General features: G+C 43.5%; 1 protein-coding gene, 3 long non-coding RNA genes and 1 pseudogene across 7 annotated transcripts; 4 read left to right on the top strand and 1 right to left on the bottom strand.

Moving 5' to 3' along the window:
• Window positions 1-3,334: 3,334 nt before the first annotated feature.
• LOC138666611 (oocyte zinc finger protein XlCOF8.4-like) lies at window positions 3,335-10,476 on the top strand. Its single transcript, XM_069754807.1, has 7 exons — window positions 3,335-3,400; window positions 7,631-7,803; window positions 7,933-8,112; window positions 8,196-8,319; window positions 8,403-8,500; window positions 8,699-8,789; window positions 10,376-10,476. The coding sequence occupies exons 2-7, from the start codon at window positions 7,726-7,728 to the stop codon at window positions 10,474-10,476; spliced, it is 672 nt and encodes a 223-aa protein (XP_069610908.1). The 5' UTR covers window positions 3,335-3,400; window positions 7,631-7,725.
• A 26,323-nt stretch (window positions 10,477-36,799) lies between these two features.
• On the top strand, window positions 36,800-117,963 carry LOC138666610 (zinc finger protein 420-like; annotated as a pseudogene).
• On the bottom strand, window positions 79,142-81,718 carry LOC138664001 (uncharacterized). Of its 3 annotated transcripts, XR_011318272.1 has the most exons (6): window positions 81,627-81,718; window positions 81,342-81,460; window positions 80,416-80,539; window positions 79,912-80,276; window positions 79,485-79,565; window positions 79,142-79,277 (listed from the first exon to the last, which is right to left on the bottom strand). It is a non-coding gene; the product is annotated as an uncharacterized lncRNA (long non-coding RNA). The 3 variants fall into 3 exon arrangements; XR_011318271.1 differs by having other exon boundaries at window positions 79,485-80,276; XR_011318270.1 differs by having other exon boundaries at window positions 79,142-80,276.
• Window positions 84,206-85,725, top strand: LOC138664003 (uncharacterized). 2 transcript variants are annotated; one of them, XR_011318275.1, is made up of 4 exons: window positions 84,206-84,297; window positions 84,464-84,582; window positions 85,385-85,508; window positions 85,648-85,725. It is a non-coding gene; the product is annotated as an uncharacterized lncRNA (long non-coding RNA). The 2 variants fall into 2 exon arrangements; XR_011318274.1 differs by having other exon boundaries at window positions 84,464-85,508.
• On the top strand, window positions 85,850-88,182 carry LOC138664002 (uncharacterized). The gene is made up of 3 exons (XR_011318273.1): window positions 85,850-86,012; window positions 86,359-86,439; window positions 86,647-88,182. It is a non-coding gene; the product is annotated as an uncharacterized lncRNA (long non-coding RNA).
• Window positions 117,964-144,179: the final 26,216 nt, after the last annotated feature.

Raw genomic sequence — 144,179 nt, 5'->3', positions numbered from 1 at the left:
TATAAAAGCCTCAGGTATCTATTGCATGTGTTTAGAGTTAATTAGTTGATTCAGAAGATTAGGGTAATAGGTCGTTTAGAGAACCTTTTCTTGATATGCTAATTTATTGAGACAGGTTTTTTGGGTTATCAGGAGTTGTATGCCAAAATCATCAGTATTAAAACAATAAAAGACCTGACAAATTTCAGTTGGTGGATAATGAATCTATAATATATGAAAGTTTAATTGTAATCATTACATTATGGTAAATAATGAAATTTAACACTATATGCTAATTTTTTGAGAAGAACCTGTAATTCCACATGTGTTAATTCATAGTTTTGATGCCTTCAGTGTGAATGTACAATTCTCATAGTCATGAAAATACAGAAAAATCTTTAAATGAGAAGGTGTGTCCAAACTTTTGGTCTGTACTGTATACGGGGGAGCCAGGTTGCATATATGTGGGTCCAGGATAGATATATGAGGGGGGCAGGGCAAGAGGCCAGGAAGCATATATATGGGGGGCAGGATGCATATATATGGGGAGCCAGGACACGGGACCAGGAGGGATATATGGGGGTCCAGGAGAGATACATGGTGGGAAGGACAAGGGACATATGAGGGCCAGTATGTATAGCTGGGGAAGTGGGATGGATATCTGGGGGCCAGGCTGGACAATGGACATAGGGGGCCAGGCTGGGGCATATTATAGAATAAAGGGGGCCAGGCTGAGGCATATTATAAAATAAAGGGGGCCAGGCTGGGGCATATAAAATATAGGGGGCCAGGTTGGGCGAGATTATTAAATAAAGGGGGCAGGATAAGGGACTAAATTAATGTCCGAGGGCCAGAATGAGGAACATGCTATATTAGTTTGTAGTGACAAGTGGAGAACATAATTTCTTTAGTGTCCAATTAGGGACATTATTACTACTGTAATATAATTTACTTTTTAGGAAATGGTTTTCTATGGAGGGAAAAAATGGGAGTCCTGTTATTGTGCAGGGCGGCACTACGACGCTTTTCTTCTTGATCTGACGTAGTGAAGAAGTCAGGGAAAAAGTGGGGAAAGTGCTCTGAAAGCGATCAGCTATTGATGACTGTGTGTTATTTTTTGCAGAGACGAGTCCTGGCTGGAAGAAGAGACAGTGACTGGTGAGTCAGTGTATTACATGTATACGCATACTATACACTATATACTGTGTACAGAGCTCCTGTATATAATGTCACTGGTGATCACTGTATTACCTGTACACTATATGCTATACACAGAGGTCCTGTGTATAATGTCACCAGTGATCAATGTATTACCTGTACACTGACACTATATACAGATCTCCTGTGTATAATGTCACTGGTGATCCCTGTATTACCTGTACACTGACACTACACTGAGATTATACAAAGAGCACCTGTGTATAATGTCACTGGTGAGCACTGTATTACCTATACACTGACACTATATACAGAGCTCCTGTGTATGTCACTAGTGATCACTCTATTACATGTACACTATACACTATATACAGAGCTCCTGTGTATAATGTCATCAGTGAACACTGTATTACCTGTACACTATACATTATATACAGAGCTCCTGTGTGTATCACTGGTGATCTTTGTATTACCTGCACACTGACACTATATACATAGCTCCTGTGTATAATATCACTGGTGATCACCGTATTACCTGTACACTGACACTATATACAGATCTCCTGTGTATAATGTCACCAGTGATCCCTGTATTACCTATACACTGATACTATATACAGTGCTCCTGTGTATATCACTGTTGATCCCTGTATTACCTATACACTGACACTATATACAGAGCTCCTGTGTATAATATTACTGGTGATCACTGTATTATCTGTACACTGACACTATGTACAGAGCTCCTATGTATAATGTCACCAGTGATCACTGTATTACCTGTACACTAACATTATATACAGAGCTCCTGTGTATAATGTCACTGGTGGTCACTGTATTACCTGTACACTGACACTATATACAGAGCTCTTGTGTATAATGTCACCTGTGATTACTGTATTACCTGTACACTAACACTATATACAGAGCTCCTGTGTATAAGGTCATTGGTGATCACTGTATTACCTATACACTGACACTATATAGAGAGCTCCTGTATATAATGTCACTGGTGATCACTGTATTACCTGTACACTGAGACTATATACAGAGGTACTTTGTATAATGTCACTGGTAGTAATAACAGTGTTGTTAGTATTGTGGTTTGTATTCATAATCAGTGTTGTAGTATTCGGTCACTATGTGGTGGTAATTTGTGTTCTGGTCATGGTGTGGCAGTATTTCTCCTATGTGGTTTATTTTGGTCTCTATATGCTGGTAATATGTCATATTATTTGGTCACTATGTGGTGGTAATATGTGGTCTGGTCATGGTGTGGCAGTATTTGTCACTTGTATGTAGTATTATTCAGTCACTATGTGGTCTGGTCATGGTGTGGCGGTATTTCTTCCTGTATGTGGTGGTATTGGTCTTGGTATAGTGGATTGTGTTGTGTATGGCGGTAATTTGTTCTCTCTGATATTAATTAGAAGATTCTTTATTTCCATTAGAGATTAAATGCTTTGTACACAGCGGCGGAGATGCTCTTACAGGGGGTTTCCTGTGGAAAAAAGTAATCACCTATCCATACTATAAGTGATAATGTATTGATTGGTGGGGGTCTCACTGCTTGGACCCATTCAGCAAAATGTGGAACTTTTTATCCCCATTAGACTGAAGTGGCATGTCCGACTAGATCACTGATCCATTCATTCCCTCAATGGCTGCAGTTGTTTCTTTCTGGAAGCCCCAAAGAGAATGAATGAAGCTGCGGTCAGACATCCCACCTACCGCTCTGTTTTAAAATGGGTATAAAAGTGTCCTGTCAGGGATAAAACTTCCTCATTCTTCCGATCGGTGCAGTTTCTACTGGTCAAACCTAAGTAATCACCTATCCTGTTATCGGTAATAACTTGTTTTAACCAGAGAACCACATTAATGTAAACTACCGTAATTATACATCCCAGTTATGGGGGCGCACAGTAGATGTGCAGCAGCCGCCGATGTTTTACAGCCGATGCTTCACTATAATGGGGATAACGACTGACAGATATTTGCATATAGCTGTAGGGTGGGCCCCTAGGGTCAATTCCTCCTGTGGGCCCCAGACACCCCAGTCCGACCCTGCACACACTGTAATCCCCTCCTGACCCCACACATAAACTTCCCCTCATCCAGCACCATGACAACCAGCACAGCGGAGTCCTGCATACACTGAGGCCCCTGATCATGTGACCCCTGACTCCTCCCCTCCTGTGACCTCATCCCAGGTCCTGTGCGCACAGAACAGCCATATATGTGGTGTGCGGCTCTGCAGGTGGAGGTAGGTGCTGGAGATTCCCCATTACTGGGCGGGGGCAGGGGGCAGTAACCCCTCCATTCCCGGAGATAGTGCCCCCAGCTCTGCCATGTGTATATGTACAGTAATAGAACGCTGGCTGTGCTCATGTATACAGGGGAGGGCGCTCTGGTTTGGGGACAGATGGTGGAGATTACAGGGAATGGAAATGTCGGGTTTTCCTCCCTTCCGCTGTACATTAACGTTGTTTCCGACAGAGTTTACTACTCCTGCTGATGAGAACACTAATAAGCTAATGTGTAATTGTCCCACATTGGAGGAATTCTGAGACAAAGAAGGATAGAGGGAACCACCAAATGTAGGGGATCAACATATAGCAAACCCAATAAATTACAAGAAACAGAAGGAGAAAAGAAAGTATGCAATGGGGAAGGATTCACCCATAAAAGTTTATTTTACACCAGAGCCAAAAATATACATAAATATACGTTAAGAGCCAAATGGTGAGCACAAATGATAATCAGACAAATCCCTTGTTAGAGCATATGTGTCCCTGTCCCTAACACTAGGGAGCGCCCTAGCTTGCCCTACTCCCCTGGATACATCTGAAGGTGAAGATGCCGGGGGCCTCCTCCCTTGCCTTAGCTCCTGAATCAGCTGTCCGTCTGTTCTCTTTCCTCAGCCAGGGAAGAGGGGCGGTGTTGTGCACCAAAGTACACCAACCTAACAAACAAGGGTAAACTGAAAATACCAGGCATACAAAATTAACTCACATGTAACAGAGAAATACACTGTGGAGTGGAACTCAGGGAAAAACCAAAGGCAACAGTCACAGATTAATCCACAAAACCACTTCTCCTCCAAGCCATGCAGCATGAGCTAGCTCTGACAATGTGTTGCAATCAGGACCCAGATTATAAAGTGGATAGGAGTGACTAACCATGCTCAGCTGAGAGCTCAGACTCCCAGAGCTCCCAACATTTCCATTAACCCCTGATGTGCCTTAAGAATTTAACACCATTTAAAAAGAATGTGAAGTGCTACTTTTCGACAACCCAAGAACAAGAAAACATGCAAGAGAGCAGGGATCACCTTTAGAAAGTATAACAAATTTTATTTTTGCACACAAAACCCACAACAAAGAAATGTAAAAACATTTAAAATACATAGAAATGTTGCCGCTTAGTAGGGCCAAACAGGGACCACGGTTGGCCCAAACACCAAAAGAAATTATACATAAATATGGCTCAATATAAACAGCCATAAGGCTATGCAGGTTGGTCACAAAAATGGTCAGTCATATCTGAATTCTAGTAATAATGAAATCTAGTAATGGATCCAATACATTCTTACAAATAGAGATTGGCACCAAATACAAAGTGGAAGAGCTACAACCCAGTGGGTCTGTTAGAAAAAGTATTCAAACCTATAAATATGAAGATGAATGCTCATTATATAAATTCTAGAGGACTATTCCAACAATCACTATGGAAGCAGACATTCTCTTTCTAGAATTCAGATATATGACTGACCATTTTTGTGACCAACCTGCATAGCCTTATAACTGTTTATATTGAGCCATATTTATGTATAATTTCTTTTGGTGTCACTGGGCCAACCGCTGTCCCTGTTTGGTTAAGGCCCTACTAAGCGGCAACATTTCTATGTATTTTAAATGTTTTTAAATTTCTTTGTTGTGGGCTTTGTGTGCAATAATAAAATTTGTTATACTTTCTAAAGGTGATCCCTGCTCTCTTGCATGTTTTCTTGTTCTTGGGTTGTCAAATTGTCTAGATATAGACATGCTGCAGGTTGATCCCTTCAACATTTTATATTTTTGATGGTGCCCTCCTTGCTTGCTTTATATGAAGGGCTACTTTTCATCGCAGGAATAGGAGCAATCAGACTCTGCGTTCTTCTGGCTCCTCTCTGTTGCTGTAACCCCGTGACAATACGTCCACCCTGTCTGATAAAGATAATAAATGAATATATAGCATGCTGTGGTAACACTTTCCCTCGAAGAAGCCATGTGGCTTGGTTTTGGTTCAGGGGGACTGGAGAGAGGACGTCCAGTGATTTGTGTCCTGAGGAGGAAATACTGAACCTTTGTTGCTCCAGAGTGGGAAGCTCCCCGCAAATGTATGGACTGTGTACAGCATTTATGTTTTCTTTGTTGTTTTCCTGAAGGACTGTGTTTCACTTCCCCTTCTTGTTGGTTTATGCCGCCATATAATAAACTAACCGAAGATGAGTTGAACAACAGGTTAGGATATGGGTTCTACCTTAAAAACTATGTTACTATGTTACCACAAAATGTTGTTGTTTCTCCTAATGATGTGGCCGCGGCTTATGGAGAACCGGCCATCTGGATTCTGCTGTATAAACCTCCCACGTTTCATGTCTCCTCTAATGTGGATGTAGTTCTGGTCACTGATCCTGTAATTACTGAGTTTTAGGGAATTGGCCAGATTTGCTCTAAATAATTTGGGATCATTGATTTACAATGAATTTATTTGATACAAATTGAATAGAAAATGCATAATTTTCTCTGGGTCTTAAAAAAATTAATCTTTATTCTCACCTCATCTCTCACCTTTCGTGGTGCCGCACCTCTTGCCCAGACCTCCATTGGCTCACTGTCTCCTGTCTTCTCTTCCATCTTTATTTTCACATTTCAGACATGATATTTTGTAGCCTTATCCAGTGTGGAGGGGGCAGACTGGAGAATTTTCTACATAAATGTAACAAAAAAAACCTCCCTAAAAAAAACCACAGTACCACATACAATACTTCAGTGGAGCACCCGCTAGGACCGTGGGGTACTCGGTATTGGGCCATTTCTTAAAGGGATGTGTCATGGCAGCAGTGACCTGGTCCGTGGCCCTGAGCGTCCAATAAAAGGGGATAAAGTATAGTGGGAAATAAGGTGTAATGAGTAATGTTCGTGACGCCACCTGTGGTACTCTGCCAGGGATGGCCGACACTGCTAAAAGGGGTCCTCTGTGGATGATGGTATTGCAGCAGAGGTGGTATAGCTCCGCACAGGTAGAGCTTAGTCCCCAGGGCTCCCGCTGCAGTTGGTAAGGATGATAGATGGTGAAGTGCAGGATAGAATTGGAGGACACAAGGTTGCAGTCTCTTTACCTTTTACTGATAACGTTCAGGTACACAGATTACAGGTGGTGTTTGGAATCCGGGCAGCCTGGAAGCGATTCGGAATCCCCCTAGCCAGGTGAGGTTGGAAGCCTTCCTTACTGCACTGTATTCTCAGTTCCTTGCTGCCTGAGGCTTCACACAAGGTCCTCTCTCACTCTGACCTCTTAGATGGACACTACCCGTATGGCAGGCAACTTGAGCCTTTTTACAGGTGTCCCTTCTCGTGATGACTCCGTGCTCTAATCTGCTGCTGTGCCTTCTGGTGTTATTGTGGCCAGGAGACTTGGAATCTCCTGCCTGCTGGTTTCTGCTGTGGGGCATACAGTTCTCCCACAGCCTTGAACTTCCGGCCTCTGGTTTCTTGTGCTTGAACCTGGAGGGAGCCCACACGCAGCTCCACTCGTTTCTCTCTCCTCCTGTGCTCCTTGTCCCCTCACTGTCTCCTACAATCTGACTCTAACTCCTCCTCCAGACCAGAACTTATAGGGAAGCTACCCTGAAACCGTGTCTAGAGCTCCCCTTCTGGCCTGGAGTCAGGAAAGTGTTGTATGTAAGTGTTACCTGCTAAGGGGATCCCTCTTGCTTCCAGGCATGGCATCACCCTCCCCATGAGGAAGGCAATACCACTGTGACGACCGGACTCCTGGGGTGTCACATCAGCATTTGGCCATTCTACTTCAGAAAAGCATTTCCCACAGACAGCCATAATTGTTCTATTCCTACAACTTCCAGAGTAGCAGATGTGGAAGGAGAGTGTCAGCAGAGCTTCTTATTCTTTTCCTTCCCCAACAGTTCTCCACTTGCCTCTAGACTTATAGTTTATGAGGTTAGGAGGGCTTAATGACCTGTGGTGATATCATGTTCACGTGTCCACAGGTTCTGCATGCAGCAAAAATTTGTTCTGGGAAGCCTCTGCTTGTGTCAATGCCTTCATTGATTCATGAGCTGAACCTCACAATTTGAGAAATGCTTATCAACACTAATTATATGCCATACATGATGTAATCACCTCTGCTATCAGTCGCTATAGTGTTCTTGTCAAGGTGTAATATCACTTTGTATTTCATGCTTTTACATGGGATTCTTTATATTTTCCAGCATCTCACCTTCTTCTGATTTAGTTCCTTACAATATCTGATCCTCTCGGTGGACATCTTCTATATAAGAGAATTTTACTGATTGATCCATCAAGGATGGATGGGGACAGGGACAAGATGGTGGATAGGATATTACATCTCACCCTAGAGATCCTCTTCTGGCTTACTGGAGAGGTGAGAGATTCTGATGACGTCACATTACATCATTCTTATCTATGGGAATATTGGATGGACAGAACTGGAGAGGTGAGGACTCTGGAAATGTCTGTAGTGATATTTATTTATGTGTCTCTCCATAATCAGGATTACACAGTAGTGAAGAAGACCTCTAGTGATCGCTGTCAGTCCCCTGTGTCTGAGGAATTGAGAAGACCCCTGAGCCCAATCACAGGACCTTCACCTCACCCCCTGATACATGAGGACATCAATGACCAGAAGATCCTAGAACTCGCCTGCAAGATAATTGAGCTGCTGACTGGAGAGGTGACACTGCTGGGAATGCTGGGACATTATACAGTAACGCTATGGAGGGATCAGGTGGATAACGGTGTCATTGTATATGTCAGGTTCCTATAAGGTGTGAGGATGTCACCGTCTATTTCTCCTTGGAGGAGTGGGAGTATTTAGAAGAAAACAAAGATCAGTACAAGGACATCATGATGGAGGTTCCCCAGCCCCTCACATCGCCAGGTAATAGACAGGGTTAAATATACATGGCCGATAATTATCTGTTTGAAAAGAGTGAATTCAGTCCCTTTGTGTGTTTCCTCCAGTCCTATCCAGTAAGAGGACAACACCAGAGAGATGTCCCCGTTCTCTTCTTCCACAAGACTGTAAACAAGAAAATCTCCATGTTCCTCAGGATCATCAGGTAGATGGAGAGAAGGCGTCATGAGATCTCCCCTATGATGTGTAGATGGCTGTGAATGTCTTGTGTTCAGTCTTGTTTTATCCACCAGTATTATATGTTTTATACTTGTGTAATGAGAACGGTGGAGATGGCAGGATTAGAGCTGATCATAGATGGGACTTCTCCATCTGTCTGTGACTTTTACAATATTTATTTCAGGGTAAAGATCTGACCCATATTAATACTACAGAGACATATGTGAGAGGTGATGAGCGGTGTAAAGAGGAGATTCCTACAGATAACAGCACAGGTGAGTAGTAACCAGTAAAGTCAGAGAAGTCACAGATTTTACTAATAAAAAATAAGGTCAAATAAATGAGCTGGAGTATAAGTTGATATACAATGTAACTCATGTGGCCATTTATCATACTAAACCCAAGATAGAAACAAAATGAGCGTATATCCTTCTTTAAGTAAATAATAATAGTGCATATAAACAACATTGGGTAATTAATTAGTAAACTCGGTCTTCCCGAATCTACTTTGAGGTGGTCTGAGATTAGGTGAAGTTTTAATAGTAGACCGTCCCGATTGGGGTACACCTTGTTGTGTTGTGATGCTTTTTTGATCAAAAACAGTGTTTATTCAGTACCCTATGTTATTTTTATGTATTACTACTATTTACTTACAGAAGGGAATATGCTCATTTCGTTTAATAAAATTAGTCTAATATGAGCGATTATTAGGAATTGTGTTATTATCACACAATTATTAATACTACATGTCATCCTGGTGTTTATTATTGGCTGGTCTGTCATATCTTTTATCTGCACATTGTTAAAGGGGTTGACCACTAATTTATAAGTCCATTTCAGGTGAACTAACTGATATAAAGAAGCACTTTACTAAATACTTTTCTTTCCCAAATCCTTCTGTAACCTGAGCTGCTCTCCTGCTGGCTGAGAATCCTCTGACTTCCTGTGATGTCACATCAGATTGCCCATCACTTCCTGGCTCTGGAATCTGATGTGACATCACTGTCATGTGACCTCCATGCTGTGTGAGTGGGCGGGGCTTTATTCACCAGTGCTCAGTCACTACTTCTGTGCATACGGCTGCAGACACAGCACTCCCATTTCTGCACATTTCGCCATCCAGACCTCTACCTTGTAACTGTATGTATACAGCACAATGTCTGTCTGTATAATATATATATGTATATATATATATATATATATATATATATATATACGTGTAGCATAAATCATGATCTGATATAAACGCCGGCAAGTTTTTGCATCACCATATTTTGAGAGCTATCACTTTTCTATATTTCTGCAGAGAAAAGGGCTTGTTTTTTGCTCGACAAGTTATCGCTTTTATTGGTACCATTTTTGGACACTTGATATTTTGTGATCGGTTTCTATTTCAATTTTTGGGAGGCAGAATGAATCAAACCCAGCAATTCAGGATTTGTTTTTAATTTTTTCATGCTGTTCCCCGTGAAGTGAAATTGATAATTTTTCGGGTCAGGACGATTACACAAATACCACATTTACATAATTTATTTTATGTTTTACCAGTTTTGCACAATATAAACTATTTATAGAATTGATAGTTTTTGCATCGTTTTATTCTGAGAGCAATAGCTTTTTGATTTCTCCACTGACGGAGCTGTATGGCGACTTGTTTTTGCCAGACAATATGACTTTTTCACCTATACCATTTTAATTTAGATTTGTCTTTATGATCATGTTTTATTCCACTTTTATTTTCATAGTATGATAAAAAAGCATAGTTTTTCCTTTCACCCATTACTGCACCCTCAGAGAGGATCCGCCTATTTAGGACAGGAAACCTATTGAAATAAATGGTTGTCACCTTTTCCCGCATCAGTTGGTTTCCTGTTCTTGATGGGAAACCTCAACAAAAGATATTATGAGCTGCTGAAGAAATTTACCCAGGCCTGCCCTGATGTTGCCTGGAAGAACTGCTGACTTGCCTGTAGCACCAGTGTTGGGCTTTGAAGTGCCTGGTCCTTTAAGACTTGTGTGGGTGTGAGCGGCGAAGGCTTTGGTTCCATGTCTCCGGCTGCCGCGCCATCTCGTGTCTGCGCATGCGCTGGGAGATGTCATGACCTGCTGACGAGCGCACTGAGGTCAAGTGAACCGGAAGTACTAGGTTCACTTCCGGAGGATTCAGGAGGAGGCATGAGAAGAAATGCTGTGTGGGTGCGTCATTTAAAATGAGAGCGGACAGGGGTAAGAACGTTTGTTCTCTGGCTCTGCCTACCGTAGAGGATGGAGAACAGCAGCATCAATGATCGCGGCAGCAGCATCATCAGTGACAAAGCGTGCGCAGTAGTGGCAGGAGCACAAGTAGCCAGAAGAGCGACAGGAGGAACAGCCAGACATCCAGAGAGGAACAGCCCTGTGACCTAGTCCAGCTTCCTAATTTGGTACCCTTAATTAACATCGTGTGGGGAGTGATGTCTCCCTTAATCATGGGGCCCCTCTAGCTTTTTCTAGTTATTTTTCTAATTGGAAAGGCCTTGCACAAAACATAAAAAATAGCGAATGGTACTCCCTACCGATTGAGTGGCAGAAAGAGCTCTGTGCACCATGTAACAGAATAGTGTTTGCAAAGAAGCTCCTGCTTTTGCAATGAATTTAAAGTCATTCATTAAGGATAAGGATAAGGCGTCTCTTTAATCCCTTATGCAGGAAAGTACTGTAGCAATATGTTATATGTTCATGTGGCCTCTAGGGGTCTCACTACTTTAGTGTATATTCTATATTCTTTGTTTGGAACTTGTTGGATGTTGTTGCACTCGGAATTCATGTAATGGAGGTTGAGACATGATGTGAATAAAGAGCCTGGAAATACTCACAGAGTGTGATTTATGACAGGATTCATCAAACAGAACATGGTGGCAGCCGGGCACAGAACCTGCAAATTCTTAGAGCTTATATGAGGCTGGAACTGCACAGATCACTGCAACTGTAAGTACAGATTCCCTGACAGTACAGAAAAATGGAGACTGGTCTGAAGCCCCCTCAGAGACTGGATGTCACTTCATGTAATCTGTCCCAGACTTGGAGACATTGGAAGGAAGAGTTTACACTGTATGTGGATCTGACTGTGGGCCCCACTGATGACAAACGGAAAGTAAAGCTGTTTTATTACCTAATTGGGGAAAATGGCAGAGAATTAGCCCACACCTTGCTCCCAGACACAGACAACCTCCTCCTAGCAGACATTGTGCAGGCATTTGATAAACACTGTGACCCAAAGAAGAATGAGACAGTGGAAAGATATAAGTTTTTCACAAGACATCAGGAGGATGGTGAAAATGTGCACAGATATCTGACAGAGCTGAGGAGACTTGCAGAAACATGTGGCTTTGGAGAGATCAGGGACAGTCTAATCAAGGACAGAATGGTGTGTGGCATAAAGGACAGTCATCTCAAAGAAAGATTACTGAGAGAGGAAGGCATGACTTTAGAGAAATGTATGCAAATCTGCAGGGCTGCTGAGCTCACAAAGCACAGCCTGAAGATGATGGCAGGCACCAGTGAGAATGATGATGACAAGGTACATGCAGTATCTATGAAAGGAAAGACAGGACCAGACTACCCTATAAACACTGTCCACTGCAAGTATTGTGGGAAAAGACATGAGAGAGACAAAACCAAGTGTCCAGCATATGGGGAAATCTGCAGGTCATGTGGCAAGAAGAATCATTCCTCTGCTGTCTGCAGGCAAGGAAGAGGCAAACAGTAGAGACAGCTCCACACTGTGACACCAGACACTGACCGTGCAGAGGACATTACATGGCTACAAATGCAGTCTACAACAGAGAAAGTCAATGTAGTCGGGCAGTCAGTAGTGAAGGATGCCAAGCAGCTTTATGCAACATTCTTGTTGGATGAGAAGCCCATTAGATTTCAGCTGGATTGTGGAGCAAGCTGCAATGTAATTTCATTTGATCTGCTAAACAAACAGGTTTCTATTGAGCCAACTGACAAGGTACTGGTGATGTACAACAAAAGTGTTCTGAAATCAATGGGGACATGTAAGCTAAAAATACGAAACCCATGTAACAGAAAGAGTTATAGAGTTGAATTTACCGTGTTACGGGGTGGTAACCATGTACCATTACTGGGAGTAAAAGCAGTTCAGGCAATGGACTTAATAAAAGTACAGTCTCAGAACATTATGTCTGTTGAAGTTGCCCAGGATATACAAAATCCAAAACTAAATGCAGAGCACAACTTGGACATGCAGAAAATAAAAGCAGAGTATGCTGATGTATTTGAAGGTGATGGATGCTTTGAAGGCAAATATAGGCTAGAAAATGACAACACAGTGCAGCCCACCAGATTACCTACAAGAAGAGTGCCTGTAGCGTTAATGCAACCGCTGAAAGTAGAACTGCAAGATCTACAGAGAAGAGGCATGATAGCACCAGTCCATAAGAGCACAGATTGGATCAGCAGTTTGGTCATAGTGCAGAAACCATCGGGCAAGTTAAGAATATGTATTGATCCTAAGCCACTCAACAAGGCGCTGAAACGAAATCATTACCCAATGCCAACATTAGATGATGTTCTACCAGATTTATCAAAGGCTAAAATATTTTCTGTATGTGATGTAAAAAATGGATTCTGGCATGTGGCCCTGACTGAAGATTCAAGTTTATTGACAACATTTTCTTCACCATTTGGACGCTTTAAATGGCTGAAAATGCCCATGGGACTAAAACCTGCTCCAGAGATATTCCAGCAGAAATTGATGCAGGCTTTGGAAGGACTTACTGGAGTGAAGACAATAGCGGATGATATCCTAGTAGTGGGAGAAGGTGAAAATATGGAATCTGCAATCAAGGATCACGATCAGAAGATGATACAATTTTTGGACAGATGCAGAGAAAAAAACATAAAGCTGAATTTGGACAAATTAAAATTGAAAATGACAGAAGTGGCCTATATTGGTCATCGACTGACTTCAACTGGGGTCAAAGTGGATCCTGAAAAGGTGAGAGCAATACAAGATTTGCCTACCCCTACTGATGTTTCTGGAGTACAACGATTTTTGGGCATGGTGAATTATCTCTCAAAATTTTGCAGACATCTGTCAGACATGTGTGAGCCACTGAGACAGCTAACCCACAAAGATGTGCGCTGGGAATGGACAGAAAGCCAGGAGACTGCTTTCCGAGCAGTAAAGAATGCCATTGCAGATACAGCAACCCTAAAGTATTTCGATCCAGATCGAGAAGTGGTGGTACAATGTGATGCTTCGGAAAAAGGCCTTGGAGCCACATTAATGCAGAACAAACAGCCAATTACATTTGCAAGCAGAGCCCTTACAACAACAGAGCAGGGATATGCGCAGATTGAGAAGGAACTACTGGCTGTGGTATTTGGGATGGAGAAGTTTCACCAGTACACCTACGGTCGACGGGTAACAGTGCAGTCGGATCACAAACCATTGGAGAGCATTACAAAGAAACCATTACTAAATGCCCCAAAGAGACTACAGCGCATGCTGTTGCGACTTCAGAAATATGATGTTGACATCGGGTACTGTCCAGGAAGAGACTTACTGATTGCAGATACGCTAAGCAGAGCTTACCTTCCTATCACAAATGATGAGGAGGAAGACATTGAAACCATCAATATGTGTAACTACCTTGCAGTGTCAAAAGAAAAGGTCAAGCAAATCCAGACTTTTACAGAGAAGGATAAAAGTCTCCAGAGTTTAAAGACTGTCATCTTGCAGGGCTGGCCAAAATACAAGCAGCATGCTCCTAGGGAAGTCTCACCATTCTTCCACATAAGAGATGAATTGTCAGTGCAGCAAGGAATCATCTTTAAAGGAGACAGGGCTGTTATACCTGAAGTTCTCAGAAGAGGCATATTGAAGACATTGCACTCTTCTCACTTAGGCATGGAAGGATGCCTACGTCGTGCACGAGAATCAGTTTATTGGCCAGGAATGAATGACCACATAAAAAATTACATAGCACAATGTGAAATATGTGCATCCTGCAATGATAAGCAACCAAAGGAGACATTGCAACCTCATGAAATTCCACATAGGCCTTGGTCAAAAATAGGAACAGACTTGTTCACATGGAATGACAAAGAATACCTGATTACAGTGGACTATTTCTCTAACTTCTGGGAGGTTGAATTGGTGCAGGACACAAGGGCGAGAACAGTGATTAAAAAACTCAAGGCCCATTTTGCCAGGTATGGCATTCCAGATATCGTTTTCTCTGACAATGCGGCACAGTTTACGTCGGAAGAATTCAAAACTTTCAGTAAGAAATGGGAATTTGAACACCAGACGTCTTCTCCAACATATACTCAGAGTAATGGGAAAGCAGAGTCAGCAGTAAAAACGGCCAAAAGACTCATGCAGAAAGCAAACCAGGTGGGTGCTGATGTATATCTGTCTATACTGGATCATAGAAACACACCCACCCAAGGCCTAGACAGCAGTCCGGCACAGAGGCTCATGAGTAGGCGTACAAAGACACTAGTACCAACTGCGTGTCATCTGTTAGAGCCAAAGCTGCTGGGAAACATCGAAGCTAAATTACAGAAAAATCAAGCTAGGCAAGCTTTCTATTACAATAAATCTGCAAAGGATCTGCCTGAGCTCCAGAGAAATGACAACATTCGGCTGCAGCCAAGCACCACATTTGACAAACACTGGCAAAAGGCAAAGGTTGTCCAGAAACTGGGACCTCGGTCTTACGAAGTTCTAACAGACGACGTAAGAAGACTAAGGAGGAATCGAAGATATTTGAGGAAAACGCAAAAAAGAGATGATTCATGGCCTTTTGAACAGTATCCAGACACCCAAGACAACGAGGCAGCAAGTACAAGTCAGGCACCAACAGTGTAAAGATGTGTAGAGTATATCTGCGACTCCAGCGAGTCCAACTAGACTGAGAAAAACATCAGGCACAGTCTAGCAGGAACAAAATAGAAACAAGATAAGCACAGAAAATAAACACACAGCAGTGTGTCTAAAAAATGAAGCAAACACTTATCTTAGCTGAATTGGCAGCAAGCAGGAGAGGCCAGGCAGAGGACCAACACTTCCAAAGGAACATTGACTACTGGCAAGGACTAATGAGTCCTGCACAGCTAAATACCCCAGTCAGAATTGCAATTAGCAGAAACACCTGTCCAACACTGCTGCTCAGGAATAACTGCATTACCATCAACAACCACCGGAGGGAGCCCAAGAGCAGAATTCACAACAGTACCCCCCCTTAAGGAGGGGTCACCGAACCCTCACCAGAACCCCCAGGCCGGTCAGGACGAGCAAGATGAAAGGCACGAACCAAATCAGCGGCATGGACATCAGAGGCCGAAACCCAAGAATTATCCTCCTGGCCATAACCCTTCCATTTGACAAGGTACTGAAGCTTCCACCTCGAAAAACGAGAATCCAAAATCTTCTCAACCACATATTCCAACTCCCCATCGACCAACACAGGGGCCGGAGGATCAACAGAGGGAACAATGGGCTCCACATATTTCCGCAACAAAGATCTATGGAAGACATTATGGATAGCAAAAGAGGCCGGAAGCGCCAGACGAAAAGACACCGGATTAATAATCTCAGAAATCTTATAAGGACCAATAAACCGAGGCTTAAACTTAGGAGAAGAAACCTTCATAGGAACATGACGGGAAGATAACCAAACCAGATCCCCAACCCGAAGCCGGGAACCAACACAGCGATGTCGGTTAGCAAAACGTTGAGCCTCCTCCTGAGACAACACCAAATTGTCCACCACCTGAGCCCAAATCTGCTGCAACCTGTCAACCACAGAATCCACACCAGGAAAGTCAGAAGACTCAACCTGCCCAGAAGAAAAACGAGGATGAAAACCAAAATTACAAAATAAAGGCGAAACCAAAGTAGCCGAACTAGCCCGATTATTAAGGGCAAACTCGGCCAATGGCAAAAAAGCCACCCAATCATCCTTCTCAGCAGACACAAAGCATCTCAAATAAGTCTCCAAAGTCTGATTAGTACACTCGGTCTGGCCATTTGTCTGAGGATGAAATGCAGAAGAAAAAGACAAATTAATGCCCAGCCTAGCACAAAAGGCCCGCCAAAACCTAGAAACAAACTGGGAACCTCTGTCGGACACAATATTCTCAGGAATACCATGCAAATGGACCACATGCTGAAAAAACAACGGAACCAAATCAGAAGAAGAAGGCAATTTAGGCAAAGGCACCAAATGACCCATCTTAGAGAATCGGTCACAAACAACCCAGATAACAGACATCCTCTGGGAAACAGGAAGATCGGAAATAAAATCCATAGAAATATGCGTCCAGGGCCTCTCAGGGACCGGCAATGGCAAAAGCAACCCACTAGCACGGGAGCAACAAGGTTTGGCCCACGCACAAATCCCACAGGACTGCACAAAAGACCGCACATCACGCGATAAAGAAGGCCACCAAAATGACCTACCAACCAAGTCTCTGGTACCAAAAATGCCAGGATGACCAGCCAACACAGAACAGTGAACCTCAGAAATCACTCTACTAGTCCATCTGTCAGGAACAAACAGCTTCCCCACAGGACAACGATCAGGTTTTTCAGCCTGAAATTTCTGAAGAACCCGTCGTAAATCAGGAGAAACGGCAGAAAGGACAAGCCCTTCCTTCAAAATACCGACTGGTTCCAAGACCTCAGGAGAATCAGGCAGAAAACTCCTAGAGAGGGCATCAGCCTTAATATTCTTAGAACCCGGAAGGTACGAGACCACGAAATCAAAACGAGAAAAAAACAAGGACCATCGAGCCTGTCTAGGATTCAACCGTTTGGCAGACTCAAGGTAAATCAGATTCTTATGATCGGTCAAGACCACAATACGGTGCTTAGCTCCCTCAAGCCAATGTCGCCACTCCTCAAACGCCCACTTCATAGCCAACAACTCCCGAATACCGACATCATAATTGCGTTCAGCAGGCAAAAACTTACGGGAAAAGAAGGCACACGGTTTCATTAAGGAACCGACAGGATCCCTCTGAGACAAAACAGCCCCTGCCCCAATCTCAGAAGCGTCAACCTCAACCTGAAACGGAAGAGAAACATCCGGTTGACGCAACACAGGAGCAGAAGTAAAACGATGCTTAAGTTCCTGAAAGGCAGAGACAGGGGACCAATTCGCTACATCAGCACCCTTCTTCGTCAAATCAGTCAAGGGTTTAACCACGCTGGAAAAATTAGCAATTAAACGGCGATAAAAATTAGCAAAACCCAAAAATTTCTGAAGGCTCTTCACGGATGTGGGCTGAATCCAATCATGAATGGCCTGAACCTTAACCGGATGCATCTCTATAGACGAGGGAGAAAAAATAAAGCCCAAAAAGGAAACCTTCTGCACTTAGACCCTTTCACAAACAGGGCATTGTCACGAAGGATCTGAAATACCATCCTGACCTGCTGCACATGAGACTCCCAATCATCGGAAAAAATCAAAATATCGTCCAAATATACAATCAGGAATTTATCAAGATAATCCCGGAAGATATCATGCATGAAGGACTGAAAAACAGATGGAGCATTAGAGAGTCCGAATGGCATCACAAGGTATTCAAAATGGCCCTCGGGCGTGTTAAACGCAGTTTTCCATTCATCACCCTGCTTAATACGAACAAGATTATAAGCCCCCCGAAGGTCAATCTTAGTAAACCAACTAGCTCCCTTAATCCTAGCAAACAAATCGGAAAGCAAAGGTAAAGGATATTGAAACTTGACCGTGATCTTATTCAAGAGGCGATAATCAATACAGGGTCTTAAGGAACCATCTTTTTTAGCAACAAAAAAGAACCCCGCTCCCAACGGTGAAGAAGATGGCCGAATATGCCCTTTCTCCAAAGACTCCTTAATATAGCTCCGCATGGCGGTATGTTTAGGTACAGACAGGTTGAAAAATCGGCCCTTAGGAAACTTACAGCCTGGAATCAAGTCAATAGCACAATCGCAGTCCCTGTGTGGTGGAAGGAAACTGGACTTGGGGTCATCGAATACATCCTGAAAATCAGACAAAAACTCTGGAATTTCAGAAGAGGGAGAAGGGGCGATAGACATCAGAGGAACATCATTATGAACCCCCTGACAACCCCAACTAGTCACAGACATGGACTTCCAATCCAAAACAGGATTATGTACTTGCAACCATGGAAAACCCAGCACGATAGCATCATGCAAATTATGCAACACCAGAAATCGACAATCTTCCTGATGGGCTGGCGCCATGCGCATGGTCACCTGTGTCCAAAACTGGGGCTTATTTTTAGCCAAGGGTGTAGCATCAATGCCCCTTAAAGGAATAGGGTTCTGCAAAGGCTGCAAGGGAAAACCACAACGCCTGGCAAACTCAAATCTATTAAGTTCAAGGCGGCGCCTGAATCCACAAACGCCATGACAGAAAATGATGACAATGAACAGATCAAGGACACAGATAACAGAAATTTAGGTTGTACAGTACTGACGGTAAATGAACTGGCGATCCTCTTGGTCCGCTTAGGGCAGACAGAAATTACATGGGAAGCATCGCCACAATAATAACACAACCTATTCTGATGTCTGAAACCTTGTCGTTCCATTCTAGACAGAATCCTATCACATTGCATTGGCTCAGGAATTTGCTCTGAGGATAACGCCATAGCGTGCACAGTTCTGCGCTCCCGCAAGCGCCGATCAATCTGAATGGCCAGAGACATAGAATCACTCAGATTGGAGGGTGTGGGAAACCCCACCATAACATCTTTAATGGATTCAGAAAGACCCTTTCTGAAAATTGCCGCCAAAGCATCATTATTCCATTTAGTCAATACAGACCATTTTCTGAATTTCTGACAATACAATTCTGCCGCCTCTTGACCCTGAGACAGGGCCAACAAGGTCTTCTCAGCTTGATCCACCGAATTAGGTTCATCATACAGTAATCCTAACGTCTGAAAGAAGGAGTCTACATTAAGCAAAGCAGGATCCCCAGATTCCAGGGAAAATGCCCAATCCTGTGGATCACCACGCAGCAGGGAAATTATAATTTTAACTTGTTGAATGGAATCACCGGAGGATCGAGGTTTCAATGCAAAAAAACAGTTTACAGTTGTTTTTAAAACTCAAAAACTTGGACCTGTCACCAAAAAACAAATCAGGAGTAGGTATCTTAGGCTCCAAAGCAGGAGTCTGAACAATGTAATCAGAAATACCCTGTACTCTAGCAGCAAGCTGGTCTATACGAGAAACTAATTCCTGAACATTCATGCTAGCACAAGGCTCTTCAGCCACCCAGAGATAAAGAGGGAGGATAAGACAAAACAGACTGAAGAAAAAAAAATGGCTCAAGATCTTTCCTCCCTTCTTCTGAGATGCAATTAACTCATTGTTGGCCAGTAGTACTGTTATGATCAGGTGGCCTTGGAGCAGCATGAAATGACTTTCGCTGGAGCAGTGGTAACTTTACTGACCGCAAACCCTGATCCTATCACCGCAACTAGAAGTAGCCGTGGGGTGTGCCTAACCAGACCTAGACACCTCGACACAGCCTAAGGACTAAATATCCCTAAAGATGGAAATAGGAAAACTCTCTTGCCTCAGAGTAGATCCCCAAAGGATAGATAGCCCCCCACAAATAATGACTGTGAGTAGGAGAGGAAAAGACACACGCAGACAGAAAACAGGGATAAGCAAAGGAGGCCACTTCTACCTAGATAGGAAAGGATAGTACAGGATACTATGCGGTCAGCATAAAACACTACAAAATATCCACAGCAGAAAAATACAAAAACTCCACCACCTAACTAAAGATGTGGAGAGTATATCTACGACTCCAGCGAGTCCAACTAGACTGAGAAAAACATCAGGCACAGTCTAGCAGGAACAAAATAGAAACAAGATAAGCACAGAAAATAAACACACAGCAGTGTGTCTAAACAAATGAAGCAAACACAATGTTAGGGCTAGCGGAACGCACCAAATAATAAGACTGATAGTGTACGGTGCGTTCGTAGCCCGGGGTCCACTGTGCAGAGATGGAACCTGCTGCTGAGTAATGACGGACTATATGGCGGTACTCATAAGTATACTCGCGTGGGTTAAACTTCACCCAACGTGAAGGAAGCGATCCTGTTGCGTCACAGGATCGCGGTACCGCACATAGAAGGCGAGCAAGCAGTCAGCGAACTTAACCCCAACTAGGATTGAAGTCCGATTAGACCACTTGCTGACACAACACCGCAACAGGGTGTGTTAGGCAACTCTTATAATTAGAGCACCGAAGTGCGAACTGTGCCGTGCTGGCAGGCACCACTAAGCACCCAGACGTGGGTCAGGAAGCGCACTACTGGCGCGTGGCGCCGCACTGGCGGTCACAGCAATAGACGCTGATACGTGTGTGACACGTTGAGTGATTTGTCGGGCGCTAGATAGCAGCCATACTCCATACGCGAACAGTCATACAATAGGGTAGGGGTATTTAATGAACGACTTGCACTCACAACAAACACACGTATTCAATTGTACACTAGCGCATGGCCGTGCGGTCATGCGCAGTTTATATAATTGCAGGACAGGAAGTGGCCACAGAAACTTTGCCCTTCCAGGGCCTGCCAAGAGGACCAATGGAATGCGCTGCAGAGCCAGAGCACATGACCCTCGATCTCCAACGGGAGATCTTGCTCTGGGCATGCTCAGTGTGCGCAAACAAGGACTTAGTCCCAGGGAAGTCCGCTCGCCGCTGACCAGCACTGACTTTAATGGCAGTAGCTGAAGAAGCAGCAGTAACTCTCTGTACAGAGTGAGAGCGAGCAAGACACTGGGAGCGACGTCCCTGCTGAGCAGACTTCACTGCGGCTGGAGGAGAATGGGAGACCGCAGCGGAGACGGATCGAGATTCCCCCTGTGCAGCAGAGGAAACTCGACTCCTAACATTACCCACCCTCCTAGGGCCCCCCCCCTCCTTGGGCCTCGCTACGCTCGAAGGCAGCAATGAGCTGTGGGGCCCGAATGTTTTCAGCAGGCTCCCAAGACCTGTCCTCTGGACCATAACCCTTCCAATCCACCAAATAAAACTTTTTGCCGCGTACCACCTTGCACCCCAAAATAGCGTTCACCTCGTAATCGTCCGTAGACGAACCCGATGTCCCGGCAGATGACTCGGAAAACCGGGACATGTATACGGGTTTCAAGAGGGACACATGAAAGGTGTCGGTGATACCCAAGCGTGGAGGAAGAGCCAGGCGGTAGACCACAGGATTAACCTGTTCGAGAACCTTGAAGGGACCCAAGTAGCGAGGAGCAAACTTAGTGGACTCAACTCGCAGCCTGATGTTACGGGCGGAGAGCCACACCAAGTCGCCAGGGGCAAAAGTCGGAGCGGGGCGCCGATGAACATCGGCGGAAGACCCATTCTCTCCTTGGAGGCCCGAATGGCATCCTGCGTGCGATCCCAAATGTCCCGTGCCTCCACAGTCCAGTCTGCCACCCTGGGATCAGCGGAAGACACAGGCATGGGCACAGGAACACGCGGATGCTGGCCATAATTTAAGAGGAATGGAGTCTGACCGGTAGAGTCGGCTACGGCATTGTTAAGTGCAAACTCTGCCCACGGTAGCAAGGATGCCCAGTCATCCTGTCTGGCAGAAACAAAATGTCGCAGATATGTGACCAAGGTCTGGTTGGCCCTTTCTACCAACCCATTCGTCTCGGGATGATATGCCGAAGAGAGATTTAACTCAATACTGAGTAGACGACATAGCTCCCTCCAGAATCGAGACGCAAACTGGGGACCCCGGTCACTAACAATTTTGTCTGGCATACCATGTAAGCGAAAGATATCCTTGATAAACAAGACAGCCAACGCCCGTGCAGATGGTAGCCGTGGAAGAGGCACCAAATGCACCATTTTGGAAAAATGATCGGTGATCACCCAGATAATGGTGCAATTACGAGACTTGGGTAAGCCAACCACAAAGTCCATCCCGACCATCTCCTAGGGCCTGTCAGCCACGGGCAGAGGATAAAGCAACCCAGCTGGCCGTTGCCGAGGAGTCTTGTTCCTGGCGCAAGAGACACACGCCCGAACGTACTCCGCGACATCACGAGCCATATGCGGCCACCAGTATGTCCTCGCCAGTAACTCTGATGTCCTTTTAGTACCAAAATGTCCACCCACCCTGGACGAGTGCGCCCAAGAGAGAACCTCCGGTCGCAAACTAGATGGAACAAAAGTCTTGCCCGGGGGCACAGACTCCAGCGAAACTGGGGCCACGGTTCTCAAACTCTCAGTGGGGACAATAAGCCGAGGCTCCTCCTCCTCCTCCGCAGATGACACAACGGAGCGAGAGAGAGCGTCGGCCCGAATGTTCTTCTCCCCAGAAAGGAAATGGAGGGTGAAATGAAACCGGGAGAAGAACAAGGACCATCTGGCCTGGCGAGAATTCAACCGCTGAGCTGTCTGCAGATACACCAAATTTTTGTGATCTGTGAAGACTTGGAAGGGAAAACGTGCTCCCTCCAAGAGATGTCTCCACTCCGAGAAAGCCAACTTCATGGCTAGCAACTCCCTGTCCCTGATGGAATAATTCCTCTCTGCTGGTGCGAAGGTCTTGGAGAAAAAGAAGCAAGGATGCTTCCGACCTTGAGCATCCTTTTGGAAGAGGACTGCTCCAGCACCAACAGAAGAGGCATCCACCTCCATGATAAATGGCTTATCAACATCGGGGCGATGAAGAATGGGAGCGCTAGCGAAGTGTGACTTTATAGAGATAAAAGCCTTGGAGACCTCCTCAGACCACAATTTGGGATTCTCCCCCTTCTTGGTGAGGGCAACCAAGGGAGCTACCAAAGTTGAGAAATGCGGGATGAACTGGCGATAATAATTGATGAACCCCATAAAGCGCTGCACCGCTTTAAGAGAATGGGGTTCCTGCCAGTCCATCACAGCCTGTAGTTTGGCAGGATCCATAGCCAATCCCTGGGCTGAGATGATGTAGCCTAGGAAAGGTAAGGACTCCTGCTCAAACATACACTTCTCCAACTTGGCATAGAGGGAGTTTGCCCGCAGGAGGTCGAAGACTTTGCAAACATCTCTCCGATGGGAGTCAATATCTGGAGAGTAGATGAGAATATCATCCAGATAGACTACGACCGAGGTGGAAAGCATATCCCGGAAGATATCGTTCACAAAGTCTTGGAAAACGGCTGGGGCATTACAGAGCCCAAAGGGCATCACCAGATATTCATAGTGCCCATCCCTGGTGTTAAAAGCCGTCTTCCATTCGTCCCCCTCACGGATGCGAATCAGGTTGTACGCACCCCGCAGATCTAATTTAGTAAATACCCTTGCTCCCCGAAGCCTATCGAACAGTTCAGATATCAAAGGCAAAGGGTATTTATTCTTAACGGTGATGGCGTTAAGACCCCTGTAGTCTATGCATGGACGCAATTCCCCACTCTTCTTCTGCACGAAGAAGAACCCTGCCCCAGCAGGTGACACTGACTTCCTGATGAACCCTCTTGCCAGATTTTCCTGGATGTACTGTGACATTGCCTCCGTCTCCGGGAGAGATAGCGGATAGACTCGACCCCGGGGAGGCTCAGCACCAGGCAAGAGGTCAATAGGACAGTCATAGGGGCGATGGGGCGGAAGGGTCTCCGCCGCCTTTTTGGAGAATACGTCTGCATACGACCAATACTGCTTGGGGAGAGAGGAAAGATCTCCGGGTACCTCAGTTGTAGCTACCTGAACGCACTCCCTCTGACACCTACCCTCACAAGATTCACCCCATCCCAGAATTCTGCCTGAGGACCACTCGATATGAGGAGAGTGGTACCGTAGCCAAGGTATTCCCAACAGGACTTCATCAATTCCCTCTGGAATGACGAGCAGAGAAATAATCTCCTGATGAGATGGCGACATGGACAGAGTAAAAGGGATGGTCTGGTGAGTTATCTGTGAGGGCAGAGTCGACCCATTCACCACTCGTACCGTTACAGGTTGAGCTAGCATAACCAGAGGTATTGCGTGGCGTTGGGCGAAGGCAGACGACATAAAATTGCCCTCCGCCCCAGAATCCACGCAGAGCTCTACCGAGTGGGAGAATGAGCCTATAGTAATTGTCCCCTTAAAGGACAATTTAGAGGCAAACGTCGCCGTGTCTAGTGTACCTCCACCTACGACCACTAGACGCTGACGTTTCCTCGACCGCTGAGGACATCTGGTGGCTAAATGTCCAGACTGCTGGCAAACATGACAGACCCTGAGTGCACAAGCGGTCCGGGACTTAGGTCCCGCTTGTGACACTTCCCTGGCCTCATGTGACTCAGGAACCAGGACCGGAGATTCCAGAGGTTTGGCGAAAGTAGGAGCCAGCCGAAACCTCTGCCTACACTGGGCTCGCGCTAACGTCCGCTCGTTAAAACGGAGGTCAATTCGAGTGGAGACTGTTATTAACTCCTCCAGTGTGGCAGGAATCTCCCTAGTGGCCAGAGCGTCCTTTACATGGTCAGCCAAGCCCCTCCAAAATATGGGGATAAGAGCTTTATCCGACCATTCCAGCTCAGATGCTAAAGTGCGGAATTGGACGGCAAAATGACTGACCAAGGACTCACCCTGAGTTAATGCCAGCAGTTGGAGCGCAGTGTCATGGGTGACTTGAGGTCCTAAAAAGACCTGTTTTAAAGTGCTCAAAAACAGAGGAGCACTCTGCACCACATGATCGCCACGCTCCCACAGCGGCGTAGCCCATTCCAACGCCCTGTCCGACAATAGAGACACAATAAATCCCACCTTAGCCCGCTCTGTGGGGAAACGTGCAGCCAGAAGCTCGAGATGAATAGAGCACTGACTCACGGAACCCCTACAAAATTTGCTATTACCAGAAAATTTTTCTGGCAGCGGGAGGCGAGAAAATGTCGGAACAGGGGTGGCAATGGACAAAGTTGCTGCAGCCACGCTGGCAGCCTGTACAGCAACTGCGGTAACATCCACAGCTGAGGTTGCGCTCTCGAGAGCCGCCAACCTACCCTCCAGCTGCTGTATATACCGCAGGGATTGCTGTTTGTCCGTCATCACTAGCCAGACCCTGGCGCTAGTGTAATGTTAGGGCTAGCGGAACGCACCAAATAATAAGACTGATAGTGTACGGTGCGTTCGTAGCCCGGGGTCCACCGTGCAGAGATGGAACCTGCTGCTGAGTAATGACGGACTATATGGTGGTACTCATAAGTATACTCGCGTGGGTTAAACTTCACCCAACGTGAAGGAATCGATCCTGTTGCGTCACATGATCGCGGTACCGCACATAGAAGGCGAGCAAGCAGTCAGCGAACTTAACCCCAACTAGGATTGAAGTCCGATTAGACCACTTGCTGACACAACACCGCAACAGGGTGTGTTAGGCAACTCTTATAATTAGAGCACCGAAGTGCGAACTGTGCCGTGCTGGCAGGCACCACTAAGCACCCAGACGTGGGTCAGGAAGCGCACTACTGGCGCGTGGCGCCGCACTGGCGGTCACAGCAATAGACGCTGATACGTGCGTGACACGTTGAGTGATTTGTCGGGCGCTAGATAGCAGCCATACTCCATACGCGAACAGTCATACAATAGGGTAGGGGTATTTAATGAACGACTTGCACTCACAACAAACACACGTATTCAATTGTACACTAGCGCATGGCCGTGCGGTCATGCGCAGTTTATATAATTGCAGGACAGGAAGTGGCCACAGAAACTTTGCCCTTCCAGGGCCTGCCAAGAGGACCAATGGAATGCGCTGCAGAGCCAGAGCACATGACCCTCGATCTCCAACAGGAGATCTTGCTCTGGGCATGCTCAGTGTGCGCAAACAAGGACTTAGTCCCAGGGAAGTCCGCTCGCCGCTGACCAGCACTGACTTTAATGGCAGTAGCTGAAGAAGCAGCAGTAACTCTCTGTACAGAGTGAGAGCGAGCAAGACACTGGGAGCGACGTCCCTGCTGAGCAGACTCCACTGCGGCTGGAGGAGAATGGGAGACCGCAGTGGAGACGGATCGAGATTCCCCCTGTGCACCAGAGGAAACTCGACTCCTAACACACTTATCTTAGCTGAATTGGCAGCAAGCAGGAGAGGCCAGGCAGAGGACCAACACTTCCAAAGGAACATTGACTACTGGCAAGGACTAATGAGTCCTGCACAGCTAAATACCCCAGTCAGAATTGCAATTAGCAGAAACACCTGTCCAAGACTGCTGCTCAGGAATAACTCCATTACCATCAACAACCACCGGAGGGAGCCCAAGAGCAGAATTCACAACAGGTGCCCATACTTATGCACCTGTCAAATTTTGTTTGAATGCAGATTGCACATTTTCTGTTAGTACAATAAACCTCATTTCAAGGCAGAAACGTTGCTGTGTCCAACAGTTATTAGATATATGAAACTGAAATAGCTGTTGCAAAAAAAACAATTTTTATAAAACATTAAACTTAAGATTAATAGGGGTGCCCAAACTTTTTCATATAACTGTAACTAAAGAAAAAATGGACATCAGAGCAAGCAATAATAAAAAATAAATAAGATCAAATTTTAGTTATACATATAAAAATAGGCAATACATAGATAACAAGAGATATAGGGTAAAAATACCAAGTGAAAAATCAAAGGGGTGGTGACATCTAAGTGCCACGTCCGAGGAGGTTGGTATATAGGTCTGTATAAGTGTTCAGTCAGGGTTAAAAAAATACACGTCCTCTCCCACATGTCCTCTCTCACGTCCTTTCACAGGTTGGTTCTCTTTAGTGTCTCCTCATGTTTAGTTAGCCACATGGCTTTTGCATGTCTGGGTCCTTGTCTCATTAAGGATTTATATATGGTTTTTCAATTGCCCTTTACCAATATAAAATTGTATACTACTTTATCTGGCTCCTATGGGTTCTAACATTATTTGTAAGTCTGTCTGACCACATACCGTATATGCTCGAGTATAAGCCGACCCAAGTATAAGCCGACCCCCCTAATTTTGCCACAAAAAAACTGGGAAATCTTGATGACTCGAGTATAAGCCTAGGGTCGGAAATGCAGCAGCAACCGGTAAATGTCAAAAGTAAAAATAGATACCAATAAAAGTAAAATTAATTGAGACATCAGTAGGTTAAGTGTTTTTGAATATCCATATTGAATCAGGAGCCCCATATAATGCTCCATAAAGTTCATGATGGCCCCATAAGATGCTCCATATTAAAATATGCCCCATATAATCCTGCATAAAGGTTAATAATGGCCCCATAAGATGCTCCATAGACACATTTGCCCAATATAATATTGATTATGGCCCCATAAGATGCTCCACAAAGATATTTGCCCCATATAGTGCTGCACAAACGTTATGGCCCCATAAGATACTCCATATAGACATTTGCCCCATATAATGCTGCACAAAAGTTAATTATGCCCTCATAAGATGCTCCATAAAAATATTTGCCCCATATAGTGCTGCACAAGCGTTATGGCCCCATAAGATGCTCCATACAGATATTTGTCCCATATAGTGCTGCACAAACATTGATTATGGCCCCATACAGACACTTGCCCCATATAATGCTGCACAAAAGTTAATTATGGCCCCATATGATGCTCCATAAAGATATTTGCCCCATATAGTGCTGCACAAACATTATGGCCCCATAAGATGCTCCATACAGACACTTGCCCCATTTGCTGTTGCTGCGATACAAAAAAAAATCACATACTCACCTCTCCGTCGCTCAGGCCCCCGGCACTTTCAATATTCACCTGACTTCGTTCCGGCGCCGCTCCGACTTCAGCGTCTTCTGCACTGACGTTCAGGCAGAGGGAGCACAATCACCATGTCACTGTGCCCTCTGACCTGAGCGTCACTGCAGAAGACGCTGTAGATGGAGCGGTGCCCGGAACGGGGAGCAGGTGAATATCGCGCAGCGCCCCCCTCCCCGTTATACTCACCTGCTCCTGGTGCTGTGCAGTCCCTGCTTCCCTGGCGCCGGCAGCTTCTTCCTGTACTGAGCGGTCACCGTTACAGCTCATTACAGTAATGAATATGCGGCTCCACCCCTATGGGAGGTGGAGCAGCATATTCATCACTGTAATGAGCGGTACCATGTGACCGCTGAGTACAGGAAGAAGCTGGGGCGCCGGGGAGCCAGGGACCTGCAGGGACCGCGCCAGGAGCAGGTGAGTATAATTAGACCGCCACCGCTCCCCCTCCCCTGCCGACCCCTGGGTATGACTCGAGTAGGGGGACTTTCAGCCCCCCAAAATGGGCTGAAAATCTTGGCTTATACTCGAGTATATATGGTATACCGTATTTTTCGGATTATAAGATGCACTTTTGTTCCCCAAAATTTTGGGGGAATGTGGAGGTTGCGTCTTATAATCCAAATCTGTGTGCTGTGCTGTAAAGGAGGGGGCAGCTCTGGAGTGGTGTCGTGGGGCTGGAGCAAGCTGGCTGTGGGTTGCAGAGACAGCAGGAGATCACGGTGCTCCCGCCTGCCAGCAGCACAGGGGGGCATATAGAGTGACCGGGGGGGCCATGTGCCTGCCAGCAGCACGGGGGGACATACAGTGACCAGGGAGGGCCATGTGCCTGCCAGCAGCACAGGGGGCAAATAGAGTGACCCGGGGGTGGGCATGTGCCTGCCAGCAGCACAGGGGGCATATAGAGTGACCCGGGGGTGGGCATGTGCCTGCAAGCAGCACAGGGGGCATATAGAGTGACCAGGGGGCAATGTGCCTGCCAGCAGCACAGGGGGCATATAGTGACCAGGGGGGCCATGTGCCTGTCAGCAGCACGGGGGGGGGCATATAGTGACTGGGGGGCCATGTGTGTGCCAGCAGCACAGGAGGCATATAGTGACGGGGGCTGTTGTGAATTCTGTTGTCGAATTCCCTCCTGTGGTCGTGAGTGGTACTTCGGCGAGTTCTGTCTATGGGCTCCCTCTGGTGGCTATGAGTGAAGCTGCTGCTTCTGAGGTTCCTTACACAGGTGACGTGGGTTATCCTTTGGTTGGCTGCTCTATTTAACTCCTCTCAGATCGTTACTCCATGCCAGCTGTCAATGTTTTTGCATTTGTTCAGTTCGCTCCTTGATCTCTCTGGTGACCTGCCTTCTCCTGCAGAAGCTAAGTTCCTGAGTCGGTGCGGAGGTCTTTTTTGCACACTCTGCGTGGTCTTTTGTAGGTTTTTGTGCTGATCGCAAAGTTATCTTTCCTATCCTCTGTCTATTTAGTAAGTCTGGCCTCCCTTTGCTGAAACCTGTTTCATTTCTGCGTTTGTGTATTTCATCTTTACTCACAGTCAATATATGTGGGGGGCTTCCTTTACCTTTGGGGAATTTCTCTGAGGCAAGGTAGGCTTTATTTTCTTTCTCTAGGGCTAGATAGTTCTTAGGCTGTGACGAGGCGCCTAGGTCTGGTCAGGAGCGCTCCACGGCTATTTTTAGTGTGTGTGATAGGATTAGGGCTTGCGGTCAGCAGAGCTCCCACATCCCAGAGCTCGTCCTGTATGAGGTTTAACTATCAGGTCATTCCGGGTGCTGCTAACCACCAGGTCATAACAGGGGGCCATGTGCCTGCCAGCAGCACAGGGGGGGCATATAGTGACTGGGGGAACCATGTGCCTGCCAGCAGCACAGGGGGGGCATATAGTGACCGGGGGGCCATGTGCCTGCCAGCAGCACAGGAGGGCATATAGAGTGCCTCGGGGGGCATGTGACTGCCAGCAGCACAGGGGGGCATATAGAGTGACCGGGGGGCATGTGCCTGCCAGCAGCACAGGGGGCATATGCAGTGACCGGGGGGGACCATGTGCCTGACAGCAGCACAGGGGGGGCATATAGTGACCGTGGGGGCCATGTGCCTGCCAGCAGCACAGGGGGGCATATAGTGACCGGGGGAGCATGTGCATGCCAGCAGCACAGGAGGCATATAGTGACGGGGCAATGTGCCTGCTAGCAGCACAGGGGGGCATATAGTGATTGAGGGGGCCATGTGCCTGCCAGCAGCACAGGGGGGCTTATAGTGACCGGGGGGGCCATATGCCTGCCACCATCACAGGGGGGCATATAGAGTGCCCAGGGGGGGGGGCATGTGCCTGCCAGCAGTACAGGAGGGCATATAGAGCGACCAGGGGGGTCTGGGCCAGCACCAGAAGGGGGCCATGTGCCAGCACCATAAGGGGGCCATGTACCAGCAGCACAAGGGCACCATGTGCCAGCACAAGGGGGTCATGTGCCAGCACAAGGATGGGTGTTATATATATACTAGGATGAGGGACATACCGTATATATGATTTGTAAGACAGGCACTGGCATTATAAGACAGACCCCCATTTAACATAAAAAATTATTTTTTTCTTCACCAAATTTGGGGGTGCGTCTTATAATTAGATGTGTCCTATAAAGCGAAAAATACATTAATTATTGCACCATTCACCTTATATGATCTGATACAGTTGGAAAGATCTATGAATGGGATTGACTGTAATGTAATTTTTTGATTAGTGCACTTTATATGTTTAATTACTTTTTCTTACACCAATTGAGTAGCTTGTGTTTTTGAACCCTGACTGAATACTTATACAGTATACACCTATATTCCAACCTCCACGGATGTGGCACTTAGGTGTCGCCACCCCTTTGATTTTTCACTTGGTATTTTTTACCTATATCTCTTGTTATCTATGTATTGCTTATATTTTTATGTATAAATAAAATTTGAACTTATTTATTTTTTATTATTGCTCTGATGTTCATGTTTTCTTTGGTTATTAACACTTATTTTAGTCTGCATTGCAATCACAGCTACGCCTGTGACTGCAGTACACTCTCATGGCTTCCATAAACCTCTGAGCACATCCTGGGGGAACACACAGCGACCCCTACCTGTGACATCGGTCACTGCCTGACAATTGCAATCACAGCTATGCCTGTGACTGCAATGCACCCCCATGGCCTCAATACGCCTCCGTGCACATCCTGGGGAGATCACACAGTGACCCCTACCTGTGACACTGTTCACTGCCTCAAAATATATATAATGTCTGCCTGTATTATATATATATATATATATATATATAATATATACATATATATACGATACGATACACTTTATTGATTCCGAGGGAAATGATGGTATTACAGCAGAGTTACAAACAGCATTTCAAACACTACAACATTACAAATAGCATTACATAAAGTAGTTTCTAGACACAGATCTTGCACATGACTAACCACATTACGTTACAAACAAATTTGGGTGAATGTAGGTACTTAATTCTCTGATCATTGCCATTAGTGCACCAAACGATTTCCTGAATTTCTCCTTCTTACACCTTAGTAGGATTAGGCGGCTGCTGAATGTGCTCTTCTGCTTCAAGAACAGCTCTTATAGTGGGTGTGTATTATTGTTCATTATAGCCCTCCACTTCATTTGAATCCTATCTTCCACTACCTCCTCAAAAGAGTTAAGATGAGGCCAACAGCTTCGCTTGCCTTCTTGATAAGTTTGTTGAGCACACTACTGCCCCAGCAAATGATAGCAAAAAAGATAGCGCTTGCCACAACGGACTGGTAAAACATTTCGAGCATTTTACTGCACACATTGAACGACCTGAGCTTCCGTAGAAAGTGCAGTCTACTTATTCCCTTCTTCTAAATCTTCTCCGTATGATACCTCCAATCAAGTTTGCCGTCAAGGTCAACCCCCAAATACAGTGGGGCAAAAAAGTATTTAGTCAGTCAGCAATAGTGCAAGTTCCACCACTTAAAAAGATGAGAGGCGTCTGTAATTTACATCATAGGTAGACCTCAACTATGGGAGACAAACTGAGAAAAAAAAAAATCCAGAAAATCACATTGTCTGTTTTTTTAACATTTTATTTGCATATTATGGTGGAAAATAAGTATTTGGTCAGAAACAAAATTTCATCTCAATACTTTGTAATATATCCTTTGTTGGCAATGACAGAGGTCAAACGTTTTCTGTAAGTCTTCACAAGGTTGCCACACACTGTTGTTGGTATGTTGGCCCATTTCTCCATGCAGATCTCCTCTAGAGCAGTGATGTTTTTGGCTTTTTGCTTGGCAACACGGACTTTCAACTCCCTCCAAAGGTTTTCTATAGGGTTGAGATCTGGAGACTGGCTAGGCCACTCCAGGACCTTGAAATGCTTCTTACGAAGCCACTCCTTCGTTGCCCTGGCGGTGTGCTTTGGATCATTGTCATGTTGAAAGACCCAGCCATGTTTCATCTTCAATGCCCTTGCTGATGGATGGAGGTTTGCACTCAAAATCTCACGTTACATGGCCCCATTCATTCTTTCATGTACCCGGATCAGTTGTCCTGGCCCCTTTGCAGAGAAACAGCCCCAAAGCATGATGTTTCCACCACCATGCTTTACAGTAGGAATGGTGTTTGATGGATGCAACTCAGTATTCTTTTTCCTCCAAACACGACAAGTTGTGTTTCTACCAAACAGTTCCAGTTTGGTTTCATCAGACCATAGGACATTCTCCCAAAACTCCACTGAATCATCCAAATGCTCTCTAGCAAACTTCAGACGGGCCCGGACATGTACTGGCTTAAGCAGTGGGACACGTCTGGCACTGCAGGATCTGAGTCCATGGTGGTGTAGTGTGTTACTTATGGTAGGCCTTGTTACATTTGTCCCAGCTCTCTGCAGTTCATTCACTAGGTCCTCCCGCATGGTTCTGGGATTTTTGCTCACCGTTCTTGTGATCATTCTGACCCCACGGAGTGGGATTTTGCGTGGAGCCCCAGATCGAGGGAGATCATCAGTGGTCTTGTATGTCTTCCATTTTCTAATTATTGCTCCCACTGTTGATTTCTTCACTCCAAGCTGGTTGGCTATTGCAGATTCAGTCTTCCCAGCCTGGTGCAGGGCTACAATTTTGTTTCTGGTGTCCTTTGACAGCTCTTTGGTCTTCACCATAGTGGAGTTTGGAGTCAGACTGTTTGAGGGTGTGCACAGGTGTCTTTTTATACTGATAACAAGTTTAAACAGGTGCCATTACTACAGGTAATGAGTGGAGGAAAGAGGAGACTCTTAAAGAAGAAGTTACAGGTCTGTGAGAGCCAGAAATCTTGATTGTTTGTTTCTGACCAAATACTTATTTTCCACCATAATATGCAAATAAAATGTTAAAAAAACAGACAATGTGATTTTCTGGATTTTTTTTTCTCAGTTTGTCTCCCATAGTTGAGGTCTACCTATGATGTAAATTACAGACGCCTCTCATCTTTTTAAGTGGTGGAACTTTCACTATTGCTGACTGACTAAATACTTTTTTGCCCCACTGTATTTGTAGCTCTCAACCATCTCCACCTCCTGGCCAGCAATAGTGATCGGTAAGTAATCATCCTTTTTCCTTCTATAACTCACCACCATCTCCTTGGTTTTCTTCACATTTAGTTCTAGACAGTTAGTCCGGCACCAATCCACAAAATCAGAAACCACTCTTCTATATTCCTCCTCCCCCTGGCCCCCCACAATGCCCCTTACAATCACTGAGACATCTGAGAATTTTTGTAGGACACAAGAGATCTGATTTATACTGAAAGTCAGCTGTATACAATGTGAAGAGGAAGGGCGACAACAGTATACCCGGAGGGGCTCCAACACTGCTCCGTACACTGCCAGATACCACCTTCCCCATCCTTACAAACTGCAGCCTGTCCGTCAGGTAGTCGTTTATCCAGTTCACCATCCCCTCATCTACCGCCATATCAGTTAACTTATTTCGTTTTAAGGGCGGCTGTAAGGTATTGAAAGCACTTGAGAAGTAAAAAAACATGGAGCGCACTGCAGTTCCATCATTGTCCAAGAATGAATGTACTGTATGTAGCAGAGACACTACCGCATCCTCCACCCCCAATCTCTGCTGGTACACAAACTGTAGGGGGTCAGTGTAGGCCCTCACCCTCGGGCACAAGTAGGCAAGTAATATTCTCTCCAATCACTTCATAGCATGCGACGTTAAGGCCACTAGACGATATTCGTGTAGGGAAGTCAGAAAAGTGATCTTGGGAACTGGCATCGGGGAGGTGGTCTTCCACAGCATTGGTACTCTCTGTAATTGTAGGCTCCAGTTAAACAGGAGCTGGAAGACAGTACACAGTTGGTTTGCGCACGCTCTGAGGACACGTGGACTGAGGCCATCAGGCCCAGCTGCTTTGCCAATGACTAGTTTATTAAACTGTTTTCTCACATCACCTGGGGAGATAGTGAAAGCAGACAGTTTATCCCCCAATTTTAATGCTGCTGATCGTTCCCCTGCTCCATCCCCCATTCCTGATGATGCTGCGCATGTGTTGGTGAATCTGTTGAAAGATTCGTTCATTTCATTAGCCATGGGCAGATCCACTTCCCCATGCTCCGGCCTTGCCTTAAACCCAGTTAACTGCTTCATGCCCTACCACACCTCCATGGAATTGTTGTGTGACAATTTTCTAATTTAATTCAGAACGCCTCACGGGCATTCTTAATTTTCCCCTGTAAGTCCCTTTCTATCAGTTTCAGTTTCTTTGTATCATTCATTTTAAATGTCATTTTTTCTTTTTTAGTAAGTATTTCAATTCTTTTGTAATCCAACACTTGTTATTTGCATAACATCGAATCTTTTTAATTGGAACTACAGTATCAGTACAAACATTTATATAGTCAGTTACTCTCCCGACAGTATCATTTACATCATCATGCTCTCCCCTGTGGCATATCACCACCCAGTCTGTGAGGTCAAAGCAGTATTGCAGGGCCTCCTCAGCTGCAGGAGACCACCTCCTGATTAGTTTTATAGTCGCTGGTTGTTTGCTGACAACTGGTTGATAAGATGGAGACAATAGTATGAGGTTGTGGTCAGATTTCACCAGGGGAGGTAGTGCAGACGATGAATAGGCGTCTTTAACATTTGCATAGGGGAGATCTAATATACTGTTGTCCCTTGTTTAACATATTGATAGAACTTTGGAAGAGCTTTTGAGATCATAACTCTGTCAGGGTATGTGCACACGTCAGGATTTCTTGCAGAAATTTTCCTGACAAAAACCGGACATTTCTGCCAGAAATCCGCATGCGTTTTTACCGCGATTTTACAGCGATTTTGACGCATTTTTGACGCGTTTTTGACACGTTTTTGGTGCGTTTTTTGTGCGTTTTTTCCCAAATGCATAGAATTGCAGGAAAAACACAGAAAATCCGCAAAAATAATGAACATGCTAATTTTTTTACCGCGATGCGTTTTTTTGCGGAAAAAAACGCATCCATGTGCACATAACATGCAGAATGCATTCTAAATGATAGAATGCATAATTTATGCGTTTTTAATGAGTTTTTATAGCGTTTTTACCGCGAAAAAACGCGAAAAAAACACGAAAAAACCTGAACGTGTGCACATAGCCTCAAAATCCCCAGAGATTACGATTAACGAGTTTGGGTGTTTTGTCTGAAGGAGAGCCAACACCCCTGACAACACTTCCCCAGCTGCCTCTTGGCTAGGCTAGCGGATGGAGGTATATACTGTACGTGTCTACTGCAATGCAAATGTAGAATTCTCTAGGTAGATAGTAAAGCCTAAAAGCCAACTGCTAAGAGTTAAATATTTTGACTGCAGTGACTTTCCTTAACAGTAATATGCCTCTGATTACACCATCTGTTATTAATGTATAATATCACCCCACCACCCTTCTTCTTACAGTATACATATACAGTATATTTTAACCCCTAGTAATATCTTTCTAGGCCCAGTATACCTTTTGGCTACTTGTTATGATACCTTTATGCTTGATTTTTAATTACTTGTTTATATGTTGCTGTAATAATGTAATGTTAACTATTGTAAATATTTAGACTGTTGTTACCCTTATGTGCATCTCTGGAAGTGTTATTCTATAAGTATTGCAATTTGTTTGCTAAAATTTATACAGAAACATGATAAATCAATATAACTATATAGTAATATTATTAAATAAACAATCAATTTTATTTTTGGCAGAAGACCATATCAGAAACTCAGAGGGTCATGTGAAGTCATCAGATTTTAAAGCAGATGATCATGGGATCACACAACATACATATGAAGAAGATGCCATTATACCAGTTATACAGGCACCCCTTTGCAGCAAAGATCTGTCAACTGACACTTTTCAACAGGTTTTATATTCTGATTTGTCACAGAATGTTAAGCAAAGCAAACATCACAGGAGGGATGTTGAGCTATCATCTCATACAGTAGAAAATCAATTTTCATATTCACAATGTGAGAAAAGTTATACTGTTACATTACATCTTGCTACACATCAGAGAATTTGCACAGGGGAGAAGCCATATTCATGTTCAGAATGTGGCAAATATTTTACAAAAAATCAAGTCTTGTTAAACATAAGAGAATTCACAAAGGGGAGTGTTCAGAATGTGGAAAAGGGTTTACGAAAAAATCAAATCTTGTTGCACATCAAAGAAGTCATACAGGTGAGCAGCCATATTCATGCACTGAATGTGGAAAATGTTTCAACAGGAAATCAAATCTTTTAAGACATCAGCGAACTCACACAGGGGAGAAGCCATTTTCATGTTCAGAATGTGGGAAATGTTTTAACAACAAATCAAATCTTACTATACATCTAAGAAGTCACACAGGAGAGAGGCCATTTTCATGTTCAGAATGTGGGAAATGTTTTCACAACAAATCAAATCTTACTATACATCAGAGAAATCACACAGGAGAGAAGCCATTTTCATGTTCAGAATGTGGAATATGTTTTAACAACAAATCAAGTCTTGCTAAACATGAGAGTATTCATACAGGAGAGAAGCCATATTTATGTTCTGAGTGTGGAAAAAGTTTTTCCAGGAAATCACTTCTTATTAGACATCAGAGAACTCACACTGGCGAGAAGCCATATTTATGTTCTGAGTGTGGAAAATGTTTTTATAGGAAATCACATCTTATTATACACCAGAAAACTCACACAGGTGAGAAGCCATATTTATGTTCTGAGTGTGGAAAATGTTTTAACAGTAAATCACATCTTATTAGACATCAGAGAACTCACAGAGGTGAAAAGCCATATTCATGTTCTGAATGTGGAGAACGTTTTAACAGTAAATCGCATATTATTGAACATCAGAGAATTCATAGAGGGGAGGAGCCATTTTCATGTTCATAATGTGGGAAATGTTTTATACATTAACACAGGAGAGAAGCCATTTGTATTTTCGGAAAGCAGACTAATCATCATAAAAAAAATTTTTTAAAACACATTCACAGGAGATAAAAAAGATTGCAATATTGCAATTGGACTGAGGATGAAAGCATGATGCAGAAAGGCACATAAGTTGGAAAAATAAAGTGCAAAATCCAGTGGCTCAAAAGTGCATAAAGCAGAATATTATAGACCAGACTGGGACATAAGAAAGTGCTAAAAAAAACAGACCACTACTCTAACTCTGATACACGTTTCACGATCAAGTTTTTTCAAAGGTTTAATAATACATTTATGTGAATCTCAAAACTTGCTATCAATCATTAACCCCTTTCTGACATATGACGTACTATCCCGTCGAGGTGGGCTCGTATGACCACCGACGGGATAGTACGTCATAGCGATCGGCCGCGCTCACGGGGGGAGCGCGGCCAATCGCGGCCGGGTGTCAGCTGACTATTGCAGCTGACATCCGGCACAATGTGCCAGGAGCGGTCACGGACCGCTCCCGCCACACTAACCCCCGGCACACTGCGATCAAACATGGTCGCGGTGTGCCGGCGGTATAGGGAAGCATCGCGCAGGGAGGAGGCTCCTTGCGGGCTTCCCTGAGACCCCCACAGCAACGCGATGTGATCGCGTTGCTGCGAGGGTCTCTTACCTCCTCCTTCTCCTTGCAGGCCCGGATCCAAGATGGCTGCGGCATCCGGGTCCTGTAGGGAGGGAGGTGGCTTCACAGCGCCTGCTCAGAGCAGGCACTGTGAAGCCTGCAGCTGTGCATGTCAGATCGCTGATCTGACACACTGCACAGCAAAGTGTCAGATCAGCGATCTTGCACTATAACATGATGCCCCCCTCCCCGGGGCAATGTCATAGTGTAAAAAAAAACAATATTCACATGTGTAAAAAAAATTCCCCCCCCAAAAAAAAAAAAATATATTGTTCCTATAAATACATTTTTTTATCTAAATAAAAAAAAACAATGAAAGTACACATATTTAGTATCGCCACATCCGTAACGACCCCACCTATAAAACTGTCCCGCTAGTTAACCCCTTCAGTGAACTCGGTAAAAAAAAAAAAAAAAAACGTGGCAAAAAACAACGCTTTATTATCATACTGCCGAACAAAAAGTGGAATAACACGCAATCCAAAACACCGAAATAAATAACCATAATACCACTGAAAACGTCATCCTGTCCCGCAAAAAACGAGCCGCCATACAGCATCATCAGTGAAAAAATAAAAAAGTTATAGTCCTCAGAATAAAGCGATGCAAAAATAATTTTTTCTATAAAATAGTTTTTATCGTATAAAAGCGCCAAAACATAAAAAAATGATATAAATGAGGTATCGCTGTAATCGTACTGACCCGAAGAATAAAACTGCTTTATTAATTTTACCAAGCGCGGAACGGTATAAACGCCTGCCCCAAAAGAAATTCATGAATAGCTGGTTTTTGGTCATTCTGCCTCACAAAAATCGGAATAAAAAGCGATCAAAAATTGTCACGTGCCCGAAAATGTTACCAATAAAAACGTCAACTCATCCCGCAAAAAAACAAGACCTCACATGACTCTGTGGACCAAAATATGGAAAAATTATAGCTCTCAAAATGTGGTAACGCAAAAAATATTTTTTGCAATAAAAAGCGTCTTTCAGTGTGTGACGGCTGCCAATCATAAAAATCTGCTAAATAACCCACTATAAAAGTAAATCAAACCCCCCTTCATCACCCGCTTATTTAGGGAAAAATTAAAAAAAAATTTAAAATGTATTTATTTCCATTTTCCCATTAGGGTTGGGGTTAAAGTTAGGGTTAGGGTTGGGGCTAACGTTAGGGTTAGGGTTGGGGCTAAAGTTAGGGTTAGGGTTTGGATTACATTTACGGTTGGGAATAGGGTTGGGATTAGGGTTAGGGGTGAGCTTGGATTAGGGTTTCAGTTATAATTGGGGGGTTTCCACTGTTTAGGCACATCAGGGGCTCTCCAAACGCGACATGGCGTCCGATCTCAATTCCAGCTAATTCTGCGTTGAAAAAGTAAAACAGTGCTCCTTCCCTTCCGAGCTCTCCCATGTGCCCACACAGGGGTTTACCCCAACATATGGGGTATCAGCGTACTCAGGACACATTGGACAACAACTTGGGAAAATACAAAACTGGGGGCTAAAAAATAATTTTTTTGGAAAAAAAAAGATTTTTATTTTCAAGGCTCTGCCTTATAAACTGTAGTGAAACACTTGGGGGTTCAAAGCTCTCACAACACACCTAGATGTGTTCCTTAGGGGGTCTACTTTCCAAAATAGTGTCACTTGTGGGGGGTTTCAATGTTTAGGCACATCAGTGGCTCTCTAAACGCAACATGGCGTCCCATCTCAATTCCAGTCAATTTTGCATTGAAAAGTCAAATGGCGCTCCTTCCCTTCCGAGCTCTGCCATGTGCCCAAACAGTGGTTTACCCCCACATATAGGGTATCAGCGTACTCAGGTCAAATTATACAACAACTTTTGGGGTCCAATTTCTTCTCTTACCCTTGGGAAAATAAAAGATTAGGGGCGAAAATATCATTTTTGTGAAAAAAAATTTTTTTTTTTATTTTCACGACTCTGCATTGTAAACTTCTGTGAAGCACTTGGGCATTCAAAGTTCTCACCACACATCTAGATAAGTTCCATGGGGGGTCTAGTGTCCAATATGAGGTCACTTGTGGTGGGTTACTATTGTTTAGGTACATCAGGGGCTCTGCAAACGCAACATAACGCCCACAGACCATTATATCAAAGTCTGCATTCCAAAACAGCGCTCCTTCCCTTCCAAGCTCTGCTGTGTGCTCAAACAGTGGTCCCCCCACACATGAGGTACCAGCATACTCAGGACAAATTGAACAACAACTTTTGGGGTCCAATTTCTCTTGTTACCCTTGTGAAAATGAAAACTTGGGGGCTAAAAAATCTTTTTTGTGGAAAAAAAAATCTTTTTTATTTTCACGACTGCATTATAAACTTCTGTGAAGCACTTGGGCATTCAAAGTTCTCACCACACATCTAGATAAGTTCCATGGGGGTGTAGTTTCCAATATGGGGTCACTTGTGAGGAGGTTTTACTGTTTAGGTACATCTGGGGCTCTGCAAACGCAACATAACGCCCACAGACCATTCTATCAAAGTCTGCATTCCAAAACGGCGCTCTGCCGTGCGCCCAAACAGTGGTCCCCCACACATTGGGTACCAGCATACGCAGGACAAATTGGACAACAAATTTTGGGGTCCTATTTCTCTTGTTACCCTTGTGAAAATAAAAACTTGGGGGCTTAAAAATCTTTTTTGTGGAAAAAAAATATTTTTTATTTTCACAACTCAGCATTATAAAGTTCTGTGAAGCTCTTGGGCATTGAAAGTTCTCACCACACAACTAGATAAGTTCCTTGGGGGGTCTAGTTTCCAAAATGGGGTCACTTGTGGGGGGTTTCTACTGTTTAGGTACATCAGGGGCTCTGCAAACGCAATATATCGCCCGCAGACCATTCTATCAAAGTCTGCATTCCAAAACGGCGCTCTTTCCCTTCCGAGCTCTGCCATGCGCCCAAACAGTGGTCCCCTCCACATATGGGGTATCAGCCTACTCAGCATAAATTGCACAAAAAATTTTGGGGTCCAATTTCTCCTGTTACCCTTGAAAAAGTAAAAATTTGGAGTTGAAAAGATCATTTTTGTGGAAAAAATATGATTTTTTTATTTTCGTGGCTCTACATTATAAGCTTCTGTGAAGCAGTTGGGGGTTTATAGTGCTCACCTCACATCTAGATATGCTCTTTGGGGGGTCTAGGTTTCAAAATGGGGTCACTTGTGGGGGGTTTCTACTGTTTAGGTACATCAGGAGCTCTGCAAATGCAACATGACGCCCGCAGACCATCCCATCAAAGTTTGCATTCCAAGCGGCGCTCCTTCCCTTCCGAGCCCCGATGGGTGCCCAAACAGTGCCCCCCCACATATGGGATGTCAGCATACTCAGGACAAACTGGTCAACAGATTGTGGGGTCCAATGTCTCCTGCTACCCTTGAGAAAATAAAAAAATTGAAGGCTAAAAAATCATTTTTGAGGGAAAAAAAAAGGATTTTATTATTTTCACAGCTCAACTTCATAAATTGCTGTGAAGCACTTGGGGGTTTAAAGTGCTCTCCACACATCTAGATAAGTTCCTTAAGGGGTCTAGTTTCCAAAATGGGGTCACTTGTGGGGGAGTTTCTACTGTTTAGGCACATCCGGGGCTCTCCAAACGCGACATGGCGTCCGATCTCAATTCCAGCCAATTCTACATTGAAAAAGTAAAACGGCACTCCTCTTCCAAGCTCAGCGGTGCGCCCAAACAGTGGTTTACCCCCACATATGGGGTATCGAAGTACTCAGGAGAAATTGAACAACAACTTTTGTGGTCTAATTTCTCCTGTCACCCTTGAGAAAATGAAAATTTGGGGGCAAAAAATCATTTTTGTAGAAAAAATGCGATTTTTTATTTTCATGGCTCTACGTTATAAACTTCCGTGAAGCACCTGGGGGTTTAAAGTGCTCACCACACATCTAGATAAGTTCCTTAAGGGGTCTAGTTTCCCAAAATTGTGTCACTTGTGGGGGATTTCCACTGTTTAGGCACATCAGGGGCCCTACAAATGCGACATGGCGTCCGATCTCAATTCCAGCCAATTCTACATTGAAAAAGTAAAACGTCACTCCTTCTCTTCCAAGCTCAGCGGTGCGCCCAAACAGTGGTTTACCCCAACATATGGGGTATTGACGTACTTAGGAGAAATTGCTCAACAACTTTTGTGGTCTAATTTCTCCTGTTACCCTTGTGAAAATAAAAATTTGGGGGCAAAAAGATCATTTTTGTAGAAAAAATGTGATTTTTTTTATTTTCATGGCTCTACGTTATAAACTTCTGTGAAGCACCTGGGGGTTTAAAGTGCTCACCACACATCTAGATAAGTTCCTTAAGGGGTCTAGTTTCCAAAATGGTGTCACTTGTGGGGGGTTTCCACTGTTTAGGCACATCAGGGGCTCTGCAAACGCAATGTGATGCCTGCAGACCAATCCATCTAAATCTGCATTCCAAATGATGCTCCTTCTCTTCCGAGCTCTGCCATGCGCTCAAACGGTGGTTCCCCACCACATATCGGGTATCAGCGTACTCAGGACAAATTGGACAACATTTAGGGTCCAATTTCTCCTGTTATCCTTGGAAAAACACAAAACTGCGGGCTAAAAAATAACTTTGGGGGGAATTTTTTTTTAAAATTATTTTCACGGCTCTGCGTTATAAACTGTAGTGAAACACTTGGGGGGTTCAAAGTTCTCACAACACATCTAGATACGTTCCTTGGGGGGTCTAGTTTCCAATATGGGGTCACTTGTGGGGGGTTTCTACTGTTGAGGTACATTAGGGGCTCTGCAAACGCAATGTGACGCCTGCAGACCAATCCATCTAAGTCTGCATTCCAAATGATGCTCCTTCCCTTCCGAGCTCTGCCATGCGCTCTAATGGTGGTTCCCCCCACATATCGGGTATCAGCGTACTCAGAACAAATTGGACAACAACATTTAGGGTCCAATTTCTCCTGTTACCCTTGGAAAAATACAAAACTGGGGGCTAAAAAATAATTTTTGTGGAAAATTTTTTTAATTTTTTTTAAAGGCTCTGTGTTATAAACTGTAGTGAAACACTTGGGGGTTCAAAGCTCTCACAACAGATCTAGATGAGTTCCTTAAGGGGTCTACTTTCCAAAATGGTGGCCACTTTATACAAATGCACACCACATACAAATAAAGTAACAATAATAGTGGTCAGAAAAAAACAGGCACCTATAGCCATGAAAGAGACCACTAACCACAATAGTAAAAAGCAGCGTGATGTCTGAAGAGGTATCTATAGCAAGTACCAGACATAAGGCCCATAATACGGCCGGGACACCTTAAAATTACCCACATGAGAAGGGAGAGGAGGAGGAACCTGCTTTTTACTATTGTGGTTAGTGGTCTCTTTCATGGCTATAGGTGCCTGTTTTTTCTGATCACGGCAGCGTCTTTTGTCTTGGCGCATATTTTTGGCCAATATATGGTTGGTGTGTCTGATAGGGTTCTAAACTTTTCAGGGGTATCTTCAGTCCCATGAGCCAGAGGGTTGGCATCATTTCTATAAGTAGGAGTGTGCAGGTTTAAGCTATATGTATGTATACATTATGTATTCTGTATGTATACGGACCAGGCTTCTTATGTATTATTGTTTTTAATTATGTTTTATGTCTTTTTTTTAAGTTATTGTCTGGTAATAAAATTCCTGTTTTTCTATATGTTTGATTATTGTTACTTTATTTGTATGTGGTGTGCATTTGTATAAAGTGGCCTCTTTTTTCTTAGTTTAGCTTCATTGTTTTGGTCGCTTTTTTGCACCCCGAGTTTAGTTATTATTTTATTGTATTGGTAGTGCGCTCTTTCTTCTATTTTTGCCTACTTTCCAAAATGGTGTCACTTGTGGGGGGTTTCTACTGTTTAGGTACATTAGGAGCTCTGCAAACACAATGTGATGCCTGCAGACCATTCCATCTAAGTCTGCATTCCAAATGACGTTCCTTCCCTTCTGAGCCCTCCCATGCGCCCAAACGGTGGTTCCCCCCACCGGGTCCAATTGCGGTCCAATTTCTCCTGTTGCCCTTGGGAAAATACAAAACTGAGGTCTAAAATATAATTTTTGTGGGAAAAAATTTTTGTTTTATTTTTACGCCTCTGCATTATAAACTTCTGTGAAGCCCTTGGTGGGTCAAAGTGCTGACCACACATCCAGATAAGTTCCTTAGGGGGTCTACTTTCTAAAACGGTGTCACTTGTGGGGGGTTTCAATGTTTAGGCACATCAGTGGCTCTCCAAATGCAACATGGCGCCCCATCTCAATTCCTGTCAACTTTGCATTGATAAGTCAAACGGCGCTCCTTCCCTTCCGAGCTCTCCCATGTGCCCAAACAGTGGTTTACCCCCACATATAGGGTATCGGCGTACTCAGGACAAATTGTACAACAACTTTTGTGGTCCAATTTCTTCTCTTACCCTTGGGAAAATAAAAAAATTGGGGGCAAAAAGATAATTTTTGTGAAAAATATGATTTTTTATTTTTACGGTTCTGCATTATAAACTTCTGTGAAGCACTTGGTGCGTCAAAGTGCTCACCACACCTCTAGATAAGTTCCTTAGGGGGTCTACTTTCCAAAATGGTGTCACTTGTGGGGGGTTTCAATGTTTAGGCACATCAGTGGCTCTCCAAACGCAACATGGCGTCCCATCTCAATTCCTTTCAATTTTGCATTGAAAAGTCAAATTGACCTCCTTCGCTTCCGAGCTCTGTTATGCGCCCAAACAGTGGTTTACCCCCACATATGGGGTATCGGCGTACTCAGGACAAATTGTACAACAACTTTTGGGGTCCATTTTCTCCTGTTACCCTTGGTAAAATAAAACAAATTGGAGCTGAAGTAAATTTTTTGTGAAAAAAAGTTAAATGTTCATTTTTATTTAAACATTCCAAAAATTTCTGTGAAACACCTGAAGGGTTAATAAACTTCTTGAATGTGGTTTTGAGCACCTTGAGGGGTGCAGTTTTTAGAATGGTGTCACACTTGGGTATTTTCTATTATATAGACCCCTCAAAATGACTTCAAATGAGATGTGGTCCCTAAAAAAAAATGGTGTTGTAAAAATGAGAAATTGCTGGTCAACTCTTATAACTCCCTAACAAAAAAAAATTTGGTTCCAAAATTGTGCTGATGTAAAGTAGACATGTGGGAAATGTTACTTATTAAGTATTTTGTGTGACATACCTCTGTGATTTAATTGCATAAAAATTCAAAGTTGGAAAATTGCGAAATTTTCAAAATTTTTGCCAAATTTCCGTTTTTTTTTCACAAATAAACGCAGGTAATATCAAAGAAATTTTACCACTATCATGAAGTGCAATATGTCACGAGAAAACAATGTCAGAATCACCAGGATCCGTTGAAGCGTTCCAGAGTTATAACCTCATAAAGGGACAGTGGTCAGAATTGTAAAAATTGTCCTGGTCATTGACGTGCAAACCACCCTTGGGGGTAAAGGGGTTAATATTATGGATATTTATCCTTTAACTTTTGCCCTTTATGATTACCTGATGTAACCTCTATAATGTTTATATATCCATGTCTTCCAGCTGTTTTGTCGCCTTAGTGCTTCCTCACTGTACCTGTTCGAAAAAAAACATTGTTTTGCACTTTGCCAATAACGATTTATAATATATTTAATACGGCTATATCTCTTGTGAATAGGTTTTACTTGATATTATAGCTTCCTTTTTATATTAACTGTTGCGAGTATAGTGTGAGTTCCCCATCACTTTTTGTCCTGGCTGTAATAGGTTGCAAGCCAAGCAACATCCTGATGTGGATCATTCTGCCACCCATCTTGAGGATAACCTATGCTTCAAGCCTCCATCATCCTTCACTGAGCCAATGGCAGGGAGTACATCTGACCAAACTGTGGCCAATGACTGAGGTGAGACAGATTGCAAAGATTTTAGGGAAGCCCAACTCACAGACCCCGCCTTAGAGCTTGCCCGCAGTATGGCCCCTCGACCTGGGGAAAGAAATCAGGGGGAGGTGTATAGATGGGACAATGGACTGTTATATCTTGAAAAGCCTGCATAATGTCTAGAAAAACCTGTGTCCATCAGCTCGTGGTGCCCCAGCAATATCGACCCCAACTTCTGGGCTTGGCCCATGACGTCTCTGCCGTTGGGCACATTGGGTTCAGAAAGATGTGGTCCCGACTGATCCGTAGTTTCTTTTGGCCAAGGGTAGCTCAAGGGATGTGTAAATACTGAGCCTCTTACCCTGAGTGTCAACGGATGGAGGGACCACCCTGTTGTGCCCCGCTCCAATCCATGCCCATGATAGGTGGAACTATTCCAGAGGGTTGCCATGGATTTAGTGGGGCCCCTTAGCTTTTCCCAGCCTCAAGAGGTTCATCCTCACCCTGGTTAACTTTGCCATCCGCTACATGGAGACTGTTGCCCTGTCATCCATAGAAACGGAGCATTTAGCTCAAGCTGTACTGGACATTTTTAATCGAGTAGGGTTTCAACAGGAGATATTGACTGATCAGGAGACCCAGTTCCGAAACGAGCTGATTCAGACTCTCTGGGAGAAGCAAAATGTTCACACCATGCGTACCACCCCGAAACTAATGGGTTGTGTGAACATTTCAATAGAATACTCAAGCAGCTCATTAGTCGGAATGTGAAGTCCTAGTGGAGAGACTTGGAGAAAAACCTGCAGTTGCTCCTGTTATCCTACTGGAAAGTGCCACAGGATTCTACCGTGTTCTCTCCTTTTGAATTGCTGTATGGCCGAAAAGTACGAGGGCCGTTGGAGCTAGTAAGAGAGAATTGGGAGGTCACCTTTCCCATAAAAGAGGTTCCCATTCTGGAGTATGTCCAAAAGTATAGGGAGAAAATGAGGTACCCATGGGAATTTAGGAGTAGCTAAAATAAGGCAACAGTGTTACAACGTTGCTGCCAGATTCCGAGAATTTACCTGTAGACAGAAGGTTCTAGTACTAGTACCAGTACGCAAAAACAGGCAGCAATCCATGTGGGCAGGTCCATTCATCATCACCAGGAAATACGAGGAGACTGACTACACTGTGTCCTTGGATCAAGCAGGTGTTTGTGAACAGACCTATCATGTTAACAAGCTAAAAGCTTATGAGGAAAGGGAAGTTACCAACTTAGCAGTTTATTGTCCCCCTTTAGATGACCCAGATATGGACCAGATCCCGGACATATTGGTAGAATCTCAAAGAGGAATGGGGGTAACAGATGTCCCATTGGGGTAGTGGCTTGGTCCATCACAGAAGTAGCAGTTAACAAAACTGCTTGGAACATATGGCTCCCTGTTCATGATGAAGGCTGAGGTGCATGACATGTTGAATATGGGGGTCACAGTTCCTTCCCATAGCCCATGGGCAGCCAGTGAAATGTTGGTGCCCAAGAAAGATTACTCGCTTCTGTGTGGCCTATAGGCGACTCAATGAGGTCACCATTACAGACACGGTTCATATCTATATCAGTAACCACCGATCCACCAAACCGCTGCACGACCAGCTCTACCCTAACCTACTGTATCCTCACCCATCCCTTGTAGATTGTGAGCCCTCACGGGTAGGGTCCTCTCTCCTCCTGTACCAGTTGTGACTTGTATTGTTTAAGATTATTGTACTTGTTTTTACTATGTATACTCCTTCTCACATGTAAAGCGCAATGGAATAAATGGCGCTATAATAATAAATAATAATAATATCTGCCATTGATTTGATCAAGGTGTACTGGAAGATCCCACTCACAAAATAGGCTCCAGAGAAGTCTGCATTCATCAGCCTGTATGAATTTACCAGCATGCCATTTGGCATGAAGACCGCTCAGGCTACCTTCCAAAGGATCGGTTACTAGAGGAATGTCAGGGGTATGCACAGGCCTACCTGGATGACATCGCTATCTTCAGCGATATATGGGAAAGCATCTTCAGCACGTGTCCCAAGTGCTGCAGAGGGTAGCAAAAGCTCAGCTTACCATCCGACCCGACAAGTGCCAGATGGGTATAGCCAAGGTACTATACATAGGTCATCGGGTGTGTAGTGCGTACATTTGTTCCGAACCTGCAAAAGTAGAAGTCATCTCCCAGTGGCCTCGCTCAGCAAACCAAAAACAAGTCCACGCATTGATTTCACAATATGTTGATTACATAATGTACTGTGCCATGTCATTTGTTGACTTGCAAACATTGAAGAATAAGCTATAAATAAACAAACAATGCAAGTTAACCTAATTCACATCTTTCTCTTGACATCCGGATGCTGGCTCGAAGGACAGTTGTGAGCTATAAAAGGAGACTTTTTCCTCTGTTCTAAGTGGCTCTACAGGATGTCAGCTTAGGGGACCATGGCCCTAGCTGAAAAAAACACAGAACTGCTTCACTGACCATCACTGAACCCTCAGAGATGTCTTGAAGATTCCAGGTTGGGGCAATCAGGTCACCTGGCTGCATACCTCACTGCCCTCGGTTAGCTTTCTAAGCTTGTTGTTGCCTCCTCTCTATGGGGGCCTGCCAAAAATGGTGGGGGTAGTCAGCCCTTGGAGCAGTTTTAATCTCGGCGAGTCAGCCGAAGGGTGAGACTCTGTAACTTGCACCATCTTGGGTATTATCTGGGACTATTGAATACTATTGTTTGTTGGTGGTTGAATAAATTATTGCCACACTGTTTTACCCTCACACTGTGTTGTCTGAGTCGTGTTCTGCCCAAGGGAAGAGAGAACAGGAGTTCAGTGGTATGAGCCCTGGTGCATGCATTTTTTCTAAAGACAGCTGGGCCAGCGGACGAGAGCACCCCCTAACCCTGTGTCTACCCAGAGATGTATGGGATTTTTCCCAATTGATGATCCCCCTATTGTCTGGATATGCCTGATTATCACTTCTAATGAGGTCTTCATAAGCTAATCGTTCAGGTATGAGAAGATGACTATATCTCTCTGAGACCTAATCCCAAAAAGTTATGTTTTTTAAAGCCATTGCTTCTTCACTTTTGGAATAGCAAACCTGTTGCCACAGTGGTATGTAGAACTTTGGGCACCACAGTATACAGTATATATTTTAATCAGTTTTTTAACTTTTTAAAAATTACAAAAAAGTTAATTTCCTGAAATCCAAGGTTCCACGTGAATTTAATCAATCTTTGATTCGCAAAGATCGGCACAATAAAAAAAAAAAGCCGGCGCCATTTCACATATGTTGCACACTCAGTGAGCTGTCTAATGGCTTCAGGATAGGATTCCCCATGATGCCCTGCAACATTCTGAGCTCATGGTGTAGCACAGCCAAAACGGGAAAATCTACACAAATTTGACCCTCCACAGATTGATCCCCTCATCTCTGTTCCTAATTCCTGAGATCATTCCATATTATCAAGTTTGCCTCCATCATTAGCGTAACAGCAGTGTGTCATGCCAAGGTCTCTGATCATATTGCTGGTATCTGACATTATCTTGTCTTATATTCATGTGGTAAGAAGACAGAAGGTGCAGCAAATAACCCACTGCTACCTGAGAAACCTGACTCCACTCCGTACACCTCGTACACTCGTGGCTCCGCTCCCTACACCTCGTACATACGCAGCAATACGCTATACACATTGTACATACAGCTCTGCTCCACACATATCTCCTCTCCATATACACACGGCTCTGCTCTGTTCAAATCATACCAGGGGAGGAGTCCTGAGGAGAGAATTTGCATATTGCCAGTGCATTCTGGGATAAGTGAAGAGTCTCCGCAAGCTCAAAGAACACTTGATTTTGGCTATTGCAGCTGAAAGGACGACATCGGTAAACTGCGCGCCTATCAGTGCGTGAATTTTGGCACATTTTACACACTTTGATATCTGTTTCGAAGTAAGAACAAGGAAGAGGCCAGGAGCCATTTGGTGAGCTTCATTTCTTGCTACATGTTCACAGAGTTACAAGTGGAAAAACCAAAGTTCTCTAGAAGAGAGGTTAGCTACATTGAAAATCATTAAGGAAGGTGAAAAGTTCATAGAGCAGAATTATCTCTTCATGTTACAAAAAGAAGAAATTCGAAGTGCACCTGAAGAAACAGAGTAGTGGAAGCATGTGACACAGAGAAGCAGGAGGATCGGGAGGCAGTCTGCACCCATACTGCTCAGGAACCAGCACCAGGCTCTCACGCAGGAGGACGAAGAAGAAATACATCAAGATAAGACTTTACCCACGAAGAAGAACATTGTAAGCATTCAGAGTCCTGCTGCATGGAGAAAAAAAAATGTGAAGAAACGGAGAGTTTTGGTCATGGGGGATTCCCTGTTGAGAGGAACAGAGTCCGCTATCTGCAGACCGGATATAACCTCAAGAGAAATGTGCTGTCTTCCAGGTGCACAAATTAAAGATGTGTCTGATATCAAGCCTCTTCAGACCTACAGACAACCACCCATTCCTGCTATTACATATGGGGACAAATGACACCGCAAGAAAGGACCTTGAAACCATCTGTAGTGACTTTGAAAACTTAGGTAAGAAAGTGAAAGAACTGGGAGTAAAGGTGGTCTTCTCTTCCATCCTCCCAGTGGATGGCCATGGAACAAGGAGGTGGAATAAGATTCTGCAGGTGAATAACTGGCTACGTCGATGGTGCTGTCAGCAAGGATTTGGATTTCTGGATCATGGAGTGAATTACCTAGACGATGAACTGCTTGCTAGAGATGGGGTGCACCTTACGAAGACTGGAAAACATGTATTTGGAAATTGACTTGCTACACTCATCAGAAGAGCTTTAAACTAGAACAATGTGGGAAGGGAAGCAAAAGGCCAGAAAAAGCCATACACCTGACAAATACTATTGACAACTCTGCTATTGAAATGTTTCTATACAAATACACAAAGCATGGGCAACAAACAAGGAGAATTGGAACTACTAACACAGTAAAAGAAATATGATGTCATTGGAATCACGGAATCTTGGTGGGACAATACACATGACAGGAATACAAGGCTAGAACACAACTTATTTGCAAGAAAAAGACTTAATAAACAAGGAGGAGGTGTCGCATTGTATGTTAAAAAAGTGTATATCTGCACCGAGATTGAAGCTTCAGAGACTGGGACTTCTGTGGAAACTGTTTGGGTAAGAATACAAGGAGAGAACAATGGAAAGGACACCATTGTAGGCATTTACTACAGGCCGCCTGTGGAAGCTGAAGATATGGATGAATTCTTTATGCATCAAATGGCCAAGTTCTCAAAAAAATATGACATAGTGGTAATGGGAGATTTCAACTATCCAGACATTTGTTGGGAATCTCTCTCAGGCAAAACTAACAGGTCAAGCAAATTCTTATCCTCTCTTGCTGACAACGTTATCTTCCAAAAGGTAGGGGAGAAAACAAGGGGATCTGCTACCTTGGATCTAATCCTTATAAACAGTGAGGAAATGGTTGAGGAGGTAAGAGTGGCTGGGACACTAGGAGGTAGCAACCATGCTATTTTAGAATTTTGGATAACTAGAGGAGGAAGACCTGTCAAGACTCAGACTTTAAGGTTAGATTTCAGAAAGGCAGATTTTAAGGGACTCAGAAAGAGAGTGGGAGGGATCCAATGGCTGGATATCCTTAAGGAAAAAAATGTACAGGAAGGATAAGAAATCTTGAAAAATGAGATTCTCAAAGCACAATCGTTAACAATTTCAAAAAGAGGGAAGAATACGAAGCATTTACGGAAAGCAAGATGGATGAACACAGAACTTGAACACATGCTAAACAGGAAGAAAGACATTTTTATCAAATGGAAAGAGGGAGGCATATCTAAATAAGAATATAATGCTGTCTATAGAACCTGCAGGGCACGAATCAGATTACCTAAAGCTGACAATGAACTAAGGCTTGCAAGAGACGTCAAAAGCAATAAAAAAGGATTTGGGGGATATGTCAAAAGTAAAAGAAAAGTCAAAGATGCTATAGGATTTTTACAGGATGAAAATGATGAAATGGTAAGAAAGGATGTTGAGAAGGCCGAACTTTTAAGTTCCTATTTTGCATCTGTTTTCTCTCTGAAAGGAAATGTAACATCTACTGATCTTCACTGTCCTATTGAAGGAGTAGAAGAATCCAGGATAGCTATAAACAGAAAGATATTGAGGAAACACTTAGCTAAAATAAATGAATTCAAGTCTCCAGGTCCAGATGAATTACACCCCAGAGTACTGAAGGAGATAGCAGAATAAATTTTTGAACCGCTCTCCATAATCTTTGAAAATTCTTGGAGAAAAGGAGAAGTCCCAGAAGACTGGAGAAGAGCACATGTTGTTCCTATCTTCAAAAAGGGGAAGAATGTGGACCCAGGGAACTATAGGCCGGTGAGTCTGACTTCTATACCAGGAAAGATCTTTGAACAAATTATTAAACAACATGTATGTAAGTACCTGGATAAGAATGAAATGATTAACCAGAGTCCGCATGGGTTTGTAACTAATAAGTCATGTCAGACTAACTTAATTTCCTTCTATGACAGAATCACTGACTGGGTGGATCAGGGAAATGCTGTAGATATAGTATATCTTGACTTCAGCAAAGCATTTGACAAAGTATCGCACACCATCCTTATTGAAAAAATGACTAAGTATGGAATGTACAAGGCAACTGTTAGGTGGATTCATAACTGTCTTAGTGATCGGACCGAAAGAGTAGTCATAAATCGCTGCACATCCAGTTGGAAGAATGTCTAAGTGGGGTACCACAGGGCTCTGTCCTGGGCCCTGTACTGTCCAACATCTTTATAAATAATTTAGATGAAGGAATTGAGGGTACACTGATTAAATTTGCGGATGACACAAAGCTAGGAGGGAAGAGAAAGAGGATTCAAAAAGATATAAACAAACTGGAGCAGTGGGCAGCAACTAACAGAATGGTTTTTTTAACAGGGAAAAATGCAAAGTACTACATCTGGGCAATAAAAATGAAAAAAAGCATACAGAATGGGAGAAATAGGGCTAAGCAACAGCACATGTGAAAAAGACTTGGGTATACTAATAGATCATAAACTGAACATGAGTCAACAGTGTTATGCAGGAGCAAAAAATGCAAATGCAATTCAGGGATGTATTAACAGAAGTAGATCACGTGAAGTCATTATTGCCCTCTACTCCTCTTTGGTCAGACCTCATCTGGAATACTGTGTCCAGTTTTGGGCACCACATTTTAAAAAAAGACATCAACAAACAGGAGCAAGATCAGAAAAGAGCGACCAGAATGGTAACCGGTCTGCAAACCATGTCCTATGAGGAACGGTTACAGGATTTGGGAATGTTTAGCTTGCAAAAAAAAAAAAGACTTAATAGCTGTCTACAAATATCTCAAGGGCTGTCACATTGTAGAAGAAGGATCATCTTTATTCTCATTTGCACAAGGAAAAACTAGAAGCAATGGGATGAAACTGAATGGGAGGAGACAGATTAGATATTAGAAAAAACTTTTAGACAGTGAGGATGATCAATGAGTGGAACAGGCTGCCGCGAGAGGTGGTGAGTTCTCCTTCAATGGAAGTCTTCAAACAGAGGCTGGACAGACATCTGTCTGGGATGATTTAGTGAATCCTGCTTTGAGCAGGGGGTTGGACCAGATGACCCAGGAGGTCCCTTCCAACTCTAACATTCTAAGATTCTATACAAACACGGCTCCACTCCTTACACCTCGTACACACACGGCTCTGCTCCATACACCTCATACACACGTGGCTCCTCTCCGTACACCTCGTACACACACGGCTCTGCTCCATACACCTCGTACACACACGGCTCCGCTCCGTACACCTCGTACACACACGGCTCCAATACATCCACCCTGTAACCCCCTCCTGACCCCACACATAAACTTCCCCTCATCCAGCACCATGACAACCAGCACAGCACAGTCCTGCATACACTGAGGCCCCTGATCATGTGACCCCTGACTCCTCCCTTCCTGTGACCTCATCCCAGGTCCTGTGCGCACAGAACAGCCATATATGTGGTGTGCGGCTCTGCAGGTGGAGGTAGGTGCTGGAGATTCCCCATTACTGGGCGGGGGCAGGGGGCAGTAACCCCTCCATTCCCGGAGATAGTGCCCCCAGCTCTGCCATGTGTATATGTACAGTAATAGAACGCTGGCTGTGCTCATGTATACAGGGAGGGCGCTCTGGTTTGGGGACAGATGGTGGAGATTACAGGGAATGGAAATGTCGGGTTTTCTCTCCATAGAAATCTGGATAAATGGAAAAACTAGTTTCTAAAACCAGTATTGCCTCTTGAATTGTCTTTTTGCATCACTGGTAATGATGTCACTTTCTGTTGCACTTATTACGTTATAATGTTTAATGTTTTACTTTGCATCCATGACCTGTAGTTTTGTTGGCAGTTTAGGGGTCTGTCTCTGTGGGGGGCACTTATTTAGTGCGGGGCAGCCCACCTGATCTAATATGTAAGCCGACATGATGCTCTACACGTATCTTTGTGACTTTCTCCCTTTACAAACCTTTATTTTTTTTTACATATTGTTGAAATTCATCAGTTCTCTGCTATAATAATAATACACTTTCCTTCTTATAATCTGTCTCTGAACTTATAAGGAACCTTTCACCTGGATTTGTGCTGACTAATAAAGATACAATGAAGGATGAGCGTATTTGGCAAAATCTGAAATCAGTATAGCAAAAAGAGGGTAATGAACCACTCAAACTTGAAAAAGGGTGCCCAAAAAATTATATGTAAATAGCAAAAAGGGGGACCTAAAATATAACGTTTAATAAGTACTAATTAAAAAACCATATGACACAACATATAATGAAAAAATCGTACATTGACCAACAGGTCAATCAGACAGAGAACTGATAACCAGTCCAAAGAGAAAAAATCAGTAGTCAATTTGGAACCCTTACACAACCTTCAGGGCTTATAATCACAATATGCACCCTGTCAAGTAAAGCAGGGGAACCAACATTACAATTGTATGCTACTGTTAAAGAGATATAACTTGAGGTTCTCTATAAAGTGAAAAAAGAAAGCACCGCTATCTGTCACCAGTAAGAAACCTTCAGATACACGGGGATACACATAAAGCTATTGGAACAATCTCACCAAGTTGTGATGCTGCAGCATTTTGAGATGTGTTCCCCATGTCAAAATAAGAGTCCTTATGGATCAGGTATCGACCATCTAGAATCCGTTGGACTTCCGGACCACCTCCTGCGTTAAAGACCACCTCCCTACGCGTTTCATCTCAGGGAAGAATCCTCAGGGGACACGGCAGTCAGTACGTGGTCAGGGTTTGAAGGAGCGCTCAACCGAGACATGAAATCTCCAGGGAGCCTCTCATCAAATCACCCAAGAATGGCGTCTCTTGGGTGATTTGATGAGAGGCTCCCTGGAGATTTCATGTCTCGGTTGAGCGCTCCTTCAAACCCTGACCACGTACTGACTGCCGTGTCCCCTGAGGATTCTTCCCTGAGATGAAACGCGTAGGGAGGTGGTCTTTAACGCAGGAGGTGGTCCGGAAGTCCAACGGATTCTAGATGGTCGATACCTGATCCATAAGGACTCTTATTTTGACATGGGGAACACATCTCAAAATGCTGCAGCATCACAACTTGGTGAGATTGTTCCAATAGCTTTATGTGTATCCCCGTGTATCTGAAGGTTTCTTACTGGTGACAGATAGCGGTGCTTTCTTTTTTCACCTTATAGAGAACCTCAAGTTATATCTCTTTAACAGTAGCATACAATTGTAATGTTGGTTCCCCTGCTTTACTTGACAGGGTGCATATTGTGATTATAAGCCCTGAAGGTTGTGTAAGGGTTCCAAATTGACTACTGATTTTTTCTCTTTGGACTGGTTATCAGTTCTCTGTCTGATTGACCTGTTGGTCAATGTACGATTTTTTCATTATATGTTGTGTCATATGGTTTTTTAATTAGTACTTATTAAACGTTATATTTTAGGTCCCCCTTTTTGCTATTTACAAAATCTGAAATCACCAGATTGACTTGAATTCATCCGGGTTATTTGGCTTGCCTAATAAACGATTAGATTAAAAAAAATTATACTCGCCTGCCCCAAGGAGGGCGTACATAGAAATCATAGGAACCCTTAGCAAAATTGCTATTTGACCCTCCCACCTCTCCCCACCCACCCCCAAAAAATGTAAATATCTCGGTAGGATAAAAGAAGAACATATCTCATAATTAGTGATGAGTGAGTGTACTCGTTGCTCGGGTGGACACCGAGTATTTGTGACTGCTTGGAGATTTAGTTTTCGTCGCTGCAGCTGCATGATTTGCGACTGCTAGACAGCCTGAGTACATGGGTTGATTGCCTGTTTGTTAGGGAATCCTCACATGTATTCAGCCTGTCTAGCAGCAGCAAATCATGCAGCTGCGGCAACGAAAACTAAATCTCTGAGCACACCCAAAATTCTCGGAGACCACCCGAGCGTGGTCGGGGAAACCGAGTAACTAGTATACTCGCTCATCACTACTCATAATCATTTGCAGCCCTTTCACAATAATTTTGCACTTATTGATGCCCCTTAGTGTTCCCACACACAAAGATATCCTTTCATAGCCCCCATAAAGTATGATGCCAACAAATGTACCTGCCAAACATAGCATGGAACCACCACAGTGAATCCCTCCAAATGCATAGTATGATGACCCCCAAAGTACCCTGCCTCCAAAGTATGATACCCCTACAGTTCTTCCACACAGTATAATGCCCCCGCATGCAATATGATGCATTATTAAATTGTTGGAGACCGAAGTGGGAAGTTTGGATTATGGAGGCTGTTTTTAAGGTTCAGGTGACATGAGCGAGTGATTGATTGAATATAGGTAATACAGGACAGTTCTTTGTTAAATATGACCCCAACACAGCAAGCGTGGTGCTAACTTATACCACCCAAGGAAATTGCAATATCGATTAAAAGGTAGGTTAGTAGAGGGAGGGAACACAAGAAGTTCATTTTGAATTATGAATGGCAGAGGAGAAAAAATAGCACAAAATAGGGTCTTATCCAATAATATTCACTAAAAATTGTATCAATATATGCTGACCTGATCCCAGGATGCAAAGGCTGCTGCAGATCCATGGATGATTTCACCAGAGAAATATGTAACAAATGAAAAGTTTGTGGTCTTTATCGGTGCTGCCGGCTGATGAAGAAACATCAAATGCCAGAGATAGTGTTAAAAAAAGGGTATTTTTATTTTTCTACGCGTTTCGAAGTGTAGCCCACTTCTTCAGGAAACAAAAACCATTTAGTTTCCTGAAGAAGTGGGCTACACTTCGGAATGTGTAGAAAAATAAAACAAATTTACATTATCTCCGGTATTTAATGTTTCTTCATCACCTGGCAGTGCGGATACAGACCACAAACTTTCCATTTATAAGAAGTTCCGTTTGAGAGATTCAGTTTCAGGTAGAGGGAGAACATAATGTTAGAGGCAGTGGACAAACAATCCTTGTTATTTTGTGTGAATTTGGAGGTGATGACAAGAGAAAAGTTTATAATTGGGTGTTATCAGCATAGTGATGATACTGAAAACCAAATCTGATGATGGTTTGTCCAATAGGAGCAGCGTATAGAGAGAATACGGAGCCCATGACTGAACCTTTTGGAACCCTGATAGTAAGGGTCTAAGGCCTCTTTCACACTTCCATCTTTCTTTTTCCATCACAATGCGTCATTTTGTGAAAAAAAACGATCTAGCAAATGTTTCTTCTGGATATGTTTTTTTCTCATAGACTTGTATTAGTGACGGATTGTGACGGATGGCCTTCCGTTTCATCCGTCGTGCACTGGATCCGTCGTAAAAATGCTGTTCGTCGGGCGGAGACAACGTACAGAGGAAAGTTTTTTCTGTACATTGGAAAATCGCTCAGCGACGGATCCTGCGCTGTCCATCATTGGCTATAATGGAAACCTATGGACGCAGGATCCGTCACTGACCTTTAGGCTACTTTCACACTTGCGTTGGTACGGGTCTGTCGCTAAGCGTCGGCGCGACGTACCGACGCACGTTGTGAAAATTTGGCACAACGTGGGCAGCGGATGCAGCTTTTCAACGCATCCGCTGCCCATTGTAAAGTCCCGGGGAGGAGGGCGCGGAGTTCCGGCCGCGCATGCGCGGTAGGAAATGGCGGACGCGACGTACGAAAAAACGTTACATTGAACGTCCAGTGCACTGGCCATCCATCACAATCCGTAGCTAATACAAGTCTATGGGAAAAAATTTTTGCAGGATCCTGCATTCTCAAAAAACGACGGATTGTGACGGAAGCTGAAAAACGCAAGTGTGAAAGTAGCATTAAAAGCAGGAATCCAGCGACAGGTTCCGTCTTTTGAAACTGAGCATGAGCGGAAGAATTTCTTTCTCTCTCTCTCTTTTTACTATTGATGCTGCCTATGCAGCATCAATAGTAAAAAGATATAATGTTAAAAATAATAAATAAAAGATCTTGATATTCTTACCTTCTGGCGTCCCTCACAGCCCTTGCGAAGCTCCCGTTCCCAGTAATGCCTTGCGAGACAATGACCTGTGATGGCGTAGCGGTCTCGAGAGACCGCTGCATCATCGGGTCATTTTGCAAGGCATTACTGGGAACGGGAGCAGCCAACAGCATCGCTAGCATCGGGAAGGCTGCGAGGGACGCTGGAAGGTGAGAATATCAAGATTTTTTATTTTTTTATTATTTTTAACATTATATCTTTTTGCTATTGATGCTGCATAGGCAGCATCAATAGTAAAAAGTTGGTCACACATGTCAAACACTATGTTTGACAAGTATGACCAACCTGTCAATCAGTTTTCCAAGCGATGCTACAGATCGCTTGTAAAACGCTACGTCAAACGCTACTTCAAAAAAATGGATCCAGTGCATCCATTTTTTACAATCTGCACAGGATCCGTCTTTTCAACATTTTGACGCATTGTGACTGATTGTAAAAAGCGGAAGTAAGAGGTAAGGGGAAAACCAAGAAAGCGTTTTCTATGTGCCTGAGATAGTGCAGCATAGTGAGGAAGACAAGGTGATCCATATTACCAAATGCAGCAGAAAGATCCAGGAGAATCAGCAGGGAGTAATGGCCATTACCATTACAGCTCTATAGTTAAAAGGGCAGTTCTGGTGAGGATTTTTTTGTATTTTTTAGTATAGGGGTTATGACGACATGCTTGAATGAAGAGGGAAAGATTTTGGAAGAGAAAGAGGTTAAATGGAATCTGTCAATAGGATCAACCCTCCTAAGCAGATTAGGAGGGAATAGAACATTTCAAAGAGTCGTTTTCCATTGTTGTATAGTCATGTAATGAGGGTGGTAAAGTAGGTATGTTCAGCAAGTTGGAGAGCAAAGTTAAAAGTTTTGAGCATGATCTAATAGCAGATAAAGTTTTCTGCTGAAAGTGATTCTCTCCACTAACGATCGGCACACGGAGCAACACATGAGAAAACGTGTTTGTAGCATCTGCCACGGTTGCCATAGTTTCTGTCATATTGTTTTGCACTTAACAAGTGCTGCTTTATCCAGGGCACTTTAAAACGTCTTATTATAATGTGACAAAGCAAAGTGGAGAGGCGAGGGAGGAGATTGGAACTAAAGATGACTTTAGATTGTTCAAAAGTTGCAGGGTATTGATGGCAAGTAGATTTTTGAATGTGTGGAAAGTGAGGATGTCTTGAGTGGGGCAACAGTTCTTGATAGAGAAAGAAAGAAGTTGTGGTCAGAGAGTGGGAGAGGGGAGTTTGTAAAGTCACACACTAAGCAGAATTGGGAGAAGACCAGGTCCAGTGTATTCACATCTTCATGCGTAGCGGAGTTAGTAAGCTGTGAAAGACCGAGAGAGGAGGTTAGTGAAAGAATATTAGTAGTAGAGTGGATTATCAATGGGGATGTTATCATCCCCATGATGAGAGTAGAAATCACATGAAAGTGTGGAAGCCAGGTTGCAAAGTGATCCAGGAACTGGTTATTTTTGCCTGCAGGTTGAAAAACAATCATCACTCGCAGGCAGAAGTATTTGAAGAGTCTAACTGTATGGACCACCAATGTAATAAATATAAGCAAGGGTACTGGAGTGATAACCTGGAAAGCACATTATGAAAAAAGTAGCAGACAAACACCTCCACCTTGTGTGCTCTTAGGTCAGAGGGTATGCAAAAAATATAGCCCACCATACGAGAGAGCAGCTGCAGTGACTGACTGTTGGATTCAGGTTTTAGTGACAGCCAGAAGGTTAAACATATTGAAAACAATGAAGCCATTGATGTAGGAGAGTTTGGCTAACTGAAAAGATGGCAATAAATTGCAAGCTTTCGAGACTATTCTGGTCTCTTCATCAGGCATAGAATAGCATAAAATCTGAAGAGCCTCATATTTATACACAACAGAGCACAGGAATAATGAAATGGATAAGACAGGCAAAGTGAAGCAGAACTATCAATATGGGAGAGGGAGAAGCAGTTGTGGCCATAAATATTAGAACAGTTCATAGATAAGGAGTGTGAAAGTTTAATTGTCCTGTGATTGAGGTCTGGTCCATGGTTGTGTTGGCCCAAAAAGGTCAGCAGAGCATATTCCTTAGATGATGTAATTTGGCTCTTCATAGAGCAAGAAGACTTGTACTCTATAGCACCACCTGTTGGAAGCAGAAGTCCTCTTCCTCTCTAAGACGACAATTTGCATATTAAATTTCCCAGAGGAGCATTCCACAGTGAAAAAGCCTAATTTTATTGGCATGCCAGAACCAGCATGTCACTCTCCACAAGGAGAAATGTTACCCTTTAGACCTTAGTTGATGTATAAAGACATAAATCCATGAGACATATTCATTCCTGACCAGAGTGTGTCAAAAGTTTTCATCAGTTGTGCTCCCAAAGTTTACAGTCTCTCTGAGATGTGAAGTTACCTTTTAATACAATAAAATGTAAGTAACTTCAATTATTATAGAGACAGAAAAACTTGTGAGTACAAACTTATGACAACTTTTGATATACTCAGAGCAGATATGAATGTGTCGCATGGATTTATGTCTTTCTCCATCAACTAAGAAAAGTGCTCTTCAGGAGCATTACAACCATGGACCAGACCTCAATCACAAGACAATAAAGCTTTCACACTTCTTACCTATGAACTGTTCTGATATTTATGGCCACAACGGTTTCTCCCTATCGCATATTAATACTTCTGCTTCACATAACTTGTCGTATCGATTTCATTATTCCTGTGCTCTGTTGTGTATAAATATGTGACTCTTCAGATTGTGTTAAAGCCTTTTGTTACCATCTTTTCAGTTAGCCATTAAAAGGTATCAACCACTCAGGACTCTCAAATTTTAACATTTTTCTATCTACTGGCTAATGCGGGTACAAAGTTATATGTTTTTCCTGTATCAGTAGTTGGTTAGTGTTTCACATCAGTATTTGTAAGCCAAAACCAGGAGTGGGTGAAAAATGCAGAAGTGGTGCATATGTTTCTATTATACTTTTCCCATGATTGTTCCACTACTGATTTTGGCATACAAATACTGATGTAAAAAACTGACCAAATACTGAACTTGTGAATGTGGCCTAAAAAAACAGTAGAAGCCATGCAATAAATGTTAATAAGTTTATCAGGGTTTCTATGTGCCTTAGGTAGACAGTTACACTGATGAGCAAAAGGGTAACAGTGTTTTGAACTTATGACTTTCAGGCTCCATATCTCATTATCCACTACTGGATTGAATGTGAGACTACCATGATTTTATAGACAATTATCTTGGCTATCTCATACATAAATTTGACTTGCAACTATTTAACATATACACTATGTTCCAAATTATTATGCAGATGACATTTTTCTCGGATTTTCCTAAATGGTCGGTGCAAATGACAGTCAGTCTAATACAAGTCATCACCCGTTAGAGTATACATCAAATTTTATTGAAGAAACCTCCCAATGATAACAGTATAATCTCCAAAATGAATAAAAACTCAAAATGCACTGTTCCAAATTATTAGGCACAGTAGAATTTCTAAACATTTGATATGTTTTAAAGAACTGGAAATGCTCATTTGTGGAATTTGCAGTATTTGGAGGTCACATTCACTGAACAAAAAAGCTATTGAACTCCAAAACATCCTAACAGGTCAAGTTACATGTTAACATAGGAACCCTTCTTTGATATCACCTTCACAATTCTTGCATCCATTGAACTTGTGAGTTTTTGGAGAGTTTCTGCTTGTATTTCTTTGCATGAAGTCAGAATAGCCTCCCAGAGCTGCTATTTTGATGTGAACTGCCTCCCACCCTCATAGATCTTTTGCTTGATGATACGCCAAAGGTTCTCTGTAGGGTTGAAGTCAGGGGAAGATGGTGGCCACACCATGAGTTTATCTCCTTTTATGCCCATAGCAGCCAATGACTCAGAGGTATTCTTTGCAGCATGAGATGGTGCATTGTCATGCATGAAGATGATTTTGTCAGAAACTTTGCAGAGGTCATTTTCACACCTTCAGGAACCTTAAAGGGCCCTACCAGCTGTTTCCCCATGATTCCAACCCAAAACATGACTCCTCCACCTCCTTGCTGACGTCGCAGCATTGTTGGGACATGGTGGCCATCCACCAACCATCCACTACTCCATCCATCTGGACCATTCAGGGTGGCTCAACACTCATCAGTAAACAAGACTGTTTGAAAATTAGTCTTCATGTATGTCTGGGCCCACTGCAACCGTTTCTGCTTGTGAACACTGTTTAGGGGTGGCTGAATAGTAGGTTAATGCACCAGCAAGCCTTTGAAGGATCTTACACCTTGAGGTTCGAGGGACTCCAGAGGCACCAGCAGCTTCAAATATCTTTTTGCTGCTATGTAATGGTATTTTGACAGCTGCTCTCTTAATCCAAAGAATTTGTCTGGCAGCAACCTTCCTCTTTATTAGTGATGAGCAAGTATACTCTTTGCTCGGGTTTTCCAGAGCACGCTCGGGTGGTCTCCGAGTATTTATGACTGCTCGGAAATTTAGTTTTCCTTGCCGCAGCTGGATGATTTGCGGCTACTAGACAGCTTCATTACATGTAGGGATTCCCTAGCAACCAGGCAACCCCCACATGTACTCAGGCTGGCTAGCAGCCGTAAATCATCCAGCTGAAGCAAGGAAAACTAAATCTCAGAGCAATCATAAATACTCGGAGACAACCCGAGTGTGCTCGGGAAAACCTGAGCAAGGAGTATACTCGCTCATCACTACTCATTATGCCTTTATCTGCATGAACTCTGTCTGTGCTGTTTCAGTCTCAAATCTCTTCAGAGTATGATGATTACTCTTAAGTTTTCGGGAAATATCTAATGTTTTAATCCCTTGACCAAGGCATTGCACCTGATGCTTTTTGGCAGCAGAGAGATCCTTTTTCTTTCCCATGTTACCTGAAAACTGTGGCCTGCTTAATAATGTGGAACATCATTTTTAAGTAGTGTTCCTTTAATTAGAATCACCTGGAAAACTAATTATCATATGTGTTTAACCCCTTTCTGACATATGACGTACTATCCCGTCGAGGTGGGGTGGGCCCGTATGACCACCGACAGGATAGTACGTCATACGCGATCGGCCGCGCTCACGGGGGAGCGCGGTCGATCGCAGCCGGGTGTCAGCTGCCTATCGCAGCTGACATCCGGCACTATGTGCCAGGAGCGGTCACGGACCGCCCCGACACATTAACCCCCGACACACCGCGATCAATCATGATCGTGGTGTGCCGGCGGTATAGGGAAGCATCGCGCAGGGAGGGGGCTCCCTGCGGGCTTCCCTGAGACCCCCGCAGCAACGCGATGTGATCGCGTTGCTGTGAGGGTCTCTTACCTCTCCTCCTTGCAGCAGGCCCAGATCCAAGATGGCCGCGGCATCCGGGTCCTGCAGGGAGGGAGGTGGCTTACCAAGTGCCTGCTCAGAGCAGGCGCTTGGTAAGCCTGCAGTGCTGTAAGTCAGATCGCTGATGCAAACTGTCAGATCAGCGATCTGTGATGTCCCCCATCCCGGGACAAAGTAAAAAAGTTAAAAAAAAATTTCCACATGTGTAAAAAAAAAAAAATAATTCCTAAATAAAGAAAAAATAATATTATTCCCATAAATACATTTCTTTATCTAAATAAAAAAAAAAAACAATAAAAGTACACATATTTAGTATCGCCACGTCTGTAATGACCCAACCTATAAAACTGTCCCATTAGTTAACCCCTTCAGTAAGCACCATAAGAAAAAAAAAACGAGGCAAAAAACAACGCTTTATTATCATACCGCCGAACAAAAAGTGGAATAACACGCGATCAAAAAGACAGATATAAATAACCATGGTACCGCTAAAAATGTCATCTTGTCCCGCAAAAAACGAGCCGCCATACAGCATCATCAGCGAAAAATCAAAAAAGTTATAGGCCTCGGAATAAAGCGATGCAAAAATAATTATTTTTTCTATAAAATAGTTTTTATCGTATAAAAGCGCCAAAATATAAAAAAATGATATAAATGAGATATCGCTGTAATCGTACTGCCCCGCAGAATAAAACTGCTTTATCAATTTTACCAAACACGGAAAGGTATAAACGCCTCCCCCAAAAGAAATTCATGAACAACTGACTTTTGATCATTCTGCCTCACAAAAATCGGAATAAAAAGCGATCAAAAAATGTCACGTGCCCGAAAATGTTACCAATAAAAACGTCAACTCGTCCCGCAAAAAACAAGACCTCAAGTGACTCTGTGGACTCAAATATGGAAAAATTATAGCTCTCAAAATGTGGTGATGCAAAAAATATTTTTTGCAATAAAAAGCGTCTTTCAGTGTGTGACGGCTGCCAATCATAAAAATCCGCTAAATAACCCGCAATAAAAGTAAATCAAACCCCCCTTCATCACCCCCTTAGTTAGGGAAAAATTTAAAAATTAAAAAAATGTATTTATTTCCATTTTCCCATTAGGGTTAGGGTTAGGGCTAGGGCTAGGGTTAGGTCTAGGGTTAGGGCTAAACTGGGGCTAGGGTTAAGACTACAGTTAGGGTTGGGGCTAAAGTTAGGGTTAGGGTTTGGATTACATTTACGATTGGGAATAGGATTGGGATTAGGGTTAGGGGTGTGTCTGGGTTAGAGGTGTGTTTAGGGTTACCGTTGGGATTAGGGTTAGGGGTGTGTTTTGATTAGGGTTTCAGTTATAATTGGGGGGTTTCCACTGTTTAGGCACATCAGGGGATCTCCAAACGCGACATGGCGTCCGATCTCAATTCCAGCCAATTCTATGTTGAAAAAGTAAAACAGTGCTACTTCCCTTACAAGCTCTCCTGTGTGCCCAAACAGGGGTTTACCCCAACATATGGGGTATCAGCGTACTCAGGACAAATTGGACAACAACTTTTGGGGTCCAATTTCTCCTGTTACCCTTGGGAAAATACAAAACTGGGGGCTGAAAAATAATTTTTGTGGGAAAAAAAAGGATTTTTTATTTTCACGGCTCTGCGTTATAAACTGTAGTGAAACACTTGGGGGTTCAAAGCTCTCACAACACATCTAGATGAGTTCCTTAGGGGGTCTACTTTCCAAAATGGTGTCACTTGTGGGGGGTTTCTTCCGTTTAGGTACATTAGGGACTCTGCAAACGCAGTGTGATGCCTGCAGACCATTACATCTAAGTCTGCATTCCAAATTGCGCTACTTCCCTTTCGAGCCCTCCCATGCGCCCAAACGGTGGTTGCCCCTCACATATGGGGTATCAGCGTACTCAGGACAAATTGGACAACAACATATAGGGTCCAATTTCTTGGAAAAATACAAAACTGGGGGCTAAAAAATAATTTTTGTGGAAAAATATGATTTTTTATTTTTACGGTTCTGCATTATAAACTTCTGTGAAGCACTTGTTGGGTCAAAGTGCTCACCACACCTCTAGATAAGTTCCTTAGGGGGTCTACTTTCCAAAATGGTGTCACTTGTGGGGGGTTTCAATGCTTAGGCACATCAGTGGCTCTCCAAACGCAACATGGCGTCCCATCTCAATTCCTGTTAATTTTGCATTGAAAAGTCAAATGGCGCTTCTTTGCTTCTGAGGTCTGTCATGCGCCCAAACAGTGGTTTAACTCCACATATGGAGTATCAGCGTACTCAGGACAAATTGTACAACAACTTTTGGGGTCCATTTTCTCCTGTTACCCTTGGTAAAATAAAACAAATTGGAGCTGAAGTAAATTTTTTGTGAAAAAAAGTTAAATGTTCATTTTTATTTTAACATTCCAAAAATTCCTGTGAAACACCTGAAGGGTTAATAAACTTCTTGAATGTGGTTTTGAGCACCTTGAGGGGTGCAGTTTTTAGAATGGTGTCACACTTGGTTATTTTCTATCATATAGACCCCTCAAAATTACTTCAAATGAGATGTGGTCCCTAAAAAAATAGTGTTGTAAAAATGAGAAATTGCTGGTCAACTTTTAACCCTTATAACTCCCTAACTAAAAAAAAATTTTGGTTCCAAAATTGTGTTGATGTAAAGTAGACATGTGGGAAATGTTACTTAAGTATTTTGTGTGACATATCTCTGTGATATACCGTATATACTCGAGTATAAGCCGAGATTTGCCCCTCTCGGCTTATACTCGAGTCACGGTGGGCGGCAGGGGCGGCGGGTGAAGGGGAGAGGGCGCTGAGGCATACTCACCTAGTCCCGGCGGTCCTGACGCTCCCTCTGCCCGTCACACGGTCTTCGGTGCTGCAGCTCTTCCCCTGTTTAGCGGTCACGTGGGACCGCTCATTAGAGAAATGAATATGCGGCTCCACTTTTTGAGATATTTTACACATTCTTTATTACTTTTACGGTTAGGGAAGTTTAGCAGAAATTTTCTATATTTTTGAAAGAGCTTTGAGAGGCTTATATATTTGAAATCCCTCAAAAGTGACCCCATTTAAAAAAAAAAACATATTATGAAAGTTTATTAAATGGGTTGTTCACAACTCAGACAAGCCCTTCTCAGTTGCTATTTTCACTCATAAAATAACAGTCTATATTCCCCTTTGGTGCCAGTGGCGCTGCAGGGATGACGGCTCCTTTGGACCTAACCAACAATCTGGAGGAAGCCAGAAAGCACTTGTTCCTGGTGTCAGTTTCATCCAAAGTACCGTATATACTCGAGTATAAGCCGAGATTTTCAGCCCAAATTTTTGGGCTGAAAGTGCCCCTCTCGGCTTATACTCGAGTCAAGGTGAGTGGCAGGGTCGGCGGGTGAGGGAGTGAGGGTGCTGAGGCATACTTACCTGCTTCCAGCGATCCTGGTGCTCCCCGCCTGTCCCACGGTCTTCGGTGCTGCAGTTCTTCCACTGTTCAGCGGTCACGTGGGACCGCTCATTAGAGAAATGAATAAGCAGCTCCACCTCCCATAGGGGTGGAGCCACATATTCATTTCTCTAATCAGCGGTGCCGGTGACCGCTGATAGAGGAAGAGGCTGCGGCACCGAAGACCATGTGACAGGCAGAGGGAGCGGAACGCCGGGAGCAGGTAAGTATGTCATATTCACCTGTCCGCGTTCCACACGCCGGGCTCTGCTCTGCCTTCGCGTCCTCTTGCTCTGTCTGTTCAGGTCAGAGGGCGCGATGACGCATATAGTGTGCACGGCACCCTCTGTCTGATCAGTCAGTGCGGAGAGACGCCGGGATGAGACGCTGGGATCTGCAAGCAGCGAGGGGAGTATTGCATTTTTTTTTTTTTATTGCAGCAGCAATGGCACAGCTTTATATGGCACAGCTATGGGGCAATAATGAACGGCGCAGAGCACTATATGGCACAGCTATGGGACAATAATGAACGGCGCAGAGCACTATATGGCACAGCTATGGGGCAACAATGAACGGCGCAGAGCACTATATGGCACAGCTGTGGGGCAATAATGAACGGTGCAGAGCACTATATGGTACAGCTATGGGGCAATAATGAACGGTGCAGAGCACTATATGGCACAGCTATGGGGCAATAATGAACGGAGCAGAGCACTATATGGCACAGCTATGGGGCAATAATGAATGGCGCAGAGCACTATATGGCACAGCTATGGGGCAATAATGAACGGCGCAGAGCACTATATGGCACAGCTATGGGGCAATAATGAACGGCGCAGAGCACTATATGGCACAGCTATGGGACAATAATGAACGGCGCAGTGCACTATATGGCACAGCTATGGGGCAACAATGAACGGCGCAGAGCACTATATGGCACATCTATGGAGCAATAATGAACGGCGCAGAGCACTATATGGCACAGCTATGGGGCAATAATGAACGGCGCAGAGCACTATATGGCACAGCTATGGGGCAATAATGAAAGGCGCAGAGCACTATATGGCACAGCTATGGGACACGCCGGGCTCTGCTCTGCCTTCGCGTCCTCTTGCTCTGTCTGTTCAGGTCAGAGGGCGCGATGACGCATATAGTGTGCACGGCACCCTCTGTCTGATCAGTCAGTGCGGAGAGACGCCGGGATGAGACGCTGGGATCTGCAAGCAGCGAGGGGAGTATTGCATTTTTTTTTTTTTATTGCAGCAGCAATGGCACAGCTTTATATGGCACAGCTATGGGGCAATAATGAACGGCGCAGAGCACTATATGGCACAGCTATGGGACAATAATGAACGGCGCAGAGCACTATATGGCACAGCTATGGGGCAACAATGAACGGCGCAGAGCACTATATGGCACAGCTGTGGGGCAATAATGAACGGTGCAGAGCACTATATGGTACAGCTATGGGGCAATAATGAACGGTGCAGAGCACTATATGGCACATCTATGGGGCAATAATGAACGGCGCAGAGCACTATATGGCACAGCTATGGGGCAACGATGAACGGCGCAGAGCACTATATGGCACAGCTGTGGAGCAATAATGAACGGCGCAGAGCACTATATGGCACATCTATGGGGCAATAATGAACAGCGCAGAGCACTATATGGCACATCTATGGGGCAATAATGAACGGTGCAGAGCACTATATGGCACAGCTATGGGGAAATAATGAACGGCGCAGAGCACTCTATGGTACATCTATGAGGAAATAATGAACGGTGCAGAGTACTATATGGCACAGCTATGGGGCAATAATGAACAGTATGGAGCATCTATTTTTATTTTTGAAATTCACCGGTAGCTGCTGCATTTTCCACCCTAGGCTTATACTCGGGTCAATAAGTTTTCCCAGTTTTTTGTGGCAAAATTAGGGGGGTCGGCTTATACTCGGGTCTGCTTATACTCGAGTATATACGGTAATTGCATAAAAATTCAAAGTTGGAAAATTGCGAAATTTTCGCCAAATTTCCGTATTTTTCACAAATAAACGTAGGTAATATCAAAGAAATTTTACCACTATCATGAAGTACAATATGTCACGAGAAAATAATGTCAGAATCACTGGGATCCGTTGAAGTGGTCCAGAGTTGTAACCTCATAAAGGGACAGTGGTAAGAATTGTAAAAATTGGCCTGGTCATTAACGTACAAACCACCCTTGGGGGTAAAGGGGTTAAGATTGATTTCAGTGATCCATTGAGTCCTGAGACACAATACCATCCATGAATTTATTTGAAAAATAAAACAATTAAATCTTTATGACACCTAAATCCAATTTGCATAATAACTTGGAACTTGGTGTACTGTGGGGCAATATGCAGTACGCTTTGGCATCCGAACTCAGATGGAATAAAGAAGCTTTGGTGGCGACATTCTGGAAGGGGCTCTCCGGAGATATTAAGGATGTGCCAGCTGGTCGGGATCTTCCAACCACTCTCGACGATCTGATCTCTCTCGCCATCCATATAGACCTCCGCTTCTGTGAGCATGCTAGTGAAAGGAAACCGCAGCGCCTGGCTCCGTTTTTTCAAGGACTGGAGAAGCCCCGGCATTTTAGAGCGGTAGGAGAAGTCTCTCTAAACGGAGAGGACGTCCTTCAACCCCTGATTCTTACTGTTGCCATTACAACCAGTAAATCACAGTTTGTTGAGTCAGCATATGTGGATTCCGGGGCAGCCGGAAATTTCATCCTTCAGGCTGTAGTGGATCAGTTCCAAATCCCACTTCATCCACTCCAGATCCCCCTGGCAATAACATCTGTTGATGGGAGAACTCTTCGGGAGACGGTTCCTTTGGCTTCTAGCCACTTGAGGTCTGTATTGGGATGCTCCATACGGAGAAAATGGTCTTCTATGTCCTCTCCAATATGCTTCATGCCTTTCTCTTGGGCCTACCATGGCTGCGTCAGCACGAACCTGTCTTAGACTGGAGAACTGGAGAGGTGCTCCGCTGGGGACATTTCTGTCATGGGAAGTGTCTGGCTTCTGTACGCCCTGCTAAGGCCCCATCTAGTCCGGCATCACTGTCCAGTTTGCCATCTTCCTACTGGTCCTTTGCCGACGTATTCGACAAGAAGGAAGCACAGACTTTGCCACCCCATAGGCCGTATGACTGCCCTATTGACTTGATTCCCCAGATCTACACCTCTTAGATGCCGAATTTTCCCTCTGTTCCCAGCTGAGACACAAGCTGTGTCGGACTACATTCAAGAGAATTTGGCCAGGGGGTTCATTCATAAATCCTCTTCACCTGCTGAGGCCAGGTTTTTCTTCATCTCGAAGAAGGACGGATCTCTACGACCCTGTATAGACTATCGAGGTCTCAACCAGATCACAGTAAAAAATAAATATCCTATCCCACTGATTCCAGAGTTGTTTGACCGATTTAAAGGGACTCTGTCACCTGAATTTGGAGGGAACAATCTTCAGCCATGGAGGCGGGGTTTTTGTATGTTTGATTCACCCTTTCCTTACCCGCTGGCTGCATGCTGGCTGCAATATTGGATTGAAGTTCATTCTCTGTCCTCCATAGTACACGCCTGCACAAGGCAAGATTGCCTTGTGCAGGCATGTACTATGGAGGACAGAGAATGAACTTCAATCCAATATTGCAGCCAGCATGCAGCCAGCGGGTAAGGAAAGGGTGAATCAAGAACACAAAAACCCCGCCTCCATGGCTGAAGATTGTTCCCTCCAAATTCAGGTGACAGTGTCCCTTTAAGAGGTGCCAGGATCTTCACCAAATTAGATTTAAGAGGCGACTACAATCTAATCCGCATTCGCCGGGGAGACCAATGGAAGAAGGCTTTCAACACCAGGGACGGACACTTTGAATACCGAGTGATGCCCTTTGATCTCAGTAATGCACCGGCCGTTTTCCAGGACTTCGTCATGATATCTTCCGGAACCTGCTTTATACCTGCGTTGTGGTGTACCTGGACGATATTCTGATATTTTCCCCAGATCTGGCCTCTCACAGACGAGCAGTTGGTCAAGTTCTTCAGCGTCTAAGAGAGAATCGACAATATGCCAAGTATGCGAAGTGTGTTTCCAAACAGTCCTCTCTTCCTTGGGAAAACATTCTTCACATGTATTCAGTGTATCTGTGCTGACTGCAAGTGTGAACAGAACGATGTGGATATGGGTGTGACTAGTTGTGAAATGGGTGTGGTCAGAGGCGTGGCCTAAAATTTGCCGCTACGTGCGCTGCAAACTTTATACCTCTTTCCCTTTTTCAAAATTTGGGAGATATGGTGGTACCGCATTTGCCAGATCACGGCAAGTTCCGCAAATCCCATAGGGAATGAATGAGGCCGAACGCAGCATTGCCGTAAGTGATCCATTACGCGGCAGATGCAGAAAAACTGCCGAATCGGCTGCAAAATGCTACTTTCACATCAGTGATTCTTGCCAAAGTCACTGCCGATAGTGTCATACTCACCAAAGGGGGAGGCAGCACTAAAAGTGCCTAGGGCAGCAGAAACTCTAAATACAGCCCTGACTGCAAGTGTGAACAGAACCAGATCTAGCAAGCTTTGCTCATGGTATTTTAATCCATCACTCCTGTGTTGCTTTTTTTTTTTTTATTTCTCTGTTTTTGGCTTCTGATTTAAAGTGCTCAAAGCTATCCTTTTTTTTCTTCCTTTTTCCAACTGTTTTATGGCCTTGTTCAGCATTGGTTGTTTACCCTGCATAGTAATGCCTGCTCTGGCCTTATGCTAATTGGTTAATTGCTGATTGTGGCCATTTGGTTTCTGATGCTAGCAGTCATTTCATTTCATATATATTTAGTATGGCTGGGATAGCACGTACGCGGGGTCGCGTGTGCAACAGGATCAAGTGCTTGGCAGTTAGACAATGGCAGTTGGACAGGGCAGGAGACAGGTAAGGTGCATAAGTTTTCCAAACAATCATGCTTCTTGGTCAGTCATAATACATTATGCATTGATCATATCAATCTGCTTCTTATTTGTTTTTACTTCTGCTTTCTCACAACTCGCCCACCCTTTAACACATTCTGAGCACTCTCTCTATATCCACCCCCCCTTCTCCCCTCACCCATGTAAAACTCTGAGGCTCTACTGACATTTCTTACCCACTCCAAACCAGCCACTACCTCCATGCAGCACTCAAAACGTTCATACACATCATCCCACCACCTGCTCTTTCTGTTTTTTCTCCTTCTACTAGTTGTAGGAGACATCTCCCCCAACCCTGGGCCTCCCTCCACCAGCATACATTACTCTCCTCCAGCTGCATATAGAAACCCTGCTAATCTTATTAACATTCAGTGCATGCCTTCTCCTATCGCTTTCCACTGTGCTCTCTGGAATGCACGGTCTGTATGTAACAAACTAACTTACATACATGATCTTTTCCTCTCTAATTCCCTTAACCTTCTGGCTATTACAGAAACCTGGATCCAGCACTCAAACACCACCACCGCTGCCGCTCTCTTGTTTGGTGGGCTGAAATTTTCACATACTACCAGACCTGAGAACAGACAGGGTGGAGGTGTTGGTTTGCTCCTTTCATCACAATGTGCTTTCCAGGTCATCCCCCCGGTTCCCTCACTTACATTTCCTTCTTTTGAAATCCATGCCGTCAGACTCTTTAAGCCCTTTTCCTTGCGGGTGGCAGTTGTTTATCGCCCTCCAGGCTTCTCCCGCCTGTTTCTAGACCACTTTGCAACCTGGCTTACTCACTTTCTATCCTGTGACATCCCCACCCTCATCATAGGAGACTTTAACATCCCCATCAATGATCCTCTCTCCCAATCTGCCTCTCATCTTCTTTCTCTAACTTCTTCATTCGGCCTCTCACAATTCACTAATTCTCCTACGCATGAGGACGGGAATACTCTGGACCTGGTTTTCTCCCATCCCGGATCGCTGCATGACTTTACTAATTCCCCTCTCCCGCTCTCGGACCACAACCTTCTTTCCTTCTCTGTCAAGAATTGTCTCCTCACCCAGGACACCCCAACTTACCACATTATCGGAATACACGTACCGTTAATACCCAGCAGCTTATGGACAACCTTCACACATCTTAAAGGGAACCTGTCACCCCGTTTTTTCAGATTGAGCTATAAATACTGTTAAATAGGACCTGCGCTGTGCGTTACTATAGTGTATGTAGTGTACCCTGATTCCCCATGTATGCTGAGAAATACATTACCAAAGTCGCCGTTTTCCCCTGTCAATCAGGCTGGTCTGGTCAGGTGGGCGTGTTCACAGCGCTCTTTTATTCCCCAGCTTTCCGTTGGTGGCGTAGTGGTGTGCGCATGTCCAAGGTCCGAATTCCCTGCGCCCATGTGAAGACACAGCGCGCGATCTGCGCTGTCATCCCTTTCATCGGTGGGGGCGGCCATCTTCCTGGGGCCGCGCGTGCGCAGATGGAGTGCTCTGCTGCACGGGGCTTCAGGAAAATGGCCGCGGGATGCCGCGTGTGCGCACAAGAGATCGCGGCGGCCATTTTCCCAAAGCCGAGATGCAAACTGTTTTTCAGGCTATAGGACTATTATATGATGAACCTAATTCTGTGGATCAAGCTGAGAAGACCTTGTTGGCTCTGTCTCAGGGTCAAGAGGCGGCAGAATTGTATTGTCAGAAATTCAGAAAATGGTCTGTGTTGACTAAATGGAATAATGATGCTTTGGCGGCAATTTTCAGAAAGGGGCTTTCTGAATCCGTTAAAGATGTTATGGGGGGTTTCCCACGCCTTCCGGTCTGAGTGATTCTATGTCTCTGGCCATTCAGATTGACCGATGCCTGTGGGAGCGCAGAACTGTGCGCGCTGTGGCGTTATCCTCAGAGCAAATTTCTGAGCCTATGCAATGTGATAGAATTCTGTCTAGAAAGGAACGACAAGGTTTCAGACGTCAAAATAGGTTGTGTTATTATTGTGGCGACGCTTCTCATGTCATTTCTGTCTGCCCTAAGCAGACAAAGAGGATTGCCAGTTCAATTACCATCAGTACTGTACAACCTGAATTTCTGTTATCTGTGTCCTCGATCTGCTCATTGTCATCATTTTCTGTCATGGCGTTTGTGGATTCAGGCGCCGCCTTGAATTTAATGGATTTTGAGTTTGCCAAGCGTTGTGGTTTTCCCTTGCAGCCTTTGCAGAACCCTATTCCTTTGAGGGGCATTGATGCTACACCCTTGGCTAGAAATAAGCCCCAGTTTTGGACACAGGTAACCATGCGCATGGCGCTAGCCCATCAAGAAGATTGTCGATTTCTGGTGTTGCATAACTTGTATGATGCTATCGTGCTGGGTTTTCCATGGTTGCAGGTACATAATCCTGTGTTGGACTGGAAGTCCATGTCTGTGACTAGTTGGGGTTGTCAGGGGGTTCATAATGATGTTCCTTTGATGTCAATCTCCTCTTCTTCACCTTCTGAGATTCCAGAGTTTTTGTCTGATTTTCAGGATGTATTCGATGAGCCCAAGTCCAGTTTTCTTCCACCGCACAGGGACTGTGATTGTGCTATTGACTTAATTCCAGGCTGTAAGTTTCCTAAGGGTCGACTTTTTAATCTATCTATGCCTGAACATACCGCCATGTGGAGCTATATTAAGGAGTCTTTGGAGAAAGGGCATATTCGGCCATCTTCTTCACCGTTGGGAGCGGGGTTCTTTTTTGTTGCTAAAAAAGATGGTTCCTTGAGACCCTGTATAGATTATCGCCTCTTGAATAAAATCACGGTCAAGTTTCAATACCCTTTACCTTTGCTTTCCGATTTGTTTGCTAGGATTAAGGGAGCTAGTTGGTTTACCAAGATTGACCTTCGAGGGGCATATAATCTTGTTCATATTAAGCAGGGTGATGAATGGAAAACTGCGTTTAATACGCCCGAAGGCCATTTTGAATACCTTGTGATGCCATTCGGACTCTCTAATGCTCCATCTGTTTTTCAGTCCTTCATGCATGATATCTTCCGGACTTATCTTGATAAATTCTTGATTGTATATTTGGACAATATTTTGATTTTTTCCGATGATTGGGAGTCTCATGTGCAACAGGTCAGGATGGTATTTCAGATCCTTCGTGACAATGCCCTGTTTGTGAAAGGGTCTAAGTGTCTCTTTGCGGTGCAGAAAGTCTCTTTTTTGGGCTTCATTTTTTCTCCTTCGTCAATAGAGATGGATCCGATTAAGGTTCAGGCCATTCATGATTGGATTCAGCCCACATCCGTGAAGAGCCTTCAGAAATTTTTGGGTTTTGCAAATTTTTATCGCCGTTTCATTGCTAATTTTTCCAGAGTGGTTAAACCCTTGACCGATTTGACGAAGAAGGGCGCTGATGTGGCGAATTGGTCCTCTGCGGCTGTCTCTGCCTTTCAGGAGCTTAAACGTCGATTTACTTCTGCTCCAGTGTTGCGCCAACCGGATGTTTCTCTTCCGTTTCAGGTTGAGGTTGACGCTTCTGAGATTGGGGCAGGGGCCGTTTTGTCTCAGAGGGATCCTGTTGGTTCCTTAATGAAACCGTGTGCCTTCTTTTCCCGTAAGTTTTCGCCTGCTGAACGCAATTATGATGTCGGCAATCGGGAGTTGTTGGCTATGAAGTGGGCGTTTGAGGAGTGGCGACATTGGCTTGAGGGAGCTAAGCACCATATTGTGGTCTTGACCGATCATAAGAATTTGATTTACCTCGAGTCTGCTAAACAGCTGAATCCTAGACAGGCTCGATGGTCCTTGTTTTTTTCCCGTTTTGATTTCGTGGTCTCGTACCTTCCGGGTTCTAAGAATATTAAGGCTGATGCCCTCTCTAGGAGTTTTTTGCCTGATTCTTCTGAGGTCTTAGAGCCGGTCGGTATTCTGAAAAGAGGGGGTGGTCCTTTCTGCCATTTCCCCTGATTTACGACGGTGTTATGGACCTGGTGGTTAGGAGCACCCGGAACGACCTGATGGTTAAACTCACACAGGACAAGCTCTGGGAAGTGGGAGCTCTGCTGACCACGCAGAGTGTGCAAAAAGACCTCCGCACCGACTCACGGTGCGGAGGTGCCACTCTGCATCCCAGAGCTTCCAGCTAGCAAGGCAAAATCATGATAGGCAAGCTGGACAAGAAAACAATGAACAAATAATTAACTAGCAGGGACTTAGCTTCTGCTGGAGTAGACAGGTCACCAGAAAGATCCAAGAGCAAACTGAACCAGTACAAGAACATTGACAGCTGGCAAGGAGTAACGATCAGAGTGGAGTTAAATAGAGCAGCCAGCCAAAGAATAAACTAAGTCACCTGTGGAAGGAACCTCAGAAGCAGCAGCTCCACTCACTGCCACCAGAGGGAGTCCATGGACAGAACTCGCCGAAGTACCATTCATGACCACAGGAGGGAGTTCGATAACAGAATTCACAACAGTACCCCCCCTTGAGGAGGAGTCACCGAACCCTCACCAGAGCCCTCAGGCTGATCAGGACGAGCCAAATGAAAGGCACGAACTAGATCGGCAGCATGAACATCAGAGGCCAAAACCCATGAATTATCTTCCTGACCATAACCCTTCCACTTGACCAGGTACTGGAGTTTCCGTCTCGAAATACGAGAATCCAAAATCTTCTCCACCACATACTCCAACTCCCCCTCGACCAACACCGGGGCAGGAGGATCAACGGAGGGAACCATAGGCGCCACGTATCTCCGCAATAATGACCTATGGAACACATTATGGATGGCAAAAGAAGCTGGAAGGGCCAAACGAAATGACACAGGATTGAGAACTTCAGAAATCTTATACGGACCAATGAAACGAGGCTTAAACTTAGGAGAGGAAACCTTTATAGGAACATAACGAGACGACAACCAAACCAAATCCCCAACACGAAGTCGGGGACCAACACAGCGCCGGCGGTTAGCGAAACGTTGAGCCTTCTCCTGGGACAATGTCAAATTGTCCACCACATGAGTCCAAATCTGCTGCAACCTGTCCACCACAGTAACAAAAGCACAAGAAACAAGAGCCATCAAAATATCTGCACACCACCAAAGTTATGATAAAAATAATATAAGCTTTATTGGGAACATAATTAAAAACATCTAAAATCACACATAACCTCCGTGCAGATGCCCCTGTGAACACTGTATGCCAAAATATACATAGATATATAAACGTATGAAATCTTCCAGACGTGTCCCTGCCCTCTGCACTTAATATTATTAATATAACTATATATAGTCAAAATTGGAAATGAACACGCTGTATACAACCATATAACAACAAATATGCACACAGTCAAGTATAATACAAGCCACACAGCATGCAAATAGCATGCAACACCCCACCACAATATGCAGCTTCCAGCAAAAAAAACCCCTATGGACCCAGAGGAGCAGATAAAATAAACTGCCCTAGATATCCAAAGAAAGGGACAGGGGAAGATGTCCAAATATAAACACTGAAATACCCTGCATAGTCTGATCCTAGGAGTGGTCAAAAGGTGAAGATAGTGCTGGAGAAAGCACCATAGGATAAATCCTGCTGCAGGAGGCTGTGAGGCTGAATAGTCACAGGGCAAATGCGACCGGAGGAGAAGCCCAACGCGTGTCGCTGTTCTAGGACAGCTTCGTCAGGGGAAGTAGTGCAAATACCCCCAATAGCGCTTAAATACCTTATAATCAATTGTGTGGTCAGGTCTGGTGTGTGGCTGGCAGAGCATGGGGGCCGGAAAACCGGAAGTGACTCACCAGGAAGAAGGGAAAATGAAAGTGTCCTGAATAACACACTGCACATGTGCCAATGGAAGGTCAAAACAGCTGAATGGATACAGGCAAAAAGCCTGAAGAAACGTAAGTGTTTATGACAGCGCAGCTCCCGGGAGCAGATGTGGTGACAGTCCTGCGATGCATGACTGTCAGCACATCTATGGGCACAAGAGAGGAAGCATACTTGTACAGTCCATAGAGAGAGGCAGCAAGTACACAGCAAGGAAGAGAAAGCAGAACAAATCCTATAAGATTAATATAGAACCAGAAGATTAAATCCTGAAAAAAGATTTTATGATTATGTACATATATATACCAATAAATAAGCACATATATAGATCATAGTGTTATAACATGAAATAAATATATATATATATATATATGTATTCCGGTGTGCAGACTTCATTAGAACATACAGTACATTGAAGACAGAATTAAATACTATCAAACTATGCTGAATCAGATTATTTCATCAATATATATACAGCATCCTCACAATATATATGGATAACACTTCCATGATATGATATTACACAGGATTACAGGCGGATACTTCAATTGTCCTGTTATGTAGTATATGGTCCAATGGGGAGGAGAAGAATTGGATCCCTCTCCCTTTTTACATATAAATTCTTCTCCAGACTTCCATATCACAACCAGAGGGAGTCGATGCCACTCAATATGCTGTTCGGGAAATGCATAACTCTATTCCAAACGTCCACCACCACCGCAGAAATCCTGAAGAAGAATAGCCGAGTTATCCCAAAAAACCTGTAAAAAGGAGGTCCTCGTTAATTCCATGGGGCGCCATAGAGTGGAGCTGGTAGATCCAACGGGATTCTACCTGTAGCAATTTCTTATGCAATGTGCCACCCCTATCGGAGGTCCTCAGATGTTCCAAACCAATAACTCTAGTATTGGTATAACTCCCAGCATGATGCGTCAAGTAATGAGCCGCCACCGTAGTAAGGGTCTTACCTTTGCGTCTATCAGCCACCGCTGTATTGATCGTGGAAAAATGTCCCTGAATCCTCCGGCGCAGCTCCTGTGTGGTCTGGCCTACATAGACACGAGGGCAAGTACATATGATGGCATAGATAACATTAGATGTTTTGCAATTAATGTAGGACTTTAATCTATGTGGCGTCTGATCTGTTGGGTTAATAAAGGAATCTCGCGTGGGGTGCATATATGTACATACCGTGCAATTCCCGCACGGAAAAGAACCTTTCAGGACAATACCACGATTCAATTTATGAGTGGGCCTAGAATAATGGCTCCTCGTAAGTATGTCCCTAAAATTGGGAGCCCTTTTTGCGGTCACTAAGGGTCGTGGGCTGATCACCTGTGCTGTTTGCGTGTCAGCAGTCAGGATTCTCCAGTGATTGTTCAGGATGTCCCTTACCTGGTTCCACTGAGTATGGTATCCGGTAATGAAGCGCACAAATTTGTCCGTTTCCTTCTTTGTAGGGACCAGTAAGGTGTCCTGTGTCTGTATTTTTGCTCTCTGATAGGCCCGAGAGATACATTTCTTGGGGTAATTCCTCCTCCTAAATCTCTCTGTAAGATCATGGGCTTCCCTACGAAAATCCTCGTCATCGGTACAGTTTCGTCGTGCCCTGAGGAATTGTCCCCTCGGAATGCCATCCCTCGTATGTTTTGGATGGAAGCTACGATACTCCAACAGACTATTAACCGCTGTGGGCTTGCGATAAAGACAAGTAGATAATTTGCCATTCTGACATTTAACCTCAAGATCCAGAAATTGCACTGCAACAGAAGAAAACTGGTGAGTCAAAAAAATATTAAAAGGATTATGATTGAGGACGTCCAGAAATTCCAGACATTCCTCAATAGAGCCTGACCAAATAAAGAAAATGTCGTCTATGAATCGCGACCAATGCCGTACCTTATTGATGAAGAAATTGGAGACATAGACGACAGTGTGCTCCCACCACCCTAAAAAAAGGTTTGCAAAAGCTGGGGCGCAGCGCGCCCCCATTGCCACGCCTGATGTTTGAATATAGAAGGTTCTGTCAAATAAGAAAAAATTGTGTCTCAAAACAAAGTCTAATAAATCAATAATGAAGGAGTCATGCATTCTGTCAGAATTGATTTGTTGATCGAGGAAAAACATGATTGCCTGTAGGCCATCATCGTGACTGATATTCGAATAAAGGGATTCCACGTCACAGGTAACCATAATCTCCCCTGATGATAAATCCAACCCTTTGTATATGCTGATAAAGTGTGAGGAGTCCCTAATGTGAGAAGGCAATTTAAGCACAAATGGCTGTAGAAAAAAATCAATGTAAATACACGCCTTCTCACACAGACTCCCAATACTAGACACGATAGGTCGGCCTGGGGGTTTATTCAAATCTTTGTGAACCTTGGGTAGCATATAGAACGTAGATGTAGTTGGTTCCTCTACCCAAATAAAGTCCCGTTCCTGAACACTGATAACCCCCAGTTCAAAAGCCCTATCCAAGAGAGCTCTCAATTTCGTAGAGAATACCCCCGTAGGATTGGAGGGGAGTCTTCGATAAAAATGCTGGTTACCAAGTTGTCTAATTGCTTCCTCGAGATACAAGCTATGGGGCCACAGGACAACATTACCCCCCTTGTCCGCCTCCCTGATCAAGAATTCTTTATTTGACCGTAGGTCAGATAGAGCCCGTCGTTCCTGAGTAGTCAAATTAGGCATGAGGCCTATCCTAGGGGGGAGTGCTTCAATATCCTGTTTGACCATCTCGAAGAAGATTTTGACAGCTGGTATAGTGGACAGGGGTGGACACACAGTGGATTTGTTCTTGTGAGGAAAATTACGCCTACCTGTGTTAGATTCACCCTCTTGTAGGAGCTCCATCAGATCTTGAAAAACTCCATGTTCAGTCTGATCAAGAGAGGAAATCGCCTGTGGTTGTATGTGCAAAACCTGGAGGACGATTTTCCTACAGAATAAAAAAAGATCCTTGATCAAAGTGAAATTATCAGCCCGTTGTGCTGGTGAGAAAGTCAGACCCCTGCTTAATACTGCAGTTTCAATAGGTGTTAGTTGGTGTTGAGACAAGTTGACAATCTGCAATGAATCATGTTTAACCCGAACATCAGACTCACCATCACTGTTGGTTGATGACGGGATCACTTGCGTTGTTTCATCCGTTTGTTGTGATATGGAGGTCTGTATCCCCTGTTCCTGGTGATCCGAGTGGTTAGGTCTACATCTCCTATGCCCACGCCTAGTCCTGGTCCTGGTTCTGTGTCGCTTTCCGCCGAGGACAAAAAATCACTCGAAGACGGACCCTCAGTGGTTGTGATGTTACGGGAGGAATTTGTTGGACCTTGTCTGGTTTTAAGACCTCGACGTTGATTGCCTTGATGTCCCCACTTATAGGCCATATGTTGATCGAAGTCCAATTTATCCCTCAAAAATTTTGCTCTTTTTTTATCCATAATCTCCTTGTCATACTTGTCCAATCCCTCTTTAAGTTTGATTTTAAAGGGCTGGATTTGTGAGACCTCATCAAATTTACTGAGGCCATTTTCCAAATCCCTGATTTCTGTCTTTACCTGCACCAAGAGTTCCCTATCATGTGCAATAAGCATGTTAATTAGAATTTGTGAACAGCGGAGTAACCCCTCCTCCCATGTAGTGCGAAAAGCCACCGAGGGTTCCCATGCTGGAAAAATAGGTATCCTCAAACCTCTAGGTACTAAATTCAATTTCAAGTATTCCTCCAAACACCGAATGTTCCATAATAATCTAATTCCATGTTTTTGTGCTGCCATAAGATCCATAGATAAACGCGCAAAATTAGAATCTGGACAGTTACCAATAGTGTCCACAAATGCCGCAGAGGCTGAGGCCTTCCACGCCGCTTCCCTCGCCTCCCAATCCATACCACCCACAAGGGACCAAATAACCACACAATATATATTTTATATCAATAGATCCTCACAAATATGAGGAAATAAGCTACAGTAAGCCGTGTGCTGCCAAGCAAAAGAAAAAAACACCACTGGGTGTTCCTGGTGAGTCACTTCCGGTTTTCCGGCCCCCATGCTCTGCCAGCCACACACCAGACCTGACCACACAATTGATTATAAGGTATTTAAGCGCTATTGGGGGTATTTGCACTACTTCCCCTGACGAAGCTGTCCTAGAACAGCGACACGCGTTGGGCTTCTCCTCCGGTCGCATTTGCCCTGTGACTATTCAGCCTCACAGCCTCCTGCAGCAGGATTTATCCTATGGTGCTTTCTCCAGCACTATCTTCACCTTTTGACCACTCCTAGGATCAGACTATGCAGGGTATTTCAGTGTTTATATTTGGACATCTTCCCCTGTCCCTTTCTTTGGATATCTAGGGCAGTTTATTTTATCTGCTCCTCTGGGTCCATAGGGGTTTTTTTTGCTGGAAGCTGCATATTGTGGTGGGGTGTTGCATGCTATTTGCATGCTGTGTGGCTTGTATTATACTTGACTGTGTGCATATTTGTTGTTATATGGTTGTATACAGCGTGTTCATTTCCAATTTTGACTATATATAGTTATATTAATAATATTAAGTGCAGAGGGCAGGGACACGTCTGGAAGATTTCATACGTTTATATATCTATGTATATTTTGGCATACAGTGTTCACAGGGGCATCTGCACGGAGGTTATGTGTGATTTTAGATGTTTTTAATTATGTTCCCAATAAAGCTTATATTATTTTTATCATAACTTTGGTGGTGTGCAGATATTTTGATGGCTCTTGTTTCTTGTGCTTTTGTTAGTTTGCATTATTAGCCATCAGTCTTGCACCCCCTTTATATATTATATCTGCATATTGCAGTGGTGCGTCAGCTATCCCATATGTTACAGGTTTTTTAAACACCCAGTGGTGTTTTTTTCTTTTGCTTGGCAGCACACGGCTTACTGTAGCTTATTTCCTCATATTTGTGAGGATCTATTGATATAAAATATATATTGTGTGGTTATTTGGTCCCTTGTGGGTGGTATGGATTGGGAGGCGAGGGAAGCGGCGTGGAAGGCCTCAGCCTCTGCGGCATTTGTGGACACTATTGGTAACTGTCCAGATTCTAATTTTGCGCGTTTATCTATGGATCTTATGGCAGCACAAAAACATGGAATTAGATTATTATGGAACATTCGGTGTTTGGAGGAATACTTGAAATTGAATTTAGTACCTAGAGGTTTGAGGATACCTATTTTTCCAGCATGGGAACCCTCGGTGGCTTTTCGCACTACATGGGAGGAGGGGTTACTCCGCTGTTCACAAATTCTAATTAACATGCTTATTGCACATGATAGGGAACTCTTGGTGCAGGTAAAGACAGAAATCAGGGATTTGGAAAATGGCCTCAGTAAATTTGATGAGGTCTCACAAATCCAGCCCTTTAAAATCAAACTTAAAGAGGGATTGGACAAGTATGACAAGGAGATTATGGATAAAAAAAGAGCAAAATTTTTGAGGGATAAATTGGACTTCGATCAACATATGGCCTATAAGTGGGGACATCAAGGCAATCAACGTCGAGGTCTTAAAACCAGACAAGGTCCAACAAATTCCTCCCGTAACATCACAACCACTGAGGGTCCGTCTTCGAGTGATTTTTTGTCCTCGGCGGAAAGCGACACAGAACCAGGACCAGGACTAGGCGTGGGCATAGGAGATGTAGACCTAACCACTCGGATCACCAGGAACAGGGGATACAGACCTCCATATCACAACAAACGGATGAAACAACGCAAGTGATCCCGTCATCAACCAACAGTGATGGTGAGTCTGATGTTCGGGTTAAACATGATTCATTGCAGATTGTCAACTTGTCTCAACACCAACTAACACCTATTGAAACTGCAGTATTAAGCAGGGGTCTGACTTTCTCACCAGCACAACGGGCTGATAATTTCACTTTGATCAAGGATCTTTTTTTATTCTGTAGGAAAATCGTCCTCCAGGTTTTGCACATACAACCACAGGCGATTTCCTCTCTTGATCAGACTGAACATGGAGTTTTTCAAGATCTGATGGAGCTCCTACAAGAGGGTGAATCTAACACAGGTAGGCGTAATTTTCCTCACAAGAACAAATCCACTGTGTGTCCACCCCTGTCCACTATACCAGCTGTCAAAATCTTCTTCGAGATGGTCAAACAGGATATTGAAGCACTCCCCCCTAGGATAGGCCTCATGCCTAATTTGACTACTCAGGAACGACGGGCTCTATCTGACCTACGGTCAAATAAAGAATTCTTGATCAGGGAGGCGGACAAGGGGGGTAATGTTGTCCTGTGGCCCCATAGCTTGTATCTCGAGGAAGCAATTAGACAACTTGGTAACCAGCATTTTTATCGAAGACTCCCCTCCAATCCTACGGGGGTATTCTCTACGAAATTGAGAGCTCTCTTGGATAGGGCTTTTGAACTGGGGGTTATCAGTGTTCAGGAACGGGACTTTATTTGGGTAGAGGAACCAACTACATCTACGTTCTATATGCTACCCAAGGTTCACAAAGATTTGAATAAACCCCCAGGCCGACCTATCGTGTCTAGTATTGGGAGTCTGTGTGAGAAGGCGTGTATTTACATTGATTTTTTTCTACAGCCATTTGTGCTTAAATTGCCTTCTCACATTAGGGACTCCTCACACTTTATCAGCATATACAAAGGGTTGGATTTATCATCAGGGGAGATTATGGTTACCTGTGACGTGGAATCCCTTTATTCGAATATCAGTCACGATGATGGCCTACAGGCAATCATGTTTTTCCTCGATCAACAAACCAATTCTGACAGAATGCATGACTCCTTCATTATTGATTTATTAGACTTTGTTTTGAGACACAATTTTTTCTTATTTGACAGAACCTTCTATATTCAAACATCAGGCGTGGCAATGGGGGCGCGCTGCGCCCCAGCTTTTGCAAACCTTTTTTTAGGGTGGTGGGAGCACACTGTCGTCTATGTCTCCAATTTCTTCATCAATAAGGTACGGCATTGGTCGCGATTCATAGACAACATTTTCTTTATTTGGTCAGGCTCTATTGAGGAATGTCTGGAATTTCTGGACGTCCTCAATCATAATCCTTTTAATATTTTTTTGACTCACCAGTTTTCTTCTGTTGCAGTGCAATTTCTGGATCTTGAGGTTAAATGTCAGAATGGCAAATTATCTACTTGTCTTTATCGCAAGCCCACAGCGGTTAATAGTCTGTTGGACTATCGTAGCTTCCATCCAAAACATACGAGGGATGGCATTCCGAGGGGACAATTCCTCAGGGCACGACGAAACTGTACCGATGACGAGGATTTTCATAGGGAAGCCCATGATCTTACAGAGAGATTTAGGAGGAGGAATTACCCCAAGAAATGTATCTCTCGGGCCTATCAGAGAGCAAAAATACAGACACAGGACACCTTACTGGTCCCTACAAAGAAGGAAACGGACAAATTTGTGCGCTTCATTACCGGATACCATACTCAGTGGAACCAGGTAAGGGACATCCTGAACAATCACTGGAGAATCCTGACTGCTGACACGCAAACAGCACAGGTGATCAGCCCACGACCCTTAGTGACCGCAAAAAGGGCTCCCAATTTTAGGGACATACTTACGAGGAGCCATTATTCTAGGCCCACTCATAAATTGAATCGTGGTATTGTCCTGAAAGGTTCTTTTCCGTGCGGGAATTGCACGGTATGTACATATATGCACCCCACGCGAGATTCCTTTATTAACCCAACAGATCAGACGCCACATAGATTAAAGTCCTACATTAATTGCAAAACATCTAATGTTATCTATGCCATCATATGTACTTGCCCTCGTGTCTATGTAGGCCAGACCACACAGGAGCTGCGCCGGAGGATTCAGGGACATTTTTCCACGATCAATACAGCGGTGGCTGATAGACGCAAAGGTAAGACCCTTACTACGGTGGCGGCTCATTACTTGACGCATCATGCTGGGAGTTATACCAATACTAGAGTTATTGGTTTGGAACATCTGAGGACCTCCGATAGGGGTGGCACATTGCATAAGAAATTGCTACAGGTAGAATCCCGTTGGATCTACCAGCTCCACTCTATGGCGCCCCATGGAATTAACGAGGACCTCCTTTTTACAGGTTTTTTGGGATAACTCGGCTATTCTTCTTCAGGATTTCTGCGGTGGTGGTGGACGTTTGGAATAGAGTTATGCATTTCCCGAACAGCATATTGAGTGGCATCGACTCCCTCTGGTTGTGATATGGAAGTCTGGAGAAGAATTTATATGTTTTTTTTTTTTTTTTTACAAAACTTCGGAGAAGAGGAAAAGACTCTGGACCTAAATGGAACATTATATGGGGGAAAGGGAGAGGGATCCAATTCTTCTCCTCCCCATTGGACCATATACTACATAACAGGACAATTGAAGTATCCGCCTGTAATCCTGTGTAATATCATATCATGGAAGTGTTATCCATATATATTGTGAGGATGCTGTATATATATTGATGAAATAATCTGATTCAGCATAGTTTGATAGTATTTAATTCTGTCTTCAATGTACTGTATGTTCTAATGAAGTCTGCACACCGGAATACATATATATATATATATATATTTATTTCATGTTATAACACTATGATCTATATATGTGCTTATTTATTGGTATATATATGTACATAATCATAAAATCTTTTTTCAGGATTTAATCTTCTGGTTCTATATTAATCTTATAGGATTTGTTCTGCTTTCTCTTCCTTGCTGTGTACTTGCTGCCTCTCTCTATGGACTGTACAAGTATGCTTCCTCTCTTGTGCCCATAGATGTGCTGACAGTCATGCATCGCAGGACTGTCACCACATCTGCTCCCGGGAGCTGCGCTGTCATAAACACTTACGTTTCTTCAGGCTTTTTGCCTGTATCCATTCAGCTGTTTTGACCTTCCATTGGCACATGTGCAGTGTGTTATTCAGGACACTTTCATTTTCCCTTCTTCCTGGTGAGTCACTTCCGGTTTTCCGGCCCCCATGCTCTGCCAGCCACACACCAGACCTGACCACACAATTGATTATAAGGTATTTAAGCGCTATTGGGGGTATTTGCACTACTTCCCCTGACGAAGCTGTCCTAGAACAGCGACACGCGTTGGGCTTCTCCTCCGGTCGCATTTGCCCTGTGACTATTCAGCCTCACAGCCTCCTGCAGCAGGATTTATCCTATGGTGCTTTCTCCAGCACTATCTTCACCTTTTGACCACTCCTAGGATCAGACTATGCAGGGTATTTCAGTGTTTATATTTGGACATCTTCCCCTGTCCCTTTCTTTGGATATCTAGGGCAGTTTATTTTATCTGCTCCTCTGGGTCCATAGGGGTTTTTTTTGCTGGAAGCTGCATATTGTGGTGGGGTGTTGCATGCTATTTGCATGCTGTGTGGCTTGTATTATACTTGACTGTGTGCATATTTGTTGTTATATGGTTGTATACAGCGTGTTCATTTCCAATTTTGACTATATATAGTTATATTAATAATATTAAGTGCAGAGGGCAGGGACACGTCTGGAAGATTTCATACGTTTATATATCTATGTATATTTTGGCATACAGTGTTCACAGGGGCATCTGCACGGAGGTTATGTGTGATTTTAGATGTTTTTAATTATGTTCCCAATAAAGCTTATATTATTTTTATCATAACTTTGGTGGTGTGCAGATATTTTGATGGCTCTTGTTTCTTGTGCTTTTGTTAGTTTGCATTATTAGCCATCAGTCTTGCACCCCCTTTATATATTATATCTGCATATTGCAGTGGTGCGTCAGCTATCCCATACTGTCCACCACAGTATCCACACCAGGACAGTCCGAAGGCTCAACCTGCCCTGAAGAGAAATGAGGATGGAAACCAGAATTACAGAAAAAAGGCGAAACCAAAGTAGCCGAGCTGGCCCGATTATTAAGGGCGAACTCAGCCAAAGGCAAGAAGGACACCCAATCATCCTGATCAGCAGAAACAAAGAATCTCAGATATGTTTCCAAAGTCTGATTAGTTCGTTCGGTTTGGCCATTTGTCTGAGGATGGAAAGCCGAAGAAAAAGACAAATCAATGCCCATCTTAACACAAAAGGACCGCCAAAACCTCAAAACAAACTGGGAACTTCTGTCCGAGACGATGTTCTCCGGAATGCCATGCAAACGAACCACATGCTGGAAAAACAATGGCACCAAATCAGAGGAGGAAGGCAATTTAGACAAGGGTACCATCTTAGAGAAGCGATCACAAACCACCCAAATGACCGACATCCTTTGAGAGACAGGGAGATCTGAAATAAAATCCATGGAAATATGCATCCAGGGCCTCTTCGGGACCGGCAAGGGCAAAAGCAACCCACTGGCACGAGAACAGCAGGGCTTAGCCCGAGCACAAGTCCCACAGGACTGCACAAAAGAACGCACATCCCGTGACAAAGAAGGCCACCAAAAGGATCTAGCCACCAAATCTCTGGTACCAAAGATTCCAGGATGACCCGCCAACACCGAACAATGAACCTCAGAGATAACTCTACTAGTCCATCTATCATGGACAAACAGTTTCTCCGCTGGACAACGGTCAGGTCTATCAGCCTGAAACTTCTGCAGCACGCGCCGCAAATCAGGGGAGATGGCAGACAAAATTACCCCCTCTTTGAGAATACCCGCCGGCTCAGGAACACCCGGAGAGTCAGGCACAAAACTCCTTGACAGGGCATCAGCCTTCACATTCTTAGAGCCCGGAAGGTATGAAACCACAAAATCAAAACGGGAGAAAAACAGCGACCATCGAGCCTGTCTAGGATTCAACCGTTTGGCAGACTCGAGATAAGTCAAATTCTTGTGATCCGTCAAGACCACCACGCGATGCTTGGCTCCTTCAAGCCAATGTCGCCAATCCTCAAATGCCCACTTCATGGCCAACAACTCTCGATTGCCAACATCATAATTGCGCTCAGCAGGCGAGAATTTTCTAGAAAAGAAGGCACATGGTTTCATCACCGAGCCATCAGAACTTCTTTGCGACAAAACAGCCCCTGCTCCAATCTCAGAAGCATCAACCTCGACCTGAAACGGGAGCGAAACATCTGGCTGGCACAACACAGGGGCAGAAGAAAAACGACGCTTCAACTCCTGAAAAGCCTCTACAGCCGCAGAGGACCAATTGACCACATCAGCACCTTTCTTGGTCAAATCAGTCAACGGTTTAGCAACACTAGAAAAGTTAGCGATGAAGCGACGGTAAAAATTAGCAAAGCCCAGGAACTTCTGCAGGCTCTTCACAGATGTTGGCTGAGTCCAATCATAAATGGCCTGAACTTTAACAGGGTCCATCTCGATAGTAGAAGGGGAAAAAATTAAACCCAAAAATGAAACCTTCTGAACTCCAAAGAGACATTTTGACCCCTTCACAAACAAGGAATTCGCACGAAGGACCTGGAACACCATTCTGACCTGCTTCACATGAGACTCCCAATCATCCGAAAAGACCAGAATATCATCCAAATATACAATCATGAATCTATCCAGGTACTCTCGGAAGATGTCATGCATAAAGGACTGAAACACTGATGGAGCATTAGAAAGCCCGAATGGCATAACCAGGTACTCAAAATGGCCCTCGGGCGTATTAAATGCTGTTTTCCATTCATCGCCCTGTTTAATTCGCACAAGATTATACGCCCCTCGAAGATCTATATTGGTGAACCAACTAGCCCCCTTAATCCGAGCAAACAAATCAGACAGCAGCGGCAAAGGGTACTGAAATTTGACTGTAATTTTATTGAGAAGGCGGTAATCAATACAAGGTCTCAAAGAACCATCCTTCTTGGCCACAAAAAAGAACCCTGCTCCCAACGGTGATGACGACGGGCGAATATGACCTTTCTCCAAGGATTCCTTTATATAACTCCGCATAGCGGTGTCCTCTGGCACAGATAAATTGAACAGTCGGCCCTTAGGAAACTTACTACCAGGAATCAAATTAATAGCACAATCGCAATCCCTATGAGGAGGTAGGGCACCGGATTTGGGCTCATCAAATACATCCCGGTAATCAGACAAAAACTCAGGGACTTCAGAAGGAGCGGAAGGCGAAATTGACAGCAATGGAACATCACCATGTACCCCCTGACAACCCCAGCCAGACACAGACATAGATTTCCAATCCAATACTGGATTATGGACCTGTAGCCATGGCAACCCCAAAACGACCACATCATGCAGATTATGCAACACCAAAAAGCGAATATCCTCCTGATGTGCAGGAGCCATGCACATGGTCAATTGAGTCCAGTACTGAGGCTTATTCTTGGCCAAAGGCGTAGCATCAATTCCTCTCAATGGAATAAGATACTGCAAGGGCTCCAAGAAAAAACCACAGCGCTTAGCATATTCCAAGTCCATCAAATTCAGGGCAGCGCCTGAATCCACAAACGCCATGACAGAATACGATGACAAAGAGCAGATCAAGGTAACGGACAGAAGAAATTTTGACTGTTACTGTACCAATGGTGGCAGACCTAGCGAACCGCTTAGTGCGCTTAGGACAATCAGAGATAGCATGAGTGGAATCACCACAGTAGAAACACAGCCCATTCAGACGTCTGTGTTCTTGCCGTTCAACTCTAGTCATAGTCCTATCGCACTGCATAGACTTAGGTTTAATCTCAGGTAATACCGCCAAATGGTGCACAGATTTACGCTCACGCAAGCGTCGACCGATCTGAATGGCCAAAGACATAGACTCATTCAAACCAGCAGGCATAGGAAATCCCTCCATGACATCCTTAAGGGCTTCAGAGAGACCCTTTCTGAATATAGCTGCCAGCGCAGATTCATTCCATTGAGTGAGAACGGACCACTTTCTAAATTTCTGACAATATACCTCTATCTCATCCTGAGCCTGACAAAGAGCCAGCGCCTGAATCCACAAATGCCATAACAGAATAGGACGACAAAGAGCAAATCAGAGTAACGGACAAAAGAAATTTAGACTGTACCGTACCAATGGTGGCAGACCTAGCGAACCGCTTAGTGCGCTTAGGACAATCGGAGATAGCATGAGTGGAATCACCACAGTAAAAACACAGCCCATTCCGACGTCTGTGTTCTTGCCGTTCAGCTCTGGTCAAAGTCCTATCACATTGCATAGGCTCAGGCCTATGCTCAGAGAATACCGCCAAATGGTGCACAGCTTTGCGCTCACGCAAGCGCCGATCGATCTGAATGGCCAAGGACATAGACTCATTCAGACCAGCAGGCGTGGGAAATCCCACCATGACATCCTTAAGGGCTTCAGAAAGACCCTTTCTGAAAATTGCCGCCAGGGCACACTCATTCCACTGAGTAAGCACAGACCACTTTCTAAACTTCTGATAATACACCTCCGCTTCATCCTGACCCTGACACAAAGCCAGCAAGATTTTCTCTGCCTGATCCACTGAATTTGGTTCATCATAAAGCAATCCAAGCGCCAGAAAAAACGCATCTACATCACGCAATGCAGGATCTCCTGGCGCAAGGGATAATGCCCAGTCTTGAGGGTCACCACGCAACAAAAAAATAATGATTTTTACTTGTTAAACGGGGTCACCAGAGGAGCGGGGTTTCAAAGCTAGAAACAGTTTACAATTATTTTTGAAATTCAGGAACTTAGATCTATCCCCAGAAAACAAATCAGGAATTGGAATTCTAGGCTCTAACATCGGATTCTGAACCACAAAATCTTGAATGTTTTGTACCCTTGCAGTGAGATGATCCACACAGGAGGACAGACCTTGAATGTCCATATGTACACCTGTGTCCTGAACCACCCAGAGGTTAAGGGGAAAAGAAAGACAAAACACACTGCAGAGAGAAAAAAAATGGTCTCAGAACTTCTCTTATCCCTCTATTGAGATGCATTAATACTTTGGGCCAGCTGTACTGTTATGGACCTGGTGGTTAGGAGCACCCGGAACGACCTGATGGTTAAAGTCACACAGTACAAGCTCTGGGAAGTGGGAGCTCTGCTGACCACGCAGAGTGTGCAAAAAGACCACCGCACCGACTCACGGTGCGGAGGTGCCACTCTGCATCCCAGAACTTCCAGCTAGCAAGGTAAAGTCATGATAGGCAAGCTGGACAAGAAAACAATGAACAAATAAATAACTAGCAGGGACTTAGCTTCTGCTGGAGTAGACAGGTCACCAGAAAGATCCAAGAGCGAACTGAACCAGTACAAGAACATTGACAGCTGGCAAGGAGTAACGATCAGAGTGGAGTTAAATAGAGCAGCCAGCCAAAGAATAAACTAAGTCACCTGTGGAAGGAACCTCAGAAGCAGCAGCTCCACTCACAGCCACCTGAGGGAGTCCATGGACAGAACTCGCCGAAGTACCATTCATGACCACAGGAGGGAGTTCGATAACAGAATTCACAACACGACGGGTTCTTCAGGAATTTCAGGTTGACAAACCTGACCGCTGTCCTGTGGGGAAATTGTTTGTTCCTGACAGATGGACTAATAGAGTGATTTCTGAGGTTCACTGTTCCGTGTTGGCCAGTCATCCTGGCATTTTTGGTACCAGAGATTTGGTTGGTAGGTAATTTTGGTGGCCTTCATTGTCACGTGATGTGCGTTCTTTTGTGCAGTCCTGTGGGACTTGTGCGCGGGCCAAGCCTTGTTGCTCCCGTGCTAGTGGGTTGCTTTTGCCATTGCCAGTCCCTGAGACGCCCTGGACGCATATTTCGATGGATTTTATTTCTGATCTTCCGGTCTCCCAGAAGATGTCTGTTATCTGGGTTGTTTGTGACCGGTTCTCTAAGATGGTTCATTTGGTGCCCTTATCGAAATTGCCTTCCTCTTCTGATTTGGTTCCGTTGTTCTTTCAGCATGTGGTTCGTTTGCATGGTATTCCGGAGAATATTGTTTCCGACAGAGGTTCCCAGTTTGTTTCTAGGTTTTGGCGGGCCTTTTGTGCTAGGCTGGGCATTGATTTGTCTTTTTCTTCTGCATTTCATCCTCAGACAAATGGCCAGACCGAGCGTACTAATCAGACCTTGGAGACTTATTTGAGATGCTTTGTGTCTGCTGATCAGGATGATTGGGTGGCCTTCTTGTCATTGGCCGAGTTTGCCCTTAATAATCGGGCTAGTTCTGCTACCTTGGTTTCGCCTTTCTTTTGTAATTTTGGTTTTCATCCTCGTTTTTCTTCTGGGCAGGTTGAGCCTTCTGACTGTCCTGGTGTGGATTCTGTGGTGGACAGGTTGCAGCAGATTTGGGCTCATGTGGTGGACAAGTTGGTGTTGTCTCAAGAGGAGGCTCAACGTTTTGCTAATCGTCGTCGGTGTGTTGGTTCCCGGCTTCGGGTTGGGGATCTGGTCTGGTTGTCTTCCCGTCTTGTTCCTATGAAGGTTTCTTCTCCTAAGTTTAAACCTCGGTTTATTGGTCCTTATAGGATTTCTGAGATTATTAATCCGGTGTCTTTTCGACTGGCGCTTCCGGCCTCTTTTGCTATCCATAATGTCTTCCATAGATCTTTGTTGCGGAAATATGTGGAGCCCGTTGTTCCCTCTGCTGATCCTCCGGCCCCTGTGTTGGTTGATGGGGAGTTGGAATATGTTGTTGAGAAGATTTTGGATTCCCGTTTTTCGAGGCGGAAGCTTCAGTACCTGGTCAAATGGAAGGGTTATGACCAGGAGGATAATTCTTGGATTTTTGCCTCTGATGTCCATGCTGCTGATTTGGTCCGTGCCTTTCATCTGGCTCGTCCTGATCGTCCTGGGGGCCCTGGTGAGGGTTCGGTGACCCCTCCTCAAGGGGGGGGTACTGTTGTGAATTCTGCTCTTGGGTTCCCTCCAGTGGTTGTAGGTGGGAATGCAGTTGTCTCTGACTCGCAGTCCTGGCCAGGTGTATCGGATAATTACAATTCTGACTGGGATATTTAGGTGTGCAGGATCCTTTAGCCCTTGCCAGTTGTCAATGTTTCTTTGGAAGTGTTGGATCTCTGCCTGGCCTCTCCTGCTTATCTGCCAGTTCAGCAAAGATAAGTGTCTGGTAGAAAAAACGCAATAGCACTCACCGATCTGTGGCAGTACAAACGGGACCCGTGGAAGCGCTTGGTGTTAGCGCGAAACGGCCATCGTCGTCTTGCCTGTTGCACTCCTACTCTCACTCCCTCCCTTGAGCCGTGAAGATTGCTCGCTGTATGTTCTAATAAAGGACGTTTGTGCTGCCACAGATCGGTGAGTGCTATTGCGTTTTTTCTACCTCCTCTTTTGGTTTACATGGACACTTTGTTTCACGCAAGCACCTCCTGTCTCTTGATCGGACTACCAATTGTTCAAGAAATTTCCCACATTGAGTCGATTATCTCTGATAAGTTGAGCGGTGCCGCTTACTTTTTTTCTTTTTTTTGGTAAAGATAAGTGTCTGTTTCTTTTCCTGTGGCACACATGCAGTGTGCTTATTTTCAGTACTGTTCGTTTGTTTTTCTTTTGTCCAGATTAGACTGTGTCTGTGTTTTCTCAGTCTGGTTGGTTTCACTGGAGTTGCAGATATACGCTCCTACATCTTTTAGTGGATGTAGGAAGTTTTTTGTATATTCTGCTGTGGATTTTTTGAAGGGTTTTAATACTGACCGCACAGAACTCTGTCCTATTCTGTCCTATCTAGCTAGAGTGGCCTCCTGTGCTAAATCCTGTTTTTTCTGCCTGTGTATGTTTTTTCCTCTCCGACTCACCGCCAATATTTGTGGGGGGCTGTCTATCCTTTGGGGATTTTCTCTGAGGCAAGATAGTATTCCGATTTCCATCTTTAGGGGTATTTAGTTTTCCGGCTGTGACGAGGTGTCTAGGTGTGTTAGGTACACTCCAGGGTTGCGGTCAGTATAGTGGCCACTTTCTCCAGTGAAAGTTCTCATGCAGCTCCAAGGTCACCGGATCATAACAGGCCCCCTCCTTTTCTCTCTATACACTGCCCCTATTGGACAAACAATCAGCAGATTTGGGTTCCAGTATCATCTCTATGCTGATGACACCCAATTATACACTTCTTCCCCTGACATCACCCCTACCCTAATTCAAAATACCAAGGATTGTCTGTCTGCTGTCTCTAACATCATGTCCTCCCTCTATCTGAAACTAAATCTCTCCCAAACTGAACTACTTGTGTTTCTCCCTTCTACTAACCTCACTCTACCCAACATCGAAATTACCCTGGAGGGTTCAACCATAACTCCCAAGCAGCATGCCCGCTGTCTTGGGGTCATATTCGACACTGAACTTTCCTTTACTCCCTATATCCGATCACTCACTCGCTCCTGTCACCTGCATCTTAAAAACATCTCCAGAATCCGACCTTTTCTCACCTTTGAAACTGCTAAGACTCTTACTGTCGCTCTTATTCATTCTCGTCTGGACTACTGCAACTCTCTTCTGATCGGTCTCCCTCTTACCAAACTTTCTCCTCTCCAATCCATCTTGAATGCGGCAGCCAGGGTCATATTTCCATCCAGCCGCTTCACCGATTCCTCCATCTTGTGCCAGTCATTACACTGGCTACCCATTCGCTACAGGGTCCAGTATAAACTCATCTCTCTCACCCACAAAGCTCTCCACAGTTCTGCACCGCCTTATATCTCCTCTCTCATCTCTGTCTATCGCCCTACACGTGCCCTCCGTTCTACAAATGACCTAAGACTAACATCCCCCGTAATCCGAACCTCGGATCTCTGTCTCCAAGACTTCTCTCGTGCTGCGCCAGCTCTCTGGAATGCACTTTCCCAGACGATCAGACTGATACCTAGCCCCGACCTATTCAAGCGCGCTTTAAAAAGCCATCTCTTCAAACAAGCCTACCACATCAACTACTCAGTAAACTAACTTTGCCCTGTTCCCTCCTTCCAAATATTATCCTGAATCTGCACCCTAGTATTCTTCTGTCTCCACACCCTCCATGCACATGATAACTGCACTTGATACTTGACTATTGCACTTAAACACACGGGCTGATGACCGGATCATGCAGTTTTATATCAAAATCCCTATTTATTATAATTCCCAGACCTGAAATAACAAGCACTTTTCACCTATTGTGTCCCCCCATTTCCTTGTAGATTGTAAGCTTGCGAGCAGGGACCTCACCCCAATGTCACTGTTTAAATTGTCTTAACTTGTACTGAATTTATTGTCTGTACATGTCCCCGCTTAATTGTAAAGTGCTGCTGAATATGTTGGCGCTATATAAATAAAAATTATTATTATATTATTATTATGTATCTGGAAGCCGTAAATCATTCAACTGAGGCGATGAAAACTATATCTCCGAGCAATAACAAATACTCGGAGGTCACCCGAGCGTGCTCAGGAAAACCCGAGCAACGAGTACACTCGCTCATCACTACTAATAATATGCTAAATAGTTGCAAGTCAAATTTGTGTACAAGATAGCTAAGATGATTGTATATAAAATGGTGGTAGTCTCACATTTGAAGCCGTAGTGGATGGTGAGTTATGGAGCCTGCTTGTCAAAAGTTCAAAATATTTGGCCCTGAGGAAAACTAGGGCTAAATTTTACACAATGGGCGATCGAGCGGGTGCTGTTCTGGCCAGACGTGTTAGGAAGAGAGAGGTTCAATCCAAGATTCCATTTTTGCTCAAGCCTGACGGCTCCCGGGTGTATAATCCGATTCATATCGCGGAGGAATTTGCATCTTATTACTCCTCGCTCTATGACCTCGGGTCTGACCTAGGGATTCCTCAGCCTTCGCGGGAGTCAATTTTGGCGTTCTTGGAGAAGGTTAATCTCCCCTCGGTCACCCAGGAACAGCTCTCCTTCCTAAACTCTCCCATTGTTGAGTCTGAACTCTCGCAGATTGTCAGAGAGGCCAACAAGGGTTCTTCCCCGGGGCCTGATGGTTTTTCTTTTCTCTACTATGCTCAGTTCTTCCCTGCCCTCTCCCCCTACCTCTTGCGCCTTTTTAATAATTGGCTGTCGACGGGCAGTATTAGGGCTGAGGGGTTGGAGGCATCCATAGCGACTCTCCGCAAACAAGGGAAACCCCCAACATCCCCGGGGAACTTTCGTCCGATAGCACTTTTAAACTGCAACGTTAAGATTTATGCAAAAATCTGGGCCAACAGACTGTTCTCGGTTCTCCCTGGTCTCATCCACCCCGACCAAGTTGGGTTTGTTCCTGGCAGACAGACCAGGGATGGCACCAGGCGCCTGATAGATCTTTTGGATGTGGTCGAGAGGGGGAGCCTTCCCAGTGTATTTCTCTCGCTTGATGCCGAAAAGGCGTTCGACAGGGTACACTGGAGTTACATTGAACTCACGCTGGAAAAATTTGGGCTCACCGGGCAAATTAGTAGAGCGGTTATGGCATTATACTCCAATCCCTGCGCGTCGGTTCGTTCGGCAGGATTTAGATCTCGGACATTTTCTATTCGGAATGGCACTCGTCAGGGCTGCCCCCTCTCGCCTATCATTTTTGCTCTGGTCATGGAGCCTTTGGCTTCCATGGTCAGACAGAGTGCGGATATTGAGGGAATCCGGGTGGGGGGAACCGAACACAAAATTGGCCTCTATGCCGACGACGTGGTCCTGACTTGTGCCTCACCGTTAGCATCGCTGAACGCGATTACCTCTATTTTAACTGAGTTTTCGGCGGTTTCATATTATAAACTTAATCTGACCAAATCCACAATTTTCCCACTTTTTCTCCCGGCCCCCCTTCAAATCCAAATTCAATCCCAATACGAGTTCATTTGGGCTCCCCTGGGCTTTACGTACTTAGGCATCAGGATAACTAGGCTGGATAATATAGTTCGTGTAAATTGTGAGGAAACTCTTGCGGAAGTCAGGAAGAGCATGGATCATCTGTTGGGTGCACTGCTCTCCTGGATGGCCCGCATACAAACGGCGAAAATGCTATTCCTACCCAAAATAATGTATCTCTTCCGATGCCTCCCCCTTTTTATCCCTTCGAAGTTTATTTCAGCTTTTCAATCTCTTATAGATCGGTTTATTTGGAATGGGAAACCTCACAGGATTAAGCGTCGGATTATGTCCCTACCGTATTCTATGGGTGGGTTGGGCGCGCCGGCAGTGCTTTCATACTATAGGGCGGCGATCCTTGAGCCCCTTAAAATATGGTGGGAGGGGTACTCATGTTTACCCTGGTTTCTGATTGAATCGCATTTTGCCCCCAAAAACTCGCTTAGATTGCTCTTGGAGTTTAAGCTGCTTAAGGTACCTCTAGTTGGCCCTTGTCTCCGTTCTATTAGGAATGCTTCTAAATTGTGGGCGCTACTCAGCACTTCCCATCTAATATTTATGTTTGACTATGTTTCTTTGCAGGCTTTGGAGTATGCTATCGGGCACATTTCTCTTTCCTCCTGGACGGACCGCGGGGTGCTCCGGGTGGCAGACCTTTTCGGCTCAAATGGCCTTCTGTCGTTTGAGGACCTCTCAGGGAGATTCTCTCTTACTGGGTCTGACTTCTATCAATACCTGCAGCTCCGTAGCTTTCTCAGGTCACGTCGGTCATTCGGAGTGCCCCCGCCTCTGACAGAGGACCCGGCTCATAGATATTTCATACCGGCCACCATATTTCCCCATGGCATCTCCATAATCTATAAAGCTTTCATCTCCTATGGTTCTGCTGACAAGCTCCCTTTCATGACCGCCTGGGAGTCCTCGCTGGGTTTCGAGGCCTCCCTGGAGGACTGGCAATTTGCTATGGTGCACCCTTCCAGGTTCTCCACATGTCTTGGCCACTTGGAGCAGGTGAAAAAAATTCAACTGCATTGGTACTTTACCCCTGTCCGCCTGGCGAAGGTTTTCCCGTCTTCCTCCCCTCTGTGTTGGAAGAAGTGCGGCGCCTTGGGGTCCTCCTCTCATGTATGGTGGTCGTGCCCGCAGATCCGGGTTTTCTGGCGTGAGGTGGAGGCTTTGATTGTCGATCTGACACGTCTCCCCCTTGCGCTGAGTGGTCAACTAGCTGTCCTGGGTATTTCTCTCATGGGTCTCCCTTCCCCTTTCCGGCCCATAATTTCAAATATCCTAGTTGCCGCTAGACAATGTATAGCGAAACATTGGAAATCCTCGGGTCTTCCCTCCAGAGCCGAACTGATCACCAGAATTGACTTACACTTCTGCTATGAGGTTATCATGGCACAGGATCTATCGAGGAGAACTAGGGTCCTCTCGTGGTGGGATCCCTGGGTGTCCTCGGCACATATATCTCAGTCTGCTCTTGCCCTCATTTAAATCGTTTGCTTCTCAAGTTTTGACACTGTATCTGTGTGTATTATACTGTTCATATTGTGGTCTTTAACTTGGGCGCTGGTCCTTTTTTCCCACATCCCCCTCCCCCCCCCCCCCTGTTTACCCTTGTCTCCCTCCCCCTCTGAAGTTTACTGATGTGTTGTTTAACATGCAAAATTTCAATAAATATCTATTGGTTAAAAAAAAAAAAAGTTCAAAATATTTTTACTCTTTTCCTTGTCAGTGTATATTTAATAGTGGAAGGAGGGTCAGGGTAAGGGGAGATGTCACCATCAGTTAAGAGAAGGAGGATAAAGAAAGTTACCAGGTGGTGCAGTGATTTTTGCAAGCGTTTTAACCCCTTCATGACCCAGCGTATTTTGACCTTAATGAACTGGCCATTTTTTGCAATTCTGACCAGTGTCCCTTTATGAGGTAATAATGGTTCTGAAATTGTTTTTTCGTTACATATTGGGCTTTATGTTAGTGGTAAATTTAGGTAGATAATTTTTGCCTTTCTTTGTGAAAAAATGGAAATTTGGTGAAAATTTCGCAATTTTCAAATTTTTAATTTTTATGCTGTTAAACCAGAGAGTTATGTGACACATAGTTAATAAATAACATTACCCACTACTTCACATCAGCACAATTTTGGAAATAAATTTTTTTTTTTTGCTAGGAAGTTATAAGGGTTAAAATTTGACCAGCGATTTCTCATTTTTACAACGAAATGTACAAAACCATTTTTTTTAGGGACCACCTCACATTTGAAGTCAGTTTGAGGGGTCTATATGGCTGAAAATACCCAAAAGTGACACCATTCTAAAAACTGCACCCCTCAAGGTGCTCAAAACCACATTCAAGAAGTTTATTAACCCCTCAGGTGCTTCACAGCAGCAAAAGCAACATGGAAGGAAAAAATTAACATTTAACTTTTTAGTCACAAAAATGATCTTTTAGCAACATTTTTTTTATTTTCCCAAGGGTAAAAGGAGAAACTGGACCCTGAAAGTTATTGTACAATTTGTCCTGAGTACGCCGATACCCCAAATATGGGGGTAAACCACTGTTTGGGCACACGGCAGGGTTCGGAAGGGAAGGAGCGTCATTTGACTTTTTGAATGAAAAATTAGCTCCAATCATTAGTGGACACCATGTCACATTTGGAAAGCCCGTTTGTGCCTAAACATTGGAGCTCGCCCACAAGTGACCCCATTTTGGAAAGTAGACCTCCCAAGGAACTAATCTAGATGTGCGGTGAGCACTTTGAACCCCTAAGTGCTTCACAGAATTTTATAACGCAGAGCCGTGAAAATAAAAAATCATTTTTCTTTCCTCAAAAATTATTTTTTAGCCCGCAATTTTTTTATTTTCACAAGGGTAACAGGAGAAATTGTACCCCAATAGTTGTTGCCCACTTTGTCCTGAGTACGCTGATACCCCATATGTGGGGGTACACCACTGTTTGGGCACACGTCAGGGCTTGGAAGGGAAGTAGTCATGTTTTGAAATGCAGACTTTGATGGAATGGTCTGCAGGCGTCATGTTGCATTTGCAGAGCCCCTGATGTGCCTAAACAGTAGAAACCCCCACAAGTGACCCCATTTTGGAAACTAGACCCCCCAAGGAACTTATCTAGATGTGTGGTGAGCACTTTGAACCCCCAAGTGCTTTACAGAAGTTTATAACGCAGAGCCGTGAAAATAATAAAAAAAATTTTCCCACAAAATATTTTTTTAGTGCCCATTTTTTTATTTTCTCAAGGGTAACAGGAGAAATTAGACCCCCAAAGTTGTTGTGCAATTTTTCTGAGTACGCTTATGCCCCATATATTTGGGTAAACCACTGTTTGGGCGCACGTCGGGGCTCGGAACGGAGGGAGCACCATTTGACTTTTTGAACTCAAGACCAAAAAGGAGACCCCTGATGTGCCTAAACAGTGGAAACCCCTCAATTCTAACTCCAACACTAACCCCAACACACCCCTAACCCTAATCCAAACTCTAGCCATAACCCTAATCACAACCCTAAACCCAACACACACCTAACCACAACCCTAACCCCAACACACCCCTAACCCTAATCCCAACCCTAACCACAACCCTAACCCCAACACACCCCTAATCCTAATCCTAACCATAACCACAAGCCTAACCCCAACACACCCCTTACCCTAATCTTAACCCTATTTCCAACCCTAACCCTAATTCCAACCCTAACTCTAATTCCAACCCTAACCCTAAGGCTGTGTGCCCACATTGTGGATTCGTGTGAGGATTTTTCCGCATCGTTGTTTAAAAATCCACAGGTAAAAGGCACTGTGTTTTACCTGCGTATTTACCGTAGATTTCCAGTGTTTTTTATGCGGATTTCATCTGCGGATTCCTATTGAGGAACAGGTGTAAAACGCGACGGAATCTGCACAAAGAATTGACATGCTGCAGAAAATACAACGCAGCGTTTCCGCACTGTATTTTCCGCACTATGGGCACAGCAGATTTGGTTTTCCATAGGTTTACATGGTACTGTAAACGTGATGGAAAACTGCTACGAATCCGCAGCGGCCAATCCGCTGCGGATCCGCAGCTAAATCCGCACCGTGTGCACATAGCCTAATTCTAACCCTAATTGCAACCCTAACCCTAATTGCAACCCTAACCCTAACTGCAACCCTAACCCTAATTGCAACCCTAACACTAATTGCAAGCCTAACCCTAGTTCTAACCCTAAATATTGTGGAAAAATAAAAGTAAATATATTTTCTTTTTTTTATTATTGTCCCTACCTATGAGGGTGATAAAGGGGGGTTATTTAGTATTTTTTTATTTTGATCACTGTGATAGGTTCTATCACAGTGATCAAAATGTACCTGATACTGCACACATGCACCCATCAATGCATTCAACTTTACCTATATCCAGGATGCAGGTACAGCTGCAATTGTGAGGCCAGGCGGGGAGGAGAGAGAGGAGGCTGGGACTGGGCTTCCCGAACTCGCATGTGGTCTGGCACTATCGGCAGTATGCTGCTTAGGACCGGTGATTACATCATGGTCAAATGACAAAAGGTCCAGCATGTAATGGAAATTTATGTTCTGGAGTCCCTGCATGTGTCAATGCTCTCATGATTGCCTTAGTTTGAGAACTAAACTGGTCTACTATATTTCTGTGGAATACATATTGGCATTACCTTTGTGGTCAGTGGCTTTAGAGTTCATGTGAAGGTGTGATATCTGTTATGTTTGCTAATGACAGGTGTTATGAAGGCAATCCAGAAACACAGTGTGCTTAGCGATCAGAGCGCACACAGTGATCTGACAAATACCCAAAAATACAAGAACGAGCTCTGAGACGTGGAAACTCTGTAGACTGCACACCTGATCCTATCCTAAACACAACTAAAAGCGGCTGTGGATTGCGCCTAACAACTACCTAGGCAACTCGGCACAGCCTAAGAAACTAGCTAGCCTGAAGATAGAAAAATAGGCCTGACTTGCCCCAGAGAAATTCCCCAAAGGAAAAGGCAGCCCCCCACATATAATGACTGTGAGTAAGATGAAAAGACAAAACGTAGGGATGAAATAGATTCAGCAAAGTGGGGCCCGATATTCTAGGACAGAGCGAGGACAGTAAAGCCAACTTTGCAGTCTACAAAAAACCCTAAAGCAAAACCACGCAAAGGGGGCAAAAAAAACCCACCGTGCCGAACTAACGGCACGGCGGTACACCCTTTGCGTCGCTTCCAGCAAAAACAAAAGACAAGCTGGACAGAAAAAAAGCAACAAAAAAGCAAAAAGCACTTAGCTATACAGAGCAGCAGGTCACAGGAACAATCAGGAGAAGCTCAGATCCAACACTGAAACATTGACAAGGAGCAAGGATAGCAGCATCAGGCGGAGTTAAGTAATGAAGCAGTTAACGAGCTCACCAGAACACCTGAGGGAGGAAGCTCAGAAGCTGCAGTACCACTTGTGACCACAGGAGTGAATTCAGCCACAGAATTCACAACAGTACCCCCCCCTTGAGGAGGGGTCACCGAACCCTCACCAGAGCCCCCAGGCCGACCAGGATGAGCCGCATGAAAGGCACGAACAAGATCGGAAGCATGAACATCAGAGGCAAAAACCCAGGAATTATCTTCCTGAGCATAACCCTTCCATTTAACCAGATACTGGAGTTTCCGTCTAGAAACACGAGAATCCAAAATCTTCTCCACAATATACTCCAATTCCCCCTCCACCAAAACCGGGGCAGGAGGCTCAACAGATGGAACCATAGGTGCCACGTATCTCCGCAACAACGACCTATGGAATACATTATGTATGGAAAAGGAGTCTGGGAGGGTCAAACGAAAAGCCACAGGATTGAGAACCTCAGAAATCCTATACGGACCAATAAAACGAGGTTTAAATTTAGGAGAGGAAACCTTCATAGGAATATGACGAGAAGATAACCAAACCAGATCCCCAACACGAAGTCGGGGACCCACAGGGCGTCTGCGATTAGCGAAAAGTTGAGCTTTCTCCTGGGACAAGATCAAATTGTCCACTACCTGAGTCCAGATCTGCTGCAACCTATCCACCACAGAATCCACACCAGGACAGTCCGAAGACTCAACCTGTCCTGAAGAGAAACGAGGATGGAACCCAGAATTGCAAAAAAAATGGAGAAACCAAGGTAGCCGAGCTGGCCCGATTATTAAGGGCGAACTCAGCCAACGGCAAAAAGGACACCCAATCATCCTGGTCTGCAGAAACAAAACATCTCAGATATGTTTCCAAGGTCTGATTGGTTCGTTCGGTCTGGCCATTAGTCTGAGGATGGAAAGCCGAGGAAAAGGATAGGTCAATGCCCATCCTACCACAAAAGGCTCGCCAAAACCTTGAAACAAACTGGGAACCTCTGTCAGAAACAATATTCTCAGGAATGCCATGCAACCGAACCACATGCTGAAAGAACAAAGGTACCAAATCAGAGGAGGAAGGCAATTTAGCCAAGAGCACCAGATGGACCATTTTAGAAAAGCGATCACAGACCACCCAAATGACTGACATCTTTTGAGAAACGGGAAGGTCAGAAATGAAATCCATCGAAATATGTGTCCAAGGCCTCTTTGGGACCGGCAAGGGCAAAAGCAACCCACTGGCACGAGAACAGCAGGGCTTAGCCCTAGCACAAATCCCACAGGACTGCACAAAAGTACGTACATCCCGTGACAGAGATGGCCACCAGAAGGATCTAGCCACTAACTCTCTGGTACCAAAGATTCCAGGATGACCAGCCAACACCGAACAATGAAGTTCAGAGATAAGTTTATTAGTCCACCTATCAGGGACGAACAGTTTCTCTGCTGGACAACGATCAGGTTTATTCGCCTGAAATTTTTGCAGCACCCGCCGCAAATCAGGGGAGATGGCAGACACAATGACTCCTTCCTTGAGGATACCCGCTGGCTCAGATAAACCCGGAGAGTCGGGCACAAAACTCCTAGACAGAGCATCCGCCTTCACATTTTTAGAGCCCGGAAGGTACGAAATCACAAAGTCGAAGCGGGCAAAAAATAACGACCAACGGGCCTGTCTAGGATTCAAGCGCTTGGCAGACTCGAGATAAGTAAGGTTCTTATGATCAGTCAATACCACCACGCGATGCTTAGCTCCTTCAAGCCAATGACGCCACTCCTCGAATGCCCACTTCATGGCCAGCAACTCTCGATTGCCCACATCATAATTACGCTCAGCGGGCGAAAACTTCCTGGAAAAGAAAGCACATGGTTTCATCACTGAGCAATCAGAACCTCTCTGTGACAAAACCGCCCCTGCTCCAATCTCAGAAGCATCAACCTCGACCTGGAACGGAAGAGAAACATCTGGCTGACACAACACAGGGGCAGAACAAAAACGACGCTTCAACTCCTGAAAAGCTTCCACAGCAGCAGAAGACCAATTAACCAAATCAGCACCCTTCTTGGTCAAATCGGTCAATGGTTTGGCAATGCCAGAAAAATTACAGCTGAAGCGACGATAAAAATTAGCAAAGCCCAGGAACTTTTGCAGACTTTTCAGAGATGTCGGCTGAATCCAATCCTGGATGGCTTGGACCTTAACTGGATCCATCTCGATAGTAGAAGGGGTAAAGATGAACCCCAAAAATGAAACTTTCTGCACACCGAAGAGACACTTTGATCCCTTCACAAACAAAGAGTTAGCACGCAGGACCTGAAAAACCATTCTGACCTGCTTCACAGGAGACTTCCAATCATCTGAGAAGATCAAAATGTCATCCAAGTAAACAATCAGGAATTTATCCAGATACTCACGGAAGATGTCATGCATAAAAGACTGAAACACAGATGGAGCATTGGCAAGTCCGAACGGCATCACTAGATACTCAAAATGACCCTCGGGCGTATTGAATGCAGTTTTCCATTCATCTCCTTGCCTGATTCTCACCAGATTATACGCACCACGAAGATCTATCTTAGTGAACCAACTAGCCCCCTTAATCCGAGCAAACAAGTCAGATAACAATGGCAAGGGATACTGAAATTTAACAGTGATCTTATTAAGAAGGCGGTAATCAATACACGGTCTCAGCGAACCATCCTTCTTGGCTACAAAGAAGAACCCTGCTCCCAGTGGTGATGACGATGGGCGAATATGTCCCTTCTCCAGGGATTCCTTCACATAACTGCGCATAGCGGCGTGTTCGGGCACGGATAAATTAAATAATCGACCTTTAGGGAATTTACTACCAGGAATCAAATTGATAGCACAATCACAATCCCTATGCGGAGGTAGAGCATCGGACTTGGGCTCTTCAAATACATCCTGATAATCAGACAAGAACTCTGGGACCTCAGAAGGGGTGGATGACGAAATCGACAAAAATGGAACATCACCATGTACCCCCTGACAACCCCAGCTGGATACCGACATGGAATTCCAATCCAATACTGGATTATGGGTTTGTAGCCATGGCAACCCCAACACGACCACATCATGCAGATTATGCAACACCAGAAAGCGAATAACCTCCTGATGTGTAGGAGCCATGCACATGGTCAGCTGGGCCCAGTATTGAGGTTTATTCTTGGCCAAAGGTGTAGCATCAATTCCTCTCAATGGAATAGGACACCGCAAAGGCTCCAAGAAAAACCCACAACGTTTAGCATAATTCAAATCCATCAGATTCAGGGCAGCGCCCGAATCCACAAACGCCATGACAGAAAACGACGACAAAGAGCATATCAAGGTAATGGACAGAAGGAATTTGGACTGTACAGTACCAATGACGGCAGACCTAGCGGACCGCTTAGTGCGCTTAGGACAATCAGAAATAGCATGAGTGGAATCACCACAGTAGAAACACAGACCATTCAGACGTCTGTATTCCTGCCGTTCAACTCTAGTCATAGTCCTATCGCACTGCATAGGCTCAGGTTTAACCTCAGGCAGTACCGCCAAATGGTGCACAGATTTACGCTCGCGCAAGCGTCGACCGATCTGAATGGCCAAAGACAAAGACTCATTCAAACCAGCAGGCATAGGAAATCCCACCATGACATCCTTAAGAGCCTCAGAGAGACCCTTTCTGAACAAAGCTGCCAGCGCAGATTCATTCCACTGAGTGAGTACTGACCATTTCCTAAATTTCTGACAATATACTTCTATATCATCCTGACCCTGGCACAAAGCCAGCAAATTTTTCTCAGCCTGATCCACTGAATTAGGCTCATCGTACAGCAATCCGAGCGCCAGGAAAAACGCATCGACACTACTCAATGCAGGGTCTCCTGGCGCAAGAGAAAATGCCCAGTCTTGAGGGTCGCCGCGCAAAAAAGAAATAATAATCAAAACCTGTTGAATAGGATTACCAGAAGAATGAGGTTTCAAGGCCAGAAATAGCTTACAATTATTTTTGAAACTTAGAAACTTAGTTCTATCTCCAAAAAACAAATCAGGAATAGGAATTCTTGGTTCTAACATAGATTTCTGATCAATAGTATCTTGAATTTTTTGTACATTTATAACGAGATTATCCATTGAAGAGCACAGACCCTGAATATCCATGTCCACACCTGTGTCCAGAATCACCCAAATGTCTAGGGGAAAAAAAAAAAAGTGAACACAGAGCAGAAAAAAAAAAAAAATGATGTCAGAACTTTTTCTTTCCCTCTATTGAGAATCATTAGTTGGGCTCCTTGTACTGTTATGTTTGCTAATGACAGGTGTTATGAAGGCAATTCAGAAACACAGTGTGCTTAGCGATCAGAGCGCACACAGTGATCTGACAAATACCCAAAAATACAAGAACGAGCTCTGAGACGTGGAAACTCTGTAGACTGCACACCTGATCCTATCCTAAACACAACTAAAAGCGGCTGTGGATTGCGCCTAACAACTACCTAGGCAACTCGGCACAGCCTAAGAAACTAGCTAGCCTGAAGATAGAAAAATAGGCCTGACTTGCCCCAGAGAAATTCCCCAAAGGAAAAGGCAGCCCCCCACATATAATGACTGTGAGTAAGATGAAAAGACAAAACGTAGGGATGAAATAGATTCAGCAAAGTGGGGCCCGATATTCTAGGACAGAGCGAGGACAGTAAAGCCAACTTTGCAGTCTACAAAAAACCCTAAAGCAAAACCACGCAAAGGGGGCAAAAAAAACCCACCGTGCCGAACTAACGGCACGGCGGTACACCCTTTGCGTCTCAGAGCTTCCAGCAAAAACAAAAGACAAGCTGGACAGAAAAAAAGCAACAAAAAAGCAAAAAGCACTTAGCTATACAGAGCAGCAGGTCACAGGAACAATCAGGAGAAGCTCAGATCCAACACTGAAACATTGACAAGGAGCAAGGATAGCAGCATCAGGCGGAGTTAAGTAATGAAGCAGTTAACGAGCTCACCAGAACACCTGAGGGAGGAAGCTCAGAAGTTGTCTTGATAACATGTTTAAATCGTTAAAATAAGAAGGAATATGGCATTTACAGTACAGACCAAAAGTTTGGACACAATTAACACGTGGAATTATATACTTAACAAAAAAGTGTGAAACAACTGAAATTATGTCTTATATTCTAGATTCTTCAAAGTAGCCACCTTTTGCTTTGATGACTGCTTTGCACACTCTTGGCATTCTCTTGATGAGCTTCAAGAGGTAGTCACAGGAAATGGTCTTCCAACAATCTTGAAGGAGTTCCCAGAGACACTTAGCACTTGTTGGCCCTTTTGCCTTCACTCTGCAGTCCAGCTCACCCCAAACCATCTCAGGTCTGGTGACTGTGGAGGCCAGGTCATCTGGCGTAGCACCCCGTCACTCTCCTTCTTGGTCAAGTAGCCCTTACACAGCCTGGAGGTGTGTTTGGGGTCATTGTCCTGTTGAAAAATAAATGATGGTCCAACTAAACGCAAACCGGATGGAATAGCATGCCGCTGCAAGATGCTGTGGTAGCCATGCTGGTTCAGTATGCCTTCAATTTTGAATAAATCCCCAACAGTGTCACCAGCAAAGCACCCCCACACCATCACACCTCCTCCTCCATGCTTCACGGTGGGAACCAGGAATGTAGAGTCCATCCGTTCACCTTTTCTGCATCGCACAAAGACACGGTGGTTGGAACCAAAGATCTCAAATTTGGACTCATCAGACCAAAGCACAGATTTCCACTGGTCTAATGTCCATTCCTTGTGTTCTTTAGCCCAAACAATTCTCTTCTGCTTGTTGCCTGTCCTTAGCAGTGGTTTCCTAGCAGCTATTTTACCATGAAGGTCTGCTGCACAAAGTCTCCTCTTAACAGTTGCTGTAGAGATAATTCTGCTGCTAGAACTCTGTGTGGCATTGACCTGGTCTCTAAGCTGAGCTGCTGTTAACCTGCGATTTCTGAGGCTGGTGACTCGAATAAACTTATCCTCAGAAGCAGAGGTGACTCTTGGTCTTCCTTTCCTGGGGCGGTCCTCATGTAAGCCAGTTTCTTTGTAGCACTTGATGGTTTTTGCAACTGCACTTGGGGATACTTTCAAAGTTTTCCCAAGTTTCCGGACTGACTGACCTTCATTTCTTAAAGTAATGATGGCCACTCGTTTTTCTTTACTTAGCTGATTTTTTCTTGCCATAATACAAATTCTAACAGTCTATTCAGTAGGACTGTCAGCTGTGTATCCACCAGACTTCTGCACAACACAACTGATGGTCTCAAGCCCATTTATAAAGGCAAGAAATCCCACTTAATAAACCTGAAAAGGCACACCTGTGAAGTGAAAACCATTCCCGGTGACTACCTCTTGAAGCTCATCAAGAGAATGCCAAGAGTGTGCAAAGCAGTAATCAAAGCAAAAGGTGGCTACTTTGAAGAACCTAGAGTATAAGACATATTTTCAGTTATTTCACACTTTTTTGTTAAGTATATAATTCCACATGTGCTAATTCATAGTTTTGAAGCCTTCAGTGTGAATGTACAATTTTCATAGCCATGAAAATACAGGAAAATCTTTAAATGAGAAGGTGTGTCCAAACTTTTGGTCTGTACTGTACATGTTATATCTCCTCATATACCCCCTATTATCTCCAGTAATTGTAACATCATAAAAATTTCATGTAATAATGCATCAGCTCATCCTTTTCCCATTCGGATCCTTACAACATTGTATCCTCTATAGTGGAGTTCTTCTACATAAGAGAATTTTCCTGATTTACGCATCAAGGATGGATAGAGACCGGGACAAGATGGCAGAGAAAATATTACATCTCACTCTAGAGATCCTCTTACGGCTTACTGGAGAGGTGAGACATTCTGATAACGTCACATTACATCATTCTTGTCTATGGGAATATCAGACAGAACTGAACAGGTGAGAATTGGAAATGTTTGTAGGGAGATTTATTAATGTGTCTCTCCATAACCAGGATTATACAGTAGTGAAGAAGACCTCTAGTGATTGCTGTCAGGTCCCTGTGTCTGAGAGATGGGGAAGACCCCTGAGCCCAATCATGGGGCCTCCACCTCACCCCCTGATACATGAGGACATCAATGACCAGAAGATCCTAGAACTCGCCTACAAGATGATTGAGCTTCTGACTGGAGAGGTGACACTGCTGGGAATGCTGGGACATTATACAGTAACACTATGAAGGGGATGACTGTATCACTGTATGTGTCAGGTTCCTATAAGGTGTCAGGATGTCGCCGTCTATTTCTCCATGGAGGAGTGGGAGTACCTAGAAGGACACAAAGATCTGTACAAGGACGTCATGATGGAGGTTCCCCAGTCCCTCACATCACCAGGTAATAGACAGGACTAGATACACACGGCCTATAATTATCTATATGTAAAGAATGAATTCAGTCCCTGTATGTGTTTCCTCCAGTTCTATCCAGTAAGAGGACAACACCAGAGAGCACACCAGAGAGATGTCCCCCTGTTCTTTCACAGGATTGTTCAGAAGAAAATTCCAGTATTCCTCAGGATGATCAGGTAGATGGAGGAAAGGCATCATAAGATCTTCCCTATGATGTGTAGATGGCTGTGAAGGTCTTGTGCTCAGTCTTGTTTTTTCCACTAGTATCATATTTTATATTTGTGTAATGAGAACGGTGGAGATGGCAGGATTAGAGCTGATCATAGATGTGACTTCTCCATCTGTCTGTGACTTTTACAATATTTCTTTTAGGGTAAAGATATGACCTATATTGATACTCCAGAGACATATGTGTGGGATGATGAGCAGTGTAAAGTGGAGATTATTTCAGATGATGATTCAGGTGAGTGGTAACCCCTAAATGCAGAGAAGTCACAGATTCGACTAAATACAGATAATAAATATGTAATCTAAAATGTAATATAAAGCTGTGGTACCACAATTATTAGGAAATGCTGTAATAAGACACACTGAAATCCCAGTATTTATCACATATAGTGGCTTGCGAAAGTATCCCACCCAACCCCTCTCGGCATTTTTTGTTTTGCTACCTCACAACTTGGAATTTCACTGTTTCTTTTAAGGGTTTGCATCAGTTCATGAAAAGAACATACCTACAACTGTGAAAATTTTTTTTTTTTTTTTATTGTGAAGCAAACAACAAGTAGGGTAAAATAATTGTAAACTTTAGTGTGCATAACTATTCACCACCTTAAGTCAGTACTTTGTAGAGCCTCCTTTTGCGACAATTACACCTGCAAGTCGCTTTGGGTAAGTCTCTATCAACTTTTCACATTTTGCCACTGGGATTTTTGCCCATTCCCCGAGGCAAAACGGCTCTAGCTCCTTCAAGTTTGATGGTTTCCTTTGGTGAACAGCAATCTTCAAGTCTGACCACAGATTCTCAGTTGGATTAAGGTCTGGGCTTTGAGTAGGCTACTAAAAAAAAAACTACACGTTTTCCCGTAAACCACTCGAGTGTTGATTTAGCAGTATGTTTTGAGTCATTGTCTTGATGTCTTTGAGTCATTGTCTGACAGACTGAAACAGGCTTTGCTCAGGAATATCCCTGTATTTTGCACCATCCATCTTCCCCTCGACTCGGACCATGATGCTGCCACCACAATGTTTCACTGTGGGGATTGGTGTTCTTGGGGTGATGAGCTGTGTTGGTTTGTGTCAAACATAGCATTTACCTTGGTGCCCCAAAAATTTAATTTTGGTCTCATGTGACCTTGAGACTCCTTCAAGATTACTTTTGGTCTCTTTGCTGCTGGACTTCCTTTCACTCAACATATAACTTATGAAGGTAGTTGCTTGCACCAGAAAGTTTTAGGGGTTTCATAGCAAAATGGGTGAATACATATGCACATGCCAATTTTTAGTTATTTGATCCCATAAAGTAAAGATTATATTTTTCTCACTTCACCAACTTAGACTATTTAGTGCTGATGCATCACGCACAAATCAGATTACAAAACTATTTAAACACAGGTTGTAATGTAACAAAATAGGTGAAAAGATGAAGAATAATACTTTCGCGAGCAACTGTAATTTGATTTTGTCACTTTCGCTTCTATTTGCACATTGATATTGATTATAAAATCTCAGAAACAAACTGTGGCTTACTGTGCCATTTCCATTTTTCATCTGTTCATGCACCCATTGTCAGCCTTCTTCTCCTTTCTCCCTCTCTCTTCAACTTTTATTAAATGCCAAGTTGCCCAGCCACTAGCTTGACTTCATAAGAGAATATTATTTTTTCTATATAGCGGAATCATATATTATCCTAAGGGGAAAAAGAGCAGTTTAAAAAAGTCCAAAATAACCAATTTTAAACATAAAAAGAGGTGGACGTTTCTAAATCTGCCATACAGTTTCAGAGATATGGAGCTTTTTATTTCTTGTTTATTTTTATGGTCTTTTCCAAAGGGGACTGACTCAAAGGGTAATAATTCAGAGTAGCCTATAGCCATACCCCCTGGCAATCTTTTGTGCAAAGCCCCTTTGGTAAAGACCTCAAAAATGAACACTTAAACTAAATAAAAATGCTTGGTGCCATTTGGCGGAGTTATATAAATTTCAAAAACTGAATACTTAGGGGTGCAGCAGGAATACATTCTGGCCACTTTTGACCTAGTGACAGGTTTTCTTAAGTTTTATCCAATAAGATATTTGTATAATATTTTAGCATCTGTTTTTACATCATGAACACAAATGATGAAGAACCTTGGGATCTGAGAAAAGGTAACCTATAACTGGGGTAGGATGTAGAACAAAACTGGAAAAATCAGAAATTAACACATCAACTCCAGGAGAAGTTTAGTAGAGCTTTTACACAAGAGCAATTTGATTTTCATCTCTAAAAATTTGATTCCTGTGCTCCAAAACCTTCTTCCTCAAAAACAATCGATAAGGAACATATTTCAAGATTTGGAAGGTATTTATTACTCCATAGAAGGGAGAAAGAACAACATCAACCTATTCCAGAGCCCTTCCTAAATATTGTCCACAAATTAGAAAGTAAAAAAAAAGGATTTCAGAGTATAATAACCGTATTTTGTTAAAACAAAACATTAATACTCAACTTGATGTTCACCTGTGCTGCCTGCCATTTTGTTTTTTTGTGTGGTCCAGTCTCCTCTTTCCATTTTCCTCCACATCCTGTTCAGCCTACAACACTTCTTGCCAAGGCTTCTGGAGCCAAAACAGCCTCTGAAGCCTTGGTCAGAGTTAAGAAGGTTGGAAAGAAGAGGAAGATGGAAAGCAGTGGCCAGACAATTCAGAAGAACAGGCGCCTAGAGCCGGCAGGACACATAAGTGGTGAGATGAATATGAATTTTTTTTAACCCTTTACTTGTCCTCTACAATTTAGCAAAATGCCGGCCAGCTGAATTCCCATGTAGCGAATTGCCAAATATTCAGATTCGGGAGAAGATTCAAGAATTCCATTCACCTAGAATAAATTCACTGCTCTCTACCAGGATGAATAAAATAGAGATTTGGGACTGAAAAATACCTTTCCTCAAATGTTGGGGTGAAGAAATTTAGTTAGAAATGAGGCTTATCAAACAAGCTCAGAAAGTCATCTGCTCAATATGCTTGAACACCTTCTTCTGAATCCATATTGGAGAATTTCTCAAAAACAAAATATAATTTTGTCATTCAAATTATTTATTGTTTATTAGGATAATTTAACACTCACAAGATATCTAAAAGATCCACTAGCTGCCACTATAGACATCTCAGAAATCAGATTCTCCCACCCCAGTTGAAATTATTTCTTACAAATACAATTAGACAATCAGCAAAAGTATGACTTCTTTATATAGAGAATTTTGTCGTCAAGGATGATTAGGATAATTAACCCATTGATTCTTGCATCTCTCCCTCATCTCTCTCACCCCTCTCCTTTCTCCACTCACTTCCTTCTCGCTCCCCTCTCTCTCATTAAAAATGTACTATTAATGCGATTTGCAGCAAATTTATTCTTCAGTAACTGAATTTTTAGGGAAAAATCTCTAGAATTTGAATCATATGCTCTTCTCTCGTTTTCACTTTTCAGTATTTGTATCATAATCATCCGGACTCGGAAAATCATGTTTTCTGATTACTTTTACTGCACACTAAACACCATATCAACGAAACTATAAAAAAAAAAAAATGTTGTTCGTTTTTTTCACCATTTTTCAAAAGGCATGATTTTTAAATGGCTTGTAATTTGTATATTTTTTTATAAAGGTGTCAGCAATATGACATTAGGGTTATAGTATTCAAAAATAAAAAAAATCACAGCTAAATTTTATTTTTGGCAGGTGACTGTATCAGAAGTCCAGAGGATCATGTGATATCTTCATATTTTAAAGAAAATGATCATGTTTTCACACAGGATACATATGAAGAGCATGCCATTATCCCAGAAACATCCTCAGCCTTTCACAGAAAAAAATTATCATTTGATCCTATTCAACTGTACCTATTTTCTGATTCATCACAGACTATTAAACAAAGCAACATTTACAAAAGGAGCATTGAATATCAGAAAGCCCATACAGTTGGGAATTCATTAACATGTACAGACTGTGGGAAAAGTTTTGACAGGAAATCACATCTTGCTAGACATTTCAGAATTCACACAGGGGAGAAGCCATATTCGTGTTCAGAATGTGGGAAATGTTTTAAGCAAAAATCGCATCTTGTTAGACATCACAGAATTCACACAGGGGAAAAGCAATTTTCATGTTTAGAATGTGACAACACTTTTAATATTAAATTACTTCTTGATGCTCATCAAAGAATTTGCACAGGGGCGAAGAAATATTCATGTTCTGAATGTGGAGAATCTTTTAACGATAATTTACTTTTTATTAGACATCAGAGAATTCACAGAGGAGAGAAGCCATTTTCATGTTCAGAATGTGGGATAAGTTTTACCCAGAAATCAAGACTTATTATACATGAAAGAATTCACACAGGGGAGAAGCCATTTTCGTGTTCAGAATGTGGGAAATGTTTTATCACAAAATCAAATCTCACTGCACATCAGAGAATACACACAGGGGAGAAGCCATTTTCATGTGTAGAATGCGGGATAAGTTTTTACCAGAAATCAAGTCTTATTATACATGAGAGAACTCACACAGGGGAGAAGCCATATTCATGTTCTGAATGTGGGAAATGTTTTAACAATAAATCAAATCTTTCTGTACATCTGAGAAGTCACACAAGGGAGAAGGCATATTAATGTTTTGCATGTAAGAAGTATCGTTTCTCCTTGCGGAGAGTGACACGTTAAGCATGTTGAGGTGAGGAGACTTAAAGCTGCAATGCTCCTCTGGGAAATATGCAAATTGTCTCTTCAGAGAGGAAGAGGATTAGAACTCTGGTGCCACCTATTGGAAGTAGCAATCCTAACAGTCAATGTCGACCCTTTAACGAGCCTTGTCACATGACTTAGGATAAGAGCCAAACCAGATCCCAATTTGCAGACACTGTGTTTCGGGGTGCTGCCCCTCGTCAGTGCACAGTGGAGATCTGGTTTGGCTGATTGAGAGGCGTCTGACCGGGATCAAAGAAGTATCTTTTCTCCTTGCGGAGAGTGACATGTTAAGCATGTCGAGGTGTGGAGACTTAAAGCCGCAATGCTCCTCTGGGAATAGGTGGCACTAGAGTTCTAGTCCTCTTCCTCTCTGAAGAGACAATTTGCATGTAAGAAATGTTTTATCCTGGTATTACATCTTACTATACGCTAGAAAATTCAAAGGGAGAGAATCTTTGTTCAGAATTATGACAATATTTTCATGATCAAACAAGCACAGTGACAGGAGATACAAAAGACAGCAATACTGAAAGCGGTCTGAAAAATGCAGATAATTAAAAAAAGCACTTAAGCCCGAAGACTGAGACATAGCAAAGTTGTAAAACCAGACCACCACTAAATCCTCGATGCGTATCACAGTCACGCTTTATGAAGGAGTTATATATAAATATATACAGTATGTCTCAAAACTTGTTACTGATCATTAATATGTTTGTAGTATACAGTTAGGTCCATATATATTTGGACAGAGACAACATTTCTCTAATTTTGGTGTTAGACATTACCACAATGAATTTTAAGCAAAACAATTCAGATGCAGTTGAAGATCAGACTTTCAGCTTTCATTTGAGGGTATCCACATTAAAATTGAATGAAGGGTTTAGGAGTTTCAGCTCCTTAACATGTGCCACCCCGTTTTTAAAGGGACCTAAAGTAATTGGACAGATTCAATAATTTTAAATAAAATGTTCTTTTTTAGTACTTGGTTGAAAACCCTTTGTTGGCAATGACTGCCTGAAGTCTTGAACTCGTGGACATCACCAGACGCTGTGTTTCCTCCTTTTTGATGCTCTGCCAGGCCTTCACTGTGGTGGTTTTCAGCTGCTGTTTGTTTGTGGGCCTTTCTGTCTGAAGTTTAGTCTTTAACAAGTGAAATGCATGCTCAATTGGGTTGAGATCAGGTGAATGACTTCGCCATTCAAGAATATTCCACTTCTTTGCTTTAATAAACTCCCAGGTTGCTTTGGCTTTATGTTTTGGGTCATTGTCCATCTGTAGTATGAAATGACGACCAATCAGTTTTGCTACATTTGGCTGGATCTGAGCACACAGTATGGTCCTGAATACCTCAGAATTCATTCGGCTGCTTCTGTCTTATGTCACATCATCAATAAACACTAGTGACCCAGTGCCATTGGCAGCCATGCATGCCCAAGCCATCACACTGCCTCCGCCGTCTTTTGCAGGTGATGTAGTATGCTTTGGATCATGAGCTGTACCATGCCTTCGCCATACTTTTCTCTTTCCATCATTCTGGTAGAGGTTGATCTTGGTTTCATCTGTCCAAAGAATGTTCTTCCAGAACTGTGCTGGCTTTTTTAGATGTTTTTTAGCAAAGTCCAGTCTAGCCTTTTTATTCTTGATGCTTATGAGTGGCTAGCACCGTGCAGTGAACCCGCTGTATTTACTTTCATGCAGACTTCTCTTTATGGTAGATTTGGATATTGATACGCCGATCTACTGGAGAGTGTTGTTCACTTGGTTGGCTGTTGTGAAGGGGTTTCTCTTTACCATGGAGATTATTCTGCGATCATCCACCACTGTTATATTCCGTGGGCGCCCAGGTCTTTTTACATTGATGAGTTTACCAGTGCTTTCTTTCTGAATTGTTTAAAATTCATTGTGGTAATGTCTATAACCAAAATTAGAAAAATGTTGTCTCTGTCCAAATATATATAGACCTAACTGTATGCTTGTGTTTGTGCTTATTTTTCTTCATTCTTTTCACATGATAGTGGAGCGTTTAGGGAAAGCTAGTAGTCATTTTGTGTATAAATATTAAATGGAAAATGATTCCATAAATTCTGTCTAGTTTATTTTAGATAACTTTTTGTTACTAAAAAAGATTATTTTGTAGTCACTAGTCATATTAACTATACTATGTCATTTATCCTATCTAGAAAGTCTTTTATCTATTCAACGCATCACTAGTTTATCTTGCCTGAAAAATAGTCTTGCATAGCAAAATATGTATTCTGTAGTGCTTGGTTACATAAAGCATCTGTACAATGTAACAATTGGTAAACCGAACTTAACAAGGTACAAAAAGCAGAACTATACTATATATCTATGTGAGATACAAGTACAGTAGTAGATGATTCTGCCTGCAAAGGCTTAAAATTTACAGGGAAGAGTAAAGGTAGACACTGATTATATCACAGCGTGGTGAAAACTGCATTGTTGTAGGTTATAGGCTTTCTTAAATATGTGTATCTTTTATATTGCAATTGAATGTTTTAAAGATGGAAGAGAGTCTGAATAGTTGGGGTAGTGAGAGTATACAGAAAGCATGGTAGAAATCTTGAAGACAGTCTTGTGAGAAGCAGACCAGAGGAAAGCAAAGAAAGAGGTCGTGGGAGGACTGGAAATTACATCTGAGAAGGTATCACGAGATAAACTCAGATGTATGGAAGGCATATGTTATGAACCAACCTGTAGGTCATTGTTAGATTTTAAAATAAACTCTATGGTTAATGGGCAGCCAGTGAAAAAAATGGTAAAGGTTAGAGGTGGATTGTTTGAGCAGCAGAGTCAAAGAGGTTGACCACTACTAGGACAACCCCTTCTTGAACTAAGTGTTTGGCCTAGGTAAAATGAAAAAACATATACTCTAGTGCAGTATAATGGCACATGGTGCGTGGTGCCCAATCAGCTCTGGTGTCACTTTCCCCACCTTCATACGAAAAGGAAGCTGGCGATCAGTTGCAGCCCTGACTTCCCTTTCATGTTAAATCCGTACAAAGGCAGGGACAATGATGCCAGCGCTGATTTGGCGTTGGGCATCATGTGTCATTCCACCGCATCATAGCTTCGGGACAGCGAGTGCTGACACAGCTGAAATTGCTTGCACAGGAGGGGAGTATAGGTTTTTTTATTTTATCGGAGCCAAGCATTTATTTCAGGAAGGGGTTGTCCTAGTAGTGGACAACCCCTTTAAGAATGGATTGGAGGGGTACAAGAGAGAAGAGAGCTATTGCAGTAAAATCTAGGTGACAGATGATAAAGGCATGTACTAACAATTATGTTGAATCAGTTAAAGGGTTTATCCAATACTGAATTTTATGTTATTCCTAAATCCCTATTTAATGTCATAATCTAATTTTTTTTGTAATATACTTTAAAAATTCAGTTTCCTTCCTTCACTTCTCTATATAAATGCTTTATTTTCGTTTTACCTTTTTCTTTTTGATGACGCTTCATTTGAGAAACTCTGTGCATGCTGGGAAACTCAAACGAGTTGTCATCAAGTGGGCAGATGCTGCGGTCACTGCCTCAGCCTCTGCCCCCTCCTTGAAATGAAGCGTCATCAGTGATTTCCGCTTCAGGGGCTGGGCTAGTTTCTGCTCTGAGGAGCATGCTTTGGTAGCCAATTCCAACTAATAATTAGTAGATTTCTGCCACTGTGCACTGTTCTTCTCAGTGCCCAGTGACAATGTGCTCTCTCTTTTTAGCTTTGATCAGAAGTGACTATCTGGCAAAAGAGTGCACTGTCATTGCACATTGTAAGTAAAGAACGATCGAGCAGAGACCAGCGCTGCCCCCGAAAGTGACGTCGCAGAGCTGTCACAGAGATTATGTCTGGTAGTTGATTTAAGCAATATTTAATAATGTATGTAATATGTATTGTGAAATTTACTGATAGATCCCCTTAAAGACAGATTTAAGTAGTGATTTTAGAGTGGATGCTTAGTACAGGAGCAGAAGAAGACTCTGTTGTGGGGAAAAAAGCATTTTTCTTAAATAAAATAATAATGCAAAATTTCTTAATCACCACTTGTATTCATTGATCTTATTGATAAGAAAAAAAAAAAAGTTTAAATGCGGTTACTCTTCAAAGTGTATTTGTCATTCCAGATGACTTTTCAGAATTAAGCTACAGTGTGTGTAAATGAGAAGTCACACTATTTCTGGCTCTTATGACTTGTTTCTTGCATTTTTCCACCTGCTTTTCCTTGTTGAGGCTCCATCTCTTTGCCAGTTCTCTGTAAACTGTCAGGTGGAGATTAACTGCTATGTGTGATGACGATGGGTGTGGATCCACTGCGCCACTGGCCGGGTTTACCCTGGAGGGACGTGATTAGGTGATTATCTGGTCTTTGCTAGAGCCTCTGATGGTGAGGATAGGGTTGGGCCGTAGGATAGCCACCAGGTGCCACTCCAAGGCAGTGCCTGAACCTTCAGCAGCTGATGAAGGCAAGGATACATGGTAAAGAGGGTACAGGAAGAGACGTAGCACAGGTTCAAGATATAAAACTGAGATTAGGAGCAGAGAGATCAGACAAATCGGGTAGACAAGCCGGGTCGGTAGCAAGAGACAAAGCAGGAACACACCTAGACTGCAAGCTAGTAGCAAACTACTGACTAGAATCAAAGTTCGGACAAGGAGTGGCAGGAGAAGCTGTCGAATATATTTCCTACTGGCAGCGGATAAGCCTGATTGATCAGCTCCACTTGTCCATTAGTCTGAGTATCGTACGCAGAGGAGAAATTCAGCTGGACATTCAGCAGCTTGCAAAGAGCCTTCCAAAATTTTTATGTCAACTGGACCCCACAATCAAAAACAATGTGGATAGGAAAACGATGAAGACGAAACACATGCTAAAAGAGCTGTGTGGTGAGCTTGTGAGCTGAGGGAATACCAACCAAGGGAATGAAGCGAGTCATCTTGGAGAAACGGTCCACCATGACCCAGATGGTGTTGTAACCTTCAGAGAAGGGCACGTCTGAGATTAAATCCATGGCAGTATGTTGCCAACGGACAGAAGGAATTAACAGAGACTGAAGGAGACCAGCAGGCATGTTCCTGGGAACCTTGTTTCGGAAGCTCTGTGGCCAGGCAGTTATCATGTCCTGAACATCATTGGCCAGCAAGGGCCACCAGAAGTAGGGAGCAATCAATTCAGTTGGTTGAACAGCTTGGATTTGTCCCCAAGACAGAATTCTCCTCCTCCTGTCAGTAGAAACAAGTTTTACCTGGAGGAATGTATTTTAAAAGAGCTTCCACAATCCTAGATGGTTAAGTGATGTGCTGTGACTCCTCCAAAGAATCAGTCACGTCAAAGGAAACAAGGCATCTGTTTTGGCCTTTTTCTCCGTGGGACTCAAAGTCAAAAGGAGCAAAGAAGAGTGCCCACCTGGCTTGACGAGGATTTAACAATTGTGTAGTCTGCAGAAAGGTCAAAAGCTTATGGTCCGCTTATATTCTTACTGGAGAACTGACACACTAGTAGATTCTGCCGTTATTCAAGCGCCATCTTAATGGCCTGTAGTTTATGATTCCCAATCGTGTAATTCTGCTCTGCTGGCTAAAACAGTTTTGAGAAACAAACAGAAGAGACAGACTTCCCTGAAGAAGTTCTTTGTAGGAGAACTTCACCAGCACGGATAAAGGAGGCATCTATTTCCAGGATAAACTGTTAGGATCGGAATGGTGCAGCATCAGAGCTATGACAAAGGACTCTTTCAAATGCTGGAAAGTTGACATGGCCAGCTGAGGCCAGACTTTGGTATTAGTCCCAATTTTGGTTACGGCGAAGATGGGTAGGCCAAGAAAGCTAATATCTGCATAACACTGCAGAGTTAAATTCCTGCAGTGATTGCCAGCTAGGAACGGCAGGAAGATGCAGAAGTGCTGTGGGGAGTGCTTTAAGAGGCAAACCCAAGGAGGCGGCCTGACACGAGGGGAAGGAGAGCGGTGACCGCAGTGAGTTGGATGACACTGGGAGAGCATGCAAGTTACCAACGTGACACTATGATATTATCTATGTTCCAAACACAGAGAAATTAGCGAAAACTTCATTAGGATTTTATTATATGAACGCTATGAGATTGCAGTCTGCTTTATGACAAAGATATATTTTAGCTATTTTTCTGAGTAAATAATAATAAATGATGACAGAGCACCATCTCCACCATTCCATTCCCCCTTGAACAGTGTGAGTCCAGAGGACCTCGCACCCAGGGTGCAGCTTCTGCAGAGGAGCCCAGGGACAAGACGTCATACTGTCAGGTAAGAGAGGGAGAAGAGAGCAGGGTCTCTGGCGAGATCTTGCATGTGGCAGAGAGGCCCGAAAGTCCTCGATGAGCAGAGTCCAGAAGACGCTGTGCTATTACATGATGGCCGCCGCAGCAGCACTGTAAGGTTTCGCAAGCAGCGAGCAGTAGATGCCAGTACATCGGAGCCGCTAGCTGCCTGCTGTGCCCCTTCTGACATGCTTTGTGAGGTCGCTGGATCACACAATGAGGAGAATATGGAGCCATGTGGGATGCGGAGTGAGCACAAGATTGATTCCTTTAATCATATAACTCAGGCCAGCAATATCAGTGGGACACACAGTCATGGAGGTGCCCCACTATGCTTGGCGAGCTATGTGGGTGTGCCCAAAGCACCCCTACACCAGGAGTCTCCTCATGCTCCTCACAACTTCCCCCTATATATCTACTGAGGGATCAAGCTTGCTCACCTCATGAGAAAGAGGAGTGCAGCAGTGGATGCAGATCCCAGATGAGACTCGTCCTGTTTCCCCATGAAGATGATCCATGGGCTCATCATGCAGGGACACATCACCACGTTCATCAAAAAAGTGGTCCTACTTTAACAATGTGGATACTACTCCTTTAAATGCTGTGGACATTTTATCAATTCAACAGCACTCTCAGTCCTCTGTAACTATGGCTACAGTAGGGAGGACATTAGCTCCATGCAAGCCTTATCTCTGCAACTCCACAACATAAAATTAATCTGAAACAGAAAGGTCACTACGCCTCAAATACACCTATGGTGATGACAGACCTGCATCCTCAGCAGATTTACGGGATGTTCTTCAGACAATCCCAACTGAAAAAAAAAAAAGACAGCTGACAGCACATCAGAAAAAAAGATGCATGCTCCAAGTCCACAGACCCAATTGGATGTAGTAACTCCAAAATAAAATATGGAACAGCATCCAGTCCAGGTGAAAGATTGGAAAAAACTTTATTCCGCCATCATACATAAAGAGGAGAAGGACGGATCCAGGACGGAGAGTGATCACATGATACAATGACGTGACCCACAACCATGTGATCACTCTCCGTCCTGGATCGTTGGGCTTGCATGCTTGGGTGAGCGGACCCAGACGCTGGATCATCACCACAGGCACATGTTCTGGATAGCACCAGATGTGTGAGTAAGGCTACGTTCACACTAGCGTTCGGCTAGTGTGCGTCGCGCTAGCGTCGGGCGACGTAGCGGCGACGCACGCGTCATGCGCCCCTATGTTTAACATGGGGGACGCATGCGTTTTTGCTTGTTGCGTTTTCCGACACGTGCGTCTTTTTTGACGCTGGTGTCGGACCAAGAAAACGCAACAAGTTGCATTTTTCTTGCGTCCGATTTTCATCAAAAAATGACGCACGCGTCGAAAAACGCAGCGTTTTTGCGTGCGTTTGCACGCTTTTTTCGGTGCGTTGTGCGTCGCGTCGCCGACGCAGCGGCGCACAACGCTAGTGTGAACGTAGCCTAAGCCTGACAGGCTATTTGAGCTTGCGATTTAGGCAGTAACACACTGGTATATATCGATTGCTGTACAAGGGCTGATTTACATGCGATTTGGAACATGTGAGATGATTGGTGAGTGATCACCATGACAACCATTATGAATGGAACAGATTGGCTGCTGTGTGTATGGGGTGTCGATCTATTTAACAGCAACCCTTCTCCTATTTATTTCTTTTTCATTTGACATTATGTATATGTACAGGTCCTTCTCAAAAAATTAGCATATAGTGTTAGTAGTGTATAATAGCCATGATCCGTCAAACTCAATCTGACAGGTGCCCCGCCCCTATCAAAGTGTATCAAAATGTGTAACCCCTCCCCTCCCCTTGTCTGACGGCTGGTATCCAGCTGTCCCTCCTTGTTTGATTCCCCCTTTTGATATAGTTTAATATAGTTTAATTTGTTGTAGTTTTGATATTATTCCCGTATTTTGTGGAATAACACATGTTTATAATTATAGCCTAGTCGTGTATTTATTTTACACGTGGTTTATAACACCTTTCTCATTTGTTTTATAATAGATTTTATACGTATCCCCGAGTTTGATTCTGTAAGCTTTTGTTTTATTCACAGTGTATTCATATAGTGGAGAACTTAAAGCTGTTTATATGTGTCTCTACTGAACACTATGGTGAACATTAACTAAATGTTTATTTTTCACAAACAGAGAATCTGCTGTGGGTATTTGCAGTGTATTCATATAGTGGAGAACTTAAAGCTATCTATTTGTTTTTGTAAATGGTGAACACTAACTAAATGGTGAACATTATCTAAATTAGGTTAACTGCGGTTCAGAGGTTCATAACACCTAGGTCAATTGTTGTTGTATTTGCGTACCCAATAAATGTTTATTTTCACAAGCAGAAGAGGCAGCTTTTCTCTTTGTACATGTATTGTACCTGAATTGATATTTGCTTTCTCTTTTTTGTGTCCTGAAGATGGCATCTGAGAAGTTATTTGTTATCTACTGAGGGCATTGTAAGTTGTGTTTATTCACATTGTAGCAGATTTTCTCCTTGTGGATGCCTTATATACACAGAAGAGATATGCACCAATGGCAATCTGAGAAGTTATTTGTTATCTACTGAGGGCATTGTAAGTTGTGTTTATTCACATTGTCGCAGATTTTCTCCTTGTGGCTGCCTTATATACACAAACAGAAGAGTTACTGGACAACTTATTTCTGATATATATATATATATATATATATATATATATAATATGCACCAATGTTACAACACAAGCTATAATATAACCCAATGTTACAACACAAGTAAGAAGCGGCGTGTTTTATACGAATAAAAACCAAAGACACGATATTGTAAAAATGTAAAAAAATTTATTTCTCACAATAAAACAGCATCTCAAAGAGCAATCCTACATCCTTGTATTTGCGTACCCATAAATGTTTATTTTTACAAACAGTAGAGGCAGCTTTTTTTTTTTTTTTGTTTGTACATGTATTGTACCTGAAGGTTATCTGCGGGGCATTTGTCCAGGCATGTTTATAATTATAGCCTAGTCGTGTATTTATTTTACACGTGGTTTATAACACCTTTCTCATTTGTTTTATATTAGATTTTATACGTAGCCCGAGTTTGATTCTGCACGCTGTGTTTTATTCAGTGTATTCATATAGTGAATAGGGCTGGTGTTTCTGTATGCAATCCTACATCCTGTTATGTGAAAAGTATTCTCATATTATATCAGTATTTCTTTTTATATTTTATTAACAGTGTATCCATATAGTGAATAGGGCTGGTGTTTCTGTATGCAATCCTACATCCTGTTATGTGAAAAGTATTCTCATTTTGCATCTTATAAACTACAGCCAGAGTTTTCACATGTTATTCAACATCATTAACACACCCAGCTGTTTATTTTATATCCTATTGCTAAAATGTTTCTCTAAAATCTTCTTGGCTGCACCAAAACACGTAAGAAACAAATGTACAACTTTTAGCGCTGCAGCATCCGCAGATATTATTTCGGCGTTCTTTAATTCTACATTATTTTATCACACATTAATTTCACAACTTTTATATGATATTTATAACACATTCTCATTTATAAGGGATTTATAACACAATATTGTAAAATCATTTATTGGTTCACGGCCTTACTAATAGCCTTTGAAAATAAATTCAGCATTATTATTCTATGCTGTGACATTTTTTATTCTGCAGCAACCTGTTTAGTAAAAATTCAGCATTCTTTTTATATCTTTGGTTTATATTATATTAGCTTTTTGTCATAGGTCAGGGATTTTTGCACTTTATTAATATGTGGTTATTAGCCATTTAGGTATCCAGCTGGCCCTCCTTGTTTGATTTCCCCTTTTGATATCGTTTATATAACACATGTTTATAATTATAGCCTAGTCGTGTATTTATTTTACACGTGGTTTATAACACCTTTCTCATTTGTTTTATATTAGATTTTATACGGGTCTCAATACTTATGTCCGTGTGATATTTCAGTTTTTCTTTTTAATAAATTCGCAAAAAATCTACATTTCTGTTTTGTTCAGGCATGATGTCGTGCAGGGTGTACATTAATGTATATACAGTCATGGCCAAAAGTATTGACACCCCTGCAATTCTGTCAGATAATACTCAGTTTCTTCCTGAAAATGATTGCAATCACAAATTCTTTGGTATTATTATCTTCATTTAATTTGTCTTAAATGAAAAAAGCACAAAAAGAATTGTCCTAAAACCAAATTGGATATAATTCCACACCAAACATAAAAAAGGGGGTGGACAAAAGTATTGGCACCTTTCGAAAAATCATGTGATGCTTCCCTAATTTGTGTAATTAAAAGCACCTGTAACTTACCTGTGGCACCTAACAGGTGTTGGCAATAACTAAATCACATTTGCAGCCAGTTGACATGGATTAAAGTTGACTCAACCTCTGTCCTGTGTCCTTGTGTGTACCACATTGAGCATGGAGAAAAGAAAGAAGACCAAAGAACTGTCTGAGGACTTGAGAAACCAAATTGTGAGGAAGCATGAGCAATCTCAAGGCTACAAGTCCATCTCCAAATACCTAAATGTTCCTGTGTCTACCGTGCGCAGTGTCATCAAGAAATTTAAAGCCCATGGCACTGTGGCTAACCTCCCTAGATGTGGATGGAAAAGAAAAATTGACAAGAGATTTCAACGCAAGATTGTGCGGATGTTGGATAAAGAACCTAGACTAACATCCAAACAAGTTCAAGCTGCCCTGCAGTCCGAGGGTACAACAGTGTCAACCCGTACTATCCGTCGGCATCTGAATGAAAAGGGACTGTATGGTAGGAGACCCAGGAAGACCCCACTTCTTACCCCGAGACATAAAAAAGCCAGGCTGGAGTTTGCCAAAACTTACCTAAAAAAGTCTAAAACGTTTTGGAAGAATGTTCTCTGGTCAGATGAGACAAAAGTAGAGCTTTTTGGGCAAAGGCATTAACATAGAGTTTACAGGAGAAAAAAAGAGGCATTCAAAGAAAAGAACACGGTCCCTACAGTCAAACATGGCGGAGGTTCCCTGATGTTTTGGGGTTGCTTTGCTGCCTCTGGCACTGGACTGCTTGACCGTGTGCATGGCATTATGAAGTCTGAAGACTACCAACAAATTTTGCACAAATTTTGCAGCATAATGTAGGGCCCAGTGTGAGAAAGCTGGGTCTCCCTCAGAGGTCATGGGTCTTCCAGCAGGACAATGACCCAAAACACACTTCAAAAAGCACTAGAAAATGGTTTTAGAGAAAGCACTGGAGACTTCTAAGGTAGCCAGCAATGAGTCCAGACCTGAATCCCATAGAACACCTGTGGAGAGATCTAAAAATGGCAGTTTGGAGAAGGCACCCTTCAAATATCAGAGACCTGGAGCAGTTTTCCAAAGAAGAATGGTCTAAAATTCCAGCAGAGCATTGGAAGAAACTCATTGATGGTTACCGGATGCGGTTGGTCGCAGTTATTTTGGCTAAAGGTTGTGCAACCAAGTATTAGGCTGAGGGTGCCAATACTTTTGTCTGGCCCATTTTTGGAGTTTTGTGTGAAATGATCAATGTTTTGCTTTTTGCTTCATTCTCTTTTGTGTTTTTTCATTTAAGACAAATTAAATGAAGATAATAATACCAAAGAATTTGTGATTGCAATCATTTTCAGGAAGAAGCTGAGTATTATCTGACAGAATTGCAGGGGTGTTAATACTTTTGGCCATGACTGTATATATATATATATCTCAGAATACAACTGAATAGTATTGCTAATTAGGCCATATAAATAGAAAATTATGTAGAAACCCAAAGTTTTGATAAGTATGAAAATACACCAATATTAACTATTTGTGCTATTTTAGGCGTAAATTTGTCCTATATGTATAGCAGTCAGGAGTTGGGGCGATGAAATATGTGTTACAAGCGTAGTGAATTGCAGATATATTCTACAGTGTATGTCATTTTGAGAAATGTGTGGCATAACAATTACCTATTACGGCCACATTTCTATGCAGTGTATTTTAGAACCAGTGTTTCTGGCTGCAGACTGTAATGTAACATAGTAACATAGTAACATAGTTAGTAAGGCCGAAAAAAGACATTTGTCCATCCAGTTCAGCCTATATTCCATCATAATAAATACCCAGATCTACGTCCTTCTACAGAACCTAATAATTGTATGATACAATATTGTTCTGCTCCAGGAAGACATCCAGGCCTCTCTTGAACTCCTCGACTGAGTTCGCCATCACCACCTCCTCAGGCAAGCAATTCCAGATTCTCACTGCCCTAACAGTAAAGAATCCTCTTCTATGTTGGTGGAAAAACCTTCTCTCCTCCAGACGCAAAGAATGCCCCCTTGTGCCCGTCACCTTCCTTGGTATAAACAGATCCTCAGCGAGATATTTGTATTGTCCCCTTATATACTTATACATGGTTATTAGATCGCCCCTCAGTCGTCTTTTTTCTAGACTAAATAATCCTAATTTCGCTAATCTATCTGGGTATTGTAGTTCTCCCATCCCCTTTATTAATTTTGTTGCCCTCCTTTGTACTCTCTCTAGTTCCATTATATCCTTCCTGAGCACCGGTGCCCAAAACTGGACACAGTACTCCATGTGCGGTCTAACTAGGGATTTGTACAGAGGCAGTATAATGCTCTCATCATGTGTATCCAGACCTCTGATATCCAGATATCAGATTCTTATGATCAGTAAAAACCTGTATCGGATGTCTAGCCCCCTCCAAAAAATGTCGCCAATGCTCAATTGCGAGTTTAATAGCCAGCAACTCTATGTTCCCAACATCATAGTTGAGCTCAGTCTCCGAAAAATTTTTAGAAAAGAAAGCACAGGGATACACCCCATCCTCTCCCTCCTGGGACAGAACTGCCACTACCCCTACTGAAGAGGCATCAACCTCTACCAGAAATGCCTTGGTCTCATCCATCTGGATCAAAACAGGAGCAGAGCTAAACCTCTCCTTGAGATGCTCAAAAGCCTTAACAGCCTCAGAGGTCCATTGGACAGTATTTGAACCCTTCTTGGTGAGATCAGTTATAGGTTTAGTGATCACAGAAAAATTCTTTATGAATTTTCTGTCATAATTGGCAAACCCCAAAAATCTCTGAACCGACTTCAAACATTCAGGCCTAGGCCACTCCAGCACTGCCTGAACCTTCACCGGGTCCATCTCAACCCCATCACTGGAGACAAGGTACCCCAAAAAACTCATTTTCTGTACCGCAAACTCGCACTTCTCCAATTTAGCAAAGAGTGAGTTTTCGGTCAAAATCTGGAGAACTTCGCGGACTCTCTGCCAATGCGACTCCAGATCAGGTGAATATATCAAAATATTATCCAAATAAACAATAACACTCCTACCGATCAATGACCTCAGAATGTCATTAATTCAATTTTGAAAAAACGCAGGTGCATTAGTAAGGCCAAAAGGCATCACCAGACACTCAAAATGACCTTTCGGCGTATTAAAGGCTGTATTCCATTTATTGCCTTCCTTCACCCACAGCAAATTATATGCCCCACAAAGGTCAATCTTAGAGAACCACTTCACTCCGGTTAGTTGGTTAAACAAATCCGGAATCAGCGGCAACGGGTAAGGATTGCGTACAGAGATCTTATTAATCTCCCGAAAATCCAGACACGGCCTAAGGCCCCCATCCTTCTTTTCGACAAAAAAAAATCCTACAGCCACAGGGGATTTAGAGGGTCTTATATGACCTGCAGCTAAACTAGTCTGTAGGTATTCCTTTAAGGCCTCCCTCTTGGGAATTGTCAGATTAAATAAACGACTATTAGGAAGTGTGGCACCTGGGACTAACTCAATAGCGCAGTTGTAATCTCTATGGGGTAGTAGAGCCAGCGACTCAACCTCCGAAAATACCCTCCAGAAATTCTGAATGGCTTCAGGTAGCTCCTTCACAACAGCAGCAATGTGAACATTACAACAATTACCATAACACCCCTGACCCCAGGACCTTATAGTACTAGACAACCAGTCCAGCAAAGGATTGTGCATTTTTAACCAGGGTAAACCCAGGACGACTGGGCAAGGTAATTTAGCAAGAACAAACAAGTCTATACACTCCTGATGTTCCATATTCACAATAAGTGGGAACCTGGTAACTTTTCGAGAAATACACCCATGTTCCATAGGAGTGTTATCAATAGCCACAACAGGAATAGGAGATGACAATGGTTCAGAATCAAACTTATATTTGTCTAGGAATTGTTGATCAATCAAATTAAGTGCAGAACCATAATCCACCATTACCTGAAAATCAATGGAATGACCATGATATGTGGTATTACCAGAAAAAAAACTCCTGCTGACCGTAAAAATGCAATACGAACTGGAGTGTTACTCCTACTGACCTTCTTTTTTTTCTTTCCTTATGCGAACCTCACATTGCCTAATAAAATGGTCAGCCTTACCACAATACAAGCATAGCCCTTCAGCGAACCTCTTCTCCCTCTCCTGGGAACGAGAGGACAGGGCTATCCTGAGAGACTGGGTGCAGCATTATAAGAGTCTTCTCTTCACTCCGCCTGTCTCTTAATCTTCTATCCACATGGATAGCTAACTGCATAGCAGTTTCCAAAGTATCAGGTGCAGAATATGCAATGAGCAAATCTTTAACTCTCTCACTCAAACCTGCTAAAAACTGACTCTTGAGCGCTGGGTCATTCCACCTGACCTCTGCGGACCATCGTCTGAACTGGGTGCAATACTTCTCAGCATCCACAAAGCCCTGTTTAAGCCATCTGAGCTCTGCCTCAGCTGATGTGACCCAATCAGGATCATCGTATAACAACCCCATAGCAGAAAAAATGCTTCTACTGATGTCAAACAAGGATCTTCAGGATGTAATGAAAATGCCCAGATTTGGGGTTCACTACGCAATAAAGACATAATAATCCCCACACGCTGTAATTCACTCCCTGAGGATCTGGGTCTAAGCCAAAAATATAGTAAACATGCATTTTTAAACGTAAAAAATTCCTGCCGTTTACTAGAAAAAAACTCAGGTAATCCTACCTTAGGTTCTTCAGGGCATGCTCCAGAGCAATTACTCACGTGCTGTTGAAGGTTGGTTACTTCGAAAGTTAACCCTTGCAAGCGTTGAGCAAGTTCCTGGATGCTGCACATATTGAAAGAATCCGGGGAAGTTTTCTATTCTTTTATTTTTTTTTATATGTGTGGTTGGACAAACTGTTATGGAACTGCAGCACAGAACTAGGAGAGGAGGGGGAAAGCTGACCCTGCACTAAGACTAGGCTGATACCCTACGATGGAGTGGGTGACCCATTCCTTGCGAATAGACCCACCGACAATCCTAGTTTAAACTCAGCGAAGACCTATAGATAAGGGGAAGGAGGTCCCAAAAAGATCCAAGGACTGGGTATAAAAAACAGGTCACCTCCTAATAAGAAACACAGAGAAGGCTGCAGAAACAATCTGAAAACAGAAGCAAAAGATAGCAGAACCAGAGATCCCAGAACTGCACAAAATCAAACACAGAAAGCTGTCAAAGCACCTAGCCAGAAATCTAGCGGATTAACACTGTTGTCCAGCAAGGAATGGTAGGCAGGTGCTGGGTAATAAAGGGTGATACAATCACCTGACCAAAGACAACCCAGCACCAGGGGAAAACGACCAGCAGCCAGAAAACCACAACAAGATGTGGGATGGTCAGAACAAAACAGATTCTAACAATCAGTACCTTTCATATCCCCCGATTCGCCACCTTTGCTGAGAAAATACCTTAGTAATCTCTCAGTTTTTGTATGTCAAGCACCCTGGTCTGGTCTGATGGGTGGGGCCTAATTGCTGTTTCTCCCCCCGCTCCTCGGCGTGTCTGACGTAACTAGATTTGTGAATAGCACAGATCCCTGTCAGTTTCTGCCCGTGCGCATTGAATTAGCCTATAGCTGCTGCGCTGCACTAACGTCAAGGAAAATGCCGGCGCATGCGCTATAATGAGTTATATGCTTTGCCCACTGTTGGGAAAAACATACTACGCACGTGCGAGAAGCCACTTGAATGCGCAGGCGCAGAAAACAACGCCAACGCAGGAAAGAAGATTCGTAGAGCAAGGCAGGAGGTGGAGAGAAACGGCGATTAGGCACCGCCCATCAGACCGGACCGGGGTGATTGCCATACGAAAACGGAGAGATTACTAAGATATTTGCTCAGCAAAGGTGGGGAATCGGGGATATGAAAGGTACTGATGTAAAGCAAAGCTCAGGCCCTATTGAACCACATTTTTATCTCATATCCCAAAAAACGGGTGACAGGTTCACTTTAATACTAGAGTTGATGTAATAACCCAAACTCAAGAGACCACTGTTTCAGCTATATACAGGTTCTTACAGGACACTGTGCAGAAGCAGTTCCTACAATTATACTTACTTCAACAAAACCTCGATGATTTAGAAAGCGGAAATAGGAGAAATAATCTTTGCATCAGAGGTTTACCAGAGTCAATCAGTACTAAATATATCTCGTTTGTACTGTTATCTATTTTCAACAACCTCCTCAGACATCCGCCAGGTACCCCAATAGAAATTGACAGCGCACAGAGCCCTGTGCCCCCTAAGCTTGGCCGAATCTCACCTCAGGGAAATAATTTGTCATGTTCACTTCTATGCCTTTAAAGAAAACATTTTTCAAGCTGTAAGGAGGAAGGCCAATCTTACATACCAAAACAAATGAATCAGAATTATGCCTGATCTCTCACGCCATACCCTGGCACAACCCTCGGTGCTTAAACCCTTACTGGATGTCTTGCGAAAAAAGGATATTCCCTTTCGATTGGGTTTCCCCCTCTCTCTGACTGTCCAAAGAGGATCAAAGTAATTTTTTTTGCATTCACCTTGAGATCTACCGACATTTCTATCCAGCTTGGATTTGCCTAAAGTTGTTAAACGCCATTGGCCTACTTTAGTATTTAATTCAGCTGGCCCTGAAGGCAAGCAAGGAACACCCAGTGGCCTTTCCAGTGGACTTTCCACACATTCATCTGACTCTTCATTTCATCCAGGCCTGCCTCCTAGAATGAAGCGCCAGGGAGCAGGTGGCCATCCTTCCGGGTATCAGGATTCAAGGAATATATGATATTTAGCTTTTGTAACCCTCATATAGGGAGGGAGCCTCTGACATGAACAATGCGGGCTCGCACACTCCCGGTTTGGACTGTTTCTGCACAGTCTTCTTTGCCGAGGTTTTTCCTTTGTTCATGTTTATTTCTTGGTTAAGATTTTTTCTTCTCTAACCTTTTCCAATCCATATCCCTTTGACCATGAGGACCAGGCTGTTCGGTCATCTCACATGATATCTATAGACAAAGAATCTCATATTTAGTTATGATTGGTGGACCTAAATATCACTTCTCTGAATGTGAAAGGATTCAACACACTCGAAAAAAGAACGCAAATCCTTAACCATTTTCACAAGAGAAAGGTACATATTGTATGTTTCCAGGAGACACACTTTAAGACGAGCCATGCTCCGATAGTTAAACACAAATATTATACATTTTGGAACTTTGCTCAAAACCCTGAATCACACTCAAAAGGAGTTGCTATAGCGATTTACAAATCGTTAACGCATCAAGACATCAGCTGTATAGTGGATAAAGAAGCGAGGTATATTATCTTTGTTTTAGCTATAAGTGGCTAGTTATTCACAATCATAAATGTATATACCCCTAATCAGGATCAAGCCAATTTCATTGATAAGTACTAGATATTTCCCTTCCCCTAATCAAGGGTACCGTAGTATTTTATCAAACATGGGTCCCGAATCAAAAAATGACCGAGGTCAGCAATCAAACTAGCCTTGCAGAGTGTCAATAATTTAGGGTTAATTCATAAAAAGGCGCTCTCCACTGCAACCCACTCCACTGCAACCCACTCCACTGCAACACCGAGACCTTCTCAAAGCAAGATTAGAAGCTAAAAAGTTACTTGGTTCTTCATGCAAACGTTTATACCAGCTAGGTCAGAGTAGGTTCTGTGACTTTGGTAACAAACCAGAAAGAATGTTAGCTAAGGCCCTCAATGCTAAAAGGACCCAAACAAATATTCCCTGTACCAAGAATACTCAAAATAAATTGGTTCACACCACCACTGAAATTGCAGCTGTCTTCCTTTCATATTATTCAAAGCTTTATAACTTGCTTACACCCGTCCTACTACATATGAGAAATTATATTAATACATCTGCCCTCTCCAAAAAATTGGAGGATGAAACAGTTAAAATCCTGGAAAATTCTTTTTGACATCGAGAACTAGAAGCCTCTGTTTGAGATCTCCCTGGTAATTAAAGTCCAGGGCCTGAAGGTTTTACAGCTGAACTCTATAAAGTATTTTTTAACAATTATCCCCACTATTATTACAATCATTAAGTCTATATCGGGGTCTACCTTCTTTCCTCCTCATTCTTCAACAGCACATGTTACAGTCATTCCCAAATCGGGGAAAGACCCCAACTCATGTAGTAGCTATAGGCCTATATCTTTATCAAATGTAGATTTAAAATTATACGTATGCCAAGCTTTTGTCCAATAGACTTAAATCCCACCTCCCTCACTTAATACACCCAGACCAGGTGGGTTTTGTACCAGTAAGGGAGGCACGAGATAACACATTGAAAACAATAAATATTATTAATTATGCACACGGTCAAAAAAAACCTTTAATGATCCGAAAAGATGTTTGGATAAGATCTCATGGTCTTCTCTGTCTCAAAACCACTGCCATTTCCATTCAGCCTAGCTAAAAGTTAATGGCTCCCTTTCGGCCCCTTTTACTATAAAGAATGGTGCTCAACAAAGACACCCCCTCTCCCCAATGTTGTATATCCTGATAATGGAGCATGTTATGGAGGCCATATGTGCTAATCCTTACATACGGGGAATCAAAATAGCGGGCTTAGAGTATAAATGTTCTGCATTTGCTGATGACCTGCTAATTTACCTAACTGATGCACATATCTCGCTCCCTTTCCTAGTGTCTGAGCTAGCACGTTTTAGTAGTTGGACCAATTTTAAGATCAATCTCAAAAAATCTGAAGCCATGAATATTTCAATTCCTTTGCAAATGGTGAATATTCTGAAATCTAATTTCCATTTAAATGGCCCTCAAATCATCATATTAACTACTTGGGCACCCTTAGTTCGGCGGACTCATCAGAGTTGCTTGACTTGAACGTTGATCAGTTTTTGATCAGATTGGAAGGGGTTCTTAATTCCTGGAACCTTGGAGAGTTCTCCTGGTTTGGCCGGGTTAACATTCTCAAAATGACTGTATTACCTAGACTTTTGTATCTGCTACAAACGATTCCAATATATATTCCATCCTGCTTCTGGATGAGGGTGCAGTGTAAGTTCAGCCAATTTTTTTTGGCGTCCTAGAATTAATAGTACTGCTTTGGTACTTCCAATGGATTCGGGGGGGTATAGGTTTGCCAGACTTGGTACTATCTTGTGTTTGCCCATGCAAGAGTTTTAGATCTTCTGCACTGCAGGGAATCTAAACTGTGGGTACGTATGGCCCATGAGTCTTGTGATATATCAGTTTCTTCTCTTCCATGGATGTGGCCTATTTTGACCTGAAATAATATCCCTATTCCGTTTAGTCTCAGACACTCAAAACTGTCCACATTCCCAGTATAAAGGGAATTCTAATTGACCCATTAGGACCATTATCCCCAATAACAGATAACCCAAAATTCCCATCCGGTGTCTCCTCAAACTTTTTTGGGTAGCTCCAATAGAAGCCCCTTGTGTCTTTGTCATGTGGCTCCTGAAGGTATATTGCTTCCCTTCTCAGTTATTCTAGGTGATTGTCCATGGGAAGCAAGATATTATTTTGAATATATTCAACTAGGGCATTTTCTCTACATTTTACAATCACTTAGGCTGGGTACGCCCCCTTTCTTCATTTGAATCTCCCCCACTAACCCTGTACACGCAATCTCGGATATCTTTAAGCTTCTATTGGATGGTGATCTGTATATACTCCCCCTTTTTCTAGATTGTGGGAGAGGGAGGCTCTATCAAAACTTTACAAGAGAACAATGGTATAAATGTTTCCATCGCTCTCAGAAATCTATTATAGGCACTAAAGCTTAGGAAACTAGTTATAAAATGGTATCTAAATAGTATCATGTTCCTTTGGTCTTGCATAAATGGTTCCTAAGAGTATCCAACTTGTGCTGGCAATGTGGGGCTCACGTGGGTTCGATGTCACACATATAGCGGGCATGCCCTGTTGTAACAACTCTGCTGGCATCACGGCATGGCCTCTCATTTCTCACACTATCTTACCCACTGCTCCAGTCCATGATGTGGTTTCTGTTTCTTGCCAGCTCCATGTTCTGTTCCTCTGATCTCTGCATGTTTCCTGGCTGTGTGTATAACATAGATATCAGGTGCACCTGTCTAATCTGTTCCTGACCAATTACCAAGAGGCCTCCAGTATTTAGTGCAGCTCCACCCAGTGGACTGGCCCTGTGCAATGTGTTAGCTCAGATAGTGTCTAGCTTCTGAGTTTGCCAGACCTTGCTCTGTGTTTCTCCCTCTCTAGAGGCTTTTCTCTGTGTTCTTGCCTTGATCTTGTTGTCCGCTCTCCAGGAGGCAGAAACTCCTGGTCCCTGTGTCTTTGTCCTTGTGCCTTGTTCCATTGCCTTGTCTGTACTTTGTCTTACCTCTGTCTCCTTGTCTGTGGCTTCCTTCCCTGTTGTGTCTTTCCTTGTGTTCTGAGTCTGCTTATTCTCCGCACTCTTGCGGCTCTGCCTGCTCTGTACCTTTGTGGCTTTACCTCTGCTCCGCACTCCTGTGGTTCTGCTCCGTTCTACTCTGCTCAGCTTCTGCTGCTGCAGTATTCTCTTGCTGCAGCTTCTCTCCGCATTCCTTGCGGTTCTGCTCTGCTTTGCTGCTGCAGAAACCTCTTGCTGCAGCTCCTCTACACATTACTTGTGGCTACGCTCTGCTTAGCTTCTGCTGCTGCAGTTATCCCTTGCTGCAGCTCCTCTCCACATTCCTTGTGGCTACGCTCTGCTTAGCTTCTGCAGAAACCTCTTGCTGCAGCTCCTCTCCACTTTCCTTGTGGCTCCGCTCTGCTTATCTTCTGCTGCTGCAGTTACACCTTGCTGCAGCTCCTCTCCACATTCATTGTGGCTCTGCTCTGCTTAGCTTCTGCAGAAACCTCTTGCTGCAGCTCCTCTCCACTTTCCTTGTGGCTACGCTCTGCTTAGCTTCTGCAGAAATCTCTTGCTGCAGCTCCTCTCCGCATTCCTTGCGGTTCTGCTCTGCTTAGCTTTTTTGCTACACTATCTCCTGCTGCTCTTCCGCTCCTATCTGCAGCCTTGCACTTCCCTCCTGTGTGAACAGGTCCCAACCTGTTCCTTCATACTTCATTCCTTTCTGCTTGTTTTCTTACCTGCACCTCCAATGTGAACAGGTCCCTACCTGTTCCTTCATACACCACACCTGCCAGCCCTGTGTTCTCTGCTGTGTCTTTGCCAGCCCTGTGTTCTCTGCCGTGTCTCTGCCAGCCCTGTGTTCTCTGCCATGCCTGCCAGCCCTGTGTTCTCTGCCGTGCCTGCCAGCCCTGTGTTCTCTGCCGTGCCTGCCAGCCCTGTGTTCTCTGCCGTGTCTCTGCCAGCTCTGTGTCTCAGCCATGCCAGCCTACACGTCTGAATCTCATCCGTGCTCATCTGCTAGTCCTGCCTGATGCCCGCACCAATCCTAGTGTTCCTGTCTACCAAGTGGGATCAGCAGCCACAGCCAGACACCACCCTGGAGTAGCACCTGGCAGCTGCCTGCTGCACAAGCCTGGCCTCACCATCAGAGGCTTCAGCGAAAACCCAGGCAGCTGTCATAGTCACGCCCCTTCCAGGGTAGTCTGGTTTGTGGCACAGTGTGGCCACAACCCCCCCGAGCTCACGCCCACCAGTCAGGGCATGAGCGTGACACCTGTCTTGGATATTGATTTGTCAGTCACATAGTACATACTTTGTCTGCCTCAGTGATATGTCCTTGTGGTCCCTATAAACATTTCTCTTTTCTTCTCCTTCTTGTTATTTATTTTGAAAAACAGGTTCCAATTGTCTTTTGCAAACTATTGATGATACCATGTGGAGTTGCTTGTTTTCCTGTAACTATCAATTCTCTATTTAAGTAGCTAATATGCCATATGGTCTGTTCATTTGAACCTGTTGATATGATTCTTTCTGTTGTGTATTATAAAATCAATAGAACTTTGAGGGGAAAAAGGCAAATTAGACATAATTTCACACAAAACCCCAAAAATGGCCCAGGAGACATTGATAGCACCCTCAACTAATTTGGTTGCCACCCTTTTAAATAAATACAGTGGGGGGAATAAGTATTTGATCCCTTGATGATTTTGTAGCTTTGCCCACTGACACAGACATGAACAGTCTATAATTTTAAGGGTAGGCTAATTTTAACATTGAGAGATAGAATATCAAAAATACAATCCAGAAAATCACATTTGTATAAATTATATAAATTTATTTGCATTTTGCATTGAGAAATAAGTATTTGATCCCCTACGAACCATTAAGAGTTCTGGCTCCTACAGGATGCTCCTAATCATCTCGTTACCTGCACTAAAGACAGCTGTCTTACATAGTCACCTTTTATATAAGACAACTGTCCACAGAGTCAATTAATCAGTCAGACTCTAACCTCTACAACATGGGCAAGACCAAAGAACTTTATAAGGATGTCAGGGAAAAGATCATAGACCTTCACAAAGCTGGAATCTGCTATAGAACCATAAGTAAGATGCTGGGTGAGAAGGAGACAACTGTTGGTGCAACAGTAAGAAAATGGAAGAAATACAAAATGACTGTCAATTGACATTGATCTAGGGCACCATGTAAAATCTCACCTCGTGGGGTATCCTTGATCATGAGGAAGGTGAGAGATCAGCCTAAAACCACACAGGGGGAACTTGTTAATGATCTCAAATCAGCTGGGACCACAGTCACCAAGAAAGCCATTGGTAACACATTACGCGTTAAATGTTTAAAATTCTGCAATGTCCGCAAGGGCCCCCTGCTCATGAAGGCAAATGTGCAGGCTCTTCTGAAGTTTGCCAATGAACACCTGGATATTTCTGTGAGTGTTTTGGAGAAGGTGATGTGGTCAAATGAGACAAAAGTTGAAGTCTTTGGCATTAACTCAACTTGTCGTTTTTGGAGGAAGAGAAATGCTGCCTACTACCCAAACAACACCGTTCCCATTGTCAAGCATGGAGGTGGAAACATTGTTTTGGGGGATGTTTCTCTGCAAAGGGCCTAGGACTACTTCGCCGCATCAATGGGAGAATGGATGGAGCCATGTACCATAAAATCCTGAGTGGCAACATCCTTCCCTCCTCCAGGTCATTAAAAATGGGTCGTGGCTGGGTCTTCCAGCAAGACAATGACCCACAACATACAGCCAAGGCAACAAAGGAGTGGCTCAAAAAGAAGCACATTAAGGTCATGGAGTGGCCTAGCCAGTCCCCAGACCTTAATGCCATAGAAAACTTATGGAGGGAATTGAAGCTCCATGTTTCCAAGTGACAGCCCCAAAATCTTAATGATTTAGAGATGATCTGCAAAGAGGAGTGGACCAAAATTCCTCCAGACAGGTGCACAAACCTCATCATTAACTACAAAAAACGTCTGACTGCTGTGCTTGCCAACAAGGGTTTTGCTACTAAGTATTAAGTCTTTGCCAGAGGGATCAAATACTTATTTCTCACTGCAAAATGCAAATACATTTATAAAATTTATACAATATGATTTCCTGGATTTTATTTTTGATATTCTCTCAATGTCTCTTAAAATTAACATACCCTTAAAATTATAGACTGTTCATGTCTTTGTCAGTGGGCAAACTTACAAAATCAGCAAGGGATCAAATACTTATTTCCACCACTGTAACCACAATCAATTGCTTCCTATAGCCATCAACAAGCTTCTTACTCCTCTCAACTGGAAGTTTGAACCACTCTTCTTTTGCAAACTGCTCCAGGTCTCTCATATTTGAACATTGCCTTCTCCCAACATCAATTTTAAGATCTCTCCACAGGTGTTCAATGGGATTTAGATGCTGGTCATCTCATAACTCTCCAGCACTTTGTTTCCATCCATTTGTGGATGCTTCTTGAAGTATGTTTGGTGTCATTGACCTGCTGGAAGGCCCATGACCTAGGATACATAACAAAATTTTCTGACACTGGGCATTACATTGTTTTAAACAATAATTTTTAACATAGTGTTTATATAGAAATGTACATTCAAAAGCATTTTCTTAGCTTACAGTTTCTTAATTTCAGTTTTTGATTATCACATTCCAATTTGTAAGGTCACATAAACTCTCCAGTTACTCCCTCTTCCCAGACATGCAGGAAATAGTTGTATATTTCTTCTGTGCACCTCTCCTTTCTTTAAGTACATCTTCTTAATCCCGAACCATAACAGAATATTTAGTTGCATCCATAATTTATATTACGTCTTAACCAGTGTCCATACCACCTATTCCATCAATATTCAGATCAGCTATTTTCAACTTCCCCAATGTTCCACCCTTGACCTCCAATATGTACTAACAGGTCTGTTCAAATGGTTTCACAATTCCTTGAAGTTCTTTGTTTGTATAATGTTTAAGTAAAAAGCTTTTCCACTTTGTCATTAGTAATTTTCTACTCTTTTCCCTCTTACGTTCTGCTTCCATCTATTCTAAGTGAAATAAAGTCATCATTTGACCTCTTACAGCTTTCCAATTTGGAATGGAATACCTCAACCAATCCTTTAATAAGCTTCTTTGGCTATCAGACAATTTAAGTGGAACATTGGAGTTAATGTTTCCTTCCCTTTTTGTTGTGTGGCTCCATCTCCCTTCTAGTAATAGAAAAGGACCAGTAACGAGTGCAATAATATATTTCCAATGCCCAAATTTTCCATCATATGCTTTGTCTTTCCAGAATTCTTGTACTTTGGGGCAGCTCCAGAGTTTGTGTAGTAGATCAGACTCTCTAAGTTTACATTTTGGACAATGTACCAGGCGATCTCTCATTGTTCTAGATACTGGTATGTTGAAGGCCAGTATAGCTCTATTCATAATCCTAAATTGTGTGTCTCCAAACTTCACTCCAAATATTTTTTGCCTGCCAACCAGCTAGTATTTTTTCCTAATTTCTTCACCCTCTATTTGTTTAGCCCAGGATCTAAATGTTTACTGTATGTCTGGGCATTACATTGTGACCCCAAATCCCTTGGTAATCTTCAGATTTCATTTTGTCTTGCGCACAGTCAAGGCACCCAGTGCCAGAGGCAGCAAAACCACCGTAAAATATAATTGAACCGCTACCATATTTGACTGTAAGTTACCAAAAGGCTCTATATTGGTCTCATCTGTCCAAAAAAAATTTTCTCCAGAAGGATTTTGGCTTACTGCAGTCTAGCTTTTTTATGTTTCTGTGTCAGCAGTGGTCTTCTCCTGGGGCTCCAGCAATAGCGTCTCATTTCATTCAAATGTCAACTAATAGTTAGCACAGACTTTGATGCACTCTTCACCTGCAAGAGAGCTTGAATTTCTTTGGAACTTGATTGGGGCTGCTTCTCCACCAGCCGGACTATCCTTTGTTGCAATCTTTCCTCAATTTTTCTATGCTGTCCACATCCAGGGAGATTAGCTACAGTGTCATGGGTTGTAAACTTCTTGATTATGTTGTGCACAGTAGATAAAGGAACATCAAGATCTCTGGAGATGGGAATTGTAGCTTTAAGATTGTTGATATTTTTCAACAATTTTGTTTCTCAAACAGTTTTCTTCTCTTTCTGTTTCCATGATTAATGTGGCACACACACAGACACACAATGCAAAGATTGAGTCAACTTTTCCCCTTTTTATCTGATTTCCGGTGTGATTTTCATATTGCGCACGCCATAAGCAAGTATGAATGAGCATCACATGCTTAAAGCAAAGTTGTTTAACCACAGTTTTGGAAAGGTTGCAACAATTTTATCTGGCCTATTTGGGGGGTTTTGTGTGAAATTATGCCCAATTTGCCTTTTTGTTCATTTTTTTGTGTCGTTCCCATACACAGAAATTAAATAAACGTGTGTAATTGCAGGAATTTTCTGGGCGAAATACATTTTCTGGATTAATTTTAAGGGTGCCAACACTTTCGTCCATGACTATATACCTACATACACATATATATGACAATGAGCTGTAAGCTGTAACCCATCTTTTCAGGCATAAGTTGAAGAATCATATTATAGAGGATCATCTATCCAAGTTTTCTGACATTTGTCTGAGACTATAACATCACGAAGTTGCAACCTAGATTTCACAGCATCAGTCGAAGTCTTAGAATGTATTATAACTGGGTTTCAACAGTTTGAAAACAGTCTCAGAAAGTATAATTACTCAGATTTTCTAGGAGAGCAATAGTCTTTGAGGTTATAAACCCAGAATTGTAACCCAGCATTCTGTTCAATAATCCAAGAAAGAGGAATTATAATATTAGGAATCTAACATCAGGGTGAGTCTGCCATTAACTTGATTAACACTGCATAAATCTGTGAACTTCTATTACAGATCAAGACTCTTACAGAAACTAAGAACCAAGGAGGGGTTCTGCGACTGTCATCCTGGACACCTTGAACTGGTGAGCACCATCTTCAAAGGTTGGGCAGATGGTTATTGCTTGTAGGTTTTTTTTCCCGAACCTTCAAAGAAAAGTGTTCAAGTCCCTATCTTTCTCCATCAAAAGGAAGTTTTCCAAATTGATTCACCATATATTCTGGGAATGGGTTTGCTGAGATCTGTTACCACTTTGTAAATGGGCCATCTCCGGCTGGAAGTTTGTCTCAGATTGACAGCCTCTTTATCGGCTTGGGCAGCCTCCGCTCCTTCTCAGCTTGACATTGTCCTATGACAGCATCCCTCTCAGCCTGACGTTCTGCAGCCACAGCCTCTCTGTACTATTGAATAAACTGCAGGCGCATAATGCTCTAATAGAAGGAAAGTCTGTTTTACCGCTGCAAACTTGTCACATACACGCTTCCCAGTACGTGAGATGGTGTGCAACTGCAAGGGTTAATTTATCTTGCACTCAACTCAACCTCAGTTATATTCCTTCTATAGATACACTGTATATCTAGTAGATTCATGTAAGATGAATTAAGAGAATTCTTTTTTTTCCTCTCTTTTGAAACGGACTATGATTAGTGGCGAGTCTCCGGCTTCACCATGTTCTGAAAACCGAAACGTGAAGCTTTGGCAAATACACATTATATACACACACAGCTGCACTCTGCACACATCGTACACACATGGCTCCACTGCATTTATTCACATTGCGCACACACACAACTCTGGTCCATATATGTCATACACTCACTGCTCTGCTCAGTGTACACACGGCTCTACTCTGTACACGTCGCACACACAACTCACCTCCACACACGTCATACCCACATGGCTCCTTACATACATACACATTGCACTCACAACTCTGCTTCATACATGTCGTATATACAGATGGCTCCATTCCAACACAAACACACTGATTACAAGCAAACAGGTTACAGGTGAGGATGTCACCTTTAGTAGCCATTCAAACCCATTTGTGTCAACTGCTGTGCATGTTAGGCTTTTTTCACACTAGTCCGTTGGTACGGGCCATCGCAAACCGTTGGCCCAAAGGACAGTGTGATTGATTAGCACAACATGTAGCAAAACTAGATTTTTGAGCGCACAGCCATATACAATATATAGACAATATATAGACATTCATG

This window comes from Ranitomeya imitator, chromosome 2, assembly GCF_032444005.1.
Source record: "Ranitomeya imitator isolate aRanImi1 chromosome 2, aRanImi1.pri, whole genome shotgun sequence".
Taxonomy (NCBI): Eukaryota; Metazoa; Chordata; class Amphibia; order Anura; family Dendrobatidae; genus Ranitomeya; species Ranitomeya imitator.
The sequence above is the reverse complement of the archived record's forward strand: the minus strand, read 5'-3'. Positions and strand labels throughout refer to the sequence as shown.

What these genes read in the sequence shown, in the direction of transcription:
- LOC138666611 (XM_069754807.1), top strand. Translation starts at nt 7,726, where the DNA reads ATGGATGGGGACAGGGACAAGATGGTGGATAGGATATTACATCTCACC. An exon ending in ATGTTCCTCAGGATCATCAG is followed by an intron (nt 8,501 to 8,698) that starts GTAGATGGAGAG and finishes TATTTATTTCAG; the next exon opens with GGTAAAGATCTGACCCATAT. An exon ending in TCCTACAGATAACAGCACAG is followed by an intron (nt 8,790 to 10,375) that starts GTGAGTAGTAAC and finishes TTCCCGCATCAG; the next exon opens with TTGGTTTCCTGTTCTTGATG.